This window comes from Oreochromis aureus, linkage group 12, assembly GCF_013358895.1.
Source record: "Oreochromis aureus strain Israel breed Guangdong linkage group 12, ZZ_aureus, whole genome shotgun sequence".
Taxonomy (NCBI): Eukaryota; Metazoa; Chordata; class Actinopteri; order Cichliformes; family Cichlidae; genus Oreochromis; species Oreochromis aureus.
The window spans coordinates 12,373,388-12,478,014 of record NC_052953.1 but is presented as its reverse complement, the minus strand read 5'-3'; the positions used below and the strand labels follow the sequence as shown (position 1 = coordinate 12,478,014).

The 104,627-nt window shown below is 40.3% G+C and overlaps 9 protein-coding genes across 10 annotated transcripts; 7 read left to right on the top strand and 2 right to left on the bottom strand.

Moving 5' to 3' along the window:
• Nucleotides 1-8,391: 8,391 nt before the first annotated feature.
• cldn5a (claudin 5a) lies at nucleotides 8,392-10,169 on the bottom strand. Its single transcript, XM_031727976.2, has one exon. It carries the CDS (start codon nucleotides 9,912-9,914, stop codon nucleotides 9,264-9,266), a length of 651 nt encoding a protein of 216 aa, XP_031583836.1. The 5' UTR covers nucleotides 9,915-10,169; the 3' UTR covers nucleotides 8,392-9,263.
• A 1,928-nt stretch (nucleotides 10,170-12,097) lies between these two features.
• Nucleotides 12,098-39,150, top strand: zgc:63587 (uncharacterized protein LOC393431 homolog). Its single transcript, XM_031727977.2, has 12 exons — nucleotides 12,098-12,227; nucleotides 20,835-20,890; nucleotides 21,331-21,430; nucleotides 21,522-21,608; nucleotides 21,931-22,054; nucleotides 23,292-23,426; nucleotides 23,763-23,880; nucleotides 34,112-34,213; nucleotides 34,425-34,570; nucleotides 34,727-34,810; nucleotides 34,901-34,958; nucleotides 37,952-39,150. Exons 2-12 carry the CDS (start codon nucleotides 20,864-20,866, stop codon nucleotides 38,015-38,017), a joined length of 1,047 nt encoding a protein of 348 aa, XP_031583837.1. The 5' UTR covers nucleotides 12,098-12,227; nucleotides 20,835-20,863; the 3' UTR covers nucleotides 38,018-39,150.
• A 1,062-nt stretch (nucleotides 39,151-40,212) lies between these two features.
• Nucleotides 40,213-65,169, top strand: sept5a (septin 5a). 2 transcript variants are annotated; one of them, XM_031727979.2, is made up of 12 exons: nucleotides 40,213-40,332; nucleotides 40,479-40,492; nucleotides 57,985-58,075; nucleotides 58,446-58,532; nucleotides 59,935-60,058; nucleotides 60,171-60,305; nucleotides 60,485-60,602; nucleotides 60,765-60,866; nucleotides 63,135-63,231; nucleotides 63,351-63,486; nucleotides 63,590-63,692; nucleotides 64,042-65,169. In XM_031727979.2, exons 1-12 carry the CDS (start codon nucleotides 40,287-40,289, stop codon nucleotides 64,102-64,104), a joined length of 1,116 nt encoding a protein of 371 aa, XP_031583839.1. In that variant the 5' UTR covers nucleotides 40,213-40,286; the 3' UTR covers nucleotides 64,105-65,169. The 2 variants fall into 2 exon arrangements, with proteins under 2 accessions (XP_031583839.1, XP_031583838.1); XM_031727978.2 differs by lacking the exons at nucleotides 40,213-40,332; nucleotides 40,479-40,492 and adding an exon at nucleotides 55,127-55,459.
• A 2,039-nt stretch (nucleotides 65,170-67,208) lies between these two features.
• Nucleotides 67,209-70,148, top strand: gp1bb (glycoprotein Ib platelet subunit beta). The gene is made up of 2 exons (XM_031727980.2): nucleotides 67,209-67,310; nucleotides 68,778-70,148. The coding sequence occupies exon 2, from the start codon at nucleotides 68,790-68,792 to the stop codon at nucleotides 69,402-69,404; it is 615 nt and encodes a 204-aa protein (XP_031583840.1). The 5' UTR covers nucleotides 67,209-67,310; nucleotides 68,778-68,789; the 3' UTR covers nucleotides 69,405-70,148.
• An 875-nt stretch (nucleotides 70,149-71,023) lies between these two features.
• On the top strand, nucleotides 71,024-80,914 carry dhx37 (DEAH (Asp-Glu-Ala-His) box polypeptide 37). Its single transcript, XM_031727981.2, has 27 exons — nucleotides 71,024-71,148; nucleotides 71,328-71,443; nucleotides 71,535-71,704; nucleotides 72,195-72,307; nucleotides 72,425-72,788; nucleotides 72,883-73,031; nucleotides 73,131-73,223; nucleotides 73,337-73,433; nucleotides 73,780-73,893; nucleotides 73,985-74,201; nucleotides 74,509-74,607; nucleotides 74,691-74,761; nucleotides 74,847-74,982; nucleotides 75,072-75,148; nucleotides 76,013-76,245; nucleotides 76,368-76,479; nucleotides 76,568-76,674; nucleotides 77,320-77,508; nucleotides 77,683-77,807; nucleotides 78,102-78,218; nucleotides 78,302-78,474; nucleotides 78,569-78,683; nucleotides 79,021-79,158; nucleotides 79,238-79,332; nucleotides 79,955-80,028; nucleotides 80,156-80,253; nucleotides 80,339-80,914. Exons 2-27 carry the CDS (start codon nucleotides 71,341-71,343, stop codon nucleotides 80,413-80,415), a joined length of 3,456 nt encoding a protein of 1,151 aa, XP_031583841.1. The 5' UTR covers nucleotides 71,024-71,148; nucleotides 71,328-71,340; the 3' UTR covers nucleotides 80,416-80,914.
• A 2,845-nt stretch (nucleotides 80,915-83,759) lies between these two features.
• ufd1l (ubiquitin recognition factor in ER associated degradation 1) lies at nucleotides 83,760-90,018 on the top strand. The gene is made up of 12 exons (XM_031727984.2): nucleotides 83,760-83,918; nucleotides 84,113-84,245; nucleotides 85,247-85,279; nucleotides 85,365-85,486; nucleotides 85,907-86,037; nucleotides 86,133-86,205; nucleotides 86,455-86,523; nucleotides 86,605-86,673; nucleotides 86,747-86,797; nucleotides 86,878-86,966; nucleotides 89,224-89,308; nucleotides 89,405-90,018. The coding sequence occupies exons 1-12, from the start codon at nucleotides 83,916-83,918 to the stop codon at nucleotides 89,477-89,479; spliced, it is 933 nt and encodes a 310-aa protein (XP_031583844.1). The 5' UTR covers nucleotides 83,760-83,915; the 3' UTR covers nucleotides 89,480-90,018.
• A 328-nt stretch (nucleotides 90,019-90,346) lies between these two features.
• c12h22orf39 (chromosome 12 C22orf39 homolog) lies at nucleotides 90,347-92,807 on the top strand. Its single transcript, XM_031727989.2, has 3 exons — nucleotides 90,347-90,493; nucleotides 91,812-91,979; nucleotides 92,069-92,807. Exons 1-3 carry the CDS (start codon nucleotides 90,461-90,463, stop codon nucleotides 92,198-92,200), a joined length of 333 nt encoding a protein of 110 aa, XP_031583849.1. The 5' UTR covers nucleotides 90,347-90,460; the 3' UTR covers nucleotides 92,201-92,807.
• On the bottom strand, nucleotides 92,786-96,543 carry mrpl40 (mitochondrial ribosomal protein L40). Its single transcript, XM_031727986.2, has 6 exons — nucleotides 96,432-96,543; nucleotides 96,034-96,266; nucleotides 94,950-95,033; nucleotides 94,601-94,756; nucleotides 93,316-93,397; nucleotides 92,786-93,199 (listed from the first exon to the last, which is right to left on the bottom strand). The coding sequence occupies exons 2-6, from the start codon at nucleotides 96,093-96,095 to the stop codon at nucleotides 92,972-92,974; spliced, it is 612 nt and encodes a 203-aa protein (XP_031583846.1). The 5' UTR covers nucleotides 96,096-96,266; nucleotides 96,432-96,543; the 3' UTR covers nucleotides 92,786-92,971.
• acaa2 (acetyl-CoA acyltransferase 2) lies at nucleotides 96,428-103,489 on the top strand. Its single transcript, XM_031727985.2, has 10 exons — nucleotides 96,428-96,564; nucleotides 99,505-99,671; nucleotides 99,767-99,895; nucleotides 100,825-100,941; nucleotides 101,035-101,182; nucleotides 101,291-101,466; nucleotides 101,742-101,871; nucleotides 101,966-102,036; nucleotides 102,675-102,829; nucleotides 102,928-103,489. Exons 1-10 carry the CDS (start codon nucleotides 96,549-96,551, stop codon nucleotides 103,007-103,009), a joined length of 1,191 nt encoding a protein of 396 aa, XP_031583845.1. The 5' UTR covers nucleotides 96,428-96,548; the 3' UTR covers nucleotides 103,010-103,489.
• Nucleotides 103,490-104,627: the final 1,138 nt, after the last annotated feature.

Below are 104,627 nucleotides of genomic sequence, written 5' to 3'. Positions count from 1 at the left end.
GTGTGTTTGACATTTCTGCACTCATACTTCTTTCTTATCTGCTGACATGTACACAAATACCAGTGGCTCTGGTTGTGTTGGACTTCATTTATTTATTGGTCCGGTTGATGTATAGGCATTCCTGATCCTAGTAAATTCTAATTACTTTGGTGATTCAGACTTTTTATCAGCTGAGTAGTTTGTCTTTCTAACAATGATAACCTATATAAAAACAAAATGTTGTTTCATTTATTACTTACATGCTGGTTGATACCATAAATAGTTCCTTTTTAATCACATTTTTGTGCCCTTTCTTGAAATAAACTCTCAGTAATTTGCACAAAATAATCAAAATCCATAAAAAAAGGAGCACCAGCTGTTTTTACTCCTGTTCCTTCTCTGTCTTTGACAATCCTCCAGACAGCCAGAGACTTAGTCTCTCCGTTATGCCGTGAGCAGATCGTGATCCACAGTCCTTTACAAACTTTTTGCACAAGCTCAAAGATTTTCCACAAAAGTGCAAATATCATCACCTTGAAACCTTTATTTCCTGCACTGCTTCTGCTGCTTTCATCTCACCATGTCAGCCCACAGCTGCCCTTAATGATCCCTAACCCCTACGACCTTTAACCTCCTCAAACCCTCTCACAGTTGGCGGTGTTATTTCCTGAATTGGTCTCTTCTCTTCTTTTGTTTTAAAATGCTTTCGAGCAAAAGAGATTAGCAGCAAAGATATGACGCAGGGCCTGAGAAGTGCTTCTGGGCCTTCAGTTGATCAGTCTACTGTTTATTGAATCCTCATTAGAAATGATCTGAATAACTAAGGAAGATGGAGCCGGAGAAAAGGTCGAGGAATGCCAAATTACACAAGAACTGGACTGAAGCTCAATGAAAACAGAGCTTACAGAGTGATGACATTTTGAAATTTTTTGGTCAAATTTCTGTCAGTATGAACAGAAGAGGTCACGAGAGAGGCACAACATGAGCGTCTGCAGCCATGTGTAAAACACAGTGAAGTGTCTGTCATGGTTTGAGGCCAGTGGTGTTTGGGATCTTGTCAAAATTGATGGAATTATGAATGCAGAAAAAAAAAGGTTGCTTTTTGTCCACCACGCAGTACTATTTGAAAAGGGTCTGATTGGAAACCACTTCATTTTTCAGCATGGCAATGTTCCCAAACACTCTGCCAATGCAGCTAAAGCACACCTGGATAAAAAACACACACACTGGAGCACTATCAGTTGTGGACTGGCCTCCTCGGAGCCTCAACCTCAACATTATTAAAGCAGTGTGGGATCAACTTGACAGAGAATGAAAAAGCTGCCAAAGAAGAAGAGCCTTGAACGTCCTTCAAGAAGCCTGCAGATAGCTTACCTAAGAGAGTGCAGGCTGTGTTAAAGAACTTGCTGGTCATACTTTTAATATTGACTTTTAAGCTCGTTAGAATTGAAAATCTGCTTTATATACTGCATTTCTATGTATGCATCTTTACCCATTTTCCAAGCAAAATATAAAGAAATGAGTGATGTCTTAGGACTTGTGGACAATAATGTAACAGATCTAGCCTATAAACATGATAACTACACTAATACAAGGTCTGTTTATGTGTAAATATGCTTCCACAGGATGTTCTTTTTTAGCATTGTGTAGGAAACCCTAATCAGCACTACATTCCTGCTGCATTTGTGTGTTTGCACACTGGGATGTCAAGCAGAAAAACTGAAGGAAAGTTGAAGGAGGGCAGGCTCAAACACAGTCGGGTGTGATGAGAGTGTCTTTTTTTTTGCCATTCCCTGTGGTGGGTGGCTCAGTCATGCAGGACACCCTTTAATGGATAACAAGCAGAACAACTTTCATTCTTCAAAATAACCTATGGTCCCCTGAACACAGACAGAGAGCTCAGGAAGAGAAAGAAAAAAAAAAACATATTAACATGAGTTTCCTTGTTCTACCTTTAATTTTTCCTCATATCAGGTTCAGGTTTTTTCTTTCCAAGAGTCCCAAGTTTTCCTGCAAGATGTAATTAGTGCAGAAACAATGCACTTAGTGCATCTAAATCCTGATCCTGTTTGTGTACGTGGTTTAGATAGTGTGTTTGTTTACTAAACCACTGATTGCCATATCCTATGTTTGAACAGGAGTCCAAATAGAAGCCAAAACTAAAGTACTGCCTGTATCGCAGCCCTTTATAGCAATGGGAGTAATAAACAGTGCTGGTGGTGACATCACATACGTTTTGCTAACCATGCCAAATCAGAAATGTCTCCTGATCACACCCAGACATTCCTCATGCTGCCAGCACTCCTCTTCATCTCAGCAGAGGGCTGTCATTCACCACTTTATCTCATCCGTCTTACCTACTTGTATGTGTGTGTGATGACGTTTTTATGTGTCCAGGTATTTAAAATGTCCTTCTGAAGATATACTGAAACATGATCTCACTCAGACTGGCATGGAAGGAGTTGAGACTCCCTGTTTGAGTTTCTCCTCGCTCATATTTTTGAGATAAAACCATCCCTGTGCTCTCTGTTTATCGCACTTTTAAGAAAACACTCGCTGTAGAAATGTTGTTGGCTTGTCTTAAATTATACATGAAAATCTAAATATTGTGTCATTTTTGGGAAAGTGAGATTAAATATTTGGCATGCCTTTTTGTAAATATTGAGATTTGAAGGGTTAAAGTTTTGAAGGTTTAGATCCTTTTTCGAGGGGTAAGTGGGAATAATCTGTGATATATTTTTAATTGATATGATCAACCTGTTGCTTGTTAACACATCAAGCAAATACAGATTTGAAAGAATAATTCACTTTATCATACATTTACCAGCAGGTAATAGTTACTGAAAGTTCTTGTCCAGTAGGATTTGGTATTTCTTCATCCATGTACACTGAATTATACCACCTGATGTTATGGACCTAAATAATGCATCTTCTGATTTTTCAAACATGCCACAGTATTCCTGTTTAAAATGGGACAGCAGTCAACATAGTTTTTACATGATGTATACATAAGGATTAAAATATATTATCAATAAAGTAAATGCATCAGTGGAATTTGGAGGTCAAATTCTCCCTGAATTATATCGTAGATAAACATTTTAAAAACCTATTAAATAAAACATGTTAAATCTGTTTTCCACAACCTTATCTGAGCTTTATCAAATGTAAATTGAGCAAAATACAAAAATCTTGAGTGTTTTATTTAAGTCGCAAAATCATTCCTTACAAATATTTGAGATATTCCATACATTTTGAAAGTTTTAGAAGTTTTGGGATTTCAAATAACATTGTACCTGTATCAATACAAGTGCTTAAACAGAGTGCTTAAAGATTCTGCAAAAAAAACAAGAGCTTCAGCTCATATCCTGGCAACCTCAGTTAGCACATTAAATGTTCATGACATTGCAATTAGAAGAACCATGAACAGGCTATGGTTTGAAACGTTTCCCAGGAGAAAGTCTCTTGTATGAGATCACAGCTCAGGTTTGCAAAATAACATCTGAACAAACCACAAGACAGTGTCCTTTGGACAGCTGAGACCCAAGTAGAGATGTCTGACCATAATGCACAGTGCCGGATTTGGAGAAAACCCTAACAGCACAAACACCTCATAATAACGGTCAAACATGGTGGTGAAGGGGTGATGATTTGAGCTTGTTTTGCAGCCACTGGCCCTGGGCACCTGGCAGCACTGAGCTGACCATGAACTCCTCTGTATTCTAAAGTATCATGAAGTCAAATGTGATGATGTCTGTCTGATGTCTGTGAAGGTTCTCAGTCATCCACATCATCGTAGTCTAAGGAGCTTGGAAAGAAAAGCGTCTGGACTTCTTTAAGTTTCCTTGAAGATATTTCACCTCTCATCAGCTGTCAAACAGACAGCATTAGCTTTCAGCTAATGCTTGGCCCAGACTGTCATACAACAGAAGAACGATCCAAGCACAGCAGCAAATCCACAACAGAATGGCTGAAAATAAAAAGAATTGAGGTGATACAAGTAAGTCCAGACTTCTACATGACTGAAAAATTGTGGCTCATCTTAAGTGAGCTGTGCAAAAACAAATACTTCCAAAACTCAATGAAGCAAAATAACTTTGACTCCATAGAGTCCTGTGATAACTTTCTTTTTCATGTGTCTGTATATATGTTCATACAGGTTCTTTTTCTGCAAACAGTTTGAGGTATATGATGCTGTCTGTGGCTCTGAGCACATAGTTCTGTTGTTAGGACCTTCTGTTTGTGACATGCAGCCAATCAAAAGAAAGCTGGATCAAAGGGAGACTGGCCTTAAAGATTAAGGAACTAAAATAGTTTGTCTCGGGCAGAGGATGAGATCAGGGGCAGGACCACTGCAAGAAAAAAAGGATTATTTTGAGTTCTGAATTATGTTAAGCTCGCCTAAAAGAGAAGCAGGAAATGAATACAATATGCTCATTTTAAAAGCTGGACTTAGCCCCTACAATATAAAAATGGGTGAATTTATTTTTAACTCTTCTCCTCATAAAAGCAACATTTGATAATCTCCCTTGTACCCTTAATGACGAGGTTTGGCACCAATAAAGACGTGACTTGACCACCATTAGTAGTTTCCAGGTAGCTGCATAGGCAGAGACCACCCACACTAACTTCTGATGCACATCCAGTCTTTTTGTTCAATAAGCAGGCCTGAAACACTTAGTTCAGAAAAACGTTTCAAGGGTTCCTTCTAGTTATCTTTCAAGGGGTAAAGAGATAAAGGGATTTGTCTTTTTCCCGGTAAAAGACAAATCACATGTCCCTATTTTCCAGATTTGACCTGATGTTTGTTTACATGTGATAATGGCTTTGCTGTTCTGTGAAGCACAAAAAGTAAACAAACCGAACATCTTTACTTTTACATAATCCAGATGGATATTTCAATGTTTGAGGAATGGCTGTTCTCAACCCACAGATGAGCAATTATGTGTTAGGATTGCGTGAAACCACTAACCTAGCATAAAACATATGCAAACTCATACATTTATCTGTACCTGTGTTTGTGTGAATACTGAAGCCTAGGGAGTAGTTTACCCAAACCACAGGGCTCCATCTACAAACACACACACATTACACTTCTAGTCCTCCTCCTCTCCGCACCCTCCATGTTCCTTCCTGTTCCTGTTTCCTGTTCTGCTGTCCCCCTGCACAGGAAGCCTGGTCGTGCTACTGGACTCTGACAAAAAGCCGTGAGTCAAGCTGTAAACTTTGTGGACACACTGGAGGAAAGAACGTGGAGGTTTTTTTTTTTCTGATCTCCATCTCCATCTAGCTCTCTCATTGTTTCCCAAACAAATGACTCATGGGGTCTTTAACTCTATGTACAAAGCCACATTTGTCCTCCACGTTTAACCACCTGCAGACTCTTGGCTTTGCTGTCTGTGAGTAAGCTGTGTCCAGCTGGGAGGTCTGTAGATTGTATGCACCTGCTGGCTCTGGTGCAACTCTTACTCAGTCAGTAAAAGCATTACTCAGTTCTCTTGCTTCGTGACTCGTTTACGCTGCTTTGGAGGCTTTGTGACATCATTGTCCTGTAATGTTAAGTTTTAAAGTGACCAATCGTTCCAAGAGCCGTTATCAGCTGGTGTGAGGAGCTCAGACTGAGGGTTGTGACCCTGATCCGAAGTTTGAGGCTCGGCTTCGATTAGATCATGCCCGATCAGTGGAGGGAGGCGATCTGCAGCTCGCCTGACCCGTGACCAGCTCCAGAGGTCAAGGTTCAAGCCATGAGAATCAACTTCTTAACTCAACGCTTAAAAAACACACGTCGCTCATTCGTGACACAAATCTGAAATCAGCGAGCAATCTGACCGCCTTTTGACACGACCTTAACTGTATGGCCTCTCGCTCACTCGGAGGTCAAGTTGAGTTGTTCTCTGTGTGCTGTGTCATCCGTTTCGCATGTGTTTGTTTGTGTGCATGTTTCAAAACATATGGCAACATTTGCTCTTTGGATGAAACACAATGAAGAAAATATGTTTTTGCTGTCTCAGCCATTTTTGCAGTGACCATTAAAGGCTTTAAGTAAATCCCTCCTTCATCTTCCAGACTGCTGTGGATAGGCTGTGCATATGTTTGTGTGTGTGTGTGTGTGTGTGTGTGTGTGTGTGTGTGTGTGTGTGTGTGTGTGTGTGTGTGTGTGTGTGTGTGTGTGCGTGTGTGTGTGTGTGTCCATAGTTACTGGAATGTCTGCTAGCCAGGCCTTTTATTAGGCTCATCCATACCACCACATTATAGGCTCCCGTAGCCAGGCAACTGCAGGTTCTGGCTGGTTACAATGGCGAGCGTCCATTGAGTGACGTCGCCGGCCCTATTTGCCTCCCTCCTAAGAGAAATGAGGGCCTTTTTTAAATGTGCACCCCCATTCCAGCTCTTTCAGCACTCACACATACATACACTCACTTAACCCGTTACTCACACAGACACACACACACACTGTGCTTCGTCACCCTCTGTGAAGATGAGTGGAACTAACAATCTGAAAAAAAAACCCATCTCACTGAGGCAGAGCACACTGCAGCTTCCCGGGAGTGTCTTTGTGTAGGAAAACCCATGCAGGCCACAAAGTGTGAGCGCTTACTGTAAGCCAGTCTTAGCCTGATTATGTTACTCTGTCTAGTAGAACATGTTTTACTGTGCAACAACATTCCAACTAATACAAGTAGATTAGGTTATGATAACCTGTACAATTATGGGTAAATATGAAAGTACGATTAACAGTTACTAAAGTTACAAATTACTCCCATTTTATTATTTAGACTAAAAGTTTAGGTTGCCATAAAAAACATGGTCATTTTGTTGGATTCATAGTCTAATTTCCAAAGAAATTCAGTCTGACATCAATAAATAAAAGCTGTACAATTTACCATTTGGGAAAAAAGTAATTTTGGTTATCTTAAACCAGCTATCAGAGATCTTGGAGTGAAGTTTTATGAGGAGTTTTCACTGAATTCTGATTTTAAGGGTCTAGTTCATTCTAACTTTTATCAGTTGACTAATGTCACAAAACGCAGTCCTATCATATCTAAATGTGAGATGAAGTTTGTTATTCATGCTTTTATTTCCTCTTGCCTTGACTACTGCAGCTCACTGCCTTCTCCTTGGGTTGTCTAGCGCTCATACAAAATGCTGCTGCAAAGCACTTTACCAGCTCCTCCATCCTTCAGCTCCTCACATCACACCTCTGCCCATCTCACTACACTAGCTCCCTATTAAATTAAGAATCCAATTCAAAGCTTAGGCTTTCCTCTTTGGGAGTCTGCATGATGAAGCACCCACGTTTGCACACCTCACCAGGACTCTCGGGCGTTCATCAGGATTTGGGATCAAGACTAAAAATTAAACGTGACAAAGCCTTTCCAACTGTGAGCCCCCACTCTCTTTGCAACACTCTGCCCTCCTGTGTCCAGTCGATGAGCAGTTTTTTTTTTTTATCAGTTTCTTATTGAACTTGTGCTTTTTTCATTCAGAAAATGCAAGTAAGTAGACCTTGAAATGGAAATATTCTATCAAAACTTACAGATGAGGACCTTGTGATATGGTTGAACATGCTGGAAACTTGCTGTACTCCCTGTGAAACCTTTGTTGTTTTCTTAACCGCATATTCAACTTACAATTGTGGGCACCCTGAGTCTCTGATGATAATTTAATTTACCATGAAGTATTTCTTATGTGTGTTACTAGAGGTCCACTGATCGCCCTCTATCCTGACTGTATGCAGTCTCTGTGCGTGGCCATATTTTGAACTTTTAAGAGGGCATATGACCTGCTAAGATTCTTAAGTCACCAGCAAAACAAGTATGCATAAGCTTCTGTAATCCAGTCACAGTTCTAAATCAGAGAGCTGTTATTGGAATATCTTGTGTATTTTTCCCCTGTTGTTCCCACTGTTTAAATAGGACTGTAACTTTATTACCTTAATATACCAAAGTAATCCCCAGTGTTTGAGTAAATTCCTTGCCTGTGAAGTAAGTAAACTAATTGCTCTGTACCAATTTGTCATAGAGCCCGCCTATCTTAGCACCTTGGTGGAAGAAGATGTGAAGACTTATGAATGAATGAATGGAGTGACTTGCAGGACAACGATTGCAGCAGCTTCTCCACAGCTTTAATTTGAACGTCTTTCACTGACTGCGGATGAGGAGGGGAGGGGAGGTGGTCTGAAGGGGGGTGGGGGGTATTGTGAGTTGAACAGCAGAGCCCCACTCTGGCTGAATGGGTATTGTCATCTGGATTTCTATGGCTAACCAAAATACTTTCTCCCGCCGTGGGGGTTGGTTTATGGATTCATGATGGGAACGGCAAGCCTTACACACAGCCATGGAGGGCACTCCTGCCCCTGCAGACCATCGTAACTCAGACGTTAGCACTAAAAAAACACTTCAAATGAGGATCACATACAATATATTCAGTTTAATCTTAATAAAATGAAACAGTATTGCATCTTCAGATACATGAATATGGAATCATTACATCAAACATCAATAACAGAAAACAAAGTTTATTTCTGGAAATTGTGAAAAAACAAAAGACTTCCTGCAGGGACAATGAAGGGAAAAGTTGCAGGTTCTCGAGACTGTAGCCTACACTGTATCTGTTGCACATTTTCATGTCACATATAGGCTAAATCTCCAGAATCTACAGGTCCAAAATAAGAGCAAGCCTCAAAGCCACCCCCCTCCTATTAACTTCTGAGCAAAACAAAAGCTTATCTGAGATTTATGAGGGCTTTGACACAACATTTTACTTTGACATTGTTGTCAATTGTCCCCCTAAAGGAAACTGGTCTTTGAACGCGTGGGAGTGCAAACATTCTCAGTTACTGTACAAGGTTGTGCTGACAATGCACATCAAGGCAAAAGAAGAGCCTATATTTTTCGGTGGCTAGAGTTCCTCAATAAAAGAAAAAAACATTTAGTTACAGCAGTAAACAATTCAAAATACTAATAATTTCGAGAATTTACAAAGCTGGTACCTAAGAAAGATACTCTTTTTTTTTTTTTTTTTTTTTTTACGTCGTGAGCTACCTCCTGTAGTTGATAGTCTTTGTTTAATCTCCTGTAGACAGACACAAAAAGGATGTAGGAATCTGTGGTCCGAGCGTATTGAAGGGCCAGTGTAAAAACAATAGAGGTGGTTCCACTGATTTTCAAAGTTCAAATTTATGAAAAAACAAACAAACTGCTGGTGCAAAGATAAAGTCCGTAAAAAACAGTTTTTTCAAAAGCGGCAGGCTCACTATTACGCGTCACCTGCTGTGAGCCACATAGCTACACATAATTCCTCTTGTCATAGTCCCCGTTCTGCGTGGCGGCTCTTTTGGTCTGTGCGTATTTTACTGAATATCCCGAGTTCCCGCTGGAAGGACAGGAGCAGCACAGCAGCGCTCCTCCGATCAGCAGCAGCGCTGTGGCCGCCCAGCCTATGTAGAGCGCAGCGCCGATCTCCCTCTTCTTGGACGCGGGCACCTGCGGGTTGTAAAAGTCCGATATGATGTTGTTGGCCATCCAGCAAAGGGGCACGAGCACAAACAGCCCACTAAGGATGTAGATCACCCCACCGGCGTTCACCACCCGAGCTTTGATGTACTCAGTGCGGATACAGTTGGTGCACTGTGCCCCCGCAATCACAACCATAAGACCCAGCACGCCCATCACGGAGGAGATGATGGTGAGCGCTCTGGCCGCCTGCAGGTCGTGGGAGAGAGCGAGGACGGAGTCGTGCACCTTGCACTGCATCTGCCCTGTGCTCTGCACAACACACGACATCCACAAGCCGTCCCAGAGCGTTTGAGCCACCACGATGTTGGCTTCGATGAAAGCCGTCACCTTCCACATAGGTAACCCGCATGCAACCATCACCAGGAGCGAGCCAATTACGCACATGGAAAGTCCCAAAATCTCCAGTCCGGCCGACACCATTTTCACTTTTGTTATGTTCAGTCAGGTCCGCGTGAAGGTGCTTAAACTCTCCGCTTGTTTCTCTCCTTGAAAGCAAAGTGCGGTTTTTGCTTTTGTCTTCTTCCTTCTCAACTCGATACAGGAGGGTGAGTCGTTAGTCTCGCATCACTCGTTACATTTACGCAGAGATGTAAGGCAGCAGCTCCCAGTCTCTTTGTTAGCGAGGGGATGTGAAAACAACTGGAATCACAGTCGCACCGGACCACGAATATCTGCGAGGTGGGGGTGTGTGGACTCGGAGAGAAACTTTCCTCCAATCCGCTGTGTCCGCATCCTCAAGAGACCAATGAAAACGCAGGGAAGTTGAGCGACTGAATAAAGCGGTCCAGAGCGCATTGTGCGTTTGAACAGTTATTTACAATGAATAGAGGGGGCGGGAGAGGGGTGAAGAGATTTTATGGCAGACCTCTGTGTGCGCGTTAACGCTGTGGAACAGCTGAAGTGCAGTGGTGTGATGAATCACGGCACTTGTTATTGATTCTTCAGACATGGAGGATAATGCAACTTGTCTGTTGGGTATAATTATCATTTCACACCTATTCTCATAGGAATATTATATTTGTCTAACCCATTAGTCAGAAAAGAAGTACAGATCTGATTTTTAAATACGTCTAACAACGTCTAACAAGTACACAACAAGAGCTTTTTTTTTTAAATGCGTTTCTTTATTACTGTTGTTTTGTCTTAATTTCACCTTCACCTTCAATCAATCAGTTGCAGTCAACTTGCACTTTTAAATAGCTTATTTGAAGTTCATAAACTATGTACGTGGCAGCTAATTTTATATGTTTAGTGTTTGGACTGGAGGGTTTGCGCCCAGTGACTGCAATGAGTTGACTTTTCCTGTCAAGTGCCCTTGGTGGCGCAGGCAGATTTCAAATTCTAAAAGCCTCACACAGGATTCATACAGTCCTACCAGCACAAAGTGGAATTTTACTCCAGGATATGTTCAGTGTGGCAGGCTTTATTTGAACTTGGGAGAACTTTTAATCTGCTTAAGGTGGTACTACCAAAATGTAACTCTCAGTGAAAGAATTGTCTTGGCTGAGGGATTTTAAATAACAAATACAACAAGTAGAGAAGTACTTTATTTTTGTAAAAGGCCAAATGAATACAAATCAAAATCATTAGTAAATGTGTTACAACACTGTAGGTAGGCCCAGGGACCCACTGGATGACTTCTGAAAGTATGAAGAGTGGGATCAATTTTGGGTTTTTATTTTTCACTGTATTTTCACAAGTTTTATAGCTTTTCTTCCTGATAAAGAACTCCCTCATAGCCATTCATACAACACCAAAGTAATTAAGTAATAGATAAACAATTAACTGAAAGAAAAGTTCCTGTTCTTTCACTTAGAATCGAATTATGTGGCCCAAGATGTAAAATGAGTGTGACATCCCTAATATAGACAATAGCCTACTGTCTTATGCAAAAAGCACAAACATAGCAAAAAACACACTTCTTTATCTTTTAATGTCAGTTTATTGCACTGCACTGTGCACTTCATTTTAATGAATTTTAATGCCATTTGATATTTGCTGTGCTTTCTTTCCCTACATTTTATAAGTCATATTTACATCTATTTTCCTGTTTTACTTTATTGTATAATAAAGTAAAATAAAACATTAAAAATGTAAATTTAATTCAAAATGTAAATGCTAAAAAAATTATTTATTTGAATATATACTTATTTTTGCTTTATTGTATTTAATTTACTTTTATTTTAAATTCGTTTTTTTAACTTTATTGAGATATTTCTTTTCTCGTATTGAATTTTATTTTTTGAGTACTACTAATTTTGTTAGCCTGTAACTTTGTTTACCTTTTTTTTTTTTTAGCAGAATTTACCCACTTTGAGATAAATTAATAATAATAATATTCTCTCATCGGTAACATAAGATTACATAATTCGGCGAATTCTTGGGATACATTATAACATTTTTAATAAGATAGTTACAACTTCTATCGCATAGTTGTATATTTAACGTTTTCCACGGAAGAAAGAAAAACCGTTATAAGGTAAAGTACCAAAGAAACTGTCCCGCTGAAGTAACCATATTGGTTCTGCCTAATGATACATTTCTACTTACGCCTTTCAAGCCGTTGAGCCGAAATGGCGTCAGTGGCGCTGTACGGTAGCCGTTGGTAACGAAAAGACACTGGGACGAGGGCGGACTCAGGGAAGCGGTTTCCGGGTCTCCCTTCCTGGGCTGGGACAGCAGAGAGAAGCGAAACGCTCCGGTGGATTAATAGCATTTCAAAGGTACGGACAGGTAAGGTACTGCTCGGTTGTTTGCTGTTATTATGATATATAGATTTTTAACTTTAAGCAATGTAGCGACTAGTCGATGGAACCCTAAGGGAGACAAACCGGACAATCAGTTTGAAGCCTAGCTGGCAATATGACACCAGCCGCGGTAGCAACTGTTGCATGCTAAAGTTTGACATGTAACACAATTTCATCGCTTTATTAGACCCAACGTCGGTTTATCGAGCACGTTTTTAAAGAGGAAACTATTTAAGGAACTACTATGTTTACTTAAGCTGGGTACAGGCAAATTGCAAAGTCATTGTTCCAGTAGCAGATGTTTGGAAAACTCAGTAAGTGTCTGACAGACTGGGTGTGGTGGACATCTGACTGTTACAGACACTGAGGCCTTCACACACGTTTCAGACTCCCCCTGGCCAGTGACTAAAGCATTATATTAAATTCTCCTTCATTATTTGACACAACTGTCCAAATAAACACTTCCCCTTCTTCATGTTTTGAAGAACAGCTGCGCTACACACTGCTTTGACCTCATTTATTACCCCATGGCCCAACTGCTGGGAAGCTTGCTACACTTCACCAGGCTTAATCAATTCATAAATCAGCGCCATTAAAGAACTTTACTCCAGATTCCTCTTGTGTACCCTTCCTGACCTCTGCACTTGGTTTCTAACATGCGATTATTCCGTGACCTTTGGTTATAAAGCACATTTCCAGAAAAGTAAATTTTGCCTTCAGACATCTTTAACAATAACAGAGGGAAACGATAACACATTTTCATTATGTGTCTGTCTAAGATGTGGCTGAGGGCCACTATTGAAGAATTATCATCCATCTTTGTTGTGTTTTGGACTCGGTGGAAAACATGCATATTTCACTTCCTTTCTTGTTAAGTGGTGAGCACTATGGCAGACTCTGCAAGCTGTAATCTCAAGGCGGCAGCTGCCCCTTACTACAGAAAACAAGTAGGCTTCATGGCCAGCTGGACAGAGATCAATTTGATATTAAAAGAACAACATCTTCCCGTAATGAAAGACGCCCCATGGCTCAAATCAAGCACCTTCACCTTTCTCTGACCTTTCCCCTTCCTCCGACTTTATCTCACTAACACAGTCCAACAGGGATCACATTTGTTTGAAACTACACAGGGATGTTTCCGATCGTTTTGTGCTGCTGGTGTGAATGGAAAGACAAAGCTTCATTCACACCAGCAGAGCCAAATGGGACTGTAGGTACCGCTGATGTGAAACTGCAGGATACTTTTCAATTAAGCTGGACTTGTGTCAAAATGTGATTTTTGTTTTTGTTTTTACATAATGTGAATTTTTTGCAATAATGTCTTTTTGAAATGTCCTAAAAAGATCAATTTGAATAAACAGGAGAACACAGTTTTAACAGTTTCTACAGTGCCAAACACACTGATGTAAAGTTAAACAGACACATTTTTGAAGATAATAAGTTGACCCAGTAATGTTGTCTTGTTACCAAAACAAATTATAAGCAAATTATATCAATGTGGATTGCCACATTTATAAACAAAATGTTTGTATTAGTTTTTAAAGTGACCTATACCTTTCCTTATTTTCTGGTAATGAACTAATCATTTGATTCAGGTGTGTTGATTCAGGGTGCTATCTAAAACCCCTCAAGGGCCAGTGTCCAGGCCTCAAGGGCCTGGACACTGGCCCTTGAGGCCTGGAGTCCCCCATCCCTGACTTTAAAAAAAATTATTGTTAAGAATGCCTCAAGTTTCAAATATTGAGGGCATATGTTTAATTTACCCATGTTATCCATAAGCTCAGGCTTATCTGGATGAGGTTTTTGTTTTATTCTTGGATTTATTAAGATATTCCTTATTTTGTGTTGCTAAAACCCAGAATAAACGCTGTTTCTTCAGTTTGTTTTATATGTACAGCTAGTTAGAAACTTGCCTTTAATACACAGCATGACTTTACACCACCATTTGTATGAAATAGAAGCAAACCTTTTGAGTGTGAAAAATTAAGCCTTAAACCTGCAGCATTTCTAAATGCCAGCAGGCCTGTTAGTTTCCCTTAATTGTAGTTGGCTGTCAAAAAGACTTCCAATAAACATCAGTCCTACAGTGGTCTATGGGAAAATGGGCCTAAGGAAACACAGAGAATTTTAATTTTGATGATTTTAAGTGTCAGAAAGAAGGATTAGCCGTGCAATTTTCAAGCTATTAGCCAATTAACTTCCAGCTTCAAAACATCAAAATGATGACAGTAAAAACGCTCAAAGCTTCATAACAGGACTTCGTGACTTTATGTTACAGCAGTTCTAAATTAACCCAAACATCTTTTTCTACATGATGTTTTTATGCATATAATGTATAGAGACAGATCTTTGATTGGCTAATATTGGCTGAATATATTGTAAGACAACTATAGAGAAGATTAGTGCTTTCTGATGTTGGAGAAAGTAGTTTTATTTTGAAATAAAGTTTAAAAATTAATGCACTTTACAATCAGTCAGTGTGGAATTTGTGTTGTGATTCGATAAAAGGCTTTCTACAAATATTATTATGGAGATTTAATGGGAGGAAATGAGCAACAGGTTATATTACCTGCACCTTTAACTGTGCACCAGTGTACAGCAGCTGTGAGTATTATAAAGATAATATTTTCTTACTGAATGGCTCCCACTTGTTTTCAGTAATTTCCTATGTTGTCCTCATTGTCATAAATCATCCTAAGCTTTAAACTCTGTGTGTGTTATGAACAGTCCTGGTGGTTTCCCTGTGGTCGAAAGGCTTTCTTATTCCGCCAATTGTGGCTTTTTTTCCTCTCTGTGGGCTCATATTTTTAAAGTGTTTCCAAAACCACAGCTTAAAAGCCTGTATCATGTCTTTATTACACCACTTTGGCCCACCATTCCTACCTTCAGACCCCCAAGGGCTGCTTAATTACAGTCAAGCCCCCTTCTCTGTGTGTTGTATTGTCTACGTGTGGAGGTCTTTTGCCAAACATCACTTTATTATGCTCAGCTGCTCTGAGGTTCCTGTTGCTTTGATCAGTTGCCAGTAATTTACCATTTTTGTTCTTATGCTACTGAGTTCATAAAGTCTCCACATTGTTAAATCATTATTTCATCTTTTTTAATAAGTTCAGAGAAGCCTTAATCCAAGAAGAGCGAGTCTGCAGACCTTTGACACTGCCTGTCAGGGAAGGTGAATAGTTCTTCTAGCATTGCTGGTCCTTCGTGGTTTCACTCCAGCCAATAAATCAACTGTAAATGCATTACATGCCAACAACTTTGGCTTTCTAAGGTGGCATTTTTCCCTTTTGGCTCTAACTGTTTAATCTCCCCCATGTCTGGCCCGCTGATGCCAGTTTGTATGTGTATGTAAGCAGCTCAGCAGCCTGGCCGATTAAATGGCCATTATTAAGAGTGTATTATTGAAGTGTGCCTCCCGCCTGTCTGTCCTGTAGTGTTGTCTTTGAGAGATTACAACTGAGATATTGGACCGGTTTAATTAATCTGCTGCTGGTCTAATGCTGGTTCCCACAGAGCCTGAAGAAGAATAACACTTAGAGTGTGTGTATGTGTGCAAAACAACTGAGTGGACTTGTGTGGGCTGCTGCTTTAACTCAGATACTCATTAACAGTAAAAACACATTAATAATGGCCATTGTTGTGTTTTTAGGCCTGAAACAAATGATTTTGTAGGTCATGAGTTGTGACCAATCTCCATTTGACAGCCACGATAGTTTAATTTTTTTTTCAAACCACAACTTACAATATTTGGAAAAGAGTCCAATGTTGCATTGGAAAATAAGATCAAATAAATTCTAAAATGAAAAGACTGAAATAAACATATTGCACATAAAAAGGTTCAGTTGTGTCACGATCTGTTTGCTGTCTACTTCTGAAGCACCTGCCTGCAGGTAGAAGCCTAGACAAATGGTGTTTAGTGTGTGTAGTGTCTTTGTGGATTTGCTCAACCTTCCTCAAACTGTGGGTGATGTGTACATGCTCCAAACATGGCAGCACTGTGCCAGCAATATTTATGTGCTGGCTGGCCTTTCATGCAGTTTCTGAGACTAAAGCCTCAGTAAAAGTGGTTAGCTCTCATTAGCCTCCTTAGGAAAAAAACAGGCGCTGATACTCTAACACTACCAGTCATGGTCAGAAAGCTGCTTTTGATGCTTTGCGCCACAATGAGGGTAACATTTCAGAACTCTTGAATGTATTGCTACTCTTTCAGGATGTATGGCCGCTGATTGGCTGTCTATTAAATTTTCCTGTCTTCCTAATGTATTCAAAAAATTTTCATTTTTAACAGTACTTGCAAAAATAATAAAAAGCAGGTGGTTTTTGCCAGGCCTGTTTCCAAATCCTTCACTCTGTATTTAGTGGTGACTTGAGCAAAATTCTGTCATGGATTTGATTATTTGCGATTGGGATGTTACATATGGGCGACATTCATTGACTGTGACACATGAAACCTCTGCAAACAATGTATCATTACATTCACAAGGGAATGATGAATACAGAAGTCAAAAGAATATGGATTTAGGATAATTCTTTATTAAAAAAATATACAGATGTTAATAATTGTATGTGTGACAATGTTCAGATTGGCCAACCTATTAAGAAGGAGAGAGAGGGTACATGCAGACATATGTACATACACTAAAATCATTATAGTAAATGTTAAACCACTTATTTAATTTACAGCATCCACACAGTATTTTCGCAGGAAATGCAAATTTTTCTAGTTTAATTTTGTATTTATTCCTCCGGTGCAGCCAGAGTAGCTCTGATCCACCAAGGATTAGGCAATGGGAGATTTTGGTTTGGCCTCTGTGTCTGAAAGAGTCGATCCTTGGGAACTCAAAAGTGTAGGTTGGAATCTTTGAATCTTTAGCTTGTTCCAGTCATCCTTTCTCATTCCAAAGCATTACGTGATGCAATTATATTAGAGGCTGTATTCATTTCACCATTGTGTGAGTACACATGGTGTCTTTTAATGTTGGTGCCTTGATTCATTGGTCATGTTTTTATTGGGGTCCTATTTGAGACCCACAAAGTCTGTATAAGGATGTTGGAGGGTTGGCGGCAGCACATGTCTTTGGTTTATCATCTCATTTTGTGCTTTAACAGAATTACCTTTCTTTATGGCTGCATAGATGGGTTGGATTGGTATCTGGAGACTGGAGGCTGGATTCAGGTTTCTGGTTCTTTATAGTGTAATTCAAGCAATTTCAGAGCAGTGGTATGACAGCAGGGAGGAGGCTGTTGTCATCAGGGAGTGCTATTGTTGAGTGCTTGGTTGTCGACAATGTTTATGTGGATGGCACTCATCCAATTAACATCCACATGAATCCAGGGACTCAAGGTTTCCGTGGAGATTGCTTTTAAGTTGATGAATTTAAGGACAAGGCCTCATATGGTCTCTGATCACTTGGATTGCCCCTTTACCTTAATTCAGCACTGCTCCATTCTAAATGGTTTGAGTCTCCCTCTTACTGTCCTGCATGCGGTTGGTCTTAAAATGTCTTCAGGGTTCAGGCACGTGTTTCCCCTTCTCTGTAAGCCCAGCTGCCCTATATAGGAAAGGCTCCAGGAACCAAAGGGATAAACAGCCATTGTTCTCCTGGTGTGCTTTGTGAAACCACCCTGTCAGCAGGACAGATCGCTGCCCACTTTGATCTAGATACAGACTACTCCCAACTAATACATTTAATACATTTAACAGTATGAAATGGTTCCCCAGGTGACCGCAAATGTGTTTGTCAAATGCCACGGTCAAATCAGGTTCCCATGCCACGTCTTTCCACCGGCAAAGATTACATAACCAGAGTGCATCTCCGTTTGGCAACACACGGGAGCCTGCCTCTTTCTAATGCTTATCACACTCCACCTGTCAAGACCCAGTGTGTTGGTGATAAAATGGAGCCTGTTCTTCCTGCTCAGTCATTATGTAGCGAATTTATCAAATGAGGCTGTTGCTCTATCGTCTGCTCAGGGTCATAGGGAGAGCCAGGAGCAATGAGCAGGCAATAATGTAACAGCTTAATGAGAGTCTGGGAAGATACTTGTGCAGATTTTATAACCTCTGCAGTGAGAGTAATAGTGTTAACAATGGTGTGGCCATCGGCATCTGAACTTGGACTACATGTTTTGGTCTTTTTGCAACGATATAAGGTATAAGCTTTGCATTTTTCTAATTGCATAAAAAGAAATGGTCAAATATCAAAGTTTTTGCTTTTACTACAGGTTTTTTTTGCCACCTTTCTTTGTAGCTCTCTGAGGTTATTAGGATCCTACAAATCAATGTGACAGCACAGCTTTATAATATATTTTTTCATGATATGGTGGTTAATTTTTGTGGCAACATTACTGCCATCCATCCATCCATGGATGTTGGTGTATTATCTAAAACCTCGAAAACATAATTAATTATTCTACTCAAAAAGTTGTTTCAGTTGTTTTGAAATTTATATCAGTATTTTAAACTACAGTGGCTTGCAAAAGTATTCGGCCCCCTTGAACTTTTCCACATTTTGTCACATTACAGCCACAAACATGAATCAATGTTATTGGAATTCCACGTGGAAGACCAACACAAAGTGGTGTACACGTGAGAAGTGGAACGAAAATCATACATGATTTCAAACATTTTTTACAAATAAATAACTGCAAAGTGGGGTGTGCGTAATTATTCAGCCCCCTGAGTCAATACTTTGTAGAACCACCTTTTGCTGCAATTCCAGCTGCCAGTCTTTTAGGGTATGTCTCTACCAGCTTTGCACATCTACAGACTGAAATCCTTGCCCATTCTTCTTTGCAAAACAGCTCCACAACTGCCCTGTGACGGCCTCAGAGGTTGTCTAAGAGAATATTGGGAGCAACAACACCATGAAGTCCAAAAGAACACACCAGACAGGTCAGGGATAAAGTTATTGAGAAATTTAAAGCAGGCTTAGGCTACAAAAGATTTCCCAAGCCTTGAACATCCCACAGAGCACTGTTCAAGCCATCATCCAGAAATGGAAGGAGTATGGCACAACTGTAAACCTACCAAGACAAGGCCGTCCCACCCTAAACTCACAGGCCGAACAAGGAGAGCGCTAATCAGAAATGCAGCCAAGAGGCCCATGGTGACTCTGGACGAGCTGCAGAGATCTACAGCTCAGGTGGGGAATCTGTCCATAGGACAACTATTAGTCGTGCACTGCACAAAGTTGGCCTTTATGGAAGAGTGGCAAGAAGAAAGCCATTGTTAAAAGAAAACCATAAGAAGTCCTGTTTGCAGTTTGCCACAAGCCATGTGGGGACACAGCAAACATGTGGAAGAAGGTGCTCTGGTCAGATGAGACCAAAATGGAACTTTTGGCCAAAATGCAAAACGCTATGTGTGGGGAAAACTAACACTGCACATCACAGTGAACACACCATCCCCACTGTCAAATATGGTGGTGGCAGCATCATGCTCTGGGGTGCTTCTCTTCAGCAGGGACAGGGAAGCTGGTCAGAGTTGATGGGAAGATGGATGGAGCCAAATACAGGGCAATCTTGGAAGAAAACCTCTTGGAGTCTGCAAAGACTTGAGACTGGGGCGGAGGTTCACCTTCCAGCAGGACAACGACCCTAAACATAAAGCCAGGGCAACAATGGAATGGTTTAAAACAAAACATATCCATGTGTTAGAATGGCCCAGTCAAAGTCCAGATCTAAATCCAATCGAGAATCTGTGGCAAGATCTGAAAACTGCTGTTCACAAACGCTGTCCATCTAATCTGACTGAGCTGGAGCTGTTTTGCAAAGAAGAATGGGCAAGGATTTCAGTCTCTAGATGTGCAAAGCTGGTAGAGACATACCCTAAAAGACTGGCAGCTGTAATTGCAGCAAAAGGTGGTTCTACAAAGTATTGACTCAGGGGGCTGAATAATTACGCACACCCCACTTTTCAGTTATTTATTTGTAAAAAATATTTGGAATCATGTATGATTTTCGTTCCACTTCTCACGTGTACTCCACTTTGTATTGGTCTTTCACCTGGAATTCCAATAAAATTGATTCATGTTTGTGGCTGTAATGTGACAAAATGTGGGAAAGTTCAAGGGGGCCGAATACTTTTGCAAGCCACTGTAAATGATTACATTTATGATTTGGCAGATTTGAATTTATTTCTTTTTTACATTTTGTTTTTCATAAGAAAATCGAAGGAGACTCAAGTTAAATGGGTATTTTTTCAGCTGTTCAGCATAAATCCAGTATAAATATGCCACTTTTTTTATGGTGGTTTAACAGATATCAGTGTTTTTTCAGGCTTTAACTTGAACAACTGATTTAACCATAAGGGTGTAAGTCACAACAGCAATAACATTTTAAAACATAAGGAAAAACAAAGGCCTCGTTGAGCTTTTAGGCTACAAAAAATGTTATTATTAAAATGTTATTATTAATTTGATAAAACTTTTCACTCTGTAAAAGTTGTATGTATATATACATATATATATCACTCAACTGAATAGCTATGTATGATGCATAAACGTTATCTGAATCATTACAATGGGTAGCAGGAGGAAAGTTTAGGTAATGTCATTTACCACTCTATCTTTTTTTTCCCTCCCTCCTGCAGGCTTGTCAGACATCACATAAACAGTAGCGATGTCTCAGTCTGGAGAGAAAGGAAAGGTGAGTAAATGGCAGAAAGTTCCTCACATCACAGTTTAGATTAAACTATGACAGATTTTTGGTGGGTGGTTTTCTAATAAGGATCTGGTGATTAAAGGCCATGGTACTTGTAATCTCAAACACACACGCCTTCACAAGCATCCACAGAGGATATCCTGTTTAAATGCAACTGTTTCATGGCTTGGCTTTATTGTGTGTTTAAAGTTTCTCAGTGATATGTATCATCATCATCAATCTCTCTCTTATACACTTCAATTTTACACCTAGACTTCATAAAATGATGAGGCAGGAGTTGTTTAGAGGATTTATCGGGTGAAAGAAACAAGCAGAAAAATGTCACGTAACATACTGATACTATGCTATACCCTAAATGCAAAACATCACATATACTTCTGACTAGTTTGCAGCTTATTTGAATATTTGTATTTCTTGTGCTACAGTTTCCAGATGCTGCAGGTTATGTAGGGTTTGCTAACCTCCCAAACCAAGTGCACCGAAAATCAGTGAAAAAAGGGTTTGAATTTACCCTCATGGTTGTAGGTGAGTGGTCGGGTGCACCAGAAAAAGTTTGAGGTAGTCCATATGTTTTCTCTTGAAAGTAGAGATTTATAGTTTAGTCTCTGTTTTTCAGGGGAGTCTGGTTTGGGCAAATCCACATTGATAAACAGCCTGTTTCTCACTGATCTCTACCCTGAACGTTACATCCCTGGTGCTGCAGGTATGCCCACACACTCCCATACATGCGCGCACACACACACACACACACACACACACACACACATGCACACTTTAATATTAGAAAAAGGCTCTCCTGCAATGTCTCCAGCAAAGTGTTATTTCAAGAGGAATGCTGAGAATGCTGCAGTCTCAAAATGTGACCCTGCCCTACTTATGACTTGACTTAGATTAGGACTTAGGCTCTGGCTTGACAACAATTATCCAGGCCCTCACAGTTCAGAAAACACATATCTCTCTTATGTGGCAAAACCAACAGTTTGGGGCAAATCTGGTGCAATTTTTCTTATGATTTGTCTTTACAGAGAAAATTGAGAGGACAGTGCAGATTGAGGCATCAACAGTGGAAATCGAAGAAAGGGGAGTGAAGCTTCGTCTCACTGTAGTTGACACTCCTGGATACGGCGATGCCATCAACAGCCAGGACTGGTGTGTTTTTGTTGTGTTTTTTTTGTTGTTGTGGGGGAGTTAGAACAACTTGAGACGTGCGCAGTGTGATCTCCTATCCTCCCCACCTGTCCCCAATGCGCGGTTTTTTTTTTTCCAAGTTTTCTCTCAGGCTCCTTATTTCCTACCTCTCCTCCCCCTGCATTCCCCATGTCTCCTATTATACTTCGTGTGTGTATGCGTCTGTAATGTGTCGGTATGTGGGGCGTCCTACTGTCAACGTGGGCTCTCTGTCCGGGATACGTTTCCTGTTAATTGTGCTGGCATAACTGTATTTTTACATTCTTGGGTCCTCTACATAACAACTCCACACTTAATATCGAAAAGGAAAAGTTTTTTCACTTACCTTTAAGTTCTTTCTGTAAGATTTGTGTGTCACTTTTTTAGCATTTAGATAATGAATGTTAAAAAGTAGATAAATGAAAATAAATTTTAAGAGCTATTTAGAAATTAAAGACATACAGTAAATATCAGACAACAGTTTGGACTACTGAACTGAGATGAACTAAAAGTTAAAACTGATAGAAGTACATGATTTTAAACATAATAACATTATATATGTTTGGTTGCTTTGTTTAACACTGACAGAAATAGGAATGATATTCATTCTACGAGTTGATTTTCATATTTGACTGTTTGGCTAGAAGATATAAAACTGCAGCCGTCAGCTACATTCTTTATCTTATGAGTCAGAAACAGATGGTGTGAAAATGGCTGCTCTCCTTCTTTCCTTTTTAAAACGTAACGCTGCTGTTGTTAGGGAGGTTGAGACGGTGTGCCAATTACAGCAACAAAACTTTTCATTTTAAGTTGATTCCATAGAATTTCCAGCTCTTACAGGGACATAAACCCCTTCAACTGGAAATGATTCATTCATTCAGTCATAAACGGGGAGGATTTATAATATCAGTGATCTATTGCCTGACATGTAAAACTACACTCTAAAGGGTCTTTGTGGGAGTTAAAGCAGGTTTCTGAAGATCTATATCATCCTGTGTGTTCGATTCAGTGGAAGTATCTCCTGGCCTTATTCTGAGAAACTATTTCTTCACTTTGACCCTTCTAACCTCATGACAGGTGTTTTACAGTTCTAACCTGCTCTTTGTGTATGAGAAAATCTAACTTGGAGTGAAAATAAGTTGTGTATTAAAACCAACAAATTCCTTATTGGTGCAGATAAATGTTTTTTTGGGACGGGGGGTTCTGTATTTGATTTCAGCTTTAAGACCATCATCCAGTACATCGACAATCAATTTGAACGGTACCTCCATGATGAGAGTGGGCTGAATCGCAGACACATAGTGGACAACAGAGTGCATTGCTGCTTCTACTTCATTTCTCCGTTTGGACATGGGTAAGTAAGCACCGACACAACACTAAAGGCACCAGAAATGAGCTGACTTGTTGTACTTAACACACTACTTTTAATCATGTTTGGTGGTTCTAAAGCAGAACTTCCTTAATTTAGGTATTTCAAAACTACACAACTCTTGCTGTTTATGACATCTTTAGCATCAGTGTTTTTGATTAACTTGAGTTCCTTTTACACATTTCAGTTCTCCTTTGTTTCTCAGTACTGTGATATGTTGTGAAAGGCAGTTATTTTTTGTCCATTTTTATCATTTTTGTCATTTCAAAACAGTTTTTCACTGTGTCCTAATTGCCCTCTTTGTTCTTGCTTCTTTCCCAGTCTAAAGCCACTGGATGTGGAGTTTATGAAGGCCATCCACAGCAAAGTCAATATAGTCCCAGTCATTGCCAAGGCTGACACACTGACTCTGAAGGAGAGGGATCGCCTGAAGAGGAGGGTGGGTTTGATTTTACACCCACAGACACATAATTTCAATCCTAAAATGTCTGTTTTATGGTATTTGTACCACATGTAATCATCTTTATTTGAATACTACCACAAAGCCCAAATGCCACTTACCAAAGACGCTGATAATCCAATTAGCAGATATATGTGTACGCCCAGATTAGAAAGTGGCTTATAATCATAGATTGGAACAAAACAGTATATAGCTTATCTGTCTTTAATGGCAGCTTAGCGTGTCAGACCTTTTTGCGTTTGTGTGAGACAGCATGCGTGCATTTCTCTCTGTAATTGTGCTGATGAACGGCTTTAAGTTTTTTCGTTTCTGATGATGTACTATAACAATTCAGATTGTTTCAAAGTAAAGGGAGGGACGAACCAAGAGAGGAAACAGTAGGAGGGATGGACTGAGGAAAGTTTGTCGTATATAATTTAGATGAAGCACATTTCATCCAGTTTCAACACTTCCCAGATACTTCCTCTTGAACCTCACCCAAGTGTCTGCCTGCCTGCCTGCACGCTTCTCAGCTTCCTGCTGTCCACAGGGGAAGGACATCATAGTACCACTCATCACACACACTTCACAGCAGTGTGTTCAGCTGATAACGTCTCACACTTAAGATGATTTAGTAGGATTTTCCTCATCTTTCCTTGTCTTATTTCCTCGTCTTATTTCCTTTTTTACATCTGTGAGACAGCTTAAGTATTCCTTATTTCTGTGGTTTTTGTCTCAATTCAGAGAAAATTGGAACTAGTTGGTTGATAATATGGCCTTTTCTCTGTTTTTAAGTAATTAATTCTATGATTTTAATGTAAAAATGTTGCCTCAGACTCTGAGAAGTTACATCAGAAATTCTATTTGAATTTTAGCACTTTTTGTAGTTGAAATGATTAAGTGAGAAAAAGACCCACTCTTTGCAGCCTGGTTAAAAAAAACATATTGTGCCTCAGTTGCTAATAACTTTTTTTTTCTGTCAGCCCTCTTTAATTGAAAGTCAGCCTGTCTCCTCACCTTCCCCGGATGCCCAGACCTCCCACCTGCTTCTCATTCAGGTCTCGGAGCCGGTGGTCTGGCAGGCGTCAGGCTGATCGGCTGACCGGAGTCCAGCTCTGCTTTGTTCTCCCGACCAGCCAATCTGTTTTGTTAAAATCCTGGGCTGTTAAATTTCTTGAAATCACCGATGCAGTATCTTAGCAAATAGAAGGTTACAGTTGGTCATTCAGGACATTTCTTCTTGTACTTGCTGAGACAGCAGGATTTAACAGTGGGCGCACATGAAAACTCAATAACTGCACTTAACTGCAACTCAAACCTCAAGTCTGTTCCTTTGGCACTTAAGATTAAAAATACCATGTTTCCTGCCACTGCTGACCCCCACCTCAAGCTGAAGGAAACCCCCAAGCTTGTTGGCTTTTTGCTCCAGCTGCCAGCCTTCAGCAGGTCAGCTGTCTTTATCAGAGTTTTGGCTCAACTTTAGTAAGGGACTCTAAGGAAATACTGTAACAGTATCACTCTCATCTGACCTCCATTCGGCTAAATTTTCAGTTTGTTCACATGCTCTGCTAAGTGTTCCCTTAACAGACAATTCCCACTGTACAATGAGCAGCAATTAGCTGCAGAGTTTAACAAAACTGTCAAACTCATGCATACCCACACCCAGTAAGATCTATAGCATCTAAAGTGATGAAGAAAACATGCTTTTCTGCACTGAAACCATTTTATATATAGACGGTTTATCATTTTTGTTTTAGTTACATAGTTATTAAAAATGTACTGAATCCTATCTAAAGATGGTGAGTCCCTGGACGAGCTATTATTGACAGGAAATATAGAGGATTAGTGAGCTATCTTCCCTACATTTAAAAATGGCACCATGTGTCTCTTAGGAAGGCATATTATTCGTACTATCTCTTGTTTGTTCACAATCTGGGCATGTACAACTTTTATCTCCATCTTTGTATAAATGACTAAACTGCTGTGGCGCTTCTATGTGGGCTTTGTGTATTTCATATATACAAGGATGCCCTACTTTGATGATTGCAAAACTGCACTTTTTAGAGTCAATATTACAGTCTTTGGTCTTTAAATAAAGAAAAACAACAACAACAAGATGCACTTGTAATTAGATAAAGGGTTAAAGATGCACATTATTTCCTAATGAAGAGATACATGTTTTGTATGTGCTTGTTGTATGTTGCTCATAGTTTGATAAGTTATTACTTGTCTGTTTTTTACAAAGTGTCTGTGGATGTGCATCCTTGTTACTAAATATTACAACACAGTTGAAGTTGAACAGAATTGTACTGATTTAACTGATGAACCAGTGAACAAGAGACTCCTTTTAGAAAGTGGAAGCACATAAACTCTACTGCTGCTTTCCAGCATTTTGAGTTACATTAAAATGAATCATGTACTGGGTGAGATCAAGAATTTCCACATCTCTGCCCATAAAAAAAAAAAAGAAAAACCATATCTGATTTCAGTGTGGGCTCTATGCACTTCAACGTTGCCTCCTTTTGTACCTCTCTTCAGCTCCCAGTGCATCTGCTTTCAGATGCTCAATCTGTTTTTCCCTGAAAGTCCTACTTGGTGTTGGGATCATTGCCATCAAATTCAGTTCAGATGGACACAGGACTTGATTTTTACTCTGTACAAGTTTGGCAGTCCTGGTGAAATCGCAAACGTTCTTTTTCAAATAGTCAAAGGGACAGTAAAATGGTCCAAAATTGTCCAAATTGAAATTGGGCAGCAGATCTCTTCATCACTCGTTACATAGGAAATTATGTTGGAATGAAAATGATGACTAATTTACAATGAATTCAGGATATTTCACATATCTGACCCAGTAATCTGGTTTCTTGCATGTTTAGAAATTTGACGTGCCATAGTAATGCCCATTAATCTCTATTAAGTGTCTCTCAGGAAAATGGACGTGAGTATTTGTTGGGTTGATCAGATTAGTTCAAGTGGCTCTTAGGTATACGTGCCTGACTCCTGCTGTACAGTCCTGTACAGTACGGCACCAAGGCCTTCCTTTGAGGTCAGAGCACTATCAGCCAAGAACCTGCCAGAAAGCTGAATGCTGGAGAATGATTGATAACCTCCAGTGTTTCTCCCACACAATTTATTAGTTTGTTTTTTGCAGAGCAGTTTCTCACCGCTTGGAGAATTTGTTTCCCCTCCCTCAAAGGCTCGTACAGTCCTTTCCCCTATTATTAGTGGGAAACAGCTTGTATAGAACAATATAAATTTCCTGCAACGTGTCAAGACTGTTCCACTGACAAGACACAAGTAGCACAGCTCAGGCTCAAAGAACAAATTGAACAAGCGTCACATCGTTCACCGAACCACTCGTCATTTGCCTGCTTTTTAACCATTTCTTCCTTTCCTGGCAGTGCTTCCCTAACCAGCCTATTATTTTCTCGCCCTTCATCTTTGTCCTCTTTTTTTTTCTTTTTCTTTTTCTTTTTTTACTTTTGTTCTATTGCCAATTTCCTTCACCAGAGTCATTGTGGTCTCTAGCTCATAACTTGCCCTGAGGAGGGTATATTGAGGGTCTGATCCTCTCAGTCTGGGACCCTAAAGTCATATCCTGTGTGGGGATTTAGCCTGAAAGTACTTTACTGGTTGTTTTCTGTTTGAGAGAAGAGGACGGTACACAGCTGGTATAAAGTGGAATCCAGATGAGCAAAAAAGAATAAAGACCTTTATTCTTATCGAAAAAATAGAGCACATATTTCTATTTTTTTCCCTTCTGTAGCTACAACACTAAAATTGACTGATTTCAACAACCACCATTTTTGTATAAAATTTATGTGAACGTAAACTGGGTCAGCTGCTTGCACTGATGAATTACCTCTCACAAACAAATTACGAGTCGCTCTGTGTTGTTTTCATCCTTTGATTAAATGTGCCTAAAACAAACACTGCCCAGAACGAAGGGAAAACATCTAAAATCCCAGTCTGTGATTTTTGGAAGTGATCAGCATATTTAAAGTGTGAGGAATTTGCACTAAAAGGTAAAAGAGTGGATATGGATGCCTTTGCTATAGGCAAAGGCGTAAGAAAGTTGTGTTAAACTGATTGTGACTGTGTGAGCTTTCTTTCCTTTTGTGTGAAGACTAAAGTCAGAGGTCAGTGAAGGCCAGAGAACCCAGCTCCTCCTCTGTTCTCGCGCAAGCCTGTAGACCGCAAACAATACTTCAGCCTCTTTTTCATGTCTTCCTCATCTCCTCTTCTTTCTTCTCCTTATCCTTCTGTTTGCCCTTGTCTCAGTTCGCAGAGCATTTTGTTACTTACTACCATGTCCCCAACTCCTCCACCATACTCCTACTTTGTGAATAAGCTCTCCACTGGTGCACGTTACCAGTTTTGACACAGTCAGTAATAATAATGACTGTTTTTTATTTGCATCACTATTAATATTTTTTTAAAGTGACAGAAACCAGACACAGAAACCAGATTAAATAAACATTGACAACAAAAAATTGACCTAAACTGAAAGAATCCAGATAGTTGACTGAAAAGGCTGAAGCTGCAGCTTTTTACACCGATTCTTTTTGCAACACCTGTAAAACTAGATGTCACCAAAATAAAGGCGAAAGAAAATAATACATTAAAAAAAGAATTATTGAATAAATTCAATACAAAAATGTATGTTTCATTAAAAGTTAAAAAAAAATGTATGTTTCATAAACAGTGATCATACTTAACTTGTTCAACTCTTTTTTTGGTGTTAAAACTTTATCTCTCTAATTTTAATCGTTTAAACCAAGTTTAGTTAAATGGCAAAATCAAAGCATGATTAGTAGTCAGATATGTCACTCTAGAAAAACATATTTTTGAACTAATTATACACACCTGATTAATGATATGTAATTATGTGAGTTTCCTGATGAGCTCCAATTTAAATTCTTATTGTGCAGGCTTAGACTGGTACCTTATCAGTGAGGTTATGGGGTGATTGCAAGTTCCTTGTGTTAGGCCCTGATCAGCTTGTGCTTGGTCCTTTTCCTTCCAGTGTTTCAAACAGGGTGATATATTTATTTTTATGCCCTCCTTTGGTCATTGTGCCAGGGCACGTTCCCCATCTCCAAAGGTTTTAAAATAATAAATAGGCCTTTTGTCTCATGGAACACACAACTCTGTTACACACGATTAATTGCTTTCAAGTGAAGAAAGTGTGGGTCAACTGTAGCGTTAAAAATCTGAAAAGATCATTTCTGGACTTTGGCTTACTGCTGATGAGTCACTTGAAGCTGTTGAGTCCCTTTTGATTAGCAAATAAAGTCACAAAACTTGGTTTGTGGTTGTGCCTGTCCTCTTCTAAATCTCACATAAATACAAGATTACGTGAATGGCTCAATTGTATCTCTCTGTATGCTCTTTGATCAAAGGAAAGGTGGGTGGTCTTAACTGTACTAATGCTTAGCCCAGACAATAGGAGTGTGGGTGGGTGTGTGTTTGTGTGTTCATTATTACTCATACGATACCTTCTTGGTACTATGATTGTAGGACTTCCTTTGTACTTTACATCAGTACCTCACTTTAAAACATTCAAATCTGGACCAGCAAAATATTTCTAGAAAGTGTTTGTGTGTGTTGTGGTGTTCTACTGGTGCTACTGTGTGTCACAATTAGTTTTGTACTTTTAAGGGAACTTTCTGGGGGATTTGGTCTGTAGATTGTCCGGTCAAAATGGCTTTTTTAACCTGTCTTGTTGTTGTTCTTTTATTTTGGTGAATCACTGACCTCCTTGAGCTACAAGGCTCCATGCACGTAACATACAAGCTCTGTTCCTGCTACTGACGCCAGATTATAGTAGTTGAACACAGTATGTTAGTACTTAGGTGTGTGTGTGCATGTGTGTGTGTGTGTGCGTGTTTGGTTAGATGGCTGGTATGAGATCTAAATCCCCCTCCGACCCCCTCAGATCAGGTATTGTTGGGGCTCCCTCACCCCCTCAGACTCCCTGCAGGCAGGAGAGAGCCGGTTAGCTGAAAGGCGTTTCCTGGCAAGACAAAAGTGTTCGGTCTCATGTGTCTTGAGGTTGTATTTGGAAGCTAAATAGAAGGAAGTTTATATGTGAAGGTATGTTTTCTGGAATATTAATTACAAAGATACGAGTTCAGTACTCTGTAACAAGTGTCAATATTTGTTGACATATTTAATTAAAAGCCATGTGCTTTGATTTTGTGAGAGAGAATTAGAAGTCTTGTTATGAGTTTGGAAAAGTCTGAAGGGGTCATACCTTTCTAGACATCAGTTTTTTGACCATTGTTTATCATGGTGTTGTTTAACAGTACTGTCCCTTTTATTTTTTGTAAGACTATATTGCTGCTTGCTCATATTTCTCCGTGTTTGTCACGCAGAAAGTAGGAATCCATCATCAGACCCATCAGTACTCTATTTTGCTGAGATTTACTGTGACTTGAAACACATTAACAGAAAATATGTTTTTGACCATAATATTTGTTTATCCAGTGTGAAAATCCGCTATAGCTCATCTTTTACCACATTTACTGATTACATTTGCGTTTGTTGTTAGAAATAAAAATAAATACCCTTTTTAATTGAAAAAAAAAAAAATTTAAAGTCTTTGCTTCAAGCATCTCTTATATAAGGTTGTAATGTATTAAGGAAATTTGTGTAGTGGCACCAGTACACAAAGATAGTGAAATAAAAGATGCTCGCCCATTGACAATTTTCACCTTGATTCTAACATTTTTTTTTACTATTAAAATGAACAGCTAAATACCAATGCCAGTATTAGTTCCAGTTGACCTTTGAAGACCTTTACAGTACTCCTGTATTAGCTCTTTCCTTCAGAAAAGTAAAACTTCAACATTAAAGTAAGTGCATGGCTTTATAAGGTGTAGAGCAAGCAGTAGTTTACACACAGTTGGACCTACTGGAGTCTTACAAGAGGCACACTGTGGATTTTCCTTTAATAATGTCTTCAGCCTTGAAAAAAAGGGACCCCTGTCCTTGAATCTCATAACAAGCAGCGACCCTCCATGTGGGTCAGTTGTAACAAATCTGTTCATTTTCTCTCAGTCTCCAATGAAGAAATTGGAATAGTGCATCATAAGGTTTAAGCTGTTTCTGGTATGAAAGAAGGTTTGAAAGCTGCTCGGATGTCCTGCTTCTAATGGCAGGGATGCACTGTTTTATTCCCGTAGCTCCCTTGAAGAAGCTGGCATGCATCTTTAAGGTTACATAAACCTTATTTGAAGTGCTCTTGGTCTGGTCTTTAGTCTTCCGATTCTTACTTGGTCAGGGTTGATTGGAATTGAAATGCAGTTTTTTTTTTTTTTTTTTTTTTTTTTTAATCCCTTTTGGCTTTCTGTAATGTTTTCCTTCTATGTCTGCATTGTTGAGTTCCCAAGAATACTTTGCTCCATGTTTCTCCTTCCAAGTATTGTTCCATGCCACAGTTTGACTTTATTGGATACAAATCAGACCAAACCAAGAGACTCAGCTCTATCCTCAGCAATCACACGAAAAAACCTTTAATAGTTGGGAGTGTTTGCTTGTGCATGCAGTCACCTGTTGAATGTCAGAACTACAGTGATCACCACAATCCCCTTTTTTGTTTCTGTGTTCTTTTCTTTGGCTGGTGTTTGTTTCCTTTCAGTGATGTTTGTTCATAGCTTGGCAGGTGTTTGAGTCATTCATATTCTTTTTTTGCTTAGCTTAGAAGAATGAACAAATCTTGAAAATATTTTTCCCTCAGCAGGTTAAGAGATGAAACTGTAATCCCTCTAATGATGGGTTTGCATCTTGTTTCTTTATGATTGGAGGTCTTGGCTCAACCTGCTTTGCAGTTGAAAAAGTGCTTAGTCACATCTCCCACCACTACACCCTGTGTAATTATATCTATGTATAGACCTGTGGGTATGCTATATTTGGGCTGTACATAACTGTTACAGTATATTTCATACTGCTATTTCAAGAACTGAGTGATACCAGCTTTTCTCTGTAAATACACGTCTGGCATGACTCACCTGCCGTTTGTCCCATTTCTAACCTATCTTCAAACCTAAAAGTACCATATCATATCATACCCTCACACTGGACTCAGAGCTGCCGAGCATGATGGAGTCTTTCTACAAACATCAGTTCATATTCTGTGATGTAAGCCAAAGATGTAAAATGATAAATTGTTGGCTTCCTTTTCTAATTAATGCTCAGGCAGAGTCTGGAGTTGCATTGTTTGTCTGCCGCTCTGACAGCATTGAACAAACCACTAAAGCCAATCATAACAGTGGGGTGGGTGTGTGTGGCGTATTATGGCCTGACATGATGGTCATAAAGTTAACTTGGTTCCCACTGCCAGTATCCCCGTGCCAACTAAAATACTCAATTACGAGAAGGAGAGGCTGGTGTAGCGTTGGGGATTAAGGCCTACATTGTGTACAGTAAATCGGCAGGAGACAACAGGTATTTGGAGCGAGTGGTGGTTTTGAAATCACATGATCCATTAGCGGTCTTGATTATAGGTCTCAGCATGTGCTAAGCACACGTTACAGAACAGAATAATTCAGGTAAACAGCCATTTAAGATTAACAAGGTCTGGAAACAGATGATGGCAGACAACAGACTTGTGTTTGCGCAATGACTAGATCAGGTTTGTAGATATTTAATTGTACTTTGCATTTGTAAAAAATCTGTGTTATTCTGTTTTTATCGGTTCTTCAGTTCACGTTTTTTGGTTGGATTTGTTTCTATTTTATCACATATCACATATGCATTTGTGTCTAATCTCATCTACTTGTTTTACAGGATTTGTTTGTTTCATTTTTTTCCTGTCATTGTGTCACACATGTTTATTTTCCCGCTGAGTGCATAGTTTCCCAAAATTCTCTGTGCGCTCCCCCACCAGAGTGATGTTTATCGAGCCTCCATGTAGAAGGTCCCTGTAAATCTGGTGTTTGAGTACATGAGGGAGAAACTGAGGCTCTAGCCTGGTGTCACGCTCTCCTCTCGGTCCTGCAAAGCCTGTTTGTTTTTAGATCTGGCCCACAACAATACCCGACTCTCCGCCGCGCACACACTATCTCACATACACTGCGCGCAGAGCTCACTGAGAAAACAAGCGACAGCCATAACAAGGACTTAAACAGGAGCTGCGCTCTGTAGGAAAAGCTGCACTCACTTCCCAGGCTGCTGGCTGACTCACCACTGTCCTATTATACACTATAGTACTTGAAAGTCCCCAAAAAAGTCAGGAAAACGGCGCTTGACATTTTTTGGCACCATTACACAAGATTGCATTGTCGTTTTCAAAATTCTCCTCTCGGGAACACAAAAGCAAAATGCAGCTTTGATGTTTACAATAATAAATACTGACATCTGTCCCAGCGGTAGTAGAGAAGAAAGCTCCTTTGTTTCAGCTTGTTTCTTCACCGGTCAGAGAAGAAATAAAGGAGGGCGAGATCTTTGTTTCGGACTCTTTGGAAGTTTGACGCGCACACAGGCTATTTTTTTTTTCACCTGTCTAACCTTTCTGTTTCAACTCCTTCTCCTCCACAGGGGTCTTTAATTAAATGTGTTGCTGCAACAACAGGTGCTCACTCACACCCTCCTATTACTCAGTAGAGCTTCCTTATTTTCTGTTTATGGGACAGCGGCTGTTATTTTCTACATATAATTCACAGTTTACTGTGAATGCACTATGAACCAGTGCACCATTTTAAGACTAGACGGGTGCTTTAAGAGCAGATCCTCTGTCAGCTCATTCTAAAAAGAGCATCCGCATAAAGATTGAAATATTTTTCTCTTTCCTTTTTCCATAATCATGCTGACAGACAGCCTGAAAAACAAGTTGACATTGGTCTTTCCAGAGAAAATGTGTTTGGATGAACTGCAGAAGTACCTATATGCTGAGCTGAAGTGGTCAGCTGCAGTTATCAGCTGCATTGATGTTGTTTTAGTTTATTTTGCTTTAGTTAGGATATATGATTAGAGTTTTTAATAAAAAATGAAATGGTCCTCATTGGTAGCAACAATGTGAACATTTTACGGTTCAAATGAGGTGACATCTGGCTTTCTGGACTGCTGCAGTACCCTGTTGGTAAAGGTCAAGCTGACCCGTCTTGTAGTATTTGCAGTGGCACATTTGTTGGGCTCGAGTTGAGATTCCCATCACAGTGGGAGAGTTCAGGATCACAGTGACGCCACGGCATGGCCTCTTTACTCAGTTTCTCTCGTTTCCACTTCTCAGATCCTGGATGAGATTGCAGAACAAGGGATAAAAATTTATCAGCTACCTGATGCCGACTCTGACGAGGATGAGGAGTTCAAAGAGCAGACGAGAGTCCTGAAGGTGAGAGAGGGACACTCAGCTAATGCCAGCTGTTACCATAGGAGGTCCGCCATTTCTCTCTGCTGTTTCAGTGATACACCATTCTCTTCCCATTCATCTTTGCTTCCCTTCACTGGAACTGCTCCTCTCTGATACCTTTATTTTCCACATGTCTTTCCATAGCCTTTCCTCTGACTTTGGGTGTCCACTAACATTTAACTTCCTTTCCCAGGCAAGCATTCCCTTTGCTGTCATTGGCTCCAACCAGCTTATCGAAGTGAAGGGGAAGAAGATCCGTGGTCGTCTGTACCCCTGGGGTGTAGTAGAGGTGGAGAATCCTGAGCACAATGACTTCCTGAAGTTGCGCACCATGCTTGTGTGAGTATCTTTGGTTATAATTTGAAAAGTAAAGTCTTTTAAAACCTAACCAGAACTTTTACCATGTTAAGCTTGTCGCTGCCAGAGATGAAGTTAAATTCTGAGCTCTGCTGCCCTCTAGTGTTTGAAGATGTGATTGGTGTCTGTCTATTGCAGGACCCACATGCAAGACCTCCAAGAGGTAACTCAGGATCTGCATTATGAGAACTTCCGCTCAGAGAGGCTGAAGAGAGCGGGCAGGTGGGATCCTGTTTGATATAGCAAAACACACATTAGCTATTCCTGTTTCATTCAAGGAGTATAATATTAATTGCTTCATTTGTCCTGCAGAGCTGTGGATGAGGATGTGTTGGATAAGGACCAGATCCTGCTACAGAAGGAGGCAGAGGTAAAAACACACGAAGCAGATTTGTGTATTTGAGCAATAAAAGTGAATAGCAGTACACACAGACCTCAACAGTCTGAAATAGAATTAAATAATATTAGTCTGTGGCGCTTTTTCACTTCACTCATTTAAGGCACAGACACGTGTGAATAATTTAGCAAATACTTACATTTCAGTCTTACATCATAACAAGTATATTTACAAATTTTCATTTTCTTTGCAAACGACATAGAAACCTGTTCAGTTTTAAAGAGAAATAATCTGACCTGTAAACCTTCGGTTTGAGGTTTATGTGGAATACTGTAATGTTGTTATGGCTGCTTATAATCACCAAAGACTGTACTCGTTTAACTTGGAATTTTAAAAGGAACATTTATGGGGCATGTAATGAATTCTTTGGTAAATAATTTAAGACCCCAATTGTAATCCACATTGTACCCTACTGGATTTGTTAAAATTTAAATTTCAATCTATACAAATAGATATATATTCTTTATATAATACAGCAATGATTAACAACACCTACAAAAAATGAAAAATGAAAAATACAATTTTACATAAAATGTAACAGTACTCACCCCACAGTTCACGCATGTCAAAAACATCTTCATCTTTACCAGAATGAATTGTCTGTTAAGTTGTAGGTCTGTGATATTTAAGGACTTTATTTCCAATTCCTCATTGTGTGTTTAGCGCTAACAAAAATCAAAAGAATTAGGATTTATAATTTTTTTTTAAACATAGAGGTTAATAATCGTTGTCTTTTTTGTAAAATAAGTAAATGAAACTTTATTAATACAATAAAGGCTAAGGCTGTTTACAGTGCTTCACATTTGTCCAAACTAAATCAATGTTCCAGGCTTTCAATTCAGCACTCACAACATAATTTCATGTGTGTGTTTCCAGGTTAAAAAAAAGGATTTCTATCATTGTTCTTTTTTCTTTTTTGTTAAAGTAACAGAACTACACAGATGAAAAGCATAAAGCATAAATAAAAAGCATAAAGTAGCCTGATTTCCCAGTGAAATCATGTCTGTGAGCTATAAATCTGTAAATGTAGAAAGGCTCAGTTGATCGTTTCATCTTGAAAACAGTTCAGTAGAATATTTCAGGGTGAAAAATGGCTGACATGATGTTCAGACAACACACGAGGATCTGATGTCTGAATAAGTCAGCTCTGGCACTCGGTGTATATTCAGGTATAAATGCAGAATCACACTGAGCCTGCAGCACTGTAACATAACGTGCTTTCAAAGGTCATGACCACAGTTTTAGAAGCTGCAAATGTAAACCAGGAAAGCAGCCTGTTTTTCTGTCTGGTTGTATGTTGGAACGCAAAAACATTCTTATTTTCACTCGATATGCATTGTTAACCTTATGGGCCGCTGAGCCTGCATGTCATCAGGTCATAACCTGTTTCCTGATTGCCTTTGATTGGCCTTTTTCTGTTACTGCCGCAGGGCAGGCATAGTGAGCAGGTGGAGTGCAATCAGAGCTGTTTGTAAACAATGTCTCCAAGCAGGATATGCCATCACTTCCTGCCTGGGTGTTTTTTATGGTGGGAACAACCTCAGTAACGTTAGGAACCGAAGCCACAAAGCCAGAGGGATCGTTTGTTTGGCTGATTTGTTTAGATGTCGTGAGAGGTTTTGCTGGGAGGAAATATCACAATGACCTGTGATACTCCCTAGATTCCTAAAAGGTCCCAGAGTAAATGAATAAGTAATTGTTATTTACTTGAGAGGTTCTTGGAAATAGTCGTCAACTGAGAACTGATTAGGAGTTCTGAGTTGTGTCACATTCAATGATCGGATAATGCATCGCGGGTCAGTTCAATGTGCAGTAATGTCAAATTTGTCTTTCTTAAGTTTTCAGGCAAATTCAGCGGATAGCTCAATACATTCTTAGGGTTAGGGTTAAATATACATTTTCTGACACTACAGGGTTTATTTTCCTTACAGTCAGAGCTGAGGGTAGAGTTAACATCCCACAGGAGGCTTAAACTAAAGCTTTGTAAGCCAAAATGTCGAAGGTAAACTTAGACACGAAGACTTAAATATAGACTTTTTAAATGGGTAATTCAGTTGCAGCAAGATGCCATCTTCCCTTGTTTTAGACAACATAATACTGTACAGTAGCAGACATGTCAGTCTCTTAGTTCTGTAGAAACAACCATATTTCACCTACTGAGGAAAAGTAATCTGGCTTGAACTGCTTGAAGTTCTGTGCTCTGCCACAAGAGGGCGAGAGATATTAACAGGAGAGCTGCTGTTTAATAAAAACACCTGTGATCCTTCTGTAGTGCATCCTCAATGTTAGTTTTAAATATTGGCTTCGTTTTAGTGCTTTTTACTCTTTAACATTTCCCATGTAGCCATTATTCATTTATTGGTTTGCTTTATTTATTTTTAAGCTCTTTATATTATAGCTGATATAAATACTCTCTATTTAAGTAAATGGTGACTAAACAAGCACATAATTGTTTTGTTGTGTAAACAAAATGTTATTCTGTGCGCTGTTTCAGATGGCAGTTAGTTGGCTGCTTTAGCCTAGTTAAATACTGAGTGAATTATACTGTTGTGATATTTCTTAAGCTTAAAAACAATTTTAATATTTTATTATTAAAGAGAAATAAGGCTTGTTTTTTCTTTTCTGTTAATACATGAATATTTTCTGGGTGTGTGTTGTTTCCTGGGCTGTGACATTATGGCTATTAGTCCTCCCAGTACAAAAAAGGAGAAGTATTCTTTGAAGCAGACATCAGGTCTTGAAGTCGCACATTACATTTCGCCACAGGCTAATATTCTAAGAAGGCTGACTGAATCAGCAGATATGTGTGTATTTTAACCCCAGACCACGACCTTCTGATAAGTTTATATCGATAGTTTGGTTGCCTAAATCTGACCAAACTAAATGAAACATACTGATGTGAAAGTGGTCACTGCTTGAAAAAACTTCAATGGGGTTTTATTTTCATCTTCTTTCTCTTTCTGTAGCTGAGACGCATGCAGGAGATGATCGCGCAGATGCAGGCACAGATGAAGATGAAGTCGGACGACTAAAAGGGTCGGAGGTGAAGGGAAGCACTGTGATCCAAGCCACCAGCACACACGTACACATAAAGCATACACACACATGCATACACTTAGTTGTCCAGCCCTGCCACTCTGCAGACCCACCAGGAGCCAGTTTCCAGAACCACATCTATGTGCACACTACCATCTCTTCTTCTTCCCTCCATTCTTCCATCCATCGGCTGTTTGGCGGCTCTGTCTCTTCAAGACTCCACATTCAAACTAGTCTCCTTGTGGGAGTGGGTAAAAAACAAGTCAATGTTTGAATACTGGATGATTATCATTTATCTGCTATTTAGCCTTCTTAGTTGTTATCCTCAGCGTTGACAGTGACAGTGGTACCGAGTAGTTTTACCGTCACACACGTGTTTACATAATATACAAACTGTGAGTTTCACCTCACAGGTCAAAACTTTACAATGCATTATTTTCCATTTATTCTGCTATCGGGTTTGAACTCATTCACTTAAAGGTACAAATAGTTTGCTTCTCATTTTTTCTGTTGGTTACTCATCACTCACCCATCACCTTCACCTCTGAATAACCATTAGTGCCTGTTTGCTTCAGCCTGATAATGCAATAATTATAAATATTACCACAGAGATAGATACGTGTGGTAAACCATGATGAGGAAAGCTCTTAAATCTGGTTTTCCTAAATGTGTTAGACTAGAGACTTTATTGTATAACCAACAGCTAAAACTAATGCAAACCCTCCAGGCTTTAGAATTTCATAGTTTTTTTTTTTTTTAATTTATCTGTAATACCTGATTTTAATGTGCCAAACTATAACTTCAGACTGAAAACTAATCAATCAGTACTGTAAGTTACAATGTTCCCATGTTTGTGTCGGTGACATCATTTCATGTGTAAAACGGTCGGCTTGTACACTACATGTGCAGCTTTTCAACTTACTGTATTCACTCATTTCAGTTTAAGCTGTGTGTAAACTCCCTCCAGCCCTCTGTGAACAGCAGACCTTAACATTTCCCCAGCACTGCCGTTTAATCGTGCTGTCACTCGTGCCATTATTTCTTATCAATGTGTCAGTTAAGACTTATTTTTAGATGTCGACATGTTTTGTATTTCCTCTCTCAAATAAAATTTGTTAAGAGAACAAAAGTTGACATTTGCTCATTTGGGGGCCGGGGGTACCTTTAAGACTCATGATCGATATGACTTGGCAGTGTTACTGTTTCTAAAATGTGTGACTGTCTGTGTTTTCAGTTTGGTTTCCTATGTAACATGTAGAAAAAAATGTGACATATCTGTCTTGCACAGGAAACTCTCATAACATCCATTTTCTTATCCACTTATTCAAATTAAGTTTGTTTAGGGAGCAGGAGCTAATTTTAGCTGTAACACCGTGAGAGGCGCAGTACACCCTGGATAGGTCGCCTGTCTAAAGCAGGGATAACACAGAGAGACAGCAACAGACTCTCACATACACGCATTCAGCTTGAAACCACCAATTAACCCAACAAGCTAGAGAAAGCCCACGCAGGTCCCAGACAAACAGGAAGTTCAAACTAGGGACCTTGTTACTGTGGGGCAACCATTTCGCCATGAGAACAGGCATAGGAACAAATTTCAGAGGTAGTCATTTTAGACATTTCTTTGATTGTTTTTTTTTGTTTGTTTCATTATGAAGTTGCTGGCACAAAGTCAAGCAGTACGAAAAGTAAATCCTATTAAGCTTTGTGAATTTATCAATTTTATTTCTTTCTAGAATAAATTTTTATGTAAAAGTGTAATCTGCACATACCTCAAACACATAACCACAAGGGGAGCAGATAGATATAAATGGTAAAATCTTAGGTCAGACTGAGGACTTCCAAGGTGAATAAATAAAACATAAATAAAAGGTACAAAGGTTACAAAACTTAAACGAGACAAAAATATGAATCGTTTCATTGAAGACACTAAAAACAAGGCAAACTTTTGTAGGTTCATCAGGTAAATATGTGTTCATGTGTTGGGTCCAGTGATTTCAAGCGTAAGTAGCCTAAAATAGCTTTAAGGCTCACAGAGAAGTGAGGGTTACTTAATAACGGATATTACTGAGGTTTTGACACTCATAGCATCCTCCTGCTGAGTGGTTGAGTCTGTGAGGAGGAGGAGGAGGAGGAGGAAGGAGTGGTTTTCATGTGTCGTGTCAGCTCGGCCCGCCCTCCTCCTGTCTGTCCGGGGGTTTGGAGGCGAGGGTCCGCTGTCTGTGAGCCGTCGCTTCGGTGAAATTCGGGAGGAGAACGGTGAACATGACGTCCAATATAAGGTACAAAAGCCGGATCCCGGTAAAGACAGGTGAGCGTGCTTTCTCGCTTTTATTCGTCGGATTGGGTTTAAATGTGATCAGTGCAGTGATGTCTCCATGTTTCCGTCTCTCTGGGCGTCGCTCTGCATCCCTGCACCTGCAACCCCCTCTCATCCAATCCTATGATGGCTAACAGAGGACAGCATCGAGGTAGGAATCATCATTTATTGTATTTATTTGCGATATTTGTTGTGGTTGAGGATGTTTTACGATGCAAGAGCTCTGGCACTGGGAGAGCTCGGCTCCAGCAGCATCACTAGTATTTGCTTCTCAGATCCCTGTTTTCGCTTTTTTTTCTCATGTGCGCGTCAGATTAATAATCGCACGATGCTCTGAGGGTAGCCGTGCCATCACAGGCTGAGCTGATCACCACACTGACACTGAGAGGAGGGGGGGTAGAGTCATTTTTAGACGCATATGTGGAGCAGGCCGGCGCCACAAGAGGCGAGCAGCCAACGTGATGTTACCCAAAAGGCAGCATCCTTCCTCCTCATCCTCTCCTCCACGACTCTCTGCTGCCTCCACATTTATTCTGGTTTTTCGGTCACTGAATCGGGCGATGGGCTGACCTAATTGTCAGCGTTGCGTCAGCAGGACTCGTGGATACAGTCGCCGCTGCTGGCTGCCTTTAGTAAACCTTTACTGACCATTGTTCAGCTAAAAACAGCTGCCACATGAGCCTGCAGGGGAGGTCGGCTCTCTGATGACCCTCCTCCTCTTCTTCCTCTTTGAAGATAGTGTAAGGTGACAGTGCAGGAGTAACTGCGTGGTTACACATGTGTGTGAGTAAAGCAGGAACCACATGCAGCAAAAAGCCCAATTTATTTCTTATACAAAATTCAAGTATCCCATTGCAAGAAATGAACATTTGTGAAATATTAATTTTTTTTATTATTATTATTTGGTCTTTCGGGCATGAGTGCCATGTATAGTTTCATCAGGGGAACTCTTATGTTTTAATTTGTAACTGGAAAAACAACTTGAAGTATAAAATGATTACTAATTATGAATGATCTAAACTGTTAAAATGTGTTTCTTTGGGTACAACAGTCAGAGGAAAAAAGATGTGCTTAAAAAGTAGTTACCTAAGTCCAGTTTTGTCTGTATGTGTGGACTGTGCTCAGAGCCCCCTAATAGGCTCTTATTACTGGTTATGTGGGGAGGCCAAGCCTTGGCTCCGTCCCTGTGATTGAATTGATTAACAGTAATTGTGTTACTGTTTAGATTGCTAGTCAAAGTTGAAACACCTCACTCAGAACAGCAACTTGAATTAGTAGTTTTAGTAAAACCGAGTAATATAACATCACACAGGTGACATTAAAGCAGATCGGGTTTATCTTATTACTGAGTTCCCCCTGAAACAAATGAAAATTTATACTCAAGTAAGACTATTAGTTTTAGTTTTATTTTTATGTATACTTTGACCCGGATTTGGAAGAATCAGTGAGGTCTTATATTTAAGGGTACAGTTATGCACAGCAATAACTCTCAGAGGGTTATGTTTTTCTGTCATCTCTCTGCTTTTATAGAGTGTTTTGATGCTGTCTCACTGCATTTCAGTGCCAATTCCTGTAACAAATGTAAAATCAGTTTAAGTAACCCAGATGTCAAAGACTTCACTTTCTAGATTGGACCATGAACGTGTATTTATTCACATTAAACTATTTTCCAGTGCAATTGGTATGCTTCTGGAGTAATAATTATGACGACTTGTCTGCATGATCATAGCAAATTGGAGGGTATCCAAACAAAACAGAGCACGCCATTCTCCCAAGGATGGCCAGAAAATACTTGTAAAAGTACACCTGCATATCGTCTGAAGTATAGAATGTGTGTAAATGTGCTTGTTTATGTTCCACCACCTGAAACCAAAACCAGAGATGGTTTCTATCTTCATTTTACACCCCCCCCCCCCCCCCCCCTCCTTTGCACACTCCACCCTCCTCACACTCCACCCTCCTCAGTGCTGTAGAAAAATGCTGAACAGGTTGGAGTGGCCTTCTCCCAAAAATTCCCAATTGGATCCAGTTCAGTCGTTAAATTCATGATGGTCACATGGTATCGGTACTGCAGATCCAACACAGACTATGAGGAAAACCTGGATGAGGATGGTTTACGTTATGTGCATAAACAGTAAAAAAAAAAAAAAAAAAAAGCCTCTTGATAAAAATATTCATTACTACACTGTTTTTACACCTTGTGAGTTCTGCTTTTGGCTGTCACTTCACTCTCCACTCCCACATTCTGTGCTGACTTTGACCCTGATGAGAAAAATATCTCCTATTCTGGATCATTCATGCTGCGAAGGAGGAGGAAGAGGAGGGAGAGCTGGAAAGCACAGTAATCCTTCTCAGTATGACTGACTTAATGCTGAGATCATAACTGCAGAAACAGCCGTAACTGATAATCAATCTTAAAATCAATATTTTTAGAAAACTCCCATCCGACTCTCGTGTTTCTCTTTCCACGTTCCCCTCACGTCACCCTGAATGCTCACTTCCTCGGCTGTGATAGTGTGTTGCCAGGAGACAGTTTAAAAAAATCAGTTTTCATGACTCCTCCAATATGAAGGAGTGGACGACGCCATCTGACCTACTCACAGTCCTGTGTGGTGATTAGTCTGTGTGCGTGTGCGTGTGCGTGTGTGGGTGGGTGGGTAGGTGGATGGATATTCACTGAGCATTTTTTCATCAAAGATTAAAAAAGAAAAAAAAATCCCAGTTTGACCAGCAGTCAGCTGGATGATGTCACCCTGATGGAGTGACACATAGATGATGTATCGCCGATTTGAGCTCAAACATCAGTTAGTAAATCGGTCTCACCATGACCCACACTAGTAGCTGTTCACTGTTTTGTTCATTAGACTGATTTTGATGTTTTGATGATTGCTTGTCCTGTTTTGCTTCTGTTCCTGGAAGTTTGCTGTTAATCAGTGAAGACATGCTGGCATGATGAGCCCCAGAGTAACTGTGGCTCAGGAGCAGCAGGGGAGAATAGGAGGGTGGTACATGCCAGTGCTACTGTATTCTGTATGGTCTGTGATTTGGTGTTGGGTGGTTGCTAGGCAACACGATGATAATGATGATGATCTACCATACATAACGAAAGTTTTGTGGATATAAAATGCATGTTTTTATCGTAAAATTAAACTCATATTATGCTTTTATAACGTGTTGTAAGTGCATATATGCTACAAAAAAATAATTTTAGCCCATTTGTATCTGGTTGCTCGGGGCAGCACAATGAAGTCATGATACCTGACGTAAATAAGAATCTTCAAGGCCCAAAAATGTTCCTGTTTGCCAAGTTTGATTACTCAACTCCTGATTGTGCAGGATGAGTTTGCACACAGAGATTTTGTGTGTTGTAGCCTGTTGAGGTGTAATCTGCTGCACAGCTGGAATTGCAGCTGCTAAAGCACAGATTAGAAAATCAATCAGTCCGTTTGTCGGCTGTTTATCACAAGGAATGTTCAATCAATACATTTTATTTCACTCTAACGGCAGCACCAAGTAGTGCAATAAACATTCATCCATCCATTTTCTTCCGCTTTTCCTTGTCAGGGTTGTGCGGGGCTGGAGCCTATCCCAGCTCTTTTAGGGCGAGAGGCAGGGTACACCCTGGACAGGCCGCCAGTCTGCCGCAGGGCTAGCACATAGAGACAGACAACCATTTGCATTCACATTCACACCTAGGGGCAATTTAGAGTTACCAATTAACCTATCCCCACTGTCTTTGGAATGTGGGAGGAAGCCGGAGTACACGGAGAGAACCCACGCAAACACGGGGAGAACATGCAAACTCCACACAGAAAGACCTCAGCCTGACTCAGGACCTTCTTGCTGTGAGGCAACAGTGCTAACCACCATGCTGCCCCTACAATAAAGATATATATATATATATATATATATATATATATATATATATATATATATATATATATATATATGAGTGTGTGTGTGTGTATATATATATATGCACTATTATATATATCTGGGTCATAGATCTTTACCACCCGTCCATCAAATCAAATCAAATCAAATCACTTTTATTGTTACGTCACATGTGCAGGTACACTGGTACAGTACATGCGAGTGAAATTCTTGTGTGCGAGCTTCACAAGCAACAGAGTTGTGCAAAAATACAATAACGTTAAACAAGCAAAATATAAGAATGGCTAAATCTGAAAGTAATAAATATATGTACAATATATAAGAGTATATGCATTACTGGATGTGTATACTAAATATGTTTTTCTACGTGTGTGTGTGTGTGTGTATGTATACATATTTTACAAATTAAATAGAGTAAACAATAAAATAAAATATATAAAATATACAGAGGTTGGTAGCTGGACATGTGCAAAACAGTGGCATTAATGTACAGTGTGGAGTGCATAATGTTGAAGTTCAAGTAGTGAAGGTGAGGTGTCTATGACGTGTTCAGCAGTCTGATGGCCTGGTGGAAAAAGCTGTCTCTCAGTCTGCTGGTTCGGGACCGGATACTGCAGAACCTCCTTCCCGATGGAAGTAGTCTGAACAGTTTATGGCTGGGGTGACTGGAGTCCTTGATGATCCTCCCCGCTTTCCTCAGGCATCTGATAATGCCTCTGGTTTGAGTGAGTAAGTACCCAGTTGCCCTCTTTTATGTGAGAGCACTCAAAGACTGAAGCAGAAAGCCTGGGTTAATGGAGAAAATTGCTAACCACCGCTGTTATCTCTGATTGGTGTTTTAGGTTTTGTTGAGGCGGCTCACACAGAGAAAGAGTGCATATGTTGAACTTTCTTCATAGTAAAGTCTCAGAGATCACATGATCCCCCCCCCCCCCCCCGAGCAGGAGATGTGAGCAGTGAACAGATGTTGAGTCAGATGTGTGTGCATGTGTGTCACTTCACTTCAGGCACAATCTCACTTAATTCTCTCACCTGCTCCCTCTGTCTGTAAACATACACCCTCTCGCTGCCACAGATGGGACCCTCGCTGCTCCCACTGAGGACCAGCTGCAGAGCAGGAGCAGGCAGCTCAGAGAGGGGGGTCGAGCGGGGTGTTAAACGTGGAAATTTAAGCCTCCTGCAGCTCTTCAACAGATAAGAAAAGGAGGGAGCAGCTGATGCATGAAGCCTTGAGCTTCTATTAATCATATGGGCACAACATTTTCCCCTAAAAGAAACCATTTGACATGTAGGGAAATAGTCCCTTGGTCAAAGGCTAGTGCAGTGATTCTCAAACTTTTTCCTAATCACCAGCTTCAGCGGTAAAAGAAACAAACTTTGTGCCCCAAACGTCACAGATTTTATCAGTCATTAAACAGAAAGCATCAGAGAGGTTTTCATTGTGTTGTTTTCCTACCACATTTTTCCCCTCATTCACCAGCCAGAGTTCTCTCGGCCTGAATGTCTGCAGGTGACGAGCAGACTTTCAGGTCTTTGGTGGCTGACTGAAAGTCTGAAAGTCTGCCTTTCAGACTTTGGTGATTGATTTTCCGTCAGCTACCAAAGACCTGAAAATCGAGATCCTGAAAGCAAAACAGAGTTACAAAAACTTTCTTGAAAGCAAATCTGATTCAAAAAAATTGGGGTCTGGACATGTGTGAAAACCATAGCAGGGCTTCAAAATCCCCAGAGCAGCAGCCAGACCATTTTAGATGGTTTTAATTCAAACAGAGATTCTGCAAACACCTGGAATATGTTGCATGCTTTAGTACTTCTGACTTTAGCAAGGATATTTTGGAACTGAAACAGAAACTGAAAGACACTCAGCACTTTATCATTGAGCTCAGCGATGACCAAAAAGCCTTTCATACAGTTAATGTGAATAAACGCCAGGGTCCTGATAACATTAGTGGCCGCCTAACTAAATTTTGTGCTAAAGAACTGAGTCCTATATTTCAGGTTATTTTTAATCAATCCTTGCAAATACAACCTGTGCCCTCTCTTTGAAAAGAAGCTGTCGTGGCTCCTGTCCCTAAATCTAGTCGTCCAAAAGTTCTAAATGACTTCAGACCTTTTGCCCTCATCTCAGTCGCGATGAAAGTCTTTGGAAAAATCATCAGAAATTGATTATGGAAGAAACTGAACATGAGCTGGATCCAATGCAATTTGCATATAGGCCCAATAGAGGAGTGGAGGACGTGCTTTTGACTCTACTTAATCTGATTTTTAAACATTTAGAGAGTAAAGGGACTTTTGCAAGACTTCTGTTCATCGATTTCTCTTCTGCTTTTAATACAATACAGCCCCATATTTTAATCAAAAGAGTTTTAGAACAGTTTGAAATCAGGAAAAACCTGGTAGACTGGATTTTAGATGTTTTAACTGACAGGTCACAAAGAGTCAGAATAAATGGGGCTCTGACTGACCCAGTGTGTCTTATCGTTCTGATTATTCATACTCTATACAAACATGTGTCTGAGCAGATATGAAAACAGGGCCATCATTAAATATACAGATGACTCTGTTATTGTCAGCTTACTGAAAGAGGGTGAAACTAGCTACGATCCAGTCACTGATGATTGGTTCAGTGGTGTGAGGAGTCTTATCTCTTTTATTGAGTCCGTTTTATCTTTTTGTCTGGTGGCATGGTTCAGTCAGACCTCTGTCACAGAGCCTTGCTGTCCTCTAAATAGTTACAACGGATGGCTTTATCAATTCTTAATAATGGTTCCTATTCTCTACGGGGCGAATTTCAGCTCCTTCCCTCGGGATGAAGGTTTCTAGCTCCAAGATGCAGAACCAAGCGTTATAAAAACAGGTTTGTCCCTGCTGCCATCACTGAACTCAAGAAGAACTGTTTTATTTGATTCATCTTCTCTAATTACCAAATATGTGTCTGTCAGGTTTAAATAGGTGTGTGTGTGTGTGTGCTATCATTTTTCTGTAAAGCAAACTTACCTACAGGTATAAATAAGGTAACCTTGACCCTGACAGAACCTAACTGCCACCGAAACCAACCCAGACCGCTAATGCTCACTAAAATATTTTGCATGCCAAGTATAGAAACGATTATACTGGTTTTACTTGTGTTCGGTGCCAAACTTTGTATTGCCTCAGACAAATTACAAACAGCTCAGAAAAGAACTGTTCCCAGCCAATAAATAATCAAGCCGATAACACAGCTTAAACACATGTTATGTAACAGTGCACATGCATCAGTTTAGAGCTGCTGAGGTTAATTTTAGACAGTGCCAATTTAAATGTTTTCTACAGTTAGAGTCTCATGTTAAACTAAGCTACCTGTAGCCCATGGCCATAGACTGTATATAAAAGATGGCATAAGCAGCAGTTCGCTTGGTGAAAACGCCTTTTTGAGGCCTATAAGGAGGAAACTTAACTAAAAAAACCACTTGCCACCACCAAGGCATACAGAAGAGCATCTCGCAGGCCTGTGATTCATGCAGGTTCACCAAAACTGGACAATAGAAGATTGGGAAGATTGCCTGTTCTTGATTTTTGCTGTGAATTTCAAATGGTGCGGTCAGAAATTGTCGTTAAAAACATGGCAGCATGGATCCATCTTGCCTTGTATCAACAGTGCAGGCTGGTGACCATGTTGTAATGGAGGTGGATATATTGTCTTGGCACACTTTGGGCTCCTTAGTAATAACTGATCATTATTTTTAGATTTATCGCCACAGATGCAGATCATGGATGCGCGATGCAATCAAGTCATATCTCTGAGCAATGTTTCCACCTCCTGGCATGAAGAAATAAGGCAGTTCTGAAGTAAACTGGTACTAGCTGTATCTAAAAAGTGGCCGGTGAGTGTGTAAACCATTATGTTTGATAACTGAGAATAATCTAGATCCTGAAAAACAGATCAGGCAGCCTGGGTGTGTTTCTGCTCCGGGAAGTTATTTTCCCTCTGTAACAGTTATTACCTGCGCTGTTGTTGTTCAGGTGTTTGAGGAGTTTATGCCCTGCAGTGAGTTCTCATGCACATACTTTCATTTTTCTCATGCAGCAAACACGCCTGTACTGCCAGTGATCCATTAGCCTGTGTGCATGTGTGTGTGTTTGTGTGTGCAGTCAGTTTTCCTCTCTGGGTTTTAGCTACAGCTCAGCCTCAGCTCATTTTTTGGACAGCTCAGTGAGTGGAAGCTGACCCAGATATCTTTGAGTCTTTGAGAGAAATCTTTTAAAGTATTCGGTCGACCTGGTTATGTTTGGGATTAACTTCTTTGGTAATGGGGATCAGGACCTTGGCAGTAAGAATATTTTGTAACCTTTCTCGAAACATCAAAAATATCTTAATTATACTGTCATGAACCACATGCGGTTAATGGAGTTATTCGCTAGTGAAAACATTGAAATGATTTAATTCCATTTAAAGTATGAGGTTATTTTTGTGGTGGTGTAATTCCATTTTTTTCTGTACGTGAAAGATTATTTTTTATCCTGGAAACAATTAAAAAAGGTCACAGCTCATTCATCTTTGTGGTTTTGCATCACATCATGTGATCATGATCATGCTGAGTTTGCTTGAGGATCTTAGTGACTCTTTGTGCTTTTCCAATGTGTCTGAGCACCTTGACACTTCCTCTCTGTGTTCACCTTGAAACTCCACTTTAGTGACATCAGTTAATCAGTTCCCCAAAACGCAGCCTTTTGACAGGATTTTTTTCACCTGCAGCTCCCAGGGCTACAACTAATGAGGAGAATCATCTGCACTTGACTGTGTGCTTGAAACAAATCCAGTCTAATCTTAAAACTTTTCTCTGAAAACTTTATTCATCAATATCACAGCATGCATAAACTAATATTCCAAGAGGACAATAGTGTGTGCTTGTTATCCCACAAGTGTATAAAAGTTAAATGTAACCACCAAGGCATCAGACACTGATTTGGACTCATTTTGGCCACAACTATGCTAGTTCATTGAAGCCAGGAGTTACCTTATTTAAATGAAAGAGTGGGACACTCCCATAGCAAGGAGAACCCTTAAGCTAAATAAAAAAACAAACTAATAAAATACTGGAATTTCACTCACCAAAATGAAGCCCTGTCAGTATCCAGATCGTTGACATATTTAAAAAAAACTCATCCTCGTGGGGTTGTTATGAAGTTTTTGCCTCAACTATATTGAGGCCAAAACTGTCTCTTGTATCAGGCTGTAAACTTTCTTTTAAAGGGTTTACACTTCATTGCTTTTATAGGTCGTTACTTTGTACACTGCCTGCATCTGACAACAGAGCGCCTCTGCAGGCAGACGGGCCATCCCGGACTGACAGCACGGTACCCAGCTGAACCATGACTTCAGTTTAATGCTGTAAAGTTGGACAGTCTAACACGGGAGTCTTCTGACTAAATTTAGGAGCCAGCCTCAAGTGGCAACTGGACGAACTGCAACTTTTGACAGTTTGACGTTGACATTTCTGCCCCGGAAGTTGGATCCCACCTGTAACCTATAATTGGATATACTGTAATGCAGTCAGTCAGTTAATACGTAAAACAAGTATATCAGCATTTTCTTCTCATCGTTAACAAAAGCAACACAATCTGACTCTTCTCACCCTTCTCAGCACACTCAGTCCTTTAAAAGGTGGTTCTACATAGCTTTAATGGGACAGTGTAATTTCTTTAACCAGCTTTTCTCAAACATGTGGAAAAGGTCTGTCGGCGACTCTTTACAGCAGGTGAAATCCTGTAAATGTATATGAGGACCAGTGCAACATGTTTGGCTAATTGGTGTGTTTTTAACATCTGTATACATCTATGGTACAAAAAAAAGACATTTTCTTTGTTGGTTTGTGTTTTCATGGGATCTCTTGACAAAAAGAAAATTATAGAAGCATCAGAAGTTACTTAATTATAATGCACAGTTTCCAACATTCCTCAGCATGATTACTTACCAAATATGGTTATAGCCAAGTTTCATTTGTCTTTGAATGAGCTGATGCTAAAACTAAAACTGGGCAACCGCGGCCAAATGTCCTTGAAACATTTTTATCACTGCCTGAGCATTTACATGCTGTCAGATTAGCATGCTAAATAGCCGGGGGCATGCTGGCCTTTGCATCTCCACGGAGACAAAACAAAGGAGGGAGGGGGTCCATCTTCATGTTGTTTTTTGCACCCCTCTTCCTTTGTCTCACCCGCCCTCACCCCTCCTACTCCTCATCTCCCTCTTTGCCTCACTTTACTGGGCTACCATCCGGTCGGCAGGCAGTGTGCTAGAGGAAGCGTTCAGTGTTAATGGCTTGAAAGTGTCAGCGGGATGGCTGGGAGCTGGAGAGGAGTGAACAGTAAAGGTCACGACTCTTCACAGCTCCATCACAAGCCGTCTGGCTACTTTAAGCTGGAAGCACACAACATGAATTAAAGCCGGGTTATTACCACTACACAAGATCATGGCATGCTGTCAGATTTTTGAGCAAGAAGGGTGGAAATTAAGTGGATACACGCTCTCTTTTTTCTCTAACAACTTAGGAAATCTGTTATCTACATTTTTACAATAATTTATGGTCAGTGCTTTGGTCCTTCCACCTTCAGTCTCCACTGAAAAACATAAAGATTTTACTTTAGTTCACTTATCAGTGCATTTATAGATTAATTGGTCATAGGTTTGAATTTAAGAGTGTGAATAGTTACTTATCTCTCTGTGTGTGTTAGTCCTGTGAGAGGCTGGTGATCTGTCCAAGGTGTACCCTCGCCTCCTGCCCCATGCTAGCTTGGATACGTCAGTGCAGAAGTGCTTCTAACCTGTAGTTTAGTAAATGACCACCAGAGGGTGATTTGCAAAAAGACTTCTGGTTCTGTAGAAGTTTATGGGAAAATAGCCTTCACTGCTTTTCCTCTGTGACCTCAGTAAACAGTTTCCTTATGAGTTTATGGACTCAGTCGCTTCTTTCAGGTCAAAGTAAATAAAAGTTCTTATTTTGCAAAAAGGGTAAATTTCCAGGCATGCCAGTGGGTTTGTGTGTCGATCTTTTATACTGACTGCTGTTTAAACATTCTCTGTTTAAAAGTTTGGAATAACTGAAAAGTGACATCTGTCCAGAAGAGGCTTAAATCTTTCATTTTTTTCTCATGACCAACAGGGAGGCTTTTTGTTTCAAAAGAAGTCTGTTGTACAGAAGTCAGTGAGGAAACCAACCACTGCACCTCATGATCTGACCTCAGCAAATATTTTCCCAAGGATTTTATAGTTTCAAAACCTATTAAACATAATAAACCTTCTAAAGCTTTGTTTTTATAAGTGGTTTTTGACCGCTGCATATCTGTTACTTCAAGGTATAAATAACGGCCCTACAGTATGTACTGTAGGAAGATGCTACAGCCTTCATTTGCACACATATGCTGGATAATCATGATGTTGTAAAAACAAGCAGCTTGAAATGTGATGGTAGAAATCTGTGTTTCTGCTGTCTGAAAAAGTTTTCATGATGAATTTAGATTTTTAAAGTTTTCATCAGCAAAACTGTTTTCTCATCAACTGTTGTCCCTCCTTCAGCCACATCCAGAGTGATGACATGCGATTTCATGTGTTTGTGTGGCAGAGGAGATAACTGCTGTGAGCCTTTGAGAGTTACTTCCTTTAAAGACAGCTTTGTATGACTGAGAGGAGGAAGTTGAGCGCTGCCTGCTGAGTGAGTGGCTAATTTCTGGATCGTCCACCATACTGGCAAAGAAACAACCTTTTTAGACCCATGAAATAATATTCTGACAGCCAAAAAGTTTCTTCTTCTTGTTAGTTAAAAAGAATTAAACATAAACAGCAAAAATGCCAAATATTCTCAGATTTGTGGTTTTAAACTGAAGATTCAAAAGATGTTTCCCAGTTTTACTACTAAAACTGAAAAATTAGCAGGACATTCAATTTACAGACATCATCACTGCCTTTGGATTATCAAGGGTAAGCTTTTAAAAAAAAAAATCATATATAACCATATTCATCTGCGCTTCCATAGGGAGGATACACGGATGTTGATGTTCTCTGAGGTCTAAGTCATCTTAGGCAATAACTCTATGCGTAACACTTTATTTCGGTCCAAAACAGTCTTTTTTTTAAAGATGTGAATGCTTTTTGATTTTTTTCTTTATTACCTGGTTGTCAAGACTTGTTAGTGAGAATATCTGAGCATACCGTCTCAAAATAAACGCTGATATTTTTGACCTCAGTCATATTTTTAATACAAGTTCTGTTTTTTTTGCCTTTTAAATAAAGCTAATACTGTGGCTTCGGATGGACTCCGTTTAACTTGTGAATCTTCTTTGTAATATTCAGTTAAAGTGTTTATTAGGTTTTACTCATGAAGTTCAAGCGGCAGCAAGCCTTAAGATGAGCACATGAAAGAAAAGATTATACAAGACCTTTGACTTTACTCAGCAATCAATAAAGCAAGAAGTTTAAATGAATATTTTGTGAAGTGACATCAGCAGAGTCTGCGTGTGTGTGTGTGAGAGAGAGAGAAACAGAAAGAGAGAGAAAGGGACAGCTGGCCATTGTGAAAACTGACGGTGGGGGGTTTAGCTGGTGGGGGGGGGCTGGCTATTGTAAGAGCATTTCAAGACATCTGTTCCTTTCTTTTATTCTGATTGGGCCTCCCTCTGCCCTACACACACACACACACACACACACACACACACACACACACACACACACACACACACACACACACTCTCTCTGTCTACAATGACCGTAAACTTTTCATCTGCCATTTGTGACGTTTCAATTTGCTTCCTCTCAGCTGAGAAAACTTACCAAGAAGCTGAAACCATTAACTTTTTATCCCAGTTCAGTCCTCTGTCTCCCTCCTGTGGCATGGAGCGAGGTGCTCACACGCCATACGTGGCGTCACTGCGAGGCATTCCTTTTCAGGGGAAAAAAACAGTATTTGTCTTTAAAAGCCTAGCTTCTGTTATTTGAAAGAGCATTTTAGCTCTGCTGCCCACGTCATGCACAAGTCGAACACACCCATCCCATCGTACGCTGACATACACACACCACAGTCACATCTGGAATCAATCGAGTCCAGCCTCTGCCATGAAATGTACCTCGTTTATCTCCACACACAAATACACACACACAGAAATACAGACACACTCCTACAGTGCCCAGTGATTTCTTTACATCCTTCTTATTTCAGTCCAGACCGGCAGTTTGTAGCAGCAGCTCATAAGTATGTGCATGTTCCTGCTGAAAATCACACCGTGGGTATACAGCATATTCACTGACCTAAAAAATAAACCTGAATTATTTAAAGTACACAGCATGTGACAGTTTGGGGGGTTTGGGGGCCTTTCTTGATAAGAGATCAGAACTCTGATATCACTTGTGTGTGTGTGTGTATGTGTGTGTGTGTGTGTGTGTGTACAGTAAATGTGAAGCCACTGCGAGAAGCTGGCTTGCTGTCCTTAGAATAAAGGCAGATAATGAATCTGGTTATGTCTGCGTTTTATATTTTTATGTGCTTTTACACGATGCACATGAACTTCAAACTGCACCAACCTTCAGAGTTACCAGGGAATCTGCACTGATTGATTATAAAATGTGATTTTTGTAGAACACAGTGGTTAAAAATGATTTAATTACAGTGCTGCTGTTTGTCCTTCGGTCTGAAGTAAAACCTTTAAATTCCTCTTTGCAGAAAAAGACTTGGTCCTTATTGCACTGCCCTTTTGGTTATTCAGCAGGTTTAAGGTCAGGAGTTGGACTTTCCCAAACATGAATTTTCTCTGAGTGTTTCCAGTGTTTTTGAATCTCTCTAATGCTACTCTAGTGCTTGAAAACACACACATAACCACTGCTAACTGCATTTAACCGGTCTTCTGTTTGTTAATTTAAAGTCTTGTAGTTAAGTTACTGCTGTGCTACTTGCAAAATACAATTTAAAATATAAAAATATGCAAGATTCTTATCAAATGTCATTTCTTGTATTGTTATTTTACCGATAGAGCTGCTTCACTGTACTCTTTACTCAGCTGGCTCAGAGTAGGTAGAAGAAACATGTGTAAAGAGAGCCAGGGAAAAACACGCATGAAGGGTCTGACAGGCCAGGCATCAAAATCACAGTGACTCCCTCATGGCAACATTTGGATTTGAATCCTTATAAAAAGTTCACTTTAGCCTAACTCAACAAGTTTTTTGTTTTTAAAAAGGTAGACTGCACATTTATGTAGTAAAACTTTCACCTCATGACTCGTCAGACCAGTAAAATATTCAAATACTGAGTGAATGATGTAGAAATATCAGTCACAAGTGTGTTTTTTGGAGTGCTTTTATCTAATATTTATCTATCTATCTAATTTTGCTGTAACCACTGCACTTACGTATGAGTTTGAATGCAGAATATTTAATCATAATGTAAAACCGTTACTCGTTGTATTGGTCCTCTTCCGTCACCGACTGTCACTGCAAACCTGCAGTAAAACACAGATGCCTCGGCTAATAGCAAAGGCAGCAGATACAGAGCTTTCACTTGACTGACAAGTGGCTCGATCATCTGATTGTGTTACTCTGCAGGCCCGAACTCGCAGCTATCATTTGTTTGCACTGCAACTTTTGTCACTGCCAAGTTCAAACAAGTTCTTTTATTTTTCTTTATCTTACGATATAGTACACTTTCTCTCCCCTCTGTCTCTCTCCCTGTGAGCTGTTAGTCATTTCTCTCAGTGTAAGGATTTATTTTTGTACTGTTGAAGCTGGGGGAGGGAATACAGGCCGAATGAATGAGTTTCTTTTAGACCTTCGTTCCTTCCATCCCTCCCTTGTTTCCTCCCTCAAATTGCCACTTCTCTCTCGCTCCCTCTCTCTCTCTCTTTCTCAGCGAGAATTCCTCCATACCTGTCTGAGCAGGGAGTGTAAGACCGCTGTAGGGCAGAGAAGAGAAAGAAATAAAGAAACAAAGGAGAAAAGAAAAGAAAGGGAGTCAAGAGGAGAGCAGGAGGAACACATTTAAAGCTCATAAACAGGAGGAGTGTGTTACAGACAGAGCTATCAAGGTCTAGAGCGTTCAAATTTGCTTTTCCGCCTCCCCGCTGGGCTGTTTTTTAACTTTCTGAGACCAGCGGCTATTTTGGTCCGTCAGTGTCGGAGCGGTTTAGGATGGATGCCATCATGCTGCAAGAAAAACTGGTGGAACGGCTGCTGTGCCCACGAGTGAGAACTGCCAGACAGAAGGTAAAGAGTTGGATTTATGGTAAGAAATGTGTGAAGAAAAGCCAAAGACTGGGAAAAGAAATCAGAAAGTTACAGAGATATTAAGTGAAAAATAGCAGCAGATAGCTCGGGATGAGTTTAGAAATACCCCCACACCTGTAGACCCTGTGTCAGCATCTGTTTGCTGTTTTTGCTGCTTTCTGTGGATTTGTTTGAGTTCAGTTTCCATTTGCAATTTTTCTACATAGCTTCAGGTTTGCAGCTGAGATTACTCAATGATTTATGTGCAGCTTTCTCAGCAGTTCTCTCATTCTTACACCTCTGGCTCTTTGGCAAGTGTCTTGTCTTATTGCGCAGCTTGTGGGTTTTCTTTTATGTGTGTGTGTGTGTGTGTGTGTGTGTGTGTGTGCGTGTTTTTATAAATGAGATCCTCACCCGAGGGGGGGGTTCGGAAATGCCTATGACAAGTTATGACAGCGTATGAGTACACTGACTGTGTGTTTGGCTCGTGTGTTTGCAGAGTAAAAAAGAGCTTTTCAGGTCCTTTGAATGCAGCTTCTGTCCGTGCGTGAATGCTCTCCGCGGGCCTCGAGTGTGTATTTATGTCCACACATGTCAGCGTGTTGTACTGTGGTGTAAAGATGACGTTGAGATGCAGCGGGATACTGGAGTCACTGCTGTGCGTTACAGCAAGAGCCTGGTAGCCCGTGGCTCTCTTTGTGTTTCTCTGAGAGATTTAGTGGAAACTCTGAGACGCTGGTTATTCTCAGCTGCACGTGTTTTTTCCGTGCAGTTGTAGATTTTCTGTATTATAGACCTCGTCCGTCTGTTGTGGCGATTTTATTGCCTCTGCCAGATCCATTTTGTCTTCACATTACACTCCCTCAGCGCTCTCTTACAGTTGTCTGTTTTTGACCTTTTGCTTTTTGGTGTTTTATTGTAGGCCTGAAACAACTGATCAATTATTCGGTTAGTCAAATAATAGAAAGTCAGTTGTTGATTTTTTTGGATTAGTTCATTATTTAAACTGTTTTTCAACTAAAATATTTCTGGTAAAACTCTGGGCAGCCTACATATTGCAGCTACAGGAGCTGCTTGGCCATGAAGCTCCTGGTACACAGTTTCTGTGCTGATGTTAATGCCAGAGCAGGCCGTGTTGCTGTGGCTCCTAACCAATTTTACTTTGCAATAAAATTCCACAATCAGCTGAAAGTCTATGAGGGAAGAAGTGTCACAAACTGACCTCCTGCCTATAGTGCCATGCTGGAATTCAGTTTGGTCTTTAGAGTGACCCATTCTTTCACATCCATGTTTGTCAAAGCAGTCTGTCTATCTTATACACCTGTGAAAAAGGGACTAAAAACACTTGAATTCAAAGGTTTTCACGCCCGTTTCTCACAATACTTTTGGCTCCTTCGTTATTACCAAAGGGATCGCCACACATAATGAATCCCCATATTTGATTTGGCACAGATTTTTCACCAGATCCTCTTCCTGACACAACCCTTCCATTTATCTCGGCTTGGGTTCGGCACTAGCTTGTGACCCCTGCACCTGGGTTTGTGTCGTCCGCCTGGTCTCGAACCAGGATCTTTCACATGTAAGGCAAATGTGTTAATCACTACACATCATGCACATCGCTTTACTGGAGCTAATTTTAAATGTTGTATTTACTGCTGGGTAACTGATGAAGCCCCTTAAGCCATATTGGCTTACACATGACAGTGTGTTATAAAAACACACACTAACCCAAGCAGCCACTTTACTGATAAAATAACTCATATATTACTGTTTAGTCCATGGCTGAGGGAAATCCAACATATAAGATGGACGCAAAGCTGCACCAGCTTGAAGAATTATTAAAACTTAAAAAGAAATAATTGCTTACAAAACTGAACACAAATATGGGAGCCTGAGCAAAACCAAACCAAACAGGGAGAAATCGCAGCCATACAGTGGGTAAACTGACGGTACTAAACTAAAAAAAATAAGACCAAAATTAAGACTAAATTTAGCTAATAATTAATAAAACAAAACTCAAAAGAGCAGTTTAATAATGATAAAACACAAGGGTGAATGTGCCAGAGCCCCAAGGGCAACACAACAACTGAAAAATACAATATCTGTTTGTGTACATGTACAAAAGTATAGAACACACACTTAAATTTAACAATAGTTGCCTTCTACTGCAGATCCTTTGCCCTCTTAAATTAAGCTTAGTGGATTTAGATTATCCTGATGGTGACACGAAATGGGAATTTTGAAGAGGCTTTGGGAAATTAAACAAGCATTTGTTTTTTATACTTTTGAGTGACCAAGCAGATAAATAATTTATCAAGACAATAATTATTTTCACGATTGATGATTCTGCCAAGATTTTTTCTTATATTGCAGAAACACATCTGTGTTTCATCTCTGGGCTGATGATGAGACTTACAGCTCAGACACCGGCAGATGTCACAACACACCTGACAGCTGCCGTATGATGAGATAAAGTGCAACATAAACACACTGAACACCTCTGTCTCCTTTTCTTTGTGTTCCAGGAGAAACAGTATGTGGGCTTTGCAACTCTGCCTAACCAGGTCCACAGGAAGTCTGTGAAGAAAGGCTTCGACTTCACGCTGATGGTGGCAGGTGCGTTTCATGCTGAATCTTGCCTAATTTACACTCAGCTGCCTATTTAATAGGTGCACTTAGCTAAAACAAATTTAGGCACACATGGACCAGTTTTTGCTTGAGTTGTTTTTAGAGTCATTTAGCTGTTTCTAATATTTTGCCTATTCTCATTGATAAAGTCATCATGGCGGATGGATTTATTGCAGGACTACATTAGTAAATTAGCAGCTGAGTTCATTTTATTAATATCTCATAATTAAATATACACACAGGATAACTATCTGTGTGTGTGTGTGTGTGTGTGTGTGTGTGTGTGTGTGTGTGTGTGTGTGTGTGTGTGTGTGTGTGTGTGTGTGTGTGTGTGTGTGTGTTTGTGTCTGACCTGCAGGAGAGTCCGGTATGGGAAAATCCACTCTTGTTAACAGCCTGTTCCTCACAGATCTCTACAAAGACAGGAAGCTACTGAACGCTGAGGGTGAGTCCTTGGTCTCTTTATTATCTCTGTGCAGCAGTCATAATGAATCCACTGCTTGCTGAATACTTAATGCAACCTTTAAAAGCCCCACCTTTAATTCCCCATGTGTGTTCATTTATTTTAATTATTCTTAGTTTTTTTTATTGGGTGCAACAACAACATATGAATATGACAGACTTAACTTTTGGTCACATCTGTCAGAAAATATAGAGACCACGCTTCCCAACGTCAAATATGTCATGACTGATATGTGTGGATAGATCAAAAAATAAATCAAAAGCTAAAGAACAACAAGTTCAAACAAATCCAAACAGCCTGAAAGAGAGAGAATGATTGCTAAGGTTGTTTCCCTGATCCAAGCAGCCACCAAAACCTGGAAGTAGCTATAGAGGCTGAGGGGCCATAACACAACCCCAGCAGACGGTGGAAAGTGAGGTCGCATTAACCAACCAGATGGAGTAGTTTAGAAATAAATAAAACACAAAGCAATCTCTAGATGAAGCCTACAAGCTGTTCTACTTAACAGCGGCCAAAGAAATAAAGTCCTAAACTTGCTGGCCTGCCTCTTCAACATAAAACTATAGTAGTGAGTAGCACCCCTAAAACTAGTGTGTCTAACAAAGTGTTTAAATGTGTCAACAATTACTTCCTCTCCCTGTCTCAGATGGACTCACACAGGCCAGTTACATTACTCAGGTTTAACAGCCATCAGTCAGCAGACCACAAACTCTGGGTACTCTAAGTTATATACAAGCGTCCCAGTGATGAGTAACCTCTCCGTAATCTGATGGCAGCAGGACAAACTGCACACAAGGGAGCACAGCTGAATGAGTGCCAGCTGTTTTAATAGCACCCCAATTATAAGGGTACTCGTGCTCATGCCCATCGTTCCATTTTTGGCTGATTCAGTCTGATTTGAAAGCGGCCGTGGGCAAAATACTGAACCACACGTCGCTCTGGATGTGTTCATTGGAGTGTGAACGTTAGTAAGAAAGCACTTACACATAGAAAAATGTCCTTGTGTGAATGACACATGTTGTATAAAGTGCTTTAAGTGCTAAAGTACAGTCAAAAAGTGCTATATAAGAACAAGTCTATTTATCGTTTACATGTAGTTAAAACACACAGAGGGAAGAGAGAGCTCATGACTTGGAGACGTAGCCGTAGTTCTTTTTCTGCCATAAATATTTTCATTCATAAAAATAAGTACAGTTTCTAATAAATATCTTTAATGAACAATACAAAGTTACTGCTTAGTTTCTTTTTATAGTTCTTGGTTTTTGAAAGGTTAAAAAAAAAGAAGTGTTAGCTCATTTTAATGAGTTGTTGATCGGGCTCTTGTACACTTTCGCTGACCTCCTACTTCAGTTGTCTTCTCCTCCTCATTGCTGTTACGTTGCAGAACGCATTAATCAAACTGTGGAGATCATCAAACACACCGTGGACATCGAGGAAAAAGGAGTGAAGCTTAAGCTGACAATTGTGGACACGCCAGGGTTTGGAGATGCTGTGAACAACAATGAATGGTGAGCGTAAAACACTCGCTCATCTGCTTGTGTCCGATTCAGACTGCTTGACTGAATTCCCGGGACCTCGCAAGAGCAGCTAACGTGGTCTATGGTGTCTTTTTTGTCCCAGCTGGAAGCCGATCACAGACTACATAGATCAGCAGTTCGAGCAATATTTCAGGGATGAGAGCGGGTTGAACAGAAAGAACATCCAGGATAACAGAGTACACTGCTGCCTCTACTTCATCCCTCCATTTGGGCATGGGTAATAACACGCACGCACACACACACACACACACACACACACACACACACACACACACACACACACACACACACACACACACACACACACACACACACACACACACACCTGCGTACACAAAGAAGTCATGATTAAAACCACGATTTTGAGTCTCCTGCTCTCTCGTTTTCCCTGCGCAGGCTTCGTCCGGTGGACGTTGAGTTTATGAAGGCTCTACATGAAAAAGTGAACATTATTCCACTCATCGCAAAAGCCGACTGCCTCACGCCCAACGAGATAAAAAAGCTTAAAGACAGAGTGAGTCAAAGAGCTCCGCAGCAAAATCAAGATGTTTGCTTTGCAGGCTGTTGAATGAAATATGATCTCTCTTTGTGTGTGTGTGTGTGTGTGTGTGTGTGTGTGTGTGTGTGTGTGTGTGTGTGTGTGTGTGTGTGTGTGTGTGTGTGTGTGTGTGATTAGATAAGAGAGGAAATAGACAAGTTTGGGATCAAAGTGTACCAGTTCCCTGAATGCGACTCTGACGAGGATGAGGAGTTTAAACAGCTGGACAAAGAGCTGAAGGTGAGTCTGGGGACTCACATACCTGTGAGTTACTGACTTACTGTACCTGTGGTTACAGATTCAGATCATCGCACTTCTTATTTAACAAATGCATGGAGAAAAAAATGCAAACCATATGGCTTTCATCCATGCAGAGTGGAGCAGACCACCAACAGTGGTTTTAGTGAATAGTGTAACGGTAACCTTTTATTGAATTATTACCTCTATTTGAACTTTATGGTTTAAAACAAACATGAGGTCTTTCCAGATCTTTCAACACACTGTCACAGTGTTCCTTAATAGATGGAATATGCTCAGTTAACAGTTGGTATGTCACTTACTCTAAAACTAAACAAACTTCTTGTTCTCTGGAAGATTATTCATTGCAGTTAAAAACTCTGGGAAAATAACTTGTAGTTTAGTTTAGTTTGTTCAGCTTTGCCTATTCTGGTTTACAGGCATGCTTAGTTTAGTTTAGCATAATCTTCACTCCTTGAGGAGGACGGGCTTTGACAGTCTTCACCTCTCTGGCTGTTATTTTGGCAATTTTCTATTTGTGACTGCCAGCTTTTAGTTCATACATGAGGCTTCACCTCAATGTTTGCTTGCAGCGCCCTCTTCTTAGTCTCTTTTGGGTTCCAGTCAAGAGATTGTCGAGTGACATTTGACTGTTTCTTCCACGAGGTGTGTCCAGACTATTACCATGTCCTTCTCATGACTTGGACTTAAGCTTAGAGTTTGCCCACTTGCGCAGGTCTTCGTTTGTCATTCTATCGAAGCACTAGAAAGACTGGGCTTTGACGTCAACCTCTGTACTTCCTGAAGTGCTGATTTTGCTTTGAAGCCAGATGAATTCATTGACGTCCTTCACTGCCTGTCCCTCAACCTATTCTTGCCGCTCTTTAAACACTTTTTAGACATACATCTGCAAACTCTAGGTCCTCCAGACCTGACATAAGTTGTTCTAGTGACCCAGTTGAACACCACCAAGAAAAGATGTGACGGCAGGCAACCGTCCCTGACTCTGGTGGCTATTGGAAATTTGTAAGCATGCAAACCAAATTTAAGATACATGTAGCAGGACTTGAAGGTATTTGCCTCTAAATCTTGGACCTCCATTGCATTCGGTGGAAGTGAATGGAGTTTTGTTTTTCCTCCTTAAAGCAGCTAAAAGGCTGAGCTGCATCAGAATTTATATCTCAGCTCCTCTGGATAATCTGCACTTGTTAAGCTGGCAGGTTGGAAGTGCTTGTGAAAGCTGCTCACAGCAATGTTTTGTGTCTTTGTTTTTAATAAACTGTAACTGTTAAAATAGGTCGTATTAAATGATTCAAACAAGGACACAGGAGCACATTTCAGAAAGATCTCCACAGCATGATGGAAAATGATAAAAGCTGTTTTGTGAAGAAAATGGAGATGGATCTAGAGATGCTGCCAGACTTTGAAGTGGGTGTGATAGTTGGATGGTGCGTTTTGGAAAGCTGAGCAAAACCTGTGATACAGAGAAGCCTTCAGCTGGCAGAAAGTATCTGAAGTGAATGATATATACGGTGTATACATAAAACTCGGAGACAGATTGATTAAAGGGGCCTTTCTTCTCCTCTCTTCCACCATGTTGTAATACGGTTTAAAGTTCAGTCTTAAACAACTCATTTTAGCTCCCTTACCTTTAAGACCATCCTCCCGTTAAGACAGCTTATCTCTGATTGGCTGCCCCTCACAAGCACATGTTTGAACAGTAAGTATGTGGTGGGATGCTGTGCTCACACCTGCAGCTTGAAGTATCCTCTATTATTGACATAATACACAGCCAAGAGTAGAAAAAACATCTGAAACAGGGTGTTTAAAAGAGTCTGAAGCTTGGATTACTTGCACATATACTAAATGAAAATAAGGAAAAACACACCTAATCTCCTTTAAAATGTAAGTTCATTAACCTAAATTTACCTGCATGACTTAATGGAATGAGGCCCAAGTGTGTTTCTGTGGAATTTTGGGCTCCTAAACATTTACTTTCCTTTTAAATTAAAGTGCAGCAGCAGCTCAGGGGAGATAGGTGCGGGCTTGGAGCATGAACTCACCGATCAGCTGAGAAAGTCAGTGCAGAGAAAATAAACAGCTAACAGTCTTTTACCTGTCTCAACAAATAGAGTCACAGTTGTCTTGAGCAGCTCAGGGGTCTTTCGTGAGCGTGTATAACTCTGTCAGTGTGAACCAGCATGCTCAGACAGCTTTCTCGGAGCAGAGAGGGGTTGAAATAACAACCTTTCCTCGCGTCTCCTTCTGCAGGAGTGCACCCCGTTCGCTGTGATTGGCAGTAACACAGTGGTGGAGGCTCGTGGACAAAGAGTGAGGGGAAGACTTTACCCCTGGGGGATCGTCGAAGGTATGCATACTCATATATTCCATGTCTGTTCAGCTTTATTCAGCCTGACTCCAAATTAGAAATAGTTTGCATGTCTTGACTGGATTAATAAAGTTAATGATGCGTACTTCTTTGCACAGTGGAAAACCAATCGCACTGTGACTTTGTGAAACTGAGGAACATGCTGATTCGTTCCCACATGCACGACCTCAAAGACGTAACCTGCGACGTCCACTATGAAAACTACAGAGCGCAGTGCATACAGGAGATGACCAGGTGGGTGAGGAATGAAAGCGTGAGCAAGTGCGAATGTGTAGCAAACAACTTAAATAGCTGCTGCTGATTACAGATTGTTCTCTCCATTTTCTTCATCTCTCAGTAAACTGGCTCAGGACAACCGTATGGAGAGCCCGATCCCCATCCTGCCGCTCTCCACTCCAGATGTGGACACTGAGAAACTGATAAAAATGAAAGATGAGGAGGTACCAAGCAACTTTTGTTGTTGTTTTTAAAAAATATGATTACAGGTGATATTAAACACAAGCTGTTATGTCTTGTAATTGAATATATGTGCGCCATAATAGGATTTAACATGTTACAATTTTGTTGGATTCTGTTGCGGATGTGAAAATGTCTGCTGTATAAAACAATCAACAAAGAACCAAAGTGCCCCAGCAAAATATTTAAATCCGCGGCTGTTTTTAATCTGTTTTGAAAAGGTTATTTTTTTAGTATCATGTGATCTGAATGCCGCCATCTTGGTTTAATGTTTAAACGTTCTATAAAAGGCGTGACAGACAGTTTTTAATCTGCTCTCCTCTCTGTCTCCAGCTGAAGAGGATGCAGGAGATGCTGAACAAGATGCAGCAGCAGATGCACGACAAAGAGCAGTGATGTGCCCCAGCGCCACCTGCTGCTTCTCTCCCTAACGACAGTGAGACCTCCAGAATTTGAACATGGTTATCAAGCGTTAGTGGCAACTCTGGCTGTACATTAATCTTCAGTTTGGTGCTTTTGTATAGTTTGTTTTCCTGGAGGGTGTTTTTTTTTCCTCTGAAACTATCCATTCTCCCACTTTGAGCCCCTCGCTGTGGTCCTAACATATAAGATATAAACACATAATTTAATAATCAGTGTATCTAATTTATAAATGCAGTGCTAAACTTTTTGGAGTTAATGTCAGGGTGTTTGCTGCGACATATTTTGTAATGAAACGTAGGTTCTTGGTGATGTTTAGATTTTTGAACATGGATATTGTTTTTTATTATGCGATGGTGTGTTTCGGTGTGTGAATGATCATTACATTTCTTTAATATTACCTTTAATATTACCAGGTATCCATCCATAAAACTCCTTTAAAAGGTACCACAGTGAATTTACGTCTACTAAAATCTGATTTTAGCTCTTCTTCATTTGCTCAAAAATACCTTTGTTTGGCATTTATTTGCATACAGCCGGTGAAAATTTTCTGCTCCTCTTCCAGCATTTTGTTAATGTGCCGAATGAGCTGAAAATGCACTTCTTGCCAGTGGCTACAATGAATGGCGAGCCTCTGAGATAACGAGAGTCTGTGCAGTGCAGGGTGCATGTGCAAGCATGTTGTCATTACTCATATCCGCTAAATGCTGCTGTGGGCCTATTTTTACTGCTTTTTAGCCGATGCCCTGTTGTTGAATTTGATGGATCGTGGCCTACAGGATGCTTTGTTACCACTACAGGATCAGTAACAGGGAGCCACTACTTTGTGCTTCTGTTTAAATATCTCTTCTTGGAAGTGAATTATGCCACCAAAGTTGTGTGTCCACAGTATGAGAGAGCGTGTGTGTAGGTGTGTGTGTGTGTGTGTGTAGTCTCTGATACTGATGAGCTGTACATATTTTTTGCCTGAAGGCTGTGAGCTCAGTCTGTGTCCCATTTACAAAGGTGTGACAAATAAACCCCAGTTTGTCGTCAGTCTGGCCTTGCCGCTTCAGTGTTGTTTTTTAGGAGACTCTCGCACGACATCCTCATTCACTTCCTCACGTCAGAGTCCGAGCAGCAGGACTCAGAGCTGGAGCTGCTGCAAGGACTTGATCTGCTGATTCATATTTATCTCCTGCAGCCATTCTCCCTCTGCACTGCACACAGCATCTTCTTCCTGCTGGTCAGGCCAGAAATACACAAGCAGATATGGGAGGACAGAAATATCTCAGAAGAGCTCAGTTATTATATTATTGTTTTATTATTAAGTGTCACAGTGGAAAATAAGGGTGTTTTAATAAAGGTAAAAGCACTCGTTATTGTGATCATGTTGAATGCTGCGGTGGTGACAGAGTGAATTTTAGCTGCTTTAGTCAGCTCAGTAGCATGAAATGTCTTTTCTTAACCTAAAATAATTCAAAAGAATTCACAATCTAATCATTTGTTTGTTAATTGTGTTTTGTCTTACTGATTTGTATCTGCAAACTAATTGGAGTAAAATTGCAATATTTGCTTCTCCAAAAGGCTGTATGAGCATAAAACAGAACTATCCAAGATCACTACAACTACCTCAGATTTGTTTTTAAGCATATAAACACCCCAAAGTCAAACTGGGGTTTCACTGCTCAGAGAGACTACAACAAGCGCGAGCGCTACATCTCAGACTCTACACGCCTCAGTTAGCACATCAATGTTGAAGTTCATGACAGTACAATTAGAAAAGGACTGAACAAGCATAGTCTTGGTTGGAAGGGCTGCCAGGAGCAAAAGACCTGCAACGGACAAATAAAGGCTATCTCATCTCATCTCATCTCATCTCATCTCATCTCAGGAAGGATCATGGCACAGCTTAGATGTGCAAAGCTGCATCTGAACAAATGACAAGATCGCTGAAGGAAAGTCAATTAGATGGATGATACCAAAGTAGAGATGCTTGGCTATAATCCACAGTGCTGTGTTTGCAGAAAAGTAAACACAGCATATCAGCACAAACATCTCGTACTAACTGTGAAGCACGGTGATGGAGGTGTGATGATTTAGGCTTGGTTTGCAGCCACAGGACCTGGACACCTTGCACTCATTGAGTCAGTCATGAACTCCTCCTAATATCAAAAGTACTCTAAAGTTAAACTGAAGCTTGGCTGAAAATGGGTCATATGACAGAAGAATAAAGGTTTTGTAAAGGTGCGGTGAAGTCCAGAAATGCTGTGGGAGCTAAGAAAGCTGTTCATAAACGAACGCTCTATGACCTGAAACTATGTTGTAAAGAAGAGTGGGCCAAATTCCTCAACAACAGTGAGTCCTATGAATATCTTTCTTTTGCACATGACTGTACATAACTGCTGTCAGTCAGTTTAAAACAGAAGAAAAAAAATGTGTTTTTTATTTTTCAGAGTTTATGTGCTCCTTTGAGGTGATTCGAGTTGACAAATAACTGAAAGCTGAAGTTATTAGATTTCAGTGGATTTATTAGTACACATGACAGGAATATATGACTCTCAGAAGTGGGAGCATAAATTAGAAATACTCAAACTCAATAACTCAGTGAATCAACATCTGGAATATTTAATATTAGATTTAATACATTCCATGTCTGGTGTGCATTATGACACAAAAATACAATCTAAAAATAGACTATAAAATTATAAAAGTAGATTATAAAGAATTGTACACTTCAAATTAATACACATATTTAATACATGTTTGCAGTTTGCAGACTCGAGAGGGTCGTGGGGTGGAGTGGAAATAAGTCATCAAAAACTTTATTGTCCTCACTTTAAATTCTCCGTTTATGTCATGATGGAAAAATAATTTTGCTAGCCTCATGTGACCTCAATAAAAGGCCGACAATTGATTGCTGTGTAAAAATACTCATAAACTTTAAAAATAAAGAAAATCTTTAACTAGTATAAACAGCTCTTTTTAGAACTTTATTAGGATTTAAATCATCAAAACATAGTGGGTGACATGTTTTCCATGTTGGTGTGCATGTTCTGTGCGTGCATGTGCACAGGCGTGTGCGTGCCTGAGCTCATAATTTGACAGCAGCCTTTATCAGTGAGAGCCAGCTGGCAGTAGCACACACTCTGAGAGCAACTGTAAAAAACAGAGTCATCTGCTGAAGACGCGACGCACTGAAGGTAAAAGACTCTCCTCAGACCTTGTTTAGACTTTTCAGGTCTGCTGTAACATCATCAGTTTAATTTATTCCTCTTAAAGTTTAAGTTGATATTTGATATAATTACTGTGTTCTGTTTTCATTTACTGTACCGTGTACTGTACTTAGTATAAATGTGTGAAAACAGCAATCGGGTTGTGCAGCTTGTCATCAGCAGGGAGGTGTTTCCTGTCAATGTCAATGCAGTTGACTAAAATTATCCACAATTAATCATTTATCCTGTAAAACGTACAATATTTGTTATTTATGAGTACACATGATGACCTCATTATTACCATATTCTAAACGTATGTGGTCATTTTGTAATGTTCATGTGTTAAATTTGTTTAAATAAATTATGACCTAGTTTTAGATCATGAATACATCACATGCAGTTTTACATATTTAATTTTATAAAGTCTGCATGAAATTTACTGCTAATGTCATATTAATCAGGACAAACTGCTCAAACAATGTATGATCAAATACAAAGCAGATACTGTGACCAGTAAAATTAAAACACATGCACACATGAATGCATTTTTAGCTACAACAACACAAACTGCAGCCTCACAGCAAACCAGAGACCATCATTTCTCTTCAACAAGTAAAACTGCAGGACTTTCTGTCTTCTGATAATTTCCGTTGAGATGGATCTATGAGTTTGCAGTGGAGGCTTGTTTGTGACACACACAAAAAATGACAGCCAGAGGTAACTCTAGTTTTTGAGTCATTATCTCAAAATGTTGAGTTCCTTCTGAGTAAGTCAAAAGATCAAGTTATTAAGACGCAATTTCAAGATATTTAAACCAAAACCTTGAGCACTCATCCACACCTCATGTCTTTTACCTTGTGTCCTTTCCTGATTTTCTCTTCACCGATTGGCTCCTGTTTTCTTTTGTCCCTTAATTGAACTCAGTTTGCACACATTATACAAGGACTGCACTCCTCCATGGGGCAGCAGCTCAGAGTTTTTTCGGTTCATGTGCGTCTCCTTGTGCAGTTAAATAACCTTTGGACTGAAGTAAAATAAACCTTAAGTACTGATTGCTGGCTCTGTTTTTGCTGATAATCCTTTTCTTTGAACCTTCAAATTGCATATATGTTATATAGAAAAAACCCATAAGCTCATGTATGTCTGATTTTTTTCCTTTGGCACTGGTGTGGGCATCAGATCTAAAGATTCATCATCAGTCCAGCCCTTTAGATCTGAACAGCTCTTATGCATGCTTTACTGCCTTCAGTTAGAAGAGTTTATCTTTTTGCACAATGTGGATTTTTGACTTTTTTTCTATGTCACCGCATGATGAGTTTTGCATAAACACACTAATGATCTTCATGGTTTCAATAATATACAGCGAAGAGATTGTTTCACACGACACATACAAAGGGGAGTTTTACAGTTCAACTCACTCTAATTAACCCTTGATTCCTCCTCTCTCCTCTGCAGTGATTAGGAACCATGAAGATGTTTCTGCTCATGTGTCTTCTCCTCTTGTTTGGAGGTCAAAGGTCCTCCGCCTGTCCCCATCTCTGCTCCTGTCACGGCAGCCAGGTGGACTGCAGCAGCAGATCTCTCACAGCTTCTTCGCTGCCTTCCAGTTTCTCTGCTGGGACCTCCGAGCTCCGTCTCCACAATAACCTGCTGACCACCCTCCCTAACGGGCTCCTGGACGATCTGACCTCCCTCCGCTCCGTCTCTCTTCACGGTAACCCCTGGGCATGTGACTGCGGCATCCTCTACCTGCGAGCCTGGCTGCTGCGCCAACCTGCTGGCAGCAGATCACACGTGGGGGTCAACTGCAGCTCCCCACCCAAACTGAGAGGTCGGCTGGTGGCGTATTTAACTGAGCAGGAGGTGCTGGACTCCTGCCACTACTGGTACTGTGACCTGGCTTTGGCCTCGCAAGTGTGTCTGCTTGTATTTGTGGTCGTGCAGGCGGCTCTGCTCGTGGCTCTCATCTTCTTCCTCAAGAGGTTCGAGAAGGTGTCTAAAGAAGCAAAGAGAATCACAGAGGAGAGCTTTACCCCCGCGGATGGTCAGAGGGAGAACGAGTACCTGCCTTTAAAGCCGTGATGTGCGAAGGGCTGATTAGCATTTGAACACCAGGGATAAAACCTCTGTCACTGTGATTTAAAGTTCAGGTGACAAGTTGAAGGAGTAACCTGAAAATAAATATATTCAGATATGTAGAAACATAAATATATTAAACACACCAAGTTTCAGCTTCATTTCAGGAGAGCACTTGTGAGGAAGATTTTAGATCTGAAAGGCTTGAATATAGTTTTTCCCTTTAATTTGTCACATGTCCAGTTGCAGACCACAGTAGACCACTGTAAAATAAACTAAATAAAAACAAAGATTATTTTATCTGAGAGTAAATAAACTAACGTGTTAATAATATCATTGTGTTTTCTCTTTGCACGTATCTGATCAAATGATGTATGAAACCTGATTTATCTACAAAATGTTATTTAAAAATCATATTTCATGATTTTTAAATAAAATAATAATCCATGTGTTCTTATTATCTGGATTTAAGCATAATTGAAGACCAAATGAAGGGCAGATATGTTGTTTGTATCTGTTTAGGGCAATTTCGTGTTGTTTATTCTTTTGAGTGTTATTTTAGGATAAATCTCATGATGTCTTTTGCCATTTTACGTTCATACATTGTGTAATTTGTAAGAAAACAAAGCAAAACAAATTATTCTGATTGATGTTTTGTCATATTTGTGTAACTTTTAAGCACAAAACAAATGGTTTGATTAAAATTTTTTCTAATTGTTTCAAAACATTATACACTTTTTTCACAACTACTATTGTATTACAAATTTCATTGCTTCCTTAGCATCCTTATTTATCGTACCAACCCTCTCCATGTCCTCTGTCTTTACATACATGAACCTCCTCTGAGGTTTTCTGTTTTTCCTCATGCCTGCCAGCTCCATCTTCAGCATCCTTTGTCCAGTATATCCACTATCCCCCCTCTAAATATGTCCAAACCATCTCAGCCTTATCTCTCTAACCCTTGTCTCAAAACCTCTCGACCTGAGCTGTTCCATCTCCTGTGTTTTTCCCAGTGTCACAGTCTCCAAACCACAGATCATAGCAGGTCTCACTACCATCTCTTAAACCCTCCCTTTCACTCTTGTTGCTATCCTTCTGTGACAAATCACCCCTGAAACTAGTCTCCACCCTGTGATCTCAACACTGTCCTCATATACGTCCTATTTCTCTCTTGGCACCCATGTTTCCTCTAGAGCCACAAAAATACAGCTTTAAAAATTTTAAAAAGTGCCATCAGAAGAAATTCAAATGTGTCACATCACAATTTGGATGATTTTTGCATTCATGCATCAAATAAACATCAATTTACATTTGATTATTGCAACCAAAACATGTGCGACCTTAATCACTAGGACCAAATCATTATCATCAACATAAGCCTAAAACACCCGTTTTTGTCTTCTGATAGTGGCTGACCCCATAAGAGAAAAAAAAAAGACCCATATACTTTCTTTAAATGTAAGTATTTTGAGTTGATTAAATAAAAATTCACTAATTTTATTGTAAAAAGAAAAAAAAATACTATAGGTCATACTGTTTGGGTTATAAACAATATTTTCCCTTCAGTTAGGATCACTAAACAACGGGACGTCGAACTTTTTCTATAGCGGAACGTTTCTACGGAGTCGAATTTTTAGCGACGGACCGGTTTGGTTGATGAACACTCAAATGTTTACACGTGAGGTTAGTGCAGGGCTCCAGTTTTTGGATCCAGGTGTTTAAAGTCAAATGCAGCTGTTCAGATAAGAAGGTTTGTCTTTGGAGGTGTTCATAAACTTTTAATCGGTTCTGTTAATAACAATTTTAGGCTAACGATAAAGTTAGCTTGTTAGCTGTCGATGTTTAGCAGACAGTGTTTCAGACTTTTTTGGTCTTTCTCATTATAACCGGTGGCTTTGGGTTCATAGCTTTTTATTTACTGACCTACAGACTTAAGTTTAAAATGGGAAAACTAAGGAAAAAACACAACTGGAAGGGGCGACAGCAAAGTGACCCTCAGCCATCTGCAGATGAAGAGAAGACAGAAGTTGTTGTGGAGCTCAAAGGTAGGTGGGAAACATGAAGAGGAGAAAACATCTTTGACACTTCCCATGTCGTGCATTCTGTGACCCTGACTCTTCTGTTTGTATGAATCAGATGGGTCCATACTGAAAGGTTTAGATGAGAGCAACGCCTTGGTCCTCCCATCCAGCAAATCCAAGAAGAATAAATCCTCGCTGCCACCGATCTCCAAGAAGAAGCCCCTCACCAAGAAGCAGAAGAAGGAGCTGCAGAAGGTCCTGGAGCGCAAGGAGAAGAAAGCTCAGGTAAGGAATCTTCATACATTTAGTTCTCTGTGAGGCTTTTCTATTTCATGTCGACATTAATAATCAGACTGGTTACTATAGTGACAGTGATCCAGTGACAGTGATTTGGTTTATAAAATGATGAAAGTGAAGTCAAAGTCAATCCTGAAGATGTGAAAATGTTTGATTTTCCTCAGTAAAGGGGAGCAGATATGTGTTATGTGCCGATAAGTACTCTGACTCTAGATACAGAAGCTGAGTACTGAACACAATATGATGTGGTTCTTATTATTTTACTGTACCTTAGATTTTTCTCATTAATATTTTATTTAACGTCATTTACATTTCTTTTCTGGTTTTTTTGTGGTTTAATAATTTTGTTTTTCAGTTGTTCTTTTTTAACTTTAATTTGTGATGTAGTGATATTTTATATTACTCCCTGCTCTTTGAGAGCTGAATGTTAACAGTCAAGCTCACATGCCGTTTACATGCTGCTCTTTCTTCTGTCCAGAGAGCAGAGATCCTGGCCAAACTGGCTGAGGTGCAGCTTCCAGAATCCGAACTGAAGCTGCTGTACACCACTTCCAAACTGGGAACAGGAGAAAAGCTCTACCAGGCTAAACGGTAAGAGCACAACACAACGTGTTAATCAAGATGGAGAACATGTGTGATTGTTTCTCGGTGGAGTAAAAGCATCTCTTCTTCTTCTTCTTCTTCTTCTTCTTCTTCTTTTTTATTCAGGTCAGCAGATGAAGTAAAGGATGAAGACTCTGGCCCAAAGATCAGCAGCGTCAGCGGAGCAAACAGGAAGAGAAAATGGGAGGATGATGATGATGATGATGATGAAGAACAGAAGGCAGAGGAGAGCAGTGATGTGGACACATCATCTGATGAGGATGAAGATGAGCAGGAGGATGAAGTTAATAACACCACAGATATGAGTGAATGTAAGGAAACCAGCTCTGTCTGTCAGGAGACCAAACGTGAAGTGAAGGTGGAGCAAGATGGAGAGAAAGAGAAGAAGATTTCAGATCAGGAGAAAGTTCAGAAGAAGCCATCTGAACCAGCTATTTTCATTCCTGTTGATAGATCACCAGAAGTACAGGTGAGCACCTGACCGTAAAAGCATCCTGCAAACTAGAACTTAGAAAGGTGTTTTTGTGCATTTTCTTCAATTCTGCATTACGATGTTGCTGCAGGAGGCTCGTCTAAAGCTGCCCGTTCTGGCAGAGGAGCAGGTCATCATGGAGGCCGTGAGAGAAAATCCCAGTATCGTCATCTGTGGAGAGACGGGGAGTGGAAAGACCACTCAGGTGCCTCAGTTTCTGTATGAAGCCGGCTATGCCAGGTAGTTTGTCTGCTTTATGGTGTTGCCTTTGTAAATGTTTCATTGGAGGAAAAAAGCGTGTGTAGTTCGCGTCATCCTTCTCACTCTTGATTCCTGCAGTGACGGGAGGATGATCGGCATCACAGAGCCGAGGAGAGTAGCAGCAGTGAGCATGTCCCACAGAGTGGCCAAAGAGATGAACCTGCCCACACAGTAAATTAACCATTTTGTGTTCACAGTAATTAAAAAAAAAAACCCAAAAAAACCATGCAGTTTAAAAATATAAGTTTGTGTTGTTAATTATGTGTTTGTGTGTCTGTGATCAGGGTCGTGTCGTACCAGATTCGATACGAAGGGAACGTGACGAGCGACACAAAGATAAAGTTCATGACAGATGGTGTTCTGCTGAAGGAGATTCAGAAGGTATCATCTGCTTTCTACTGGGTCATCTAATAAATAATATGACAACAGGATGGAGGTGGAGGATCAGCCAGGGGGATGACCCCGCCTTTTTCATTTTTCACAAACGATTTCATCAGTTTGGACCAATTAAGTCAGTTCTAATGAGGAAAGTTCCATGTTATTTGTATTAACCAGTAGTAACAAATAGTTTTTGAATTGTTTTCTGAATTAAAGGTCAAAAAATATTTGCAGTTAATTCTAAAGTTATTTATTGCATCTTTGAAGAACCAGTAAAGGGATAAAAGAACATGGAGTTAGTGTTACTTTAATTTTCTGCAGTTTTGTCACAGACTATTTTGTGTTGCAGGATTTTCTGCTCCAGAAATACAGCGCAATCATCATCGACGAAGCACACGAAAGGAGCGTCTACACCGACATCCTCATCGGATTATTGTCTCGTATCGTCCCCCTCAGGAACAAGGTGGGAATATCTTAACGTTCCTGATTTACAGAAAAAAAAGAAAGTGTTGTTTCTGTAACAACTTCTCTGTTTCTCCTCCGTCTGTCTGCAGAAAGGCATGCCCATGAAGCTCCTGATCATGTCCGCTACTCTGCGGGTTGAAGACTTCACAGAAAACCAGCGGCTGTTTCGGACGCCTCCACCCGTCATCAAGGTGGATGCTCGTCAGTTCCCCGTGACTATCCACTTCAACAAACGCACCCCGCTGGAGGATTACACTGGAGAGGCTTTTCACAAGACCTGTAAAATCCACCGGATGCTGCCTCCAGGTAGGTTTTAGTGTTTATGTTTATTTACTACAAAAAGTGGTGAACAAAGAGGGGATTTTGATGAAAGTATAACTGAGTACATGATGAAAATATAATATATGGGTGATGGGGCGCCTCTTTAAGGGGCTGACCACGCGACTCGCCTAAGGCCATCTCAAAGCCCTGGGTTCAAATCTACACAAGGTGGCATCTATATTTTCCTGTAAAAATGAATTGTGGTGCGTCTCATTCGGGTAAACTGCAGTTAGAGTTCAGTCTTTCCACAGATACAGTCCCCACTTCTTTTATAACATGTTTTGCATTTCAGGTGGTATCCTGGTGTTTCTGACTGGTCAGGCTGAAGTTCACAGTCTCTGCAGAAGACTGAGGAAAGCTTTCCCCTTCAGGAAGGGTAACACAGCCACAGGTGAGCAGTCGGCCTCCTCACACTCTGACGTTTATCTGAGCTGGGACTGTGGTTCTGTGTATTTACTTGAGTTTTGTATCCAGCTGAAGATGAGGAAGCCGAAACCTCAGAGGCAATGAGGAAGTTCAAAAAGGCCAAACAGAAGAAGACTGTTGTAAGTCAACTTTCTAAAAAATATATTCTGTCCACCTCAGTCCTCAACAGATATTGAAAAGAAGTGTTTTAACTGTTGTCTCCAGTCTCTACCCCGAATCGACTTGGATAACTACTCCGCCCTGCCAGTGGATGAAGGTGATGAGGACAGAGAGGCGGGGATCGGAGACGAGGAGGATGGAGACTCCGATCTTGACCTTGGAGATGATCCTGCTGATGCAGGTAAGCCACTCTGAATAACTCTCTACAGTCCAGGTGGATGCGTTTCAGATGAGCAACATTACAAATTCTGCCCTGTTTCCTCTCCGTAGAGGAGAAGGCGGACGGGTCCATCCCGCTCTACGTCCTCCCACTCTACTCTCTGCTGGCCCCAGAGCAGCAGGCTAAGGTGAGATTAATATCTTATCACAGAACAAACTGATACAAAAAAATTCATACATGACAAGAGAAGTGCCAGTGCTTGTGCAATAAAGTAAAATAAACATTTTGGTTTTGCTTCTGGTCTGTCAGACTCACCATAAAACAATACTTTGAATCTTTACTTCTCAAGCAGAAACTGATTTTAAAATTTAAACTCTAAACTTCCTGATTTAAAGTGCATGCCACTATAATTTCTAATAGAAGCCACTTAATAGCTTCTGCTTTTAGCAAATTGCCATTACAGTTCTGTTTATCCCTACACTAAGGGTTACTTTATTGTCTCAAATTGATAAACTGCTACAGAAAACTGCTTTTTGATAAAACTAATGACAGTATGAACCTGGAATCTTGTAGAATTCTTATTAATTTATCTTATTTTCCCACAAATCTGAGGTGGACATGTTGAGGGCATTTGGTGAGCCTGTTATCCATACCTGAGGCAGAGTAAATAAAGCCATGCTTTACCTTCACAAACCAGGGTTTGAGTTGGCTCTCCTGCCAGGCTGTGACATAAAACTAGATTTGAAAGCTGTGCACACATCATCCCATTGCCAGGATGCATGCTGTGGCGGTGAAGGGCAGTTTTATTGTAAACACTAATTATTATTTTATTATTAATGCAAAGTGTGTAAAGTGCATTCTGCTCATTTGGTTTATGTGCAAGATGAAGGGTTTAGGAAATCTAAAAGCTCCAGTTTACTGACTTTTCTAAACAAAATGTAGCTTTATACACCCTTTGAGTTTTTTTTTTTTTCAGACTTTTTTCAGTAGCTGAGGAGTCACATGATGCTTTTATGATGACATCATGTATGTGCGTTCGTGTTGGCTGCAGGTGTTCAGGCCTCCTCCTCCTGGCACCCGTCTTTGCATCATCGCCACCAACGTGGCAGAGACGTCTTTGACCATTCCCGGGATCAAGTACGTGGTGGACTGCGGTCGAGTTAAGAAGCGTTTCTACGACAAAGTGACCGGAGTGTCGTCCTTTAAAGTCACATGGACCTCACAGGCTTCAGCCAATCAGAGGGCTGGCAGAGCGGGACGAACCGAGCCAGGACACTGCTACCGGTCAGTGCTGTTAAACTACGTAACCCTAAAACCCTAATTAGAGAAGGTTGTTTTGTTTTTTGAGGGTTTTTTTTTTTTTACACGACAAGGATTTTCACTGCTGTTTCTCCTCGTTTCTGTAGGTTGTACTCCTCTGCAGTGTTTGGAGACTTCACTTTGTTCTCAGAGGCGGAGATCACTCGCAGGCCTGTGGAGGACCTGGTTTTACAGATGAAAGATCTCAACATAGAAAAAGTCAGTAAAATCTGAAGTGCTGTCTTAAAGGGGAACAAAATTGTGATCACAGGGTTTTAACCAGAGTCATATTTTGTGTTTTCTGCAGGTGGTCAATTTTCCTTTTCCCACACCGCCCTCTACTGAGGCTCTAGTTGCAGCAGAGCAGTTATTAGTGTCGCTGGGAGCTCTGGAAGAGCCTCCCTGTACTGGAAGGTAACTTTTTGCTGTTCGATTTAATTGTAATTGATGAGGCCCCCTTTTTTTCTTAGAACACAAAACATATTTATTAAAAGGGTGGTTTTCACTTCAAAGATGGAGACATGGAAAAAATTAAAATGAAATCTATACTGGGCAGAATCCAGGAGGTATTGATATTGTTGTTTACGTACTTTCATGCATTTTAGCTCCTAGCTGATGACTAGCCTTCACCGTCTAGAGCAGCTGTAGTGAGTCATAATGTTGTTTAAATGGACACTTGAGCATTATCAGGATTTTTGCTTTAATAAAAGTATAAAATTCAGTTTAATTCAATAATAATTTAATTTTTTTATATAAACCAAATCACAACAACCGTCGCCTCAAGAAAAGACCGTGCAATAACGGAGAGAAAACCCCAACAATCACACGACCGCCTTATAGCAAGCACTTGGAAACAGTGGGAAGGAAAAACTCTTTTAACAGGAAGAAACTTGAGGTCTGATTTTTATCAGCTTGGTGAACTGAAAACACAAATATTTTTACTTGTAAAGTCTTTCTTGAACACACTGAGTAAACACTCACTACAGTTTAGAAAAAGGGAAAAGGTATCATTTTTAAAACAGTCTTGTGCAAAGTTGTAAACTGTTTATTTCTTATAAGGTTGAAAGACATGCAGCGAGCGAAGCTGAGCTGTCCCATCACCCCTCTGGGCAGAGCGATGGCGTCGTTCCCCGTGGCGCCGCGTTACGCTAAAATGTTAGCGCTCGGGAAGCAGCAGGATTGTCTGCCATACGTCATCGCTGTGGTAGCAGCCATGACAGTTCGGGAAATTTTTGAAGACCTCGACAGGTGAGAAAAATGTAAAAATTGATGCTTTGGAAGAGCAGGTCACCACATATAGATGAGATCAACTGTAAATGTTGGATGAAATCTTGAAATACCCTTCAAGCTCAGTCTGTTTTCGAGCCGTATATATGATTTTTTTATTTATTTTTAATAGTTATAATTTTTTTTTTTCCTCAGACCTGCTCGTAGTGAAGATGAGAGCTCCAAGCTCCATCAACGTCGAGCTCGGCTGACCCAAATGAGGAGGTTGTGGGCTGGGCAAGGAGCCTCGCTCCTGCTGGGAGACCTCATGATTATGCTGGGTGAGCTTACTCTTTGTTCAAGTTGCACTAGTGGTCAGTATTGTACAACAGTGTTTTAGGAAGTCTGTTAGATTGCATGCTTACCTTTTAAAGAGTGTGTTGTATGGCTCCAAAACCATACATTTCTTCCAGGTTTCAGCAACAAGCCGAATTTTGAGGTGAAACTGAAACAGCAGGAGGCTCTTCATTAGAATAATTTTTACAGAGACAGATTTAACTGGGGTCCATGAAATCTTAATTTTTAAATTTTGAATATATTACATATGTTAATAACTTGCATACCTGTGTGTCCAGGTGCTGTTGGTGCTTGTGAATTTGCTGGCTGTACTCCCAGGTTTTGTGAGAACAGTGGGCTGAGGTATAAAGCTATGGTGGAGATCAGAAAGCTCAGAGGACAACTTACCAATGCAGGTACATGGACACAGCGAACTCAGATAATCAACATGTCTGCTTCTGAAACACAGCTGCAAGTTATTTATCTTCCCTCCTCCCAGTGAACGCTGTGTGTCCAGAGGTGGGAGTCTTTGTGGATCCCAAGATGACTCCACCGACGGAGCACCAGGTGGTTTGCTTGCGGCAGATTGTTCTGGCTGGTCTCGGAGACCATCTTGCGAGGCGTGCCCAGGGAGAGGATTTGGTGGACCCAAAATGGAAGAATGCATACAAGGTAAGTCCCTTTGAGGTCTGTAATTGAATATTAGAAGTATATACTGTATTATGGGTCTCTTCACATCCTCATCTTTATCCGTTTTCACACATAGACACCTCTTATGGATGAGCCGGTGTTCATTCATCCAAATTCTGCGTTGTTCAAAACGCTGCCAGAGTTTGTGGTCTACCAGGAGATCATGGAGACCAGCAAGATGTACATGAGAGGTAAATGAGACTGAAAGGGAATAAAATCACATGTGTCCTCTTAATTCGAACTGACTGCCAGGATGTGTCTGATTCCTACATGTGTGTCACAACTTTTTATAGTTGAATATATAAAAGGGACTACCTTGTGATTAAAAGGTTGTTACTGCATGAATCTGCAGGTCCATCTTTTATAGTCTGTGGCATAGTCCTGATTGTATGGCTGCTTACATGCTTGTTTTTAATCATTTTTACCTATTTTCTAAATATCTTTAATCCCTAATTAAAGGATAATAAAGTGGCGCTGGGTTACTGAAACAAGATTTGCAGACTGATGCCTTTCCTTTATTCCTGTCAGGTGTTTCAGCTGTAGAAGCAGAGTGGGTCCCACAGTTTCTCCCGCAGTACTGTCACTTCGGCTCTCCGCTGGAGTCGCCGTCCCCGTGGTTCTGTTCTTCTACCGGTACCATCAGATGCCACCGTTCAAGCACCTTCTGTGAGTTCTCCACAGCAGAGCACTAGAGCTGAAACCTCTTTCTGTCTACAGTTGCTTAACTGCTGTGTTTCTCCTGTAGTCCGTGTGGGTTGGCAGTTGCCTGCAGTGGAGATGGAGTATCCAGAGGGCCTGGAGCGCTACAGGCTGTTTGCCAAGTTTCTCCTGGAGGGACAGGTACTGCTTTTTGTTTATCTTGAACAACCCTTCCTGTAGTTCATCCATCCATCCATCCATTTTCTTCCGCTTACCCGGGGCTGGGTCGCGGGGGCAGCAGCCTAAGCAGAGAAGCCCAGACCGCCTTTTCCCCGGCCACCTCCTCCAGATTGTCCGGCGGAACACCAAGCCATTCCCAGGCTAGCTGAGAGATATAATCTCTCCTGGTCCTCCTCCCGGTGGGACATGCCCGGAACATCTCACCCAATAAGCATTCTTGTCAGATGCCTGAACCACCTCAACTGGCTTCTTTTGATGTGGAGGAATTGCAGCTTTACTCGGAACCCCTCACAGATGGCTGAACTCCTCAGCATATCTCTAAGAGGGAGGCCAGCCACCCCTCTAAGAAAGCTAATTTCTGCCGCTTGTATCCACAATGTCGTTCTTTCAGTCACTACCTAAAGTTTGCGATCATAGGTGAGGATAGGGACGTAAATCCATTTGGTTTCCATAGTTATCCTTGTGACAAAAACAGCAATAAATAAATAAAAACACGGGAAACCTAGCACGAACTGCACAATGAACAAACCTGACAGGAACATTTATCTCACTCACTGTAATGTGTACTTTCTATGGTTAACAGGTTTGTCCTGCACTAAAAAAACACAGCAGTCACCTGCTCTCAAACCCCTCCATCATGCTGAAAACATGGGCAAAGTAAGTTGGTGCTCTCACACACACACTTTTATTCCCTTTTTACTGCATTTCCTAATTCATTTACTCCATAAACAAGCACATCTCAAGGAGTTTTTTTCTTTTACTGTCATGTCTTTGCCGTTTTTAGGTTGCAGCCCAGGACAGAGGCTTTCCTGGGACCACTAGTGTCAAAGAAAGTTGACTGCAGAGAGGCACTCCACTCTGTCTGGAAGACTGAAGAGAAATGTAAGCATTAATGTTCTTACTTTGCTTCTGATTTGGTTAGTTGTTTTGTCATCTAATTGTACAATGTTTTTTTCTCCTCCTCCAGTTCTGCTTACTGCATACTGCCAGTGGTTACCTGAATCTGTGCACCAGGAAGTAGCTAAAAGTTGGCCTCCTCTATAAAAGCCTGCGTCTAAACAACCGAGACAATGCAACAGACTCTTGACCGGAGACATCACATGGAGCTACATTTTGGCAGAGCCTAAATCTTTTGACTGTGGTGTCTGTTTTTTATGGTTAATCAAAGGGTGTTTACAATATCACAACACTGCCTTAGTATTAGTTTTATATTTTATTTACTGTACCACTTGTAAAGTAGATATACAGGCACAGTTGAAATGTCTTTTAACTTGTCATCAGTGTGCTGCTGTTGTTTATATATGTCTGATTTGGTCTTCATAAGACTTATAAACACTGTGACTGTGAGAAAAGCTTGTATTTGATTTCATGCTTATTAATACGTGTGCTTGAAGGTTAAAGGTCAACTGAACCACTTTTGCACTGTATGGCATTTTATTTGTCATGAGGATTATTACCAGCTTATGAGGAAAATAAGACTTGATGTCAACTTGGTCTACTCTAACTCTAGGATGGAGTCAGAGTCATTAAACTGTTAAAGCAAGTGGATGTTTACTGGGTGGGAGTGGTTGAGAATGAAAGCTCTGAATAAGCTGTGTTAAATAACTTGAAAAAGAGCACTACCAGGGGCTGATCTAGAAGGGTGGCATGGGGTGGCATGTGCCACCCTAAAATGTTCCCTTGCCACCCTAAGTGCCATCCTAGTCTTGTATATGACAGTGTTGTTTATTAAAATAAGACAGCATTAACACTTTGAGCCTAGCTACAGTTAACCCTGAATATAAATTCTAAAACTGAATATATTGCATGGTGTTACCCTCCTCCCACCCACCATTAACAAATGGTTCAGCCCAAAGTGCAGACCGGCTTTTTTTCTTGTTGTCAGTAGGAAGCGATGCCTAGAATTGTGCCAGAGCACATTTTAAATCAACACCACGGGCATTTCAGATTTTACACACAAAAAACAGTGTGAAACTTAAGTTAGACTTGTGTTTGTAAATGAACCGCCCCATGGTGTGTTGCTTTCTGGATTTTACACTTATCGAGCTACATATTTATTAATTATACAGGCTATAAAGTACATAGAATCAAAATTCACGTTTTATGAAACGGAAATGTTCAACTATGTGGGCTACAGAAAATAATTAAGTTATAGACTATATTTATATGAAATATGTATATACTTAGTGCATTTGAGTCATTTTAACCATATGTAACACCTGCATAGGTGGTTTTTTAAAGGCTGTGATTTTGCCATCCCATTTGATTTCCATTTCCGTACCGGAAACCCGATCAGTACCCCGCATGCGCAAATCTTACGTCACTTCCTCTCTTTGCCAACATTGCGACATTCAATATATTTGAATGATACGGTTAGCGCCCAGTTAGCTCCTAGCATTTCTCAACAGCTGTGCCTCCTTTTCGACTACCGGGACATTTAAACAATGGATAATCCGTATACAAACAAATTTATGCTTTTCTCCTCAACAGAGAGCATCCCCCGATTGAACAACAGCGCCGTAAAATAAGAAGAATGGCGCCAAATTACAGAGTTAATAATACAGACTTTGTAATGTCTCACATGAAGATTCATCAACCAGATGATGTGTTTACTGACAATTGACAGTGATAGTGGACATCATCATCACTATTCCAATCAATCCTCTCCACACAGACAAGCATAAACACACTCGACTATCACTAAATGAAATTTAACACACTTTTGAAATCACGCTAATTCAGTTTACAATAGGGTTCGTTCGCTCGGTCAGCAGGAGGCGGTATCCTCGAACACTGGGGAGTAAACTGCCATTAAACGAACAGAAGAAGAAGAAAACCCCTGCACATGCGCGGTACGGATCGGGGAGTCCTGATCCGTAACTATCTTTTTATTTTTTTGTTTTTGTCTACATTATATTAAATGTTTCATTATCGGAAACATTTTAAGAGACATTTATTATTCTTAACATCTTAACAGATACTCTGACCCAGTGGCGGTCCTAGCCTGTTTGGCGCCCTGGGCGAACACGCCCTCTGGCGCCCCCCCACTTCAATAGTTGCACCCTTTTTATACACACTCTTTATTACTCTGTAATATTCTTGTCAATCTTCTGAATATTTATTTATAATCACCTCTATTAATCCTTGATATTTATAATTGAGTGATCTGTATATATTAGTGCTATTTCTTAAATGTGTAAAATCTGTAACATAATGTATTGTTTGGAGTTTAGTCTGCTACTGTTACTATTTTTACCATTTCTTCTTGGAGCAACTGTAACCCACATCATTTCCTTAGGGATTAATAAAGTATTCTGATTCTGATTGTTTCAGGGTGACCTGCCATTATCCAATGACACATCTGTTTATCTGTATCTTTTGCTCGTTTCTCCTCCTCTTCTTTTCTCTTTTTTCTAAACTGAGCACCTGGTGGCTTTGAACTTTTCTTGTCCATCTTCCATTGGTTTTAATCTTCCACTCCAGTATAAACACCCATCCCCCAACCCGAGGATCACCACAAGATAACCTAATAAACCTACACCTTAGTTCACAGAGTCACTTTGTCTAGGGTTTATTTCTGGGATTTCGCACAACCCAGGATTCAAATCATGAATACATAATGGGCTTGGATTTACAACATGATGAATGACATGTGCTCTATTTGGAAGCAGCCGCCCCCCTCCCCTTTCGACAGGTTGTGTGAGAGACTTCAAATCTTAAAACTGTAAATTATAAATTGTTATTGATCCCTTTACCCCGAGTCCTAAAGTGTATATTTATTTTCTTGCTCTTCTTATATTTATTGTTTGTTTACTTGTTCTGCTGTAACTGGAGCCTCGTCGTCTCGTCTCTCTACATACTGGACTGTATGTAGTGGAGATGACAATAAAGTTTACTTTGACTTCAGCAGCAAGCAGGCGCACCGAGGGCTCTCGCGCTCACTTTTCGCGTATAGAATTTCGAAAAAACATCGGTGCAAATTATAAGTCTGTATCATAATTTCTGGTGTTTTCGTGTTTGTTGGTTTGTTTTTATTTTGTTTTATTTTGCAAGTTGGTTATTAGATGCTGCTCCAGCCAGCCAGAGAATCCCCCGCCGCCCCGCCCTCTCCTCCCTGTGCCGCAAGCAGCAGGCGCACCTCGCAAACGGAGGGCGCCCTTGCTCCCAGCAAATGGGCGATAGAAAACTGATCGGTGCCTATGCCATTCACAAAATGCGCTGGCATGACGTCGGTGGCAGCATGAGTACAGCAATTTTGTATTTATTTATTTTTTTTGCCGATGCCCGTGATGCCGCCCCCCACCACGATGCCGCCCCGGGCAACCGCCCGTGTCGCCCGTATCAAAAACCGCTACTGCTCTGACCCGTAACTATCGTAAAACGCTTCGACCGGAAGTAGACACCTTTCGCGCATGCGGGGTACCGATCGGGTTTCCGGTACGGATCGGGTAGTATGCATTGTCATTAAATTAGAAAACTGAAACAAAATCTGAAACAAACATCATTAAGCGGGCGTTTAGCAGCGAGGAACAGAAACAGTCAACATGGTGAGCACTGTGGTTTTTCTCGCCGGTAACTTTGTATCAAAACAAATCGTAGTTGCTGCAGTTTTAGCTAGCTAGCGGCTAGCAACAGAACTACAGCACAGCATAAAGATCCACTGTCCTGAACAATTCATTTGTTATCTATTTGCTCTGAAGTAACCTGAGTTTGACTGACAAGCCTGATGTTTGTTCCACAGTTTTCCTTCCATGTGTTCGAGCACCAGCTGGCCCGGGGCTTTCAGAACCGTTTCTCCACTCAGTATCGTTGCTATTCGGTGTCCATGCTGGCTGGACCCAACGACCGCTCCGATGTTGAGAAAGGAGGCAAAAGTTAGTCTCATTCAAAGAATGGTCATGTTGGTTTAGACAGGCGGCCAATTCAAGGTTTCTGAACAAAAGATATTGAAGTACAGTATTTTCTCCCATACCACTCGTTCAAATTAAAGTATGTATAGGTGAAGAATTAAATAAAGACCTTAATCTTTGACCTCTGCAAATACAGGATCTGGTGATTCTGTTTTGCTTGATGTCATAGTTTGGTTCCACAGTTGCTTTTTAGAGGGAAAGGTCACTGGAAATCAATACAGAGTTGCTCTGACTGACTTTTATCTTGTGATTAAACATTTTAATCCTGATGGAAGAAAATGAAACTCCCATCCTTCAGAAGTCACTCTGAACATGTTGTTTTAGTTCAGTATGTTAGACAGTGCTCTCCACCATCAATGTTAAAACATCAAAAAGGGAATGTGTTTTGGAAGATTGGTGCATCATCAGTCCAGTACATTTAAGAGACTGGGGGAAATGAGTTTCCTTTGTGGGGTGTTTAAGCTCTCATTTAGAGATAAGGTGGGGAACTTAGTCATTGGGAAGGACCTCAGGGTAGGCCTTCTACTTCTTCACATCAGTTTAGGACGTCCAGCCATCTGACTAGGATTCCTCCTGAAGCACTTGTGAAAACTCAAATGTCTGATGAAGTCAAATTGGACATAGAGTTTGATGAGCGATGGTGTAATGTTTGGCAGGTTTACATGTAGCTAATTTTCTGCATTCACCACTGTATTGTGGGTGTAATATGTGCCAACATCCACATGGTGTAACCAGCTCCCTTGTCCAAACATACATCCGGTACCGCAAACATATCTGAAGTTAACTATTTAACTATTTACTGCTTTGTGGTACTTGTTAGAAAAGACAACTGTAAAAACAATATCCTCAAAATGTCCAAGTTTATGTTGGTATGTATGAGGTGAAAGTTGCATATCGTATTTCAACATATTTTATGAAAACACATATTTTCCTTAAAGTAACTGTTATTTTTCTTTTCTTTTCAGTAATAATGCCACCTTCAGCTCTCGACCAGCTCAGTAAGCGCACGTTTATTCAAAAACTTCTTACTAAATGTCCTGTTTACATCCTGTTTTTAGCATTGCTCTATTTTCCTCTGTTCAGGCAGGCTTAACATTACCTATCCAATGCTGTTCAAGCTGACCAACAAGAACTCAGACAGAATGACACACTGTGGTGTCCTGGAGTTTGTGGCAGACGAGGGAATCTGTTACCTACCTCACTGGGTGAGAAACAGTAATGAGTTTAATGTCACCATCACACAGGCTGAACTGTCTCCTGTCAGCAGTGGAGGAGCACTTACTTATTCTTCTTGTGTGGAAGTGGATAACAATGTTGTAGAAGTATGAGTTTAAAAATCCAAATTTGTTGGTATTTGCAACATGTTGAACTAAATATTCTTTGCTGATTAAAATCTTTGGCGATGCTGTGGTTCACACTATCTTCTCACAGCACAATGATTCAGGGTTGAAATATACCAGCTGGCTGCAGGCCTTCTGTGCGGAGTTTGGATGTTCTTCCTTTATCTGCATAGGTTCTCCCCGAGTACTCCCACCTTGCACTCTTTCCCCCATGACTTGATAGATGGATGGAAATAGAAAAAAATGAAGGCTCGAGTGACATTTGCTGTATTTTGTTCGCTGCAGATGATGCAGAATCTCCTGTTAGAGGAAGGCGGTCTCGTTCAGGTGGAAAGTGTCAACCTCATGGTGGCCACTTACTCAAAGTTCCAGCCTCAGAGCCCCGACTTCCTGGACATTACAAACCCCAAAGCAGTGTAAGGAGTACAGGCTGAAATGTTTATTTGAACTTTAAATTTTTATTTTTTTTGACACTTTATGTTTTAACATAAGTGGTTAACATTCATTACAGACTGGAGAACGCACTGAGAAACTTTGCATGCTTGACAACTGGTGACGTCATAGCCATTAACTACAACGAAAAGGTGAATCAGTTTCTTTAAATCATTGTTGTGATTATATGTGACCAAGGGTTGTTCTTGGAGAGTTTCCTGGAAGATTAAACAGGAGACTTCTGCAGTTTTAAAGTTTGAAAACACATAAAAAAATGCCTATAATGAATGTGGTCATGGATGGCTTTGATCAAGTGCTTATATACTCTGTTACAGCCTACGTGTGACGTGTGATTTTGTGTGTGGTTTGTTTTCGAGGCTAAGGTAATCTGTGTGTTTCAGATATATGAGCTGCGAGTAATGGAGACCAAACCAGATAAAGCAGTATCCATCATCGAGTGTGATATGAATGTAAGATCCCGGACTTCACTACAGTCACAGTGAATTTTTCTGTTGCTTTGCTTGCTCATGTGCTGTTACTTTGTTGTTCAGGTGGATTTTGATGCTCCTTTGGGTTACAAAGAGCCTGAACGACGGCCTAATCACCAGGATGAACCAACAGTAAGGAGCAAACGATCATGGTAACTGTACATTTTCTGCTTTGAACAATGTAATAAAACTGTATTTCTGACAGGAGGAAGAAACAGATCCCAGCAGTTATGCTGACATGGACACAGGCTTCAGAGTGAGTTCAAGTTAATGTGTACTACTACTATAAGTACTTAAAGAACATAATTTAATCTCTAATCTGTGCTTTATTTTCAGGCTTTCACCGGTTCTGGTAATCGTTTGGATGGTAAAACTAAAGGAATTGAACCCAGCCCTGCTCCCATCGCCCCAAGTGACATTAAAAGGTGAAAAGAGTGTCTTACACATTCCCATAAAATTAGCTCAACTGTTAAGACAAGCTATTTTTACAGGGAATGTTACACCTTTATTTAACAGCATATTGTGAAAGGGATTAGGAGAGGAATGACAGTCAGCTCAAACTGCTGCTGTTCAGTATATTAAAGGCCCCAAGCAGGAACCATTATATCTATTAGGCTATGTTAGAGATCTCAGACAGGGCTACCTGTGTTGCAGGTTTGGTCAGGCGTAAGTTGGTGAGCTGAGTTGAGACATAGAATGTGACATCTTGAGGCACATGAGTTTGTCAGGAGATATATTTAAATTGTCTGAGTTCTGAGCATTTTTATGTATATTTTTTTTATGCTTCATAAAAACAGAGAGGAATACCGGATTTATGCTGTAAGGCAACTAGGTACCCTGGGGCCTGTTCTTCGTACCTCGCTAAGTAAGTTAGCCGGATTTGAATGTTGACGATTTCGCGTGATCTTGGATCGTTCGGTTCTCCGAAGCTCATCTGGGGCTTGCTGTCATAGCAACAGATCCGTGGCGTAAACCTGCTCGGGAGCAGGTTTACTTTATGTAAACAGGATTAGATCGCGCCTCTCAGGTATGTCCGCTGCAGTTATATGAAAGCAAGAGCGATATTTCGCCACTGTTTTACCATAAATAAATATTAGCAATGTAACTAAAGATAATGTATTTGATTCTTTTATTGATTTCATACAGATACATACAGGTCATTTCCGAAAAAAGGAAATGTACTATTAATCATTCTATAACATGTAGTAGATCATGTCAGATGTAATTCATATTGTAGAGTAGTAATAGTAAATTACTACGTGCAATCAAGATGACAGACCACGGCTAAAAAGCGAAGGTGGATTTGGGAAGTCTGTCGCAGCCATGTCCTGTCCGTTTGTACGCGAGCAAGGAAGGTGCAAGATTGATAAGGAGAGTTTACAGAATTTAGCGTATATTGCGGGATAGACGGGATCCTTTAGCTCGGCGCGACGGTGTGCTCATAGAGAGATATCGATTCTCCCCTGAGGGTATTATTTACTCTCTCTCTCTCTCTCTCTCTCTCTCTCCCTATATATATATATATATATATATATATACTTACTGTACTGTATATACTTACTCCCGACTTACTGTGCATGCTTCAGTCACCCCTTGCATGGGAACAGGTAAAAGTGATGGAGTGTTATGTCAAACTACACACAAAAAAACCCACAATGTCAATAAATGTCACAGTACAAAAGGGGTGTGACGAGGGGTGCAGGACCACCACCTGTCTTTATTTGCTCTGCCCTTTTCTTGGTTGCTGTTATAAACAAACAGATTATTCAGGGTCTCTTGTCATAGACTAAAAGCAATATAAGTGATAAATATTACCATTCTGTGGAATATTTTTATATTTCACTTTACTTTTTCCCATGTTCTAGTGGGTCCTGTTGTGGCTCTAATGTGAAAGAGGATATGATGTAATATAATATAATGTGGAATAAAATAATATCACATGATATAATGTAATATCATGGATCACACTATGAGTTTAATTTGTCAGCAACTTTCTGCCAGCCCTCTCTCCTTGCTTTTGCAGCCTTTGCAGTGTTCCCCTGCGTTTTAATTAAACTCTGAAACTCCTGATATCCCTCAATCAAGAGTTCTTGGTCTGCTGCCGTGAAATACTGTGCGCACTCCTTGACATCTTCGCCGACCAATCACAGGGTTGCCGATCAATGTTTCTACTATCGATCGTAGCCCCTTTAAGCCACCCAGTGATCTCAGATTACTTCATCCAGCTATACTAATCGTCAACAACAGGTGCGTTCGGAGAACCGGATTAGCGAGCTCAAAGTTAGCGCGATGATTTGATCTTGGATGTGTCATTTGATCTTGGATGTAGTAAGCGAGGTACGAAGAACAGGCCCCTGGTCTTAACCCTGAATGCTAAAGCCTGAACCATACCATAATTGTCAGAAAATTCTTTGTTTACCTTTAAAAAAAACAAAACAAAAACAAAAACTGGAGTGGTTATTGAACTTTCTGAATGGTCCACATGGCGTTGCACAGCTTTGGTGAGTGTTTGTCTCTACTAAGATGTACTGAACAGCAAAGAAGTATAAAATATACCAATGTAACTATACACTGGTATTGTCCTACATATGTTTTTAAGCTGTGCTCTGGTGACAGCACACAGCTACACCACGCAGACAATGGTTTCCCAAGCTGTTGTGTGTCTAATGTTTCGTCACACAGAGGGATTCCCAACTATGACTTCAAAATTGGCAGGATCACCTTCATTCGAAACTCCAGGCCTCAGCCCAAGAAAATTGTGGATGATGTAAGTAATGCAAACAGTTTTCTTTCCTGGCAATTTTTAAAGTCTTATATTTAGTGTTCATGCCATATTTTTCCATTTTCTTCTAAATCTTCTCAGGATGATGCCATGAACAGATTCATCGCCTTCTCTGGACAAGGGCAGTCACTACGCAAGAAGGGCCGAAAGCCTTGAAGAGATACAAACGGGGAGTCTGACTTATGTGCACAGACCTATCTTATTCTTTTCACCTTCAGCAGGTGTATTAAAGTATTGGTTTTCAGATGCGTTGGGTTTTGCCCCTGTCCCTTTTGAAATGGAGGTTTTGCAGTTGATTATAGCATGTAATTAAAAGTCTGACAGTAATATTTTGCTCAAAAGAATCTGAGCAGCCTAAAATGTCAGCTCTAATTTGGTATTCACAAATTCAGAGTGACTGATTTTCAGGAAATGTCTCTTCAAGAACATGAAAAAATGACAGCAACTATTGTTCTTATATCAGATTGAATGATCTCCGACTCTGCGCAGACCCATCTTTTCCATAATTCTTTTTTTATTTTTACAATCCACTTTAAATATGCTGTTATCCACAATCCCAGTGTTACTATAAAATGGGAGCTTTTGGTTTTGATTATACTGAGAATAATTTTATGTTTGAAGGTTTTTTTTTTCCTGACTTTTAGGAATCTTTTCTTTTGCTTTATTTATATAGAAATAAAATGGTGTTTTGAAATGAATTGCACTCAGACCTATTTTTTGAGGTATTATGCTCTTTCTGTGACATCACTTGAGTCGAGTATTTATATATGAAGAAGATGATTAGTGGATAAATTATTGGAATTGGTGAGTTTACATAAATGGGTAAAATAATGAATGATTGAGCTCTCAATCAGCAATAGTAACTACAAATTCAGATTTGAGAAAACCGACATTTTAATTGTTTCAGAAAAAATATTGTTCCAAATAATTTATACTTTTCGTTCCATTAAAAGCAGAATATCTTTAAATAAACTGTAAATTCACAATGACGACCTTCAGCAATGCACACATTTTTGGTTTTGATGCTTCGTGGCCTCGTGTATTTTCAAAATAAGTGCTACAGAAATGCGGCAAGGGCTTTTGTTGTGAAAACTAAAACCGGAAGGAGTACAGTTGCTAAAGCTGTCGCAGCTAGCGATGGACAGGGCTGTGGGAGAAATCGCATGGAGGGTAATTAAACCAGATATTACGTTATTAATTTCGTTACTGATAACTTTTCCTTAGTTAATGTGATTTGCATTGTTTATGAGAAGACTGAAAATAATCAAAGTCAAATCCTGATGATGTAGGTCGCAAGGTGATTAGCTTTAGATGCTAAACCGCAAATTTACTCTTCTGTAGCATCTAGCAGTGTCAGACAAAGAAGATCCGAGGAGGCGAAGTATATTTTTTGATTCACGAAATGCACTAATATCTGGGCTTGCTGGTCAAATTTAAAAATAGCATGTGTGTAGTTGGAAAGTCAAATCAGCCACTGAGCAAACTGAGGGTCAGCCCATTCTTAATACGACCGCAGAGGGGCGCTGTTTCAATGTTGAACACTTTAGAGACTCAGGTTAAACACTCACCGGCCATTACGTCATGCTTGTACTGGGTTGGACTCTCTTCAGAACTGCGTTAATTCTTCGTGGCACAGATTCAAGAAGGTGTTGAAAACATTCATCAGAGATTTCCAGTTTGGCACGACAGCATCACACACTTGCTGCTGACAGAAATGTGAGATGAACATCAATAAACTTCTCACCATACCAGCCAAATGTCGCTGCAGAAATTCGAACTCGTCAGAGCAGGCAGCGTTTTTCCAGTGTTCCTTTGCCCAGTGTAGTTGAACCTGTGCAAACTGTAGCCTCAGTTTCCTGTTCTTGGGGAGCGGCACTCGGTGTGGTCTTCTGTTACTTCAAGGTTTGACATGCCGTGAATTTAGAGATGGTCTTCTGCATATCTTGGTGGTACTTTTGATAGTCCCTGTTGATTTCCTCTCAGTCCGAATCAGTCTGGCTATTCTCCTTTGACGTTGACAAGGTATTTTTGCTTAGAGAACTGCCCCTCACTGTATATTTCCTCTTTTTCAGTTGCTGCCATGTGATTGGTTGATTATTTTATTAGTAACAAGTAGTTAGACAGGTGTACCCAACAAAGGCTACGTTCACACTGCAGGTCTTAATGCTCAATTCCGATTTTTTGATCAAATCCGATTTTTTTGTCTGCTCTTTCACACTACAAATAAAATGCGACAGCAAACGCGCTCTAGTGTGAACGCTCAAAGCGGCCCGCATGCGCAAAAGATGTCACATCGTGGTGAGTTTTCAGTATGAAATGAGGTTGTATTTTTAGCCTAGGTGAAGGACAAAGGTTGATCCTCAGTTGCTCTTGCATTACTTTCATCCTTTGGAGGGGAGACAATGAAGACCTCGACTGATGTCAGTCACCAGAATCCCAACAGAAGTTTAAAGTTTTATTCTCATGTTTGTTTGCTTTGTCGCCACAGCCACCGCGGGCATGTGAAGACTACTGGAGTGAGTTTAGACACTGCAAAAGTTTAAAAAACTGCTTTCACCACTACTACACTTACGGTACCGTGCCGTCCTGCCAGCAGTGGAAAGAGGACTACCATAACTGCAGAGAGTGGGAGAAACATAGAGGCACCGAGGCTAAGGTGGAACAGCAAGAAATTAAAGTCCTAAATGGGTGACTTTGTGATCCCCTCCAGGCTGTATAAATACACTCACTGTATCTGTCTTGCAGGAGGCGTTGCGGAGAAGTGAGAAAATCCGAGTGGCAGAGCAAAGAAACTTCATTCCAGTGTGGCAGCTCAGGCAGGAGCCTCCTAGAGACTGGCACGTGCCACTGAACCAGGAGAAGCCTCAGGACTCCTGAACATCGAGTTTTGACAACATGCTGTGTTTCAGTTAAAGAGCCTGGACATTCTTGTGATCACGAGCTGTCATGAGTTGTATTCAGAGAACTGCTGTATGTAAAATGATATGTACAGTATGTCTAACAGCAGCTAGTGGTCAGCGATGAGGATTCAGCCTCTGTTTTATCAGTGAATATGATCTCTTTCCAGGCAGGCTGGTGTGTCATAGGTACTAATTCTGCAAAGCTTGTGTAAACTTAAGCACAAAGACCGACTGCACTCGGAGACTCTGTGAAAATTAGCTCTATATTATCCTTATTTTGACAGGATATATAATCAATCCATGTAATCAGTGATCTGCTTCATTCTCTTTGAAAAAGGTGAAGAGCCAGGTCTTTGCATGGTACTGGTAGGCCTATATGTATTTGTCAGCTGCTAAGCATATGAATTGACTTTAAGAAAGGTTAATTATGTAGCTCTTGATGCTGGAGTCAGGTCTATGGGATGTTTAATCTTACTGAAAAATTGACATGACAGAATCCAGAGTTGTGTAGCAGTTTTCTGCCTTATAACATGACATGTTCAAAAAGATTCTGGAAACTGGATCAATAAAAAGATGTAAATTTTTATTCGATTTCTTTCATTATTATAGACAGAAATATTAATGTGACACAAACTCACTGTAACTCTCACACAATGAATGACAATGAAGGAATAAAGACGCAGAAGCTGCATTTTTGCTTAGTGAATAACATTCAGACACACTAAACTACACAGCCATTCCTCATCTATCACTGTGTGTAAACTTTAGTGATATCGTTGTATTTCCCATCAGGAGCGTCATAATTGGGTATTGCTGGCGTATATGTGGGACCTTCGTGAACAAAGGGAATAAGAAGCGGGTCAGGCTTCAGCGCTGCCCGATACAGCTCCTCAGACTCCAGCTTCAGCTCCTCCAGTGCCTCCCTCTGTGCTTCCAAAGCCAGTTCAACAGCCTCCACTTCAGCCATGTGCTGCTTCTGCAAGAACATCAGACAGACACAACCCACTAAGTGCATGCAATGGAGAGCCAGGGTCAGATGTAACATTTTCCATAAAAGCTTTAGTGACGCAGGTGCGATAGGTAAGTGGTAACCTGTTTGTATCGACACCACTCCTTCAGCAGCAGGGCTCGACCTTCACTTTCTTCAAATGACAGCCTTGGAGCAGTGCGTTCCCTTTGAAAGAGAATTATGAACATCAATTTAAAGGACTTAAAAGCTCTATCCAAGAAAGGTATTCAAATGAGCAATTTAAAAGTTTCAAAGCTGTTTTAATGTCCCAGAGCTTCAATGCAAAAAGACTGATAAAACCATTATCTTTTTATCTTATTGTATATTTTATTCTACTGTATATAGTATTTTATTTTATTCTATTATGTACAGTTGTGTACTGTATTTATTCTTATTTTATTCTAATCTTTGCTTCATAACTTTTGCACTGTCCACTTCCTGCTGTGACAAAACAAATTTCCCACGTGTGGGACTAATAAAGGTTATCTTATCTTATCTTATCTTATCTTATCTTATGAAGACATCAGCTAACAATCACGTCTCAGAACTTCAGCCACCTTTTGCAAAGGCAATTTCTCTGTGAAAATGAGCTGTGGCTGAGGTGGTAGAGCTGGTCGTCTAGCAAAGAAGGCAAAAGGATCAGTCTGTGATTCCTCCAGTCAGCAAAATGTTCTTGGCAAATTGCCCCTAATGCACCTATTGGAGTGTGTATGAATGTTGAAAAATGCTTCGGGGTAGATAAAACTGCATCCGATGGGGTAAATGAGACCTGTAGAATTGTAGTAAAGTAGTATTTACATTATCTTGACATAGATAATGTTTGTGTTAACACTCTTGGGGCATTATTGCCAAATCCATTCTTGACCTGTGAGATGTCATGAATAATAAAACTTTTTTAAAAAGCACACAATAAGTGCTTTTGACTTTTTTTTTTCATTAGTTTGTGCAATCCAACAAAGCTGATTTAAACACATAAGATTAAAATATTTTTAAACTGATGTGGAAATCATCAGAGTTGACATCAGCTCAGATTTTCTTCACTGGCTGTGGAGCACAGCGTTCTCAAAGGATGCCGTGGTATGAGCCATGACACATTAATTTTACACATTGGATTTATAGAGCTGCTTGATCTGTTGATCAAGCAGATCTATTTAGGAATAAAATCACATTGCTTATCCGTTCTAATGATCTTCAAAAAATGCCCTGCTTCTGATGATCCATACCTGCCCAGCAGCTTTAGTTCATTTGCTGACAAGAAGAAATTTAATGTGTGTTATCATACTGAGCACTGTAAGTTAATGTTTCAATACAAATTTGACCTCATTATCTCAAATGACATTTATGCACATAGACTGAAATGAGCTCCACCTTGTTTCATCCAAGCATTTGGTTGGAGTGACGAAGTCCTCTATGGGGATAAGCTCAGGTGGAACTTTCTCCAGTTTCTTCAGCTTCTTTTTCAGGCGCTCTCTCAACATCTGTTCCCTTCTCGGGTCAACTTTCTTCTTCTTTTTTGGCTCAGCTCTTGAATAACACAGATCACACCTCTATGTTAATATATTCAGCCACAAGATAGAGCTTTGCTGAGAAGTACTGTTAGCATCACAAACCATCATAACATTGGTGGATTAAGTTTTTAATTTAAAATATTGATGAAATGACAATTGTGGTAAACCTCGGTCATGACTTGGTTTGTGAGCCTGAGCCTGAATCATACCTCAGTGGAGCAGATGTCTTCAGGGTCATCACTGGTGCAAACCAAGGACTCTGTACAAGATGGTGATGTTCTCCCAACAGAGAGCTGCAGAATAGAGTACAGGTCATTTCTCTACTAAGTTTGTATATTCTTTGAAGAAGACAGTCTTAAGAGTGCTACTATCCTTGCTGCAAATAAGATGCTTGTCTACAAACATTTTCAATCCTGGCCACTCCCAGTGAAAATTTTAACATCTTCATCTCTGTCGCCTCCGGCTCAGTCTCCTGTCTTTTTATTGATGCCACTCTCCAACTACCATCTTGTAAACCTTCTCTTTCACTTCTGTCACAAATCACCCCTGATGCTCATCTCCACCCTGCCTGCACTCTCTTTTTCCATCTCTTTTGTGCACTGTCATTTGCTTTGGATGTTTAACCCCAGGTATTTAACCATCCACCTTCACAATCTTTGCTCTTTTCAGCCTCATGAGCACAGTTGTCTGCCTCTCACTCACACACGTGTTCTGTCCTGCTTTTGATTTTCATTTCCCATCTTTCAAAGCAGACATTCACCTCTCCAAGCTCTCTTTCACCTGCTCTCTACTTTTGGTACAGATCACAATGTCGTCTGCAAATATTATAGTGCACAGAGACTCCTGACTGACCTAATCTATCCATCTTCATTGCAAACAAGAAGGGGCACAGAGCAGTTCCCTGATGCTGATCCAGGTCGAGCCCATCTGTCATTCCTACCGCACACTTCACCACTGTTTATCTGTCCTCATACATGTCCTGCACCACCCTGATACTTCTCTTGGCACCCCATCATATGGTTTATCTAGATTCATAAATGCACAGTGAAACTTCTTCTGACCTTCTCTATACTTCTCCATCAACAGTATCAAAGCAAAGATCGCATCTGTACTCTTTCTCAGCATGAAACCATACTCTCAACAGCTACATCCCTCTGTAGTCACGACAGCTCTGCTCATCACCTTTGTTACTGAACAAGCACACTTCTTCTCTATTAAAGCACTGAATAACCTTAGCTATATTAGCTCCACACAGCTAACGCACTTCGTTCACATCGTACATCAATCACTCACCTCGACGGCATGGCCTGCCGCGATAAAACCCTGCAAAGACATCGCGAAAGAGCCAAAGACATGTTTTAATTACGTTTCCGTTTCCTCCTTTAACTCAGTTTTGGGTCCAGGACAACAAACATTCACATGTCGTCCCCTGGAGTGACAGCCCCCCACACACACGTCGCTGAAAGATGACGCTTCAAACAGGCGGGCGCACACTTCAACGTCCGCACTTTCGCTTATTTAAAAAGCTTGAAAAAAAAAATCAGAGACAGATATTGGATATGTGATAATCCGCTAATATATTAATTAATAAAACAATAAGATAAACAGTAAAAAAAAATAGTAACATTGCGTTGTGTAGATATTTATGTGTAAATATTTTGTTGAATCTTCATGGAGGAGTAAAACGTTACCGAGCTGCAGTATTTGGGGGAAAGGTCACAGTGGTCTCAGGCTTTTATATCCTCCACGCAGCGAGATATCAGCCTAAAACTTTGATCCGGTCATCGCTGGATTGTTGAGTCTGCATCATGGCACTTCTCAGAGGTAAACAAACACCATTCAGTTCATTTCAGCAGTAAGACCTCTGGGACGGGATTTTCTGGTGGGGCGTTTGAAAGTATCTGGGTCACACTGCTGTGCAACAGTGCTTTAAAATCGACCTTTTTATTCATTTTATATGCAAAGAAGGCTCGTTTCCACATAGTTTCACTGCAATGTAGGCGAAAGGTGACAAGATGGTGGCAGTATTATTTAAACAGCTGCTCCTTCCTGCTACTCAACTCAAAACTGTAAACATGTATTTGAACATTTAATCAGAAACCTTTCACAACTTTGAGGACACCGGTTTGCTTTTGTTATGCCCACACTTTTTTGGTTTAGAAAATTACAGCTTTCAGCTGTAATATTCATGTGTGTGAATATTACAGCTGAAGGTATATGCTGTAGCATATGCTGTGATGCGTTTACCTAAGTGAAGGTGAAACCGTGCTTTAAATCTGTTTTAATTATCTGTTTAATAGATTACAAATATACATTGCATGTTCCACATACATTACTTAATTTGCATTATTGTGTTTCCTGATTTTGCTATTCGTATTTTTCCATATTATGTGTTTATATATCATCGAAAAAAAGGATAGAACATCAAAAAAGTTGGGTAGCAGTATTTCATTTGAGTTTTTCCTCATATGGCAATTACATCATGAATATGGAGTAAATGTTTAAAGAAATTATCTATAAGGACTTTGGATTACTGGTCATTGAGCCATTTTATATGCAACATATCAGCAGCTCCCAACATTTTTTCTCCCATCTTACATGCCCAGCCATTCAATCACTCCTTTGAGTTATTATTCCATTTAAACACTAAGTAATTATCCACGAAAGTATTGATAACCAGAGTTTCAACAGCTTGTCACTACTGTTGTCTAATTAACCACTTATGCAGTCCTCTTTAATACTTTCTGCTGCAAATTCATTGCATTATTTTATGTTTAACTTTTCTGCTTAAACCTATCAGTTTCAAAAAGGTAAACAAAATGACTAGTCAAAAAAGCTTTATAGTGGATTTATAAATAAATACATTTTTATTAATTCACAAATCTCTGAGTTTGGTCCAGTGCCCCCATTCAGAGTGGAGGGAACATATTACTCAACATTAAACAGACTCCAGCTGTATGCGTCAGGTGTTACTATAATATTTGCAAACTCAATTCTAGGTCAAAGCATCCTGCATTTCCTGACACGTAGCAGACATTAGTCGATAGTTCAGTGTCCCTCTAAAACTAAAAAAGGTCCATCAGTGCAGCATTTCAAAATAGAGATCAGTCCTATTAAGGTACTGTGAACTTTAAACCCCTTTTTTTTTTTTCCTCTCAAAAATGTTGCTGTGACTTCCAGATCAATTTTTGGCAGATTATCAATCAGGCCCCAAATGCAGAAACAGTGAATTTAAAGAGAAAAAAAAGAACATACACCAACCTGACAGGAGCTGAGGCCTGTGCTACAAAACAGGATTTCATCTTAGCCAGGGAACCTCAGGTTTAACCCCAGGTTTTCTGCACCAAGGTGAATCTCTTACAGGGTATATTGCCAGAGTAGCTCCTGAAAACCTACTTCAGATTAGAGGACAGGTATGAAATGAAATGGCATCACTATTCCTGGAAGATTTCTCAGATCCCTGTGTGCAGATGGGTCTAAATTCCGAGTTTCAGTTTATTCCAAATTTGAATTCTGTTTTAATTTATTCTTTACTTGCTCTCAGACTGTTAAAACCTCACCAGGGCTCCAGCTGTAGTAAGTAAATATTAGCTTGAATTAATGTTTTAGTGACAGTTTTAGATTTTCTTTCAGCTGCTGCTTCAGAGGCATTTAGTCTGAGAGCAAGTAAAAATGAAAGAAACAGAATTCAGATGGAGGCTTTGTCTACATACAAATTTGAAATACACTTAGCGAGTAGGCTACAAATAGGTGAACTGTTTTAGAATCATTCATTCCTATAAATCAAATGTTCTACAAGCATGAATAAGTTACCAGCAGCCAACAGGAAGAAATAACAAAGTTACTGATCAACATGGAAACAGAAGGACCAGGATCCAGGAATGATGACAGTATTTTTTATAGAGAATTATTTTGTCACTAGGTAGCACCTGTTGATCTTTATCATGGAACATAACCTACACCAGAGCAGGTTTAGTTCCCTGCACAAAACCTAACATCTTGATCCACCGTTATAACACAAAAAACTTAGGGTAATCTTGACATTAACCAGGTAAGACAAACTCCTACTTTGCTATACAGGCCTCAGGCCTCTGTACAAAGCAACCCAAACAGATAGGAGAAAAGAAGGACAAAGCTATATATACACAGAATGAGATCACTGATGAGAAACATGCGGGAGCGGAACAAAGGCGAACACAATCACCAGCAGGTGAAAACAATGGGGGGAATCAGGGGACTGCAGACAGGATGAAAAAATGACTCACAACATGAAAGAAAACAATCCTTTAAAGTAAAATAGGAAGTAACAGAGAGGGTCATACTAACATTTAATAAGCCAAACAAGACAATTAAACAAAAGTGACCAGAATGAGACAGAGGGAAGCAGCAAATAGAAACACAGGGAAGACCGTGGCTACATGTACTCATCATAAAACCAAACATCAGAAAATACGAAGAACAAAACTCACTAGTGAACCATACATACACAGCGATGAAGGAATAAATCAAAGTCACTGTCAGGAAATAACAACAGAAACACTATAGGAGAAAACCTAAACAGGAACTTTAACTTCAACATCAACATCAACAAAGAATTGAAAACAAGAAATCAGACGCAGCTCTATTTCAACACCCTGTAAATCATGTTGCGTTAGTGCTAATTATCCCTTCACAAATCTTCTCTCTCTGTCCCCCGCTACAATCTGGCTGTAGCTCAGTGGTGGGTGGTGTTAACTCCAAACTAAAATGCTCGTTTTTTCCTAGGTGTATTTATTGTAGCTGCCAAGCGAACTCCATTTGGTACCTATGGTGGAGTACTGAAGGATCACAGTGCAACAGACTTGGCTGAACATGCAGCCAAAGCTGCCCTCGCTGCAGGGGGTGTGGTCCCAGAGCTTGTAAACAGCATCATCATAGGAAATGTCATGCAGGTACTGATCACACATACAACACTGAAAGGATTAATTATAAATGATCTGACTACTGTATCTTACATTTTGTTTCTGATCCACTTCCCTACGTTCAGAGCTCAGCTGATGCACCCTACATTGCTCGTCATGTGGGTCTGAGGTGTGGCGTACCCATCCCAGTGCCCGCTCTCACCGTGAACAGACTGTGTGGATCTGGTTTCCAGTCCATCATTAATGGCGCTCAGGTAAGCACTAAACTGATGAAAATAGTACTCTAAGACCCATAAAGGAGGGATTTTCAAAGCAGAAAACAGTGTATTGAATGTTTTCCTATCAAAATATAAACAAGAAAATTGATTTTTTAAAAATTAGTAACAGTGACACTTAGAGAGTACTACTTTTTGCAGGGAAAAAGAAGCCCTGCAGCTTCTCTGTAAGGAGAAGAGAGAGTGAGTAAGATACAGGACAATGTAAGAGGTGGTTTCACATCAGCTTTATGATAACTCCAGGAATCTCTAAGTTTCTTACTAGGAGTGGAGATAAGTAAGGTGGGAGGCATTACCTGCCTAGTTGTGGACAGGCAGGTAATGCGAGATGGAAAGGAATCCTTGTGGTGAATGCTTGTTTGAAGGTGGCAGGTGAGCAAACTTAGGGAAGCCTTTTATTCAGCACACAATCACAGAGACACAGAGTTGAGAACACTGGAAAAACTCAGTAGACATAACCAAAACAAGCCTGTCTACTACTTTATGATGGCAAACAGTTCAGGTGCCCCTTAAATACCAGCCACTGATGAGACCAATGAGCCACTGGTGTGCTCAGTGAGCAGCAGGAACCCGTGCTCCACCCATAGGGCACAGCCTCCACAACCCATCCAAGACCAGAGAAAGACAGAAATGACCCAAACACAACAACCCAGTGCTGCACTATGACAACTATAATTCACTGGATGAATTATACGCTGATGTATTTTCGTTCTGTATTGTATCTCCCCAAATAAAAAGGAAGATTAAAAGTTTCTGATCTTTTCCTGTCATGTATATAAGTGGAAAGCAACTGAAGTGATATGTTTAAGACAATGTGTGCAAAAACCATCAGTAAAATGATCATTATGTATCTTACCCCCCTTCTGCCGCTCCAAAAACAAAAAGCCTGTCACCTTTTGTGTTTGTAGGAGATTTGTCTCAGGGATTCAGAGGTGGTCCTGTGTGGAGGTTCAGAGAGTATGAGCCAGGCTCCCTATGCTGTCCGTAACATCCGATTTGGTACGAAGTTTGGCGTCGATCTAAAGGTTGGTAGATCAGATCTATGAACACTTGATATAAATGTACATCACCATAACTACAATGATTTGGTATTAAACCTGCCTTCATCGGCCTACCAGCTAGAGGATACTTTGTGGGCGGGGCTGACTGACCTGCATATTAAAACCCCGATGGGCATCACAGCAGAAAACCTGGCAGAGAAATACCAGATCACCCGAGAGGACTGTGACAACTACGCACATCAGACTCAACAAAGGTGGAAGGCAGGTAAGGCAGACCCTGTTTTTTGATATCATTTCACGGTCTGCCTTTTAATTCACCCTCATACTCAGTTACTGTTTTAAACTCTAAGCTTTTACTGCTTTCTGTTTACAGCTCATGAGGGTGGTTACTTCACAGCAGAAATTGCTCCCATTGAGGTGAAAGCTAAGAAAGGCAAAGTGCCCATGACTCATGATGAGCACCCTCGGCCTCAGACCACTCTGGAACAGATGGCCAAACTACCTCCTGTCTTTAAGAAGGGAGGAACCGTTACTGCTGCTAACGCTTCAGTGAGTTTATGCTAGAGGTGCCGACTGTTCTCAACAATCTGACATGATCGGGTTTTCTTAGCGAAGTCAGACGGTCTGTGGTCACTGGGAAAAACAGACCACTGTTTGTTTGTTTTTTGATGCATTTGAGTCCCTTATTGCTATTCTTTTGTGTGTGATATCACTCCAGGATGTTTTTTTACACTCACACTTAAAATACATTTAAATATAGTTCATTATAAATTTTATCCAACCTCCTCCTCTTTCCTAATTGCACCTATCATTTCTATCCCCAGGGTGTATCTGATGGTGCTGCTGCTTTGGTGATTTCAAGTGAGGATGCTCTGAAGGAACACAAGCTCACTCCTCTGGCCAGAATTGTGGCCTATCACGTGTCAGGCTGTGACCCAAGCATTATGGGAATAGGTTAGCAACAGTGCTCTCTTAAAGGTGTAATCTGGGCACCTTTGGATTAAAAGTAATGATTACCTAACCTTTCTTTTTACTTTATTTATTTTAGGTCCTGTTCCAGCAATCACAGAAGCACTTAAGAAAGCTGGTCTGACTCTCAAAGACATGGATCTTGTGGAGGTTTGTTCCCATACAGTGAAATAAATACTTAGATCCTTTTTGTCATATACAAAGCAGTAATGCAACAACTTAAAAATACTCCATTATAACTAATTAAGGAAAGTGAAAATAATATGTTGGTGAAAGTGCACACAGCTGTTTTTGGCTGCTTCCTTATTGACAAGATTTCACCAGCACGTTTGATTTGTGTCCACAAAGGGATCCGTGACTCTTCCCGGGGTTGAACCAGAATCTTTCATTTGATAGGCAAATATATAAACCACTATTATGAGTAAAATTTACATATATACAGTTAGGCCCGTATGTATTTGGGCAGTCACATATTCTTTGTAGTTTTGCCTTTGTACAATGGATTTGAAATCAAACCATTAAGTTGTGTTTAATGTTGACATTAGACATTGAACTATAAAACCCCACATAATCCCACACCTTCAGAGGCTTGAAATTCATTGGACAAACTAACATCATTTAAACTAATTATTATTTTTTAATACTCTAATATTACTTTAATACTTTAATATTAATATTTTTAATACTTGAATACTTGAAAGTTGCTTTTTTTAAATATAACATAGCAACCAGCCTGTTGTGATTTATTTAGGAAGTAAATACTCAGGTGTTTTTGTTGTTTTTCACAGGTCAATGAGGCTTTTGCTCCTCAGTATCTGGCTGTTTCCAAGGCTCTAGGACTCGACCCAGAGAAAAGCAATGTGAACGGTGGAGCTATTGCCATCGGACATCCTCTCGGTGCTTCTGGAGCTCGCATCACTGCTCACCTGGTGCATGAGCTCAGGTAGTGTAGTCATTTAATGGTGCACGTTATCTTATGTAATGAGAAGTGTTCTGCACATTATTTAAAGTGACTTTGAATAATTATTTACTTTCTGACAGGCGGCGAGGAGGCAAGTATGCCATTGGGTCTGCCTGTATTGGCGGTGGTCAGGGTATCGCCATCATTATTGAAAAATGCTGAGAGAAGAACCTGCCAGCTGTTAGGTTTCCTGCAGAAGAATGAGCTACACACAATCACACAGTCCGCTAATGCTAAATAAAATGCAGATGATACATTGTAAAAGGGATATTTTTCCACATTCTCACATCAGAACATGTGCACTAAATGTTTCAGTCTTGAGTTGCCTTGGAAGTCCAGTAAAGATTGAGTGCTAATTGCTCACTGACATGCCTGTTCCTGTTTCACAAAAGTGCAAAAGACTTTTCAAACACGTGCCTAAAATTCAGTGCTGATGATGGTACAGTGTGTAGCATATAATAACAGTGAAGTTTGTGGTAGGACAGAGTGAGACTTGATGGAACTGGAATTTGCCTTAATAGCAGAGAGATTGAGAACATGTTAAGTTTTAATGCTAGAAAATTACCTGTGATGGCTCCAGCAAAAACTGATCTTGTACTTCTGTGTCAAAGAATCTCAAATTAAAAAAAAGAAAGAAAAAAAGATGTGTTTTCATGATCAGTATTTTACTGCTGCTTGAATAAAATATTCTATATGATTTTTTGGGTTAGTTGGTGTCAAGGGATTTACATCCCTACCCTCACCTATGGTCACGAGCTGTAGGTAGTGACCAAAAGAACGACAGCGGAAATGAGCTTCGTCTGAAAGGTGGCTAGCCTCTCCCTTAGAGATAGGGTAAGGAGTTTGGCCATCCGGAAGGGGCACAGAATAGAGCCGCTGCTTCTCCACATCAAAGGGAGACAGTTGTGGTGGTTTGGGCATCTGAAAAGGATGCCTCCTGGGTGAATTATCGGGCATGTACCACTGGGAGGAAGCCTGAGGGCAGACCCAGGAGATGCTGGAGAAATTATATCTCTCAGCTGGTCTGGGAACGCTTTGGTGTCCCCCTGGAGAAACTAGAGGAGGTGCATGCCTCAGTATTCTACTGTCAGATGTGAAGCCTTCACACTGAAACTGGTTCATGCAACAGGACAAACTACAACAGACTGGCAGAAAAAATCAAGTTGTTGGAATGGTTCAGTAAAAGTCCATATGTCAACCAGACTGAATTAATAGGGCTGTGCATTCAATGAAGTTAAGTGATAAATTAAAGAAGGGTAGGGAACATTTTTTCCACAGGTATCTGACACGGGAGACTGAATATGTCATACATAAAAGAAGATTAGTTCAAATTATTACTGTTAAAGGAGATTCTGCAAGCTATTGAATCATGGAATAGCATTATTCAGAACAGACACTGGAAAATCACCAGTCCATAGACCTGTACATGAAGCAAACTGGTAATAGAGTTGCTTTTTATTAAAGTTTCTGAATTTATACAAACACTCTCTTTATTATGCAGTCTCAGAACACAGCATCATGTACCCCAATTTCACTAGTGGAGAATAGATTTGTAGTCCGTCATATCAATGTAGTGGCAGCCATCCTTTCTGACACATGTTTAGAGTGAAAAAATGCTATTGTTTATATCAACATGCTCCGTTTACAACGTCCACTGACTTTTTTTTTTTTTTTTGCTACTGAGCATCCTTGAAATACACAAAGAATTAGTTTGTGAAAAATATTTTTTTTTCACCTAACTTTACTATCTGCTCTCTCCTTCCTGTTCCTGTACAACATC

Coding starts and splice junctions, on each gene's coding strand:
- zgc:63587 (XM_031727977.2), top strand. CDS start 20,864: ATGTCTCAGTCTGGAGAGAAAGGAAAG. Junction 20,891..21,330: donor AGTCTGGAGAGAAAGGAAAG/GTGAGTAAATGG, acceptor CTTGTGCTACAG/TTTCCAGATGCTGCAGGTTA. Junction 21,431..21,521: donor ATTTACCCTCATGGTTGTAG/GTGAGTGGTCGG, acceptor TCTGTTTTTCAG/GGGAGTCTGGTTTGGGCAAA.
- gp1bb (XM_031727980.2), top strand. CDS start 68,790: ATGAAGATGTTTCTGCTCATGTGTCTTCTCCTCTTGTTTGGAGGTCAA.
- sept5a (XM_031727978.2), top strand. CDS start 55,385: ATGGATGCCATCATGCTGCAAGAAAAACTGGTGGAACGGCTGCTGTGC. Junction 58,076..58,445: donor CTTCACGCTGATGGTGGCAG/GTGCGTTTCATG, acceptor TCTGACCTGCAG/GAGAGTCCGGTATGGGAAAA. Junction 60,306..60,484: donor ATCCCTCCATTTGGGCATGG/GTAATAACACGC, acceptor TTCCCTGCGCAG/GCTTCGTCCGGTGGACGTTG.
- dhx37 (XM_031727981.2), top strand. CDS start 71,341: ATGGGAAAACTAAGGAAAAAACACAACTGGAAGGGGCGACAGCAAAGT. Junction 74,202..74,508: donor CCACCGGATGCTGCCTCCAG/GTAGGTTTTAGT, acceptor TTTGCATTTCAG/GTGGTATCCTGGTGTTTCTG. Junction 79,159..79,237: donor CCACCGTTCAAGCACCTTCT/GTGAGTTCTCCA, acceptor TTTCTCCTGTAG/TCCGTGTGGGTTGGCAGTTG.
- c12h22orf39 (XM_031727989.2), top strand. CDS start 90,461: ATGGACAGGGCTGTGGGAGAAATCGCATGGAGG. Junction 90,494..91,811: donor TGGGAGAAATCGCATGGAGG/GTAATTAAACCA, acceptor TTGTCGCCACAG/CCACCGCGGGCATGTGAAGA. Junction 91,980..92,068: donor ATAGAGGCACCGAGGCTAAG/GTGGAACAGCAA, acceptor TCTGTCTTGCAG/GAGGCGTTGCGGAGAAGTGA.
- acaa2 (XM_031727985.2), top strand. Junction 101,183..101,290: donor TCAACAAAGGTGGAAGGCAG/GTAAGGCAGACC, acceptor TTCTGTTTACAG/CTCATGAGGGTGGTTACTTC. Junction 101,872..101,965: donor CCCAAGCATTATGGGAATAG/GTTAGCAACAGT, acceptor TATTTATTTTAG/GTCCTGTTCCAGCAATCACA.
- mrpl40 (XM_031727986.2), bottom strand. CDS start 96,095: ATGTCTTTGGCTCTTTCGCGATGTCTTTGCAGGGTTTTATCGCGGCAG. Junction 95,034..96,033: donor CGGCAGGCCATGCCGTCGAG/GTGAGTGATTGA, acceptor TCTATTCTGCAG/CTCTCTGTTGGGAGAACATC. Junction 93,200..93,315: donor AGTGGTGTCGATACAAACAG/GTTACCACTTAC, acceptor ATGTTCTTGCAG/AAGCAGCACATGGCTGAAGT.
- cldn5a (XM_031727976.2), bottom strand. CDS start 9,914: ATGGTGTCGGCCGGACTGGAGATTTTGGGACTTTCCATGTGCGTAATT.
- ufd1l (XM_031727984.2), top strand. Junction 85,280..85,364: donor TTCAGCTCTCGACCAGCTCA/GTAAGCGCACGT, acceptor TCCTCTGTTCAG/GCAGGCTTAACATTACCTAT. Junction 86,206..86,454: donor CCATTAACTACAACGAAAAG/GTGAATCAGTTT, acceptor TGTGTGTTTCAG/ATATATGAGCTGCGAGTAAT.